Raw genomic sequence first — 142084 nt, forward strand, 5'->3', positions numbered from 1 at the left:
AGCTGTAACTCATTCCCGATCTCCGCGTTTCTATCAGGTGAAACAACATTTTTTAAAACAGGAATAAAACAACAGTACGTATTGATTGAAACTCGACACCCTTTCAGGCCAGCCAGGCTGCCATGAAACTTCAAAGCACATTCCGACAGCTGGCTGGCAAAACCACAAGGCAAAGGAATTTGCGTGCGCGTGTAGATTGCTATGATTAGTCTGTGACAGACAGTTCATGACCTCCAAGAATGCGCCAGTACGCGCGATTTCTTCTGTTGATTGGTCTCTCTCTCTGAGCTCTCTCCACCCCTCCCCATTCCCCAGTCTGGCACACCTTGGCATCGTGGGATTTTTTTTTTCTTGGTGAACTTGGAGTTCACTCTTTACTACTCTATCTGAATATGCGCTGCCTAGCTATGTATACTCGTGGCCGCTGCGCTGCGGAGGCAGTCGGGACGGTAAAAGCCGGTCGGGCGTACATGTACGTACACGTTGTCTCGTATCTCGGAAAGATACTTTGAGTTTGAATCAGATATATCGGGACGCGAGTGAACTGAAGGTATGATATTTGAGATCAGGAAAGTTGTTCAAGCTTATTAAAGAGACTTTGAGAAAGGGCATATCATATGTCATAAATTATAACTTTCATGCTAAAAGGGCACAACGGCCCCAAGAAAAAGGGCACATTTTTTTTGGCCGTAACTTTGATCAAAAAACAAAAGGCATTGCGGCCAACGAGAGGGGCACCGACGGCCATGGCCGTCGGTGGCCGTCGGTTAATTCGAGGCCTGGGATTATCCAATTTTCCCCAAACTTTCACTGATGTGTTCTACTAATATTGTCAAACCACATATATATGAAGGTGGACTTGTCCTTTAAGTGTATCTGTACTAAGAAAATCTCTCTCTCTCTCTATATATATATATTTTTTTTTTTTTGCCATTGTAGCTTATTGCATAATTGGTAATGTCTCTGAAATCTCAGTGTGAGGTTGTTCCCATACAGAGATATCAAATTACAAAGATCAGTCCCAACACATCTAAAGATACAGGTGCTTACATTACTTCCTGTACAAACTTTGATGTTTGGTTTCACTTTATGTGTGTATGTGTACATGCATCTGGATGCTGACAAGCAATGGGCAGCATGTGATGCATCACGCGTTACCCTGGGGTACCGTAGTACCCCGGGTAACCGCGTTGTGTAGCGCCACCTCACGTCCACTTGAGGACAGCCAGAGAAAAATGCATGCACTGTGTGTGCGTGTACATAGTCATTCCCATGCCGCTGCATGTTATACTATGCGTGCATGGAAGCTGTGATACCACTAGCGTGTGCTTTAGTGCAGTGCAGTAGCTAGCGCGCGCTAGCTCCAGCACCAAAATAATTTCCTCTTTTTGGCACCCAGGGTACAACCTTTTTTAAAAAATAAATAATTCAACAAAATGGCTGATTTTTGTTTGGTATCCCGGGATACCATTTATGTCATCATGTGTTGTCATGTCGATGCAGCAGTGACTTAAGAGAACCAACAGGCCTGGCCGGATGCAACTTGTTTATCTTGCAGACATTGGAGTATTAGTACTTTGTTATCTATTTGCTCAGGTGTTTATCTGGCAAGTAAATTGTCCCAATTCTATAACACAGATGACGCACATGTCTTTTCGTGCGTCAGTTGGAATAGTGTGCAGGCGGTAACTACAGAATTTAGCCTACACCCACTTGGCTTTGCCTTATGGGTTAAGCATTCCACAGTAACCTTATGCACACAATTCCAACTGATGCACTCAGACCTGTGCATCATTTGTATACTGCTTTCCATTTCTTACTGTGCTTAATACTTAACATCAAAGCTGAAAGTAATGGGAAGGGGGGGGGGGGGAGAGATATGGCGAGAGAGAACATTCCAATAAAAGCATATGGTCAAAATGTTCCACTTACAAATTTCTCCTCCTTCATCCCAAGTTTGAAGAAGTACATATACGGTCTCGTTTCTCCATCTGGGTAGTACATCAGTGGTATCATTGCTTCCTCGTTATTGCTCTCCAGCTGGTAAAACGCAAAGGCCTTCTCCTCAAAAGGTTTTAGGATGTGTTCTTCCAAGACTGATGACATGTGATCCTTGAAGTTCTGTAACTCTGCTTCTAACTGCTCTGCCTTCTCTGTCTGACCTTCTTCCTTCAGCCTCGCCAGTTCTTCTTTCCTTGCATCCATCACTCTGCAAGCAAATTGAGGCAGGGTTAACACATGGCATTGAGACTCCTAGAGAAAACCATGCCACGAAGCATGTATACTATTTATAAGATCTGTCTGTATTATCTTCTGCCTCTCTGATTGCCTGTGTGCACTCTCCTCATAAGTACCATCAGGGTTCGAAATTGGCGATGGTCCGCTGGCCATTGGCCACCCAAAATCACGTCGGACTAGCTAAAAATCATAAAATTCTGAAGTTACTAGTCCGTCTGGCTAGCTAAAATTTTGCTACAGTGTCAAAATTGATTCTAAGTAGTCTGCCTGGCTAGGTAAAAAAAAAAGTTAAGTGCGACCCCTGACCATGCTCTATCTTAACTAGAGCATGTCAGGTAAAACAGTAAAAAGAACCAGAGATCAAATCTCCAGAAACGTGAACTGAATGAAAGCAGTAATTACTACTGTAAAAGTAGTTAGTTTCGTGCGAGTTATTTTTCACACTCGGCAGGGTAAGATGAATTTCAAGTGCTTTTCATTCCGCAGAATGAAGACATAAGTGGAACATACTGGTATGACATTCAAGTGATTGCATTTTATTCTGATATCTAAGTGATTGTGTATTAATTATACTGATTGGCAAGTTTGCACATATCTGCAAATATGCTGTTAATAAACCGCCTAAACATTAATCTATTTATTCTTCTGTGTGATCACTCTCAGTGTGATTTTGGTCGTAACAGTTTTTATCAGAAGTGTAAGAAATATTGCCCTGAATTTTTTTTTGTTTTTGTTCTTTTTTGAAAAAAAAAGAGACAGCCTCAATGTACTTCAGTTGTATCAACATACCACTTATAAATGAAAGAATTTTACAAATTCTAGCATTTGATACTAAATTTGTCCCTGTAGCTCATACATTTTTTGAATTGTTGCAATTATATGATTTTTAAGAAATTAGTCATTTTTTGTGGCATTGCAAATATGCCTTGTTTGATTAAGTTTATGCATTAGGGCATCTCCAAGATATGAAGAACTAGAAATGTCGCTATGGCGACTGGTATGCCTCCGCCATCATGCATGGTTCTCCTCATAGGTGTATAGTACAATGTCTTCACAAGATGACAGGTTTGTCACAAATGTGTTGAATGTTCACTTTCTTTGAATTAGGTTTGCTATACCGTATGTCCCCCCCCCCCCAAAAAAAAAAAAAAAATAAAAATAAAAATTACAACGGGACCCTCCACAACGATAACCTTAAAAACAGTGAATCAATCCAAATACAATTTCAGGGTATGAAATTATAACTCATTGCCCACATCTTACAGAAAGCCCCATTCAATTCGCTTCATTGGTCAACGAGAAATGAGGAATTTTGATGAGCATGTCAGGAATCTCTTCCCTCCAAGTTCTGTCTATTGTGTTCACACACAAGAGCATCCAAGTGCTAACCTTGGAAGAATCAGTAATTTTTTTTGGGGACATACTGTATTGTCTAAAGAGTGCAGGTATGTATGTATTTGGGGATTTGAGGATTTTTACTTGACTTTTGACCCTTTTATAAGTTTATGCATTGAGTAATTTTCAAGGTATGAAGAAAAAGTATACTTTCAGTACAAGATAGAAAAACGTTTACATTTTAGCCCGGCCTTTAGGTTAGGGTTCTTCATTTTTTCCTCGACGTTCCGCACGATGTACCGCAATCGCAAAAAGCTATCGACTGTTTTCTTTCAAGTCTCCTGCATCTTTTGACACCAGATTTGCGATGCCCGGGCGCGTGGTTCCGAAGTTACGAATAAATATGTACATGCATGTCAGACCAAAAATTGCTCAAAAATGTGAATTCATGTACAATTTAAATGCAAACTGTGCTAACAGGCAAATTTCATAATCTAAGCATGATTATTTTGGGGTTTTATTGATTAAAATCAATGAATAACATATTTTCTTGTACGGAGCGACGTTGTGGACAAATTTCATCCAAAAAAACAATGAAAAACATGAAGTCGAAAAAACAAAGAAATACATAAGAAATAAAAAAAAAAAACAATACTTACGAAATGTCAATAATCAGATGGCAACTCAAAACAGAGGTGACTTTTTACAACTGAAAAACTACTTTCTTAAATACAGCATGGTTTTCAAAAACTGCAATCCTAATATATAATGCTCAAATTGTGGATGGAAATTAAACAAAAAATTATCCACAGTTGCCAAGACTACCAGTATCATAAAAATACTTCCACATAACCATTTTGCCACTTCTCTGAGTGGCGTTGTTGCTGCCGACTTAATAGCACAGTCATTCATATCGTAAGAGGCAGAATTCAAAGCTTGGGAAAATGATACTGTACGAGCTGAAATTTTCGAAGCGGTTTCATTTTCGCGAATTTCGCGAATCACCTTTGAACCGCAAAAATAACAACACGCGAAAATAACAAAGTTCAGTTAGACCCTCGCAACCGCAAAATTAACAACACGCGAAAATGTCCTCCAAGTAGCAATTTGCGAAAGTATCTGAACGCGAAAATTTCAGCTAGTACAGTACAGTATGCAATTTATGAGTCTCATTTTCACTCATTAAAAACAATGTTCCTGGAAAAAAATAATCAAGGATTAGTAATGTATGTACCATAAGTGTAAGGATTTTTGTGTGATGAAATTTTTTTTTTTAGTGTAATAGTGATAATTGTTAGTGAAATTTTCCATCATTTCTTAGTAGTTTAAATCTTGGTATGCTAACTCAACACTAAAATGTTATAAAATTGTATTTGCCAAAGGTTTGAACCATTTTGATGAAAATAAGTCTCTGTTTAGAGTTTCCCATTTGTTTTGTACATAGTGCTTATCCTTCTATCCCATCACGCAACGTGACTGAATTTGACATCTTTTGAGGGAATTACTTAAAAATAAAATCCATTAGATCTATACAATGTACATTGTATGTTAGCTCTTTTGTTGTAGGGAATAATAGCAAACAAACACGACATTGTATGGTAAGTCTGGCTTATCAAATTTAATATACTTCTCCTTTGAATCTTCTTTACAAAAACCAGTGATTTTTTCATGATGTCCCGTCGCGTCAGTAAAATTTGTTGCCATGGATGTCTGCCTTGTTTATAGTGCACTTCCATGCTTTTGTGTAAGCTTGATACATATGTAGGGATACATGGCTGCTATCATGTTGACATTTCTTTTTGTGAGCAAAAAAGTCTCTCCCGTCGCGGTCCCTTGATTTTTGGATCAGACCCCACAGTACTGTCAGCCAAACACAAATGAGTTAATAGAGTAGTAGCACCAAAGCCTTTGGAGTAATCTGTCAATCAAAATAGGGCCGACTAAATTGGCCAGAGCAATGGCGTCGCAGGCTTTGGGCCAATTAAATTGGCCTGTGACAGAGGTAGGGTTAAGGGTATTTATACAACCACTGGGCACCCCTAACTCTTTTTCACCATAACCACTGAGAACTTGTTGGGCTAAAAACTCACCTCTTTAGGTACGGTTTGATTAACTTTTTGTATTGCTTTAAGGTGAATGGGGCAACCTCTGTCATGCGAGCCTTCATGACCACATCAATGCCAGTGACACTTGAATCATCCAGTCCCTCAGCCGCTTCCTCTGCAGAGGCGTTTCCTCCGATCATTGAATCATCGATGTCATTGCTCTCTGTTATTCGCTGAAAGAAAACATGAAAGAACACTTGCCTTGGATTGCTAATTATCCAAACACATACAAAAAACATATCATAGGTATATTGCACTAGTAGCAAACATGAACAGAACACATGACTTTCCTCATTTCTGCCATTTATTTCCAAGACTCAGGAAATGTCACTATGGCAACTGGTATGCCTCCATCATTATGCATGGTTCTCCCAATATGTCTATAAAATACCTTGACAATGTGTGATAACCATTTCATATAACTGGCAAAATATCAAAATCACACCTTTTTCACAAGTGTGTTGAATGTTCGCTTTCCCTGAACTGGGTTTAATTGGATGAATGGCTATTTTGCTTAACAGAGTAGGAATTTGAGAATTTTAGGATTTTTACTCAATCTTTGACCCTTTTATAAGTTTATGCATTGAGTAATTAATCTCAGAGGTATTGTGGAAAAGTGTAATTTTAGCATTAAAGATAATAAAAAGTTTCGGTACCTCAAAAGTTTCCCTGAATTTCCTTGTCTTGGTTTGTGTTTCAGGTTAAAGTACGTTGTCTGTGAGAATTACTCGCCCCAAAGTGCTCTCATGTCTTAGTAATCATGCAATAATGGTTTCGTACCAGAGCCGTCGTGGTACCGCGGCGAAAATTATAGTACAATGTATGTGTATTGTACGAAACCACTGACTGCGACCAGCACCGTGCAGCCCCATACGCATAGCTAACAGCAACCAGCAGCCCCATACGCATAGCATAATGGGGCTTCGCATTGTAGCATTCAGGGTCATGAAAGAATTAGTATCGCGGGTAACAGTCGATTTAAAATCCAAAAATTTCTTCAATTTGAAGACTTACCAACTAAGTTGAAGTATTGAAAACAGGCTTCGGACAACGTTTGGTTCTGCCATTAGTCCCTTTCTGTTCGAATTGATGACTGAATGTGACTCAGTCGAGAGGACCTTGGGAGAGCTACATACACTGAATACTACGGCCAGCGCATGCGCACACAAACATCTTATCCGTTCATGGATTTGAAATCTGTGTGCATGCATGTGATGTGTTCTCATGCACTGGCTGTAGTATTCAGTGTACGTAGTTCTCCCAAGGTCCTCTCGACCGAGTCACATTCAGTCATCAATTCGAACAGAAAGGGACTATTGGCAAAACCAAACGTTGCCCTAAGCCTGTTTTCAATACTTCAACTTAATTGGTAAGTCTTCAAATTGAAGAAATTTTGGGATTTTAACTTGACATGTACCCGCGATACTAAATCTGTCATGATATTGAATGCTACAAAGCGAAGCCCGATTACGCTATGTGTATGGGGCTGCTGGTCGCAGTTAATTGCATGATTACTAAGACAAGAGAGCACTTTGGGGCGAGTAAGTCTCACAGTGTTAGTTATATGAAAGGTACTTTAACCTGAAACACAAACTAAGACAAGGAAATTCAGGGAAACTTTTGCGGTACCAAAACTTTTTATTATCTTTGAATAGTAGAATTTTAGCATTTAAACCTGGCCTTTGACCCTTAACCTTTTGACTCCATGACCCTAAAATTCCCAAGAGAACCACTCTCGGGCAGTACATGCATACGAGAAGTTTTATCAGGATACCTTGAGCCACTTCCAAGATATGGAGAAGTCCTAAGTAAAATTAAGAACTTTCACTTGACTTTGACAGTGTTGCACACTAGCCCATATTTTTCTATTGGTCCGACTTGTATGTCAGACCAGTAGGTACCCAGTTTTTCCATAATTTTTTAATGTTCTATTCCTGAAAATGTTATATTACTGGTAGACAGTGATTTTTACTAGTCAGGGATGGTCAGACCAGTGTCAGTGTGCAGAATTGCCTTTGACCTTTTGGCTTTAAACTACATTGTATCCCAGAGAAAACTCTATTGGGTATTGTATACATCAAGTTTCAAGAAAACACCTATGGGTATTGCACTGATGTGAGGGAAATAGAGAGATTTTGATGGTTAACCTTGACCTCTGACCTTTGGCCCATGACCTCAAAATTTCCAAAATAATAACTGCCAGGTGGTACAAGCATATACTAAGTTTTATGAAGATACCTTGAACCATTTCTAAGATATGGAGAAAAAAGTAAAATTTTACATTTTCACTTGACATCTGACCTCACGGACCGAAACATACTCTAGATAATCTTTATCAGGCAATACATACTAGGTTTCAAGAAAGTACCTTCAGGCATTGCATAGATATGGGGAAAATAGTGACATTTTTAGCATTTGACCTTGACCTTTAACCTTGAGCATGTGCACCCAAAAGTTGATCCAGATTCTATCCCCCTAGGGATGCTATCTACCACATTTGGTGAAAATCAGTAGTGAAGTTTCTAAGAAGATGATGAAAATGTAAAAAGTTTATGGAAGCCAGACGGCGGAAGAAGAGCTATCAAAATAGTTCACTTGAGGCTTCTGCTCAGGTGAGCTAAAAATTGACATTTTAACCTTTACACATGACCTTTGACCTTTAAACTCATGACCCGAAACTCTCTTTAAAGAATCTTTATTTGGTACAGGTAGTACATGTATCATATACAAAGTTTCAAAAAATACCTCCCGGGATTGCACAGACATGGGGGAAATCATAAAATTTTGAGCATCTGACAGTGATCTTTGCCTGTTAACCTTGGGCATGTGCACCCAAAAGTTGATAGACACAACTTTGCCCACTTATTAATACACATGCCAAGATTCATTAGGCCAAAAAAAAAAAAAATTGTTGCATTGGCGTAACCCGCCCGACCCTATGTTTTTTTATTATTTTTTTTTGCTATCGATATCAAATATCTTGTTGATTGCGATCGCGATCGCACAAACCCGGAAGTGGAAACGGCTCTGGGGATATCGGATGTACGAGGGAGAGATCTAGCGCCTCGCATAAGCCTTCCTTGATCAGTACGTCATCTGTTTCCAACACGGACACGTACTCTAACAAGATTTATTCAGTGTATACGTAGCATTCAGACTGCGATGTATTGTGCACAGTTTTGCCATAGGTTTCTTGTGTGGAGAACTTACACGAATCTGTATATGTGGGACTGTAATAGAGATCGCCGTGTGCAATGAAAAGATCGTACATATGGGTCAATTTGCATCTATCTTATCTAAGTCAAAATAGTAAAATATGAAGTGAAAACATTCAGGATAGGGATTTCAACATCTTTAAATTCTGTGAAGGGGTATAATTCCAGTAATATCGGCCTCATAAATGATTTGTAGAACAGATGAACACAGCACATTCGGTGCAGCAGTTGTAACTGTTTACTGTGCTGAGCACGAGTTTTACACGTAAAATGCAGGTAGCAAAAAAAAAAAAAAAAAACGCCCGACCGACCCTATTTGAAAATCTCATGTTACGCCAATGCAACATTTTTTTTTTTTTTTGGCCTTAGGATACCTCAAACTGTTTTTTGGTTACGCTGTCCACAGAATTGATTATGGACGAAAGGACCGATGGAAGGACAACCCAAAAACATAATGCCTCCAAAAATGGGTACCTACCGGACTGAAAGACAAACTGGGTGCAGCCCTGCTTTTAATTATATTACACATACCTTTCCATGGATTCGTATCAATAATCCCTCTCCAATTGTCTCAATCTTAAAGGCATCACTGAAGAGTTCATCTCCTATATTGCACAGAAAAACAAACAAATGAAACATTTTACAATATCTTTGTGCATTCACATAAAGCTTGCATGGTCTCCCATATCAAGCAAATGGAACTGACAAGTCAAATCTACATACTGTACATGTACATCTTTAATACATTTTATTACTTTTCTGAACTCGAGCAATAAAACTGACTGAAGGGGTGTAGTCATTTTGTGACAAAAGAGAGATGGAATTGTCTCCCTTGAATGAGGAATATGTTCTTTTTCCATAATCATATAAAATACACAAATAGGTATAAAAGAAAAAAAAACTAATGGGATGAGTTCATTGGAACTGTTGAGCAGAAATTAACCTTGCAGTGATGAGCAAATAACCATCTCAAAGGGTAAAATGTTGTTACTTATATTAACACGAGATATATCTGCATGCATTACTGAGCTACAGTACAAACTGAACTATAGAGGAAACTCATATGAGGTCGGGACCAAGCAGTTTTCCTCGTTATAGCTGATATCTCATTATATCAGTTGGCATGGGGGGGGGGGGGGAGGGGAAATAACAAAGACAGTAATTTGTGCATGTGGGACTACTGCACAAATCACATTTCAATTAATTGATAATATGTTACTGTGTGTGAGAGAATTACTCACATTTATGTGTAAAATATGTCTTTCACCAATGAAATATGCTTTCTTGTTGAATGTTCAAATGTGTAAATGTATAGCTACTGTAATGTGCAATCATGTCAAGACCATCTTTGAATTGGTACTGTGTATATACGTACAATGTAGTTTTGGCAAGTGTGTCGTGTGTAGAAGATTTGAACATGTTTGCATACTAGCAATGCTGTGTGACACACTTTGTATGAATGAATTAATTAATCTACTATCAAATATCAATGATACATTAATTTGATAAATCACAATGATACATTTGTCATTCCATATATCAGGTATATCTTGGTAAAGGGTGCTAACAAATAGCATGTGCTAATCAAGGTTAGCCCTATAAGGTTGATCAAAAGAATCAAATCAGCAAATTGACTGAAAATATACAGTTCATCTCTCACATCTCAAAAATAACAAGAGACCCGCGGGTCTAGCGCTCACCTGAGTATCGCAAGTTCACCTTTCACGCAGTCACTAATCTAAATTATTCACAGCTCTACTAAAATTTGACCAGGCTTCTCAAGTAGAAGATGAAAATGTACAATAAGGGCCGAAATTTTTAAAGATTCCTTCATTTGGGGGGATTGGGGGCCCCCTGGGGCCCTCTGGGTGGGGCATGGTGCCCATTTTGATAAATTGAGATCCTGACCCCCTAGGGATGCTACCTGCCAAGTTTGACGAAAATCCATCATGAGGTTTTCAGGAAGAAGATGAAAATGTACAATTCAGGCCCCCATTTGGACCTTCCCAACCCCCCCCCCCCCCCCCTGCCCCCAAGAGGGGCACCCCTGGATTTGCTATGAACAAACTTGAAACTACAGTCATTAATGTACTCACTCATAGTATTATCTTAGCTCTATAACTTCTGATTCTAGAGAAGATTTTTAAAGATTCCTTCATTTTGGGGGGTTTGGCCCCGCTGGGGCCCCTGGGTGGGGCATGGTGCCCATTTTAACAAATTGAGATCCTAACACCCTAGGGATACTACCTGCCAAGTTTGGTGAAAATTGGTCATGGGGTTCTCAAGAAGAAGATGAAAATGTATAATTTAGGCCCCATTAGGACCCCTCCCCACCCCCCTCCCCTGGGTCCCAAGGGGGGCACCCCTGATTCTGCCATGAACAAACTTGAAACTACAGTCATCAATGTACTAACTCATAGTATTAACTTAGCTCTATCACTTCTGGTTCTAGAGAAGAAGATTTTTACAGATTCCTTAATTTTGGGGGGTTTGGGCCCCCCTGGGGGCCCCCTGGGTGGGGCATGGTGCCCATTTTAACAAATTGAGTTCCTAACCCCCTAGGGATGCTACCTGCCAAGTTTGATGAAAATCGGTCTTGGGGTTTTCAAGAAGAAGATAAAAATGTAAAAGTTTACGCACGACGGACGACGCACGACGCACGACGGACGACGCACGACGGACGACGCACGACGCACGACGGACGCCGGACGAAGGGCGATCGCAATAGCTCACTTGAGCCTTTGGCTCAGGTGAGCTAATAACACAAATACTATTTTCACAATAAGAATAACAGTGATAATGATGATGATGACAATAAGAATAACAATAATAATAATGATAATAATAACACCAAATATCAAATGAGCTTAAAACCAATAACAAGGCAAGTGACAAATTGTGTCTCGCCCATTCGCGTACAAGGAATTAATATTTTTTATAACTCAGAAGTTAACCAGAAGTTAATCGACCTGCTTATGACCTTTGACCTTGTGGTGACCTTTAACACCCCAAGGGACATTTACCATCCAAGTTTGGTCACAAATGGACAAAGGGATCAAAAGTAATGAGCCATAATCGAAACGTGCCATAAAAACACATTGGGCCCTAAAAATTTGTTGACCCCTTTCTGTGACCTTTGACCTTGTGATGACCTTAAACTCCCCAAGGGACATCTACAATCCAAGTTTGGTCACAAACGGACATAGGGATCAAAAGTTATGAGCCACAATCAAAACGCGCCCTAAAAACATAACATTGGGCCCTAAAAGTTTGTTGACCCCTGTCGGTGACCTTTGACCTTGTGACGACCTTCACATCCCCAAGGGACATCTTCCATCCAAGTTTGGTCACAAACGGACAAAGGGATCAAAAGTTATGAGCCATAAACAAAATGCGCCCTAAAAACTTGGGCCCTAAAAGTTCGTTGACCCGTCTGTGACCTTTGACCTTGTGGTTACCTTCAACTTCCCAAGAGACATCTACCATCACCCAAGTTTGATTGCCATTGTAGCAACATGTGATGAGTTACGTGTGATAAGAGTCTTGCAAGTAAACTTTAACGTATGACCTCAAATGACCTTTGACCTTATCATGTGATCTCTTACGGCACCATAACATGAAGGTACCCCCAGTGCATCCATCACCCAAGTTTGATTGCCATTGTAGCAACATGTGTCGCGTTACGTGTGATAAGAGAGTCTTGCAAGTAAACTTTGACGTATGACCTCAAATGACCTTTGACATTATCCTGTGACCTCCAACGGCACCATAACATGAAGGTACCCCCAGTGCATCTATGACCCAAGTTAGGTTGTAATCCAAGCAACTTATGTGAAGTTATTTGTCAAAAGAGAGTCTTGCAGGTAAACTTTAACATAGAAAAGAGAGTCTTGCACATACTCTTTAATATATGACCTCAAATGACCTTTGACATCATCACATGACCTCCGACAACACCATAACATGAAGATACCCCTAGTGCTTCTATCACCCACGTTTGGCTGCCATTGCTGTAACAGTTGCCAAGTTATGCATCATAAGAGAGTCTTGCAGGTAAACTTTAACATTTGTGACGGACGACGGACGGACGACGGACGGACGACGAACGGAGGACGGACGACAGGCGGATGACGGACGGACGACGGACGGACGACATTTGGAGCCCTTAGTCTCGCCTTCACCTCCGGTGGGCAAGACAAAAATGAATGACCGTCATGAATTTTTCTGAAATGTCCAGATAATTAGCCTACCCTACTTGGATGGTGTAGAATTTTAGAAAAAAAAACTACTGCAACAATGTCAGAATAACATTTTGTGAGGAACACTTTCACAAGCAGGGGAAACTAGAAATGTCGCTATGGCGACTGGTATGCCTCCGCCATAATGCATGGTTCTCCTAATAGGTGTATAGTACAAAGTCTTCACAATGTGCGATGACAATTTCACATAACTGGCAAAATATTGAAATGACAGGTTTGTCACAAATGTGTTGAATGTTCACTTTCCTTGAACTAGGTTTGCTATATTGTCTTAGAGTACAGGTACATGTATTTGGGGATTTGAGGATTTTTACATGGCTTCTGATCCTTTTATCTGTTTATGCATTGAGTTATTTTCAAGTCATGAAGGAAAGTGTAATTTCAGTATAAAATAGAAAAAAAAAATCATTTTAGCCTGGCCTTTGACCCTTAACCTTTGACCTTCTTGCAGAAAATTCCCCTGAGAATCTCTATCAGGTAATACATAAAATGTTGCATGTTCGTTGTGCTTTACGCGCATGTGCTTATACTCGCTACCTACGGTACTGTACTCACCCATTCTTAAAAACTGCTTGAGTTCAGTTACAAAAAGCTGTGAAAATCTACGAGAACCTATGTCGTGATTGTCATGTGCAGTTATGAAACAAATATTGTTCTATTGCCTTTGGTGGAAGAATCAAAGAGTTGTAAAAACACGCTGAACACTGTCACTACGCAAATCGTATGGCTTTGCATTATTTTGACAAGGCCTCGTGGCTGAAAAATGAGATTAACTCGCCACACAGAACATTGTGAGTTCAAACGGGTGAATGCACGTACGCGAGACCGTACATGAGAAGTGGATACCCCACGTTGTCTCGCACTCACTCTTTTGCTCGCAATTAGTCTCTTTTCCAAACAGACAGGAGAGTACGTTGTGTGCGGTGGTGGTGCATGGCCTCGCGATCCTGAAAGCCGAATCGGCGTTTGCCCCCTTTTAATAATAATAATAATAATAATAATAATAATAATAATAATAATAGTGGCTACTTGTATAGCGCACAGGTCCACTTTTCAGTGCTCATGGCGCTTCAAAAATGAACAAATATCATATATTTACATGCATATACATATTCAAACATTTCAAAAAAGAAGAAAATGGTAAACAAAAGCAAATATATACCAAATAAAGAATACAACATATATCAATTAAAAATACAATATTGATCCAATATTAATGACATACAGCAATTACAGTCCTCAGTATGAAAGTCCCATAGTCCTTTGCGCGATCAGCAATAAAGGGTATTTGCGAAAAGGTCTATTGCATTGCTTTCTCGGCGAATGAAGAAGCATTATCCCAGCCGAGCATGACAGCGTGAGAGCGAAAGGCAAAGGGCCTTGTCCAAAGGTGAAAAACATTGCACCTTTCCTACATATATTCATATCGCCACTGCGCTATGTGCCTTCACAAAGGTTGTTTCGAAAAATGAAGGGAAGAACGGGGAGAATGGAGATGGACTCATAGAAAAACGTTTTTTCAAGACCATGGCATGGGATCAGTCTGGAAATTAGCAAGTAAACGGCAGGTAAGAATTAGATTAGAGACGTATGTAGAGTATAATGCACTTGTCAATGTAATGATGCACCCTGCTATCCCCGGACATGGGTGTGTCATTTCCTGGTTTGGTCAGTCAAATCTGTGACCGAAGTGTGCGTCACTTTCCCAGGTTTGTCCGTCAATTTTTGACAGAGGGGTGCGTCAAAATCCCATCATTGTCCATCAAATTTTTGACCGAGGGGTGCGTCATGGTATGTCACTTGGCTATACAAAGTATATGGAAAAAGACAGTGATAAACTTAACTGCACACATTATTGCACGCTGCAGGATACCGCAAGTGAAATTACAATGACCGCTTCCCCGTGGCAAGTGAAAATCAAAGTCGGGGAGCATTTTGGAATAAGAGAGGAAAATGCTCGCCCGAATCTGGAAAGCAAATAATTTACAAGCCACCCCTTTTCCTCACATTTTCTGGCCCATTTTCCCTCCAACAAACCCATGAAATCATGCAATGCCAGCTCAAACCTGAATGACTGTTAAGCCATGTAACGATTTCAACCTTACTGTCGAACACTTACTTGAAGAAGCCCTATTGCATACTGCGATGCAACACCAACCCTCATTGCTATTGAAGAAAGTTCGTTTATATTCCATGACAATGTGCATCTAAATAATGTTCTGTGGTGACAAAAACAAATATTTTGACAGTAAAAGAAGCGGCGGCAGAAGGAACTGCCTGCCGCATGCCGTTTTCTGCTTGCGGCAATGCCATACCTGCAGTAGCAGGTAAGTCGAGTGGTGACTCGCTATGCACAGCGTGCTAGACGTGTACGTAGAAAACAGTAGACTTAAACTTAACCAAAAATAAAAAAGAAAAGAAAAGAAAAAAGAGACTACCGACACCAACGAAAGAAACTGCGCGTACTGGCGCATTCTTGGAGGTCATAAACAGTCTGGGGCCTGGGGGATGAACAGGGAAAGAATGTTAGCTCAAGTCGAAGCCCCAGGGCGAAGACCCAGCCAGGATTACAAATGTTATGATTCTTTATTTATTTCATTTATCTGGTCTCAAATAAGGCTATATTTTTTTTTCATGTCTTATCAGAATTATCTGTACTAACCAATAAAAGAAATAAGTCAACGATAACTTATTTCCTCTTTTGAATACTTTTGGATTCTGAATTGTCCGCCCATTGCTCGATTGAAGAAAGAGAAAAAAAAAAAGATGTTTACTATTGTTTGTTTCTCTGAAAGCTCTTCGTTCTGAAGGTTCATTAAGGCAACAAAGAAAGAATATTTAAAGTTAATCTGAAAATGAATTATGATTCGTTTTCAGATTAACAAAACTTTTTTTTTTTTCAGAATATGAATGCAGCAAATGACATTTTCGGAAGAAAAACATGGGCACAGGGATTTTGCGCTTTTCAAATTCGAAATAACAAATCATCAGAATATGAACCCTTTTTTTAATTCTTTAGGGAATGATAAATACCGTGCACACAAGAAATTAATGAAACTAAGAAATAAATCTCATTCTTGAACTAAATGTTACCTCCCGTCTACATGTATATAAGTCCTTCTGAAGTAGCCTATCACATATCCAGCGCCATGTTTTCAAAAGCCCACTATGTACAGGTGCAAAAAAGTGGGGGTCGAGCCCCCGGTTCCGCCGGCCCTGCTATATCACTCACTCCCGCTAAAAAAAGAGGAAAGGATGTAAAAACATTAATTTAACTTGTTTCTTGCCTTTCAAAAAAACACTCCCTTCTATGTTCTACATGGACCCTGAGAAAAAAAAATGTTTCTGTTGGTTAAAGTTCGATACTCTGTTAACGTTCGTTTATTAAAAAAAAAAGAAGAAGATTCGCGATTCCGAAGGTTCCTAAATCGGAATAAAAAGAAACTGGAAAAAAAAAAATTTCTTTCAAAGGGTTTTTCGATCAAAAACAAAAGAAGATTTGGTAATCTGAATGTTCGTTTATCCAAAGACGAAATGTATAATTAGTTGTGCACTACTTCAACTTCACTGGTAAGTCTTCAAATTGAAGAATTTTTTCGCTTCTAAGTTGATATTTGTCCGCGATACTAATATTACTACTCAGTCATCACCATGGTCATGATCCTGAATGCTACAGTCCGCATGGGGCTGGTCGCAGTACTAAGGGTAGGTCTAGTGCGGGTGCGTCATTACATAATATATTGACAAGTGCATAAAAGGAAGCCTTTTGCTGGTGAAATACGCAACTTTAATAGAGCCGCGAAAAATTGGGTTTGTCTTCCAACGTTCAGTGACAGCACTCTGTCAACTCGGGGCGCTCCTACCAGTATAACTGTGGACAAAGAGCGCCCGGGTTTTTAATAGGTCTATGATAATCGTACACCTAGTTGCAAGCAAGTTGTAGTACACGTATACATATTACAATGACAACAATTCGATCTATCGACAGGGCACAGCACTGAGCATACGCTCATGCACGGTGCAGAGTACAGGAGTACTCGTACTAGCCACAGATTCTGATACTAAAGTGTAAATAAAATTGACATTATCATAAAATACAAAAACTTCAAATTATACAGTTCGAGTAGCTCAATCATTTCTAAATGAGAATTACCAGAAAAGATGTCCTTGTACACTATCATTTTGCTAGGATGAAGTGGATTCCAGGGCGGGTCACAAGACTTCGTAGACACTAAACGTGTTACGTCGACGAAAAGAATGATTCAATTGGTGATCGTGATGTGATACACGGGACGGTTGCACGCACTGTGTGTTTACACCGCCGCCGCGCCGGTATACCAAGGAGGTACTAGGCGAGCTATACACTGTACGTACATGTATTACGCACTTCCGCACATAGAGTCAAAGTACAGTACATGACTATTGTACTGTATGTGCAGCAGCTGTCATGTGCAGTTCAATACATTGTATTAATTTTGTCGCTTGAGCAAGTAAAGGGAAAACATAATTATTATAGTATGTACAATGTACTGTGTTCGTCTGAAGAGCATGGCCAGACATAGAAAGAAAGAAAGAAAGAAAGAAAGGGCGCCAAAGAAAGAAAGAAAGAAAGAAAGAAAGAAAGAAGAAGAAGAAGAAGAAGAAGAAAAACGTTTTTTTTTTACCAAAAGTCTCTTTACTGTGGGAAGGGGTACTATAGTACCCCGATCACCCTCCCCCATTCTGACCCGCTCGCTCGCTTCGTTCCTTCGCCAAGGATCTAACGCATTGAACCCTATTTTGACTTCAGTGATCTCACATAAAAATAACATAAAAACATGAAATGTACCCCCTTCAGTTATATAAGCATAGTTCTTCGCAGAGATAATTTTTTACTGTGTTTAATTCCCTAAAATTTGGCTTGTAAATGCTCTATAAACGCGACTTTTATACTCTATTTTTACAAAAAGTCCCTACCGTGGGAGGGGGTATCCCCCTCTCACACCGTCCCCCTCCTCCCTCGCCGAGGATCTCACACCGTCACATTTAAGATTAAGTGATATAACAACTCACAAATATATACAAACATATTAAAGCCACAGAATAATTTTAGTGGAATCCCTCAAGAAGCGCAGCAACCACACCCCAGAGACCAAAAAAATTGACACCATTTTATTGCCCCCCCCCCCGAGTCAATTTAAAAATCTATTTTATCGGTTAGTGATATATGACCACAAGAGGGAGCAGTAATTTTTTTTTTTTTTTTTTGAACTTTGTGGTATGGTCTCAAAACCCTCACTTCTCCACAGGTAAGGACCCTTTCAAAAGGAGAGTTTCTAATTTTTACCATAAACCAGAATTATACAGTGGCTTTAACATACATGGATGGATTCTAAGTGCACACACACACACACACACACACACACTACCTATGAAGTTTTAAAGCAAAACATAATTGGCATTTAGACTATGTTACTCAAATGGAAAGCGATGAGATGAAGTCATGTATCTAGAATTCAAAAGGAGCAGCATCAATGAGACTGAGAATATCGATGAAGCAAATACTTCCGAGTCAACACTTTAAATCTGGAAAAAGTGGTACTATCTTTAACATCTGAGGGTAACACGTTCCATTCTTTTATGCAAGACACATAAAAAGAATTTAGGGCAATACTGGTAGATATACATAAGGTAGATGCAGAAGGTTTTTCTGACGTGTATCATGGGAATGAACAACTGAGTTTTTGACAAACAAATCCAAAAATAAGGAGGGAGAACTAACTCGTTTAGAGGTAAACAACGCAGCTGTAAGAACTGGGGGGCACTTGGCCTAGTAAAGTGTGAGCTTGTTATTAGCCTGATAGGTCTTTTTTGTACAATAAACAATTTATGAAGATGGCTGTTATAAGTATTACCCCAAGCAACATTACAATACATCAAGTGAGGCATTATGATGCTATTATACAGTGTAGTCAAAACACTTTTAGGAACAATAAATTTTAGCTTATGCATCACACCAACACCCCGAGAAGCTTTGGAACATACATTTAGAATGTGTTGCTTCCATGACAGAAATTCATTGATAGTAATACCAAGGAATAATACATTTTCGCTTGTAGCTACCTGATGTCCACCAATAATGAGAGAAGGGGTGTGGTATCCTCAGTGGCGTAACTACGGGGGGGCATGGGGGGGCACGTGCCCCCCCCCCCCCAATCCGATTGGTAAAAAAAAAGAAAAAAAAACCTACCAAAATGGTAATTCAAGGGTTAGTAAACTGCTTTTGAAATCGACATGAAAGGATGATCAAGAAAAAAGATATTTTTCTAAGATTTCTTTTAACCATAATAATTAAAGAGGTATTATAGTGAAACATTGTTCAAAAAGCCCGGAGACGACAAAAGATTGTGATTCAGTGTGATTCCTGGTTGGCATTTTGAATACAAGCAGGATGTGCGCAGTGTACTGAGAACATCGGAATGGCAAAAAGAGTCGCTGCAATGTTGCGCAATGTGATGTTTGATAGGTTGTACACATTTGCTATCAAAGCTTGATCATTGATTTTGCGGTGTTGCTTTACATACTAGTCTATATTAAAATGCCTTGCATTGCCAATGATAAGACTTGACCTTGGCTATTTCCTAACTTTTCCATCTATATGAAACACACACAATCACAAACACAAACAAATTAGGGGTAGCTCTATATAAAGTGCAGATTTCGGACATCCTTCTCCCGCTTGGTCACTTTGACGCCCCCTCGCTGGTCATACCTCCCCCAATCATGAACATAAACCGACACCCTTGACTACCAGTGGCGGATCCAGGGGGCGCACCGGGCGCTCCCTCCCTCCAAAGCGAAAAAATATATATGTAGCTACAAACGACAGTTTTTGGACTGTAAAATGTCACAATTTTCAAGCTCGCTCGCTCGCATTTAATCGTTATGCAATTCTCCTGATGCTGCTGTCAGTAATTGCCAGCAGTTGCGCCCGGTGCGTCCCCTCACCTTAATTTCCAAAGCGAAAAAATATAGCTACAAACGGCAGTTTGGGGACTGTAAAATGCCAAAATTTTCAAGCTCGCTCGCTCGCATTTAATCGTTATGCAATTCTCCTGATGTTGCTGTAAGTAATTGCCAGCTGTTGCGCCCGGTGCGCCCCCCCCCCCCTTAATTTCCAAAGCGAAAAAAATATAGCTACAAACGGCAGTTTTGGGACTGTAATGTCAAAATTTTCAAGCTCGCTCGCTTCGCTCGCTCGCATCTAATCGCTATGCAATTCTCCTGATGTTGCTGTCAATAATTTCCAGCAGTTGCGCCCGGTGCGCCCCCTCCCCTTAATTTCCAAAGCGAAAAAATATAGCTAAAAACGGCAGTTTTGGGACTATAAAATGTCAAAATTTTCAAGCTCGCTCGCTTCGCTCGCTCGCATTTAATCGTTATGCAATTCTCCTGATGCTGTCAGTAATTGCCAGCAGTTGCGCCCGGTGCGCCCCCTCTCCTTAATTTAAAGAGCGAAAAAATATAGCTACAAACGGCAGTTTTGGGACTGTAAAATGTCAAAATTTTCAAGCTCGCTCGCTTCGCTCACTCGCATTTAATCGCTATGCAATTCTCCTGATGTTGCTGTAAGTAATTGCCAGCTTTTGCGCCCGGTGCGCCCCCCCCCCCCCTTAATTTCCAAAGCGAAAAAAATATAGCTACAAACGGCAGTTTTGGGACTGTAATGTCAAAATTTTCAAGCTCGCTCGCTTCGCTCGCTCGCATCTAATCGCTATGCAATTCTCCTGATGTTGCTGTCAATAATTTCCAGCAGTTGCGCCCGGTGCGCCCCCTCCCCTTAATTTCCAAAGCGAAAAAATATAGCTAAAAACGGCAGTTTTGGGACTATAAAATGTCAAAATTTTCAAGCTCGCTCGCTTCGCTCGCTCGCATTTAATCGTTATGCAATTCTCCTGATGCTGTCAGTAATTGCCAGCAGTTGCGCCCGGTGCGCCCCCTCTCCTTAATTTAAAGAGCGAAAAAATATAGCTACAAACGGCAGTTTTGGGACTGTAAAATGTCAAAATTTTCAAGCTCGCTCGCTTCGCTCACTCGCATTTAATCGCTATGCAATTCTCCTGATGTTGCTGTCAGTAATTGCCAGCAGTTGCGCCCGGTGCGCCCCCTCCCCTTAATTTCCAAAGCGAAAAAATATACCTGAAAACGGCAGTTTTGGGAACATAAAATATCAAAATTTTCAAGCTCGCTCGCTTCGCTCGCTCGCATTTAACCGTTATATGCCATTCTCCTGATATTACTGCCAGTAATTGCCAGCAGTTGCACCCGGTGCGCCCCCCCCCCCTGAATTTCCAAAGCGAAAAAAATATAGCTACAAACGGCAGTTTGGGGCCTGTAAAATGTCAAAATTTTCAAGCTCGCTCGCTTCGCTCACTCGCATTTAATCGCTATGCAATTCTCCTGATGTTGCTGTCAGTAATTGCCAGCAGTTGCGCCCGGTGCGCCCCCTCCCCTTAATTTCCAAAGCGAAAAAATATACCTGAAAACGGCAGTTTTGGGAACATAAAATATCAAAATTTTCAAGCTCGCTCGCTTCGCTCGCTCGCATTTAACCGTTATATGCCATTCTCCTGATATTACTGCCAGTAATTGCCAGCAGTTGCACCCGGTGCGCCCCCCCCCCCCCTGAATTTCCAAAGCGAAAAAAATATAGCTACAAACGGCAGTTTGGGGACTGTAAAATGTCAAAATTTTCAAGCTCGCTCGCTTCGCTCGCTCGCATTTAATCGTTATGCCATTCTCGTGATGTTACTGCCAGCAACTGCCAGCAGTTGCGCCCGGTGCAACCCCCTTAATTTCCAAAGCAAATATATATATATATATATATATATGTGTGTGTATATGTATACATACATATATTATTATATATAGCTACAAACGGCAGTTTGGGGACTGTAAAATGTCAAAATTTTCAAGCTCGCTCGCTCCGCTCGCTCGCATTTAATTGTTACGTTATGCAATTCTGATGTTGCTGCCATGAGGTGCCCCCCCAATGTCTTGACCCACGGTACGCCACTGGGTATCCTCTTATTCCTTGTTATGAAAATAACACATTGTGTCTTCTGAAGATTAAGTGACAATTTATTACAACAAAACCAATGATAAAGTTTATTAAGTTCATCATTTTGCTGAAGATATTAAACTGCACACATCCTTGTGGGAGGACAGAAGACTATTGTAAACAAGTAGGCCCGTTCACAAACAACGAAAATCTTAAATTTCAATCGCGATCCAAATTTCGATTTTTTATTCGACACAGTGAGTAAGTAAACAATGATGACATAGGCCCGTTCACACACAAGGGAAAAAGTGCGATTTAAAAATCGATTTTCTTATCGCGATCAAAATTTCGAAATTTTTTCCAGTGTGGACAGAAAAATCGCACTAATTACCGCGATCCTTATCGCGATCCAACTCGCACTATTAGTGCGATTTTTCAGAATAATCGCAATTATTTGCCAAGCGTCGTGTGTGTGAGCGCGATCGCGATTCGGAAATCGGTATTTTTAATTCCATCGTTCGTAGCGCGTGAACAAGTGAACGTCAACATTTTTGGGACCGCGGGGTCAGTCTTCGGTCATGCAAGTTTCGCGCATGCGCAATTTGGCCACTGGTCGTTCTTTCCTTGATGCGAAGTGCGATTTTTCCTTGTGTATGAACGGTCGACAAAAAAATCGAAATTTGGATCGCGATTGTAATTTCGATTTTCGTTGTGTGTGCACGGGCTAGATATCATTGATAGATAAGAAATAATAGTGGGCCTAACACTGAGCCTTGAGGCACTCCACAATGAATTTGGGTGGAAAGCGATTTGGTCCCATTCACAAACAACGAAAATCGAAATTTCAATCGCGATCCAAATTTCGATTTTTTTTTTCGACCGTTCATACACAGGGAAAAATCGCACTTCGCAGCAAGGGAAGAACGATCAGTGGCCAAACTGCGCATGCGCGAATCTTGCATGACCGAAGACTGACCCCGCCGCAGTCCCAATAGAGTTTCGCACGCGCTACGAACGATGGGATTAAAAATACCGATTTCCGAATCTCGATCGCGCTCACACACACGACGCTTGGCAAAATAATCGCGATTATTCTGAAAAATCGCACTAATAGTGCGAGTTGGATCGCGATAAGGATCGCGGTAATTAGTGAGATTTTTCTGTCCACACTGGAAAAAATTTCGAAATTTTGATCGCGATAAGAAAATCGATTTTTAAATCGCACTTTTTCCCTTGTGTGTGAACCACAAACTGCATTCGATTTTGCAGATAGCTTTTGAACCAGTCTAAAGGAACTCCACGAATAATACCATATCCTCGGCGAGGGAGCGAAGCGACCGAGCGGGGGGAGGGTGTGGGAGGGGGGATACACCCTCCCACGGTAGGGACTTTTTGTAAAAACAGAGTATAAAAGTCGCGTTTATAGAGAATTTAAAGTAAATTTCTAGGGAATTAACATATTGAAAAAATCAGTTGGAAGGACTATGATCATAACATACGGGAGTACATTAATAATGTGATGGTGCGAGATCATCGGCGAGGGAGCGAAGCGACCGAGCGGGGGGAGGGTGTGGGAGGGGATATACCCCCTCCCACGGTAAAGGGACTTTTTGTGAAAACAGAGTATAAAAGTCGCGTTTATAGAACATTTAAAAGCAAATTTCAAGGGAATTAACATATTGAAAAAAAAAATCAGTTGGAAGGACTATATGATCTTAACATACGGGGGTATATTATGTGATGGTGTGAGATCCTCGTCGAGGGGAGGAGGATACCCCCTCCCACGGTAGGGACTTTTTGTAAAAACAGAGTATAAAAGTCGCTTTTATAGAGCATTTTAAATCAAATTTCTGAGGAATTAAACATAGTAAAAGAAATCACTGCGAAGGACTATGATAATAACTTATGAAAACTTTTCATTTTACTATAAGTACGGGCAGAACGAGCGAGCCACTTTCACTTTGCAATTTATCTGAAATGTACTCATTAAAAGCTTAAACGTGATCGCATCGTTCGAACAATGAAAAAATATTCTTATACTGCTAGAAAACAAAGAAGAAAATGAAAATGTAAGGTTTACTAAAGGTATGTTTCAGCGGGCACACTCGAGGACACGAGGCTACCATCTATACACTAAATTTACTCATAAGTTCCTATTAGTGTATAGATACAATACTGGATGTTGTTAATGTATTATAATTTTCGCCCCGTTAGGAGCAAAAATTTTTGCATTTTCAGTTATGAAATTACTACATTTAGACAAGAAATATGCCTTTTTGTTCATTTTGGTTAATTATTTGTTACAGGGGGCACTTTGGAGGGGCAAAAACTCAAGTTTTTACTGAACAAGGGAATCATAAAACATAAAATTTGCATATTTTTCACTTTTTTGGAGGGGTACACTAGACCAATGAAATAAACGTGGACCAAAATGGAAGAGGTATGAAATGAAAGAGGAAATACAGACTGTATCATTCCATGAAAATATAATATTTTCATGTGGACTGATTCTATGAACGGGTCCGGAAACCTAAGGACATTTAAAGGGACTGTACAGCTGGTTGAGGTGGGGATTCAGGTTTATAACATTCCTAAGTGAGATAATGAGAAACCATTATGAAAGAGCATGTAATTTTAAGAAGGATTCAACGTTTATTTGATGAAAATTGGTTTTCAAATGGCTGAGATATCCAAAAAGTGATAATAATAAAAGGCGACAGGCCCGCATGCCTTTTATTAGGATCTCTTTGTTTCGCCTTGTTTTTGGATATCGCAGCCATTTCAAAACCGATTTTCATCAAATAAACTTTTGATACCCCGTAGAATTGCATGCTCTTTGACATCTCATAGAGTGGTTTCTGAATACTCGCAAAACGTTAATCCTCACCTCAACCAGGGTTGGGGTGTTTCACAAAGCCGTTCTTAAAGACAGAAGGACTTAAGTGCGACTGGTGATCAGTTCTTGTGCTGAATTATTGAGATTCTGATATTTTTATATAGTATAGCACGCAAGAACTGATCACCAGTCGTACTTAAGTCCTTCTTAATCCGTTGAGGACGCAAGCGTCTATGGGAAATGCGTGTTGTCTTTAACGGCTTTGTGAAACACCCCCCTTACACCCTTTAATTATCACTCAGTAAGAACAGTGCCGTATATTAATATACGGCACTGAGTAAGAAAGTACTGTAGCGCCCCATGTGGCCCAGGTACCGCGTGCACTTGCGCCATCTAGTGCCGTTAATGGATGAACCGTAATGTACAGTACACACTTACCAGGGAGGTGTGCGCACTTACGGCTTCACAGCACATCAACACAGTGCACGACAGTTCCGTAGCCAGGCCAGTCCGTCAAAACAACGGCATTGTACGTGTGCGATACCAGCTGATCAGGAGACGATGTGGCATGCCGCGGCCGCTTGCCATTTGCCATGTTTTAGGCGACGACGTTTTTGTCAGTCATTTGTAATTATAACACATTTCATTAAGCTTTTCATCGTTTGACGTAAGTGCTTCATCAGATCAACTTAGCTTCTGTTTCAATCGACACATCTGCAGAATAGGGCCAACAAGAAGGCACCGAGCTCGAGAAGGTCGGTCGAAGCGGAGGCAGTCTGTCTTTTCAACACTTCGAAGTTCGAGAGCGAGAGCTCACCAGGCCAAAACTACATAGCTTCTACCAAAGATCGTAGACGGAATAATCTTTGGTACTGCTAAACGGTTAGTTAGATGTCTACTCGGAACCAGGTAGCTGACTAGCTGACGACCAAGCTCATATATATTATCATAAAGAACCTATAATCAAAAAGTGTGTAAGCCTACTACTATTAAGTACATATACAATGGAGGACGAAGAAGAGATAAATTTAGAAGATACTTATGACATCACGCACGAATTAGACATTTCCACGACGTCTCCGTTCGATGAAAATCATGACGCGCTTGATCTGGGCTCTGACGGATTGAAATCAGAAACTGATGAGGAGTCTCTCCCGCAAGATTCTTCAGACGTTTCCTCTGAACAGCAGCGGGTGGGGGAACGCACATTTTTCCAGCATATCGGACTAGGGGTAGTCTTCATCCAGTGTTGTAAGTACAAGTAGGACCTAGGCCTACTAGATATCTACTAGACATGTGCTAGGTAGAGGTTCTAGAACGTCTAGGCCTATGTCATTGTCAGTAGCTCTATATGTGAATACAAATTCTAACGTTACAAATAATGAATGTTTATGAGTGCAATTCCTGGATGGACAGATGTCAGAATATGTCATGAGGTGAATGAAGTGATCCATTCAACAAGTCGCAGCCGAGTTGAATGGGTCAAACATTTCATCTTTCACCGAATGAAATATTCTCTGTCCATTGCACGAATGAAAAACATTTATTATTTGTTTTAGTTTTATATGCAAATGCCTAATCCATGTCATTTGGATGTTTTATGGATTTAGAAACAAGAGAATCTGAGATCACATAAATTTACACACACCATGTGCACACTGCAAACGCAATCATTTTTTTTTTTTTTTTTACAGGTAGTGTGCTCTCACCAGTCTCAGTGAGCATGCAATGGAGCAAATTGTATGGATCCAAAATTGCACGGTACTACGACAGAGCCACAATTGCACGAATGATGTCGTAGCGAAATGGGCCGAATGATCAATGTCAAACAACCAGTCAAATGACAATGGATCTCTTCAGGCATTATATAATATACAATTAAATGAATGTTTATGAGTGCAATGGACAGAATATTTCATGAGATGAAAGATGAAACGATCCATTCAAAGAGGCGCAGCTGAGTTGAATGGGTCAAACATTTCATCTTTCACTGAATGAAATATTCTGTCCATTGCACGAATGAAAAACATGTTATTTGATTTATATAATGCCTAAAATAGATCCTTGCCCTTTGATGTTTCAGTAATTTAGAAACGAAAGAATATGAGACCCCGAGAGTGCTCACTGAGTGCTTTATGCTAGCGCACTGTCGCATACACAGACTGCAAACACAAGCGTTTTACATGCGTAGTGTGTCAGGCTCTCAGCCAGCATGCAAGGGAGCAAATCATATGGATCCGAAATTGCACGGATGATGATGTCATAGTGAAATGGGCTGAATGATCAATGTCAAACAACCAATCAAATGACAAGGATCTCTTCAGGCGTTAGTGTACAGTTAAACTCGCATAAGTCGATCTTCTCGGGACTGAGCAAAACACATCGACTTAGGCGAGTTTCGACTTGTGCGTAAGTCGAAAAAATTCGACTTACAGTTACACCATGCGTACACATGTATAATGTACATGTATGTTGTCTACTCTGGAGCCGAGAGCTGGAGCGGTGTGCCCGATATTTGCCTTTCAGCAAGACACTTCTATCCACATTGATGCAGGCCAGGTCTATACACTAACTTTTATTTTGGTGGCCCGATCGGGCCACCAAAATGATTGATTTTTATTTTTTGGTGGCCCGAAAAAAAAAACCTAAGCAAAACTAAATCGGTCCTACTAAACGTAGAAAAATAAATATTACGTATTACTGAAGTGATACAGGACGGTACCCACGTCTAAAATAAATAAATAGAAAATTTAATCATCTTATACCGTTATTCTGAGTTCTAAGATTTAGCAAATAGGCTTATTGATTACTATAAAAGTTGATGCCCATTTAGGTGGTCAAAATTTACGTTTGAAATGAGAAAGTGGGAGCATTTGCAGACTTTTGTAAACATCCGACATTTGTTTTAGCATCGTAAAGAGCCGAAAGTGACCATTATTTATTTCTGATTGTAAAAGCAATCATCCACCATTTACAAGTATTTTAACACCTTGCGGGGCCGAATGTTACCGCAAATCATTTTCAAATGTAAAAACAAGCAACCGACATTCATTCTAGGATTTTACGGAGCTGAATATCATCCTTATTCATTTCCGAACGTGAAAGCAAACATCCGCTTTTTATTTTATCATCTGAGCCGAATGATACCGTTAATCATTTCAAAATGTAAAAGAAACAATCTGTTATTTTAGCATCGTACGGAGCAGAATATTACTGTTATTCGATCTATAAATTCAAAAGCAAACACCCGACAATTATTTTATGATCGTAAGGAGCCGAATGTTACTGCTGTCCACTTCCGAAAGTGAAATGAATCATCTAACAATTATTTCAGCATCGTAAGGAGCCGAATGTCAAGGCAGACATCCGACATTTACTTTACCATCAAACGCAGCTGAACGTTATTGTTATTCATTTCGAAATGTTAAATAGCAAATGTCTGATATTTATTTTAGCATTTTAATATTATGAAGCAGAATGTTACTGCTATTCACTTCCGAACGTAAAAGCAATCATCTGACATTTATTTTGGCATCTTCCTGAGCCGAATGTTACATGCTATTTACTTTCGAACATAAAAAAGCGAACATTCGGCATTTATTTCATCATCGTAGGGAGTTGAATGTTATTGTTATTCATTTCAGAACGTCAAAGCAAACATTCAACATTTATTTTAGCATCTTCCGGAGCTGAATGTTATTGCTATTTACTTTCGAACATAAAAGCAAACATCAGACATTTATTTTATCATCGGACTGAGTTGAATACTATTGTTATTCATTTCCGAACGTCAAAGCAAATATCAAACATTAACTTTACCATCAAACGGAGCTAAATGTTACTGTTATTCATTTCGAAATTTAAAAGCAAACATCCGACAGTTATATAGCATCGTATGAAGAAGAACATTACTGCTACATGTATTCACTTCCGAACGTAAAAACAATCATCTGACATTTATTTTAGCATCTTCTGGAGCCGAATGCTATTGTTATTTACTTTCGAAAGTAAAAGCAAACATCAGACATTTATCTCATCGTCGTACGAAGTTGATTATTATTGTTATTCATTTCCGAACGTCAAAGGGATAATTCGACATTACTTTAGCATCTTCCGGAGCTGAATGTTATTGTTATTTACTTTCGAACGTAAGAGTAAACATCCTGCATTTATTTTATCATCATACGAAGTTGATTATTATTGTTATTCATTTCCGAACGTCAAAGGGATAATTCGACATTTACTTTAGCATCTTCCGGAGATGAATGTTATTGTTATTTACTTTCGAACGTAAAAGTCAACATCCAGCATTTATTTCAGCATCTTCCTGAGCCGTATTTTATCCTTAAATTCATTTCCGAACGCAAAATCAAATATCTGACATTAGTTTCAGCACCGTACGGAACTTAATTTTACCATTATTAATTTTCAAAAGTATAAGCAAACATCCGACATTTATTTTAGTATTATACAGAGTCGAATATTACCGTTATTGTCCCCGCCGAACGAGTTCGAGCAGGGGACTATGAAACGGGCTCCGTACGTGTGTGTGTCCGTGTGTCCGTGTGTCCGTCCGTGCGTCCGTGCGTCCGTGTGTGATCAAAATGTTCAAAATGCTACTCCTTCGCCATTTCCAACCTGATTTTGATTCTGTTTGCTTTATATGATAGCACTACATGGGAGCTTTGAAACTTCTATAAAGAATTTCAGTTGTGACCTTTGACCTTGACCTTTGACCTATATTGTACATTTTGCTTCAAAATGCTACTCCTTCGCCATTTCTAACCCGATTTTGATTCCGTTTGCTTTATGATGGCACTAGGTGAGGGCTTCAAAACTTCTACACAGAATTTTGACCTTTGACTTCTTTGACCTTTGACCTTGATTTTTTGCCTATATTGTACATTGGCTACAAAATGCTACTCCTTCGCCATTTCTAACCCGATTTCGATTCCGTTTGCTTTATATGATGGCACTAGGTGAGGGCTTCAAAACTTCTACACAGAATTTTGACCTTTGACTTCTTTGACCTTTGACCTTGATTTTTGACCTAAATTGTACATTTTGCTACAAAATGCTACTCCTTCGCCATTTGTAACCCAATTTCAATTCCGTTTGCTTTAAGTGATGGCACTTGGTGAGGGCTTCAAAATTTCTACACAGAATTTTGACCTTTGACTTCTTTGACCTCTGACCTTGATTTTTGACCTGTATTGTACATTTTGCTATTAAATGCTACTCCTTCGCCATTTCTAACCCGATTTCGATTCCGTTTGCTTTATGTGATGGCACTAGGTGAGGGCTTCAAAACTTCTACACAGAATTTTGTCCTTTGACTTCTTTGACCTTTGACCTTGATTTTTTACCTATATTGTACATTGGCTACAAAATGCTACTCCTTCGCCATTTCTAACCCGATTTCGATTCCGTTTGCTTTATGTGATGGCACTAGGTGAGGGCTTCAAAACTTCTACATAGAATTTTGACCTTTGACTTCTTTGACCTTTGACCTTGATCTTTTTACCTATATTGTACATTTTGCTACTAAATGCTACTTCCGGCGGGGACATATATTACGCACCGCGTAATTTCTACTTTTCCTTGTTCATTTCTAAAATTAAGAGCAAACATCTGACATTTATTCTAGCATCTTATGGAGCCGATTGTTACCGCTGTTCATATCCAAAACTGAAGACAAACATCCAGCTTTTTTTTTTGTGGGCCCGGCGTGCGTCTTTGGTGACCCCGGTCGCATATTAACTATTCGCGAAATCGTGATTCGATTCTCGAAAAGACTCCGCCAAGTATAACGCATAGATCGCTACACTCGGCAGGGGCTACGTCGTCCTTTCACCAGGTCTGGGTAACGGAAACCAAAGTCTCGCGTGAGTTCTTGCGTTACCTATCGTTAATGTCAACGAAACATCGTTAATTTGCGCTTGGGATCGTTACTTTTCCCGATCGTTAGTTTGCGTTACTGACGATTCGGGTGAAACCGCTTGCGTTATTAACGCAAAGTTTCTTTTGGTATATACTGTATGTAAACAAAAACTGGCGTCTCGTGATTTTGACAGTGATTTATTACACAATAAAATCTTATTCGACTTAGGCACAGTGAATTCAATGGTTTTTCCATGAAAGTGTTCTTGAAATTTCATCGACTTAGGCGAGTATTCGACTTAAAAAATTCGACTTGTGAGTGAATTAATACGCGTAAGTCAATGGGGAAAAATCGGGACTTTTTAAAATCTTCGACTTAAGCGATTATTCGACATATACGACGTCGACTTAGGCGAGTTTACCTGTATATACAATTGTAATGGAAACCTGAACAGCTAAGCCTACAACAATGCATTCTTGATTCAAAGGGTCAAAGGCATACATATAATTGCTCGATTGTACGTATTAAGTTTTTTGGTTTAGGTAAAGATTCAGCATAAAACTTTTTGTGAGATACTTCCAAAAAACCATGTTATGAAATTTTAAAGAGCATACAATTCTGAAGAGGAATCCCAACTTTTTGATGAAAATTAATGTTAGTTTTGAAATGGCCGAGATATTATATCCATTGAAAACAAAGTCGTTTCTGCACATAAAACAAAGTGATCCTAGGTTAGGTGGGTAGGCCAAGCCTACCACCTTGCTCTGTTTCGGATCAGCCATTTCAAAACCAATTTTCATTAAATATTTTAAAACTTCGAATTATGTTCTATTAGAATCTAGAACCTATTGACCGATTCGGGTTCGTTGAAGGCAGCAGACATTTTATGGCACTGGGCGCAGCCATGAGCTCAAATTGTGTCTCAGCCGACCCCCCCTGCTCTCCCCCACCCCCGGGCAACATGTTTATCGCGCACTTGTAACAAAGGTTCGCGCACTAAGCAAGCATTCGCGCACTCAGTACGAGACACCCATTGGCTAAAGCAACCATGCATCAGTTTTTCATTCTGCGCGCATGCTAATGCAGGGAGAGGGGTGGGGAGTGGGAAGGGGGGTCGGCTGAGACACCGCGTAATGGCGCTGCCCATGCCAAAAATACACATAGCGCGTCACAGAATCGGTCAATAGCTCTTTCATTTTTCATAACAGGTGGTGGGACACATTACCACATTCCTTGAGGCGCTTGCAGGTCATCTATCTATCCCAGTACAAAAAGCTTTGTGTTCAGTCTGAAGAGTGCTGCGGAGGTCGCCTTCTACAAGTTTTATCCCAGTTGTCTAAAACGAAAACTGCTACAAGTGCTGTAGTTATGGGTAAATTTGGCCTAGTCTAACGGTTAGTAAATTTGGCCACTTGTAATGAGGGCGCTAGGGGCCAAGGGTACTAAACTTTGCACCTGTTCGCCTGGAATATTGCATCTGAGCAAGATTCAAGGCCAGTAGAAAAGGAATTTTTCACCATTTTGACATTTTTACACAAGTTTGTAGAATCAAATGTCGATCACAGCTAGTTTGCTGTGCGATAAATGCGTTGCGCAGGAGCAGACAGTGCAGCACAGTGTACACACATTCAGGGCAGCAAGCGCTGCGATTGATTTGAATAGAGCTTTCTCATAGCCATCAGAGCAAGTTCTTCTATGGTACAGTGCACTCCCGTTATAACGAACATGGTTATAACGAAATTCCGGTTACAATGAAGTAAAATTTAGGGCCGCAACATTATCAATTCTATGTATTTGTATTGTTTATTCATTCGGTTATAACAAAATTTCAATATAACAAAAGAAAACTGCAGGTCCCGGGGACTTTGTTATAACGGGAATCCACTGTATCTTTGAAAGGATTTAATTTTTCTGCCTTTCAGCTTATACTGAGTCACGGGAGTGATTGATTGAGGATATGGATTGTTCGAGCCCGACTAGACGCCATGCGAAGCACGGCGTCAGACAAGCTCTGACCCATACACTAATCTTATGAGAACCCTCAAAACGAACTACAAAGGTACAAAACTGTTGAAAATGTCTGCATTCTTGTTTCAGAATTCACGAATTACTCACATGAATCAAAATGATTGGACTATAAGCATGGTATTAGTCCGTAGTCAGCCCTCATGCAATGTAAACTGAGCAAAAATTGCAATTTTAAACCAAAAAGCTTACCATCGCAGCACGATTCTGAATACAACTCAGTACTAATACCCCAGCTTTGAATGATGCAAATGTGCACAAAGATGATAAAGCGCTGCATAGCGGAGCGCGTGAATGTCGCAATAGCCAAGTTCGAAGCTGGAACCATGACAGTGCTCCGTGCGTGTATGCTGCTTTAGTGTCTCACCCACACGATCGGCGACAGCACTACCTTTTCCTTTTCCCCAATGTTTTTTGCAGGAAAGGGAAATTTAGCCATAGCTTCTACCTGATGATGAAAGAAGAAAAGAAAGAGAAAGATATGCATGTAGGTGGCAGCTTCTATGTGAAAATGAAAGAAGAAAAGATAGAAAAGAAAGAGAAAGATATTGTGTAAGTGACAGCACACACTCGGGAACATGCTCAACCGCTTTGAAGCTATGACACTAACGCAAGGAAAAAACTAGAAATGTCGCTATGGCGACTGATATGCCTCCGCCATAATGCATGATTCAACCAATAGATGTATAGTAAAATGTCTTCACAATGTGTGATGACAGTTTCACATAACTGGCAAAACATTGAAATGACAGGTTTGTCAGAAATGTCTTGAATTTTCACTTTCCTTGAACTACATATGTAGGTTTGCTTTGATTGTCTACAGGTAGAGCACAGGTACATAACAGGTACAAGTATTTGGGGAATTGAGGATTTTTACTTGACTTTTCACCAACCCTAGATACATTGAATAATTTTCAAGGTATGAAGAATAAGTAATTTTTAAGGAGTTGACCTTGACCTTTGACCCTGACTATTGACCATGACCCCTAAAATTCCCTAGCTAATCCCTGCCAGTCAATGCATGCGTATGTACCAAGTTACACGAAGATTGAACCATTAGCAAGAAAAGTGAAATTGTAACATTTTCACCTGACCTTTGACCTTTTGACCTTTTACTTTATGACATGAAACTCTGGAGAATCATTACACAGTAGTACATGTCTACACTAAGTTTCAAGAAAATACCTTTGGGCATTGCATAGATATGGGGGAAATAGCAACATTTTCAGTATTTGACTTTGACCTTTTGACCTTTGACCTCTTGCCAATTTCACTACAAAACTACTCAACAAATTGCCCCATCATACTTCATCCTTGGACCAAGTTTGGTGAAAGTTGCTTCATCCAGTTTTGAGTTATCACGTAAACAGATAAATTTTAGGATTTGACCTTGATCTTTGACCTTTGACCTCTGTCCGATTTCACTCAAACTATATCAAGTAATTGTCCCATCATGCATCATCCTCGGACAAAGTTTGGTGAAATTTGCTTGATCCAGTCTTGAGTTATCGCGTAAACAGATCTGTTTCATGATTTGACCTTGACCTTTGACTTTGGCCTTTAGCCGATTTCACCCAAGCTCTAATCAAGTACAGTAATTGCTCCATCATACTCTATACTTGGACCAAGTTTGGTAAAATTCCAGTCAATATTACTCAAGTTATCGTGTAAACAAATGCGGACGGACGTATGGACGGACGGACAACCCGAAAACATAATGCCTCCGGCACCACTTCGTGGCGGAGGCATAAAAAAACAAATTTTTGCTGTTCAATGACCTCATAGAAAAAGCCGCTGGGTGGCTACATTCAGACCAAATTATACACCCTAAGTGCATGCGCTAAAAGGATTCGTACTGTGCTTGTACAGAGCTTGTACAGAGCAGCATTTCAAGCGATCGAGATTTTCCAACAATTTTCCAACACTTGTAGATACTAAAAGCGTTAAAAGTTCACTTCTATTCGACCAGTGTAGGAAGGAATCGTACTTTTGTATTGACTTTAGAAGTACATGTTAAAGGGCTCAGTGTTAGCATCACCCAAACAAAAAGGAACTTATTGTCCAAGCACTTTTATTTTAATTCTGCTGCTCATAAGTTATAGCATCAACATGGTATAATGAAATGGGTCTTTATTTGTTATGAAGAAAGCTCAGTTTTATTTAAAGTGGAGTTAGTGAGATAGTAATAATTTTGTTTGTTGCAGTTTATAAGATGCATGCCTTCAGGGTTTTACACATAAAATAAAATGTTTGCTTTGAATTTAAGCTTGATGTTTGAAATTTACAGTACATCTGCGGACTTCTCCAATTTAAACATTAGCATCTAGAATGCTACTGGATTGAGGCTTGATTTGTCCAGCACTGAAATGAAAGAGTGTACATGTGTGCATGCTAGACAGGTGACTGCTAAGAGTCTGTTCAGGGAGGTGCCACCTTCCTGGTCTGTTGTACAACTCTGTCTGTTTAGCTTTAGACTTGAACTTACAGTTAGTTTCAACTGTTTTTTTTTTTCTTTAAAGACCCAGGAACACTCCAGACCTCTTGGTGTCATGCAGAAAATGTGTAACTTGGGGAAAGTAATGGCAGGGAGAAAATTAAATATTGGCAGTCATAGGGAAAATCATATTGTTTTTTTTTTCTTTTATTGTATGTAAAAAAAAAATCTTATGCTGACTGCAAGTTGACTTGTCAGCTGGCATTTATTACTTTGCACATGAGCAGAAAAAGGGTCATTGTACCAACAGGCATGTTGGTTTTTGAAATTAATGGGATAAGCATCTGTGATGTAATGATTATTCATGTAAATTGTACAATTATGTAATCAAGACAATAAATGCTGCTTACCAGCACATCCACCTAACAGCAAAAGTGGTATGTGGCAATATCAATAGAAAAAGATTGTCAGTAGAATACATTCAGTGCAAAAATATGAAAAGGACACAATCCAGAATGTAAGGATCATTTTGGTCATCTGGTCAATTAAAGTTTATTCTATGAACAGGATTGTTGACTCCAAAATACGAAGCTTAAATGCATTACATTGTATGTCGCTCTGAAAATGCGTGAAGTGCCCCTAACGGAGTAAGAAAAATGGAAAGGTCATTCACACCAATGACTGTCTTCATGAGCTACAATGTAACTCTGAGGTGGCTTTTGTTTTCATTGAAGAGATGTAAAAAATGTAATGGATATCAACTGAAATGTGAAAAATAAGATATACTACATACTCTGAGACTGCATTGAAAAAAAACCCACACATTGTCGTATGTATGCTCTATTTTAAGTATTTTAGAGACTTCAAATTCTATGATGCATACATACATGTAGGAATGTGCACTCGGGTGGCATATTAAATGTGTATTCATGTAAACTGAATTATATCTTTCAGTGTTCTTGTACAAATTGTATATTTCCCTAAGCCTGTCAATGGCTGACATGGCTTGGAAAATTGTGTACATCCTCTGTAATTCATTTGCCGCAGTTGGAAAGAGTTGTGCTAGAATTATGCAGAGAACTAAAAAGTGTTATTTTCATTCCAGTCCCCACTAGCTGTGTCTTCAGTCGCGAGAGTCGCGGGGCAGTGTGGTGTTCGCTGTCCACCTGAAGTCAAATTATAATTATGCAGAACACTAAGGCTGACTCTGATCTAATAACAGCGACACAGTGCGATTGTCGTGGGTGTTTTCCCCGATAGATGGGCACAGTACGTACAATGCAGCATTGAGGGTTCTAACTGCCCCCCCCCTTTATCCTGAGGAATTATTGATCTGTGCTTTACGCCTCACAGTTGCAGCTGAACACGGTTGAATTGGGCTGGAAGAGTGAGAAGTCGTGTCTAGGCATCCAGGTAGCCAACCTACTGGCAGACAGAGTGACCCATAAAAAAGTGGACCCTATGATACGTGAAACAAGTGGTGTGGGGGGGGGGGGCTCTTGAAGAATTATAAGACAGCTAAGCACAGCCTCAAAGGTGTTGACTTGTCTTCTGCTTTATCTTTTATGATTCAATATCACATGAGACAGTTTATGTGTTGATCTGAAAGCTCTTTATAGGAAATGTTGAAAGCATTCAGGAGAGAGAGAGAGAGAGAGAGATAAATCAACTACATTTTTAGTGTGTTGTTAGAATGTCCAGTGTTCGCTATTAAACTGAATGTAAACATATGATATTCTCATGTCTAAGAGCAATTGTGTACACATATATACAGTATAGTGTGTACAGTAGAAGGGTGTGAAAAGATGGCACACTGAAATTAATGGATTGTTTGTGGTAATAATGTTGCCATGCCATAGTGCATTATGGTGGGTATGTTTGTTGCTTTCTTTCATGGAAGAGAGTCTCTCATCTACTGTAAAAGTGCGACATTTTTGCACATTTCGCGAGACACATTTTTGCCCAAAAATTCAAACACATGAATTGTTTTGCTTGTTATTACTTCAAATGTGTTAGTTTTATGAAATCAAACTTTGTGAAATTCATATTGCCAGGCCAAGCACCTCAATGATGAATGAAAATGTCCATTTTTACAGTATTTATTTTGCTCTATGAGGTTAGAGTAAAAGAATGTGAATGTTATACATCTATGGAAGATGTGAAAGTGTTTTGATTGCACCTGATACAAATAAACCTGTTTTGTTCAAAACTTTGTGTAGCACTCTCACTATTCATGCATTAAACTTACCCTGGAGGAGGTGGAGACAAAATGCTTTAGTGGTTGACACATATGTGAGAATTTTGAACGATGTACAATTGCCAATTTTTTCGCACCTTATGACACTCTTTCCCTTAGAACACACCAGGATGATCTAAGAAACAAGATTCTTTCTTGTCATTTCAAAGCCTGGTAAATTTCCTTTCAGGAAATGTATGGCTTGGTTGACTTCTGACTGATATTTTGCATTTGACAAGGACTTAAGTGTAAAATTACAGTAAAAACGCTATTTTCACAACAAGTTTTGTTTTTCAAACCAATGATGTGCCTTTTTGTCTCGCCCACTGGAGGTGAAGGCGAGACTAATGGATCCAAATGGCGTCCGTCCGTCGTTCGTCCGTTGTCTGTCGTCCGTCCATCGTCCGTCACAAATGTTAAAGTTTGCCTGCAAGACTCTCTTATGATGCATAACTTGGCAACTGTTACAGCAATGGCAGCCACACTTGGGTGATAGAAGCACTAGGGGTATCTTCATGTTATGGTGTTGTCGGAGGTCATGTGATGATGTCAAAAGTCATTTGAGGTCATACAGTATATATTAAAGAGTATGTGCAAGGCTCTCTTTTCTATGTTAAAGTTTACCTGCAAGACTCTCTTTTGACAAAGAACTTCACATAAGTTGCTTGGATTACAACCTAACTTGGGTCATAGATGCACTGGGGGTACCTTCATGTTATGGTGCCGTTAGAGGTCACAGGATAAGGTCAAAGGTCATTTGAGTTCATACGTTAAAGTTCACTTGCAAGACTCTCTTATCACACTTAACTCGACACATGTTGCGACATTGGCAATCAAACTTGGGTGATGGATGCACTGGGGGTACCTTCATGTTGTGGTGCCATAAGAGGTCACATGATAAGGTCAAAGGTCAAAGGTCATATGTTAAAGTTTACTTGCAAGACTGTCACAGACAGGGGTCAACAAACTTTTAGGGCCCAATGTTAAGTTTTTATGGCGCGTTTTGATTATGGCTCGTAACTTTTGATCCCTTTGTCTGTTTGTGACCAAACTTGGATGGTAGATGTCCCTTGGGGAGGTGAAGGTCATCACAAGGTCAAAGGTCACATACAGGGGTCAACGAACTTTTAGGGCCCAATGTAATGTTTCTATGGCATGTTTTGATTATGGCTCATAACTTTTGATCCCTTTGTCCCTTTGTCACCAAACTTGGATGGTAGATATCCCTTGAGGAGGTGAAGGTCATCACAAGGTCAAAGGTCACAAACAGGGGTCAACAAATTTTTAGGGCCCAATGTTAAGTTTTTAAGGGCGCATTTCGATTGTGGTTCAGAACTTTTCCTTTCTATGTCCGTTTGTGACCAAACTTGGACGGTAGATGTCCCTTGGGGAATTAAAGGTCATCAAAAGGTCAAAGGTCACAGAAAGGGGTCAACAAATTTTTAGGGCCCATTAAGTTTTCTGCCGCGTTTCGATTATATGGCTCATAACTATTGATCCCTTTGTCTTTTTGTGACCAGACTCGGATGGTAAATGTCCCTTGGGGAGTTGAAGGTAACCACAAGGTCAAAGGTCATAGGCGGGTCAATGAACTTCTGGGAGTTAGAAATATTAATTTCTTGTACGCGAATGGGTGAGACACAATTTGGCACTTGCCTTGTTTATGGTACGTGGCATCTAATATCTGACCATGTTCTGGATCTGACATATCATGGGTATGTACCACAAAATTATAAGAACTTTATGAGCACATATAAAATTACAGAGAACAACTGAAATATCAAAGCCCTAAACAGACAAACATCTGTGATGCTTTTATTTCTATCGTTGCTGCAAATTCTACTTTGTTGTCCCAACTGTAATGTATACAAAAATTTGATGTTCCACCTAATGTACAATGTACATATCCTGAAAAAAATTGTACGTCTGCTGGCTGTACATGGGACGTATCATTCTTTTATGCAAGATTATACTCAGTTTTTGTCACGGACGTGCGTCCGCTATTTACTAATAAAGATCGTAGCCCATTAAATGTTATTGGCGATATTGTTCTGAGTCGTAATCAACTAAGATCTACACTTAGCCACACGATGATATGTATGTTTTGAGTTTCTGTCCATCCCTTGTCAAATGCGAACTGAAATTACATTTTTAGACGAACTGCCAAGAAAAAAAGAACGTCCGTGATGATTAAAACGTTATCGATTGGGGTGCCATCTTGCTTTGATGGCGAAGGTGTACATTTTACGTTTGGCTCTCTAGCCGAGGAACTGCATGTCTTGTTTGGAGCGGACTGGGGCTCGTCTGCAGTTTTTTTTGCCATACGATTCACCGAAAACCAAGCAAATAATTAACATTTTCTCTGAAAATTCACCTTCTAATCCCTCTCTGAGCAATATATATGTTGAAAGGGTGTCAAATTTCTTATGATTTGCATTGACAATACCTTTTCAAATTTTTGAAAGAGTTAGGAAGGCTACGTACTATCTGTCGATTAGTTACCCGTCCTGGAACATGACCCTAGTAGTAGAACGAACTATTGTGACAATTTCAGCGAACGTCCGTGAGGTATGCATCCGACTGATAGGGATAACTTGTCTCGAAAATGTCCTCTATTCTTTAAAACTTTTAGCTCTAATAGCGACAAATAAAGTTTCACAATGTATAAACAAGATAAACAAGCTTTTATAATTGAGAATTGGCAATATTTATTTAGGAGTTTGCAGAGGAGTTTGTTCTCGACATGAAAGCGCTATTTGTTGTGAATAGAATGCGTTTCCAACTCAAGAGAACTGCATTGTTCAATATCTCGTTTGTTCCGAACGTCCGTGAGTTACATGCGAACCTCCGTGATGAAAACTATGCTATGTTTGTTGGGTTATAGAGACTGCCTAGATCAGATAGATCTTAAGTATCTTATTATTTGGGAGTAAGGATTAAAGTATGGGGATAGTGAAATAAGTGTTTGAAATATTGAGTTTCTGTAAAATGCGCGTAAATTGGAGAAAGTGTTTAGAGGAAGAGTAATATTTCAACAGAAATGACGAATTTGGTTAAATCATCAGTTGTCTACCATTACATACAGGTTAAGAGTACATGTTGATATTCTGCCAACACATACATACAGTGTATGTCCCTTAAGATATTTCGTTACGATTTTGAACTGAATCAGATCGTTGCAAGCTATGTTAAATGGTATTCAAATGTATGTGCAGTACTATTCCTCACAGACGTTTGCTGCTCTGGACATGGTAAACTTCCATGATGAATAAAAACTTGTTCCTCTGGGAAAATCCTTGTATAATTTGGTTCATAATAAAGCTTGAATTACACACTCTTTCAGGTAAGATAAATGATTTGGAGAATTTCTCCTTTTTAAATTTTGCGTTGTTTGGCTCAATTGTACTGTACATCGTTCAAAATTCTGACCCATATACATGTGTACTGCAAAACAAGGAATGTTGACGTTCATTTTAATTTCGTGAATTTCGCGAGAGCCAAGATTCGCGAAATTGAAATGCACGTGAAAGTTCTTGTCTACACTATATGTATGCATTGAATATTAGAGGCAGCTTGCGAAAATTTCATGCTGCAAAAAAGGGCGTCGACTCCAATTCGCGAAAATTTCATGCAGCAAAAATATTGTGTTTTACAGTATGCTATACCAAGGGCCAAATTCATGGTTCTTTGGAGGACAAGACAAAAGAAGGCTGCAAGTACTGCTAACTTTGAAAGCCTATTTGTATAGAACCCTTGAAACCAAATTGTCAATAGTAGTTACAGACCTAGTCATGTGGAGATTCATGGGTGTCTTAAAATTCATGCACTGCCCACTGGGGTACATTTGAAAACCACAAATAGCACCAGGCACAGTCAGCGAAATACATTTGGTATGTGCATCAACATTCAACTTGAATGGTTGACTCCAAAGATCAGTAATAAAACTTACCGGTAAATACGGTACACAATTTGTTCAGGGGATTCTTGAAAATATTTGAGCTAGGCCAGCCTTCCCATTTCATGGTATGCCCACACTACAGAGTTTACAATTGTAAATTTGCTAGCAGTGATTGTTGTGTGGATGGGTATATGGGATTACGTGGTCATCAAGCCTTGTTGACTTCTAATGTTTTATCAAAGACACTTTATAGAGAACACTTTTCAGTCTACCAAGTACTGGTCCTTTCACTATCTGTGTAGCCTTGTGTGTGGGTTTCCATGTTGATCTCTGAAAATACTTAGACAAATCTGATGTCAATTATTATGAATGTCCCTCAAAGAACTCATTTGTGTCATTTCTTTCAGATTTTGTGACCATTGCCTGCATTCTTGGTACAGGTATTCTTGGTAAGTGTCATAGAAAACTTGTCTACATTGTTGAGGTAATTGATTTTAAAAGCACAATTTACCTTTTGCATATGAAACAAAAACCCAGCGTTAGTGCTTTAAAATAGTTCTAAAATGTGATTTAGGGAAAGAAACAACCACTGTAAAAATTTGAATCCGTGTAATCGATGTCAAGTGTTGTTAAATACACAAAATATAAACAATAGTTATAATAAAAATGTTTCCAGACTAAAGCGTATACAGTTACGGTTTATTGAGAAAAACACTGATATCTCCTTATATCTTAGGCTTTATTGCAAAAATTTTATATGGTAGGATGTTTTATGATACAACAGACCTACACATATGAATCAAAAGTGATATCTTGAACATTTTTGAAATCACTGCTCCCAAAGGTAAACTGGACCTTTAATGGAATTAATATTTGGTTTCAAGAACTTGTTTAATTTAAGCTTACTGCAAGGTAGTTACTGAGCTTGGGTTACCTTCACTTTGAGTTCAAGTGTTTATTGTACAATTCTCTGCTGCAGGGACTGCAGCAGAGAATTTTGATAACAAAATCAGTGAATTGTGTAAGTAATCCCAATTATATGAAGCTAATCTTTATTTTTGTGTCTGTGTGCATTGTTTAGTATGTGAGGATTGAACAGAGAAGCAACAGTAGGAGCCTACGTGTAACTTGCAAAAGTTCAAACCAATTCCTGAAAATACTTAAATTCCTCTGTTGTAACTGATAAATATTTTCTGTTATATCATTTCCTAGCAGAGTAAGGAGTGGAAATTTTGTATATTTGTAGATTTTTTTAAACTCTTTTGACCCCCCAAGTCCTCCCCCCCCCCCAGACCAGGTAAAAAAAAAATTGATATATTTAAAGTACTGGGTAACAAACTTGTGAATGCAACATGCATAGATAATGAATAACCCAGTTAAATATAACTCGTAAATATGGTCTATTTACAGAGACATTGTCGGTGTACAGATGTTTTCTTTGGATAGAGTGTGAGATTTGTAGTTATAATTAAGATGCCAAATGTATTATATGAAAAAACTGTATCTCAGCAACATAGTATTTCATGGTAACAAGAAAAACATAAGACTAGTTGCAGAAGAGATATTCAGGCTCAAGATTTGGTGAATTTGCAGTCTTCATAAAGGCCTTTTAGGGTAGTGTCATTTTTTTTTTTTTGTGGCTCTGGTGTGCCAATTTCAAAAACATAAATACTTCGCTATTTGGTGTGGATTTCATGCAATAAAGAAGAAATATGAAAAAGAGGAAGCAAAGGCCTTTCCTCCTGATTTTTATCATTGCGGAAAGTGGTCAAATGAGTAGTCCTTTAAAAATTTGAGATTTGAGTACTTTGGGTTTTAACAGCTTGTCAAATGTAGAAACACACATGAGTCATAGTTTGTGTGATTATCATGTCACAAAAGAAGAGAAAGAAGGGGAGGCAGAGATAGAGAAGAATTTTTTGATACAAAATCTGTCCGTCATCAAGGATGGTTGAACTGGTTGGCCTAACTGACAAAATCCTTCCAAATTTAAGGATATTAAAACAACAGATGCCATTTAGATTCAACAAATCATGATAGAATGTGGACTCAGTGTCCCCTTCAAGTAAACAGTCATTTCACATCACCATGTTGTGTGCAGGAAATATTCGTGCTCTGGAGGGCATTATCTGTTTTATTTCGATAACATCACGTGTGGCAGAGCGTCTCGCTGCCTAGGAGGGCGAAAAGAATCTTATGCTTTGCGGTTTTAGAGCATTCACTGTCCACCGTTGCAGCTGCATGAACGGCCACTTCCCGTTCACCACTGAAAGCCAGTTATTCAGGGAATTCTGAGTAATTTGCATAGATGTAATCTGACCTATCCATCTCACTGTCCCCTCACTCTGTTTGTCCTCCCTGTTGTGATGATATATTTCAAAGCCTGTGTTGACATTCCCAGTGCTGTCTAGTGTCATGCCTGCTTTGCTGCTATCTTACTTTCTTAATGAGACATAAAGATAGAAGTGACCAATCATGAGAAAACCAAGACAAACCGATATTGTTCATTGTGTACTTTACTATTGATATGGTACAGTGTATAAGCATTGTGTGAGATTGTGTTCATTGTATCATATTTATCTTTCTCTTTTGATCATGACATAAAAATAGGTGTGGGTTAATACCTTGAGATTTAGTGAGATATGAAGGAACTATGTTTCTTGTCACATATCAAAACTACAGGTGACTGACTTGTTTTATTTCAGGATATTTCCATTCTATTACAAAGCAGTGTTTAATACCAAGTGTGAAAAAACCCCAAACAAACATGAAAATGTTAGTGGGAGTATTGATGTCTGTATTCAAAGACCAGTTAAAATTTCCGGATCTATATGGAAATATGGGGTCCAGGAAGATAACATTGTGTTTGACAAAAAAACAAAAAACCAAACAAACAACAACACAAAAAACTACAATCAGTGTCATTTGGTCTCATGCATTTTTTTTTTGTTCTCCTCTCTTGTATATGTTGTCCCTTCCTTCTCTCTCCTTATTCATTCACCTCTTTCTTTGCGAATATTGCTCCACTGTCTCTTCTCATTTTTCATCTCTTTCTCTGTGCCTTTCCTTTGTCCATCCCTCTCTCTTTCTCTTTCTGTGGATTTGTCACTATCTGTCTGTCTGTCTGTCCATCTGTTTCACTCCTTATCCATCTCTTGCAATCTCTCTTTCAATTTCCATTGCCATCCAAACAGGTCTGCCCGTCACTCTGGCCCATTCCGGCTTCACACCATTTGTGGTCTCCTTTCTCATTGGCTTTGTGGTTCAGGTAAAGAGAGTTTCTCTCGTATTCAAAGGGATGGTATAGTTTTGGTTGAGATGGGACTTCAGGTTTGCATTCTTTTTTTTTGTGAGATAATGAGAAACCTCTTATGAAATAGGAAAGAGCATGTAATTCTAAGTGGAATTCAAAGTCTACTGTATAAGCTGTAATTTTCGCGAGGGTTTGATTTGCGCAAATTTTGTGAATCACAGTTGGATCAGGAATTTGACAACATGCGAAAATGTCGCCATGAGCCAGAGGAATAGTACATTTACTATAGCGTTAGTATTCATTCGCAAAAACAACATATCGCGTAAATGTCTGTGCCCTCCTCATTCGCAAAAATATCTGTCCACAAAAATAATAGTGTATTCAGTATTTGATGAAAATTGGTTTTGAAATGACCGAAAGGTGGGACCCACCTTTAGCATTGCTTTGCTTTACTTAGTTTTTTGGATATCTCAGCCATTTTAAAAGTGATTTTCATCAATAAACCTAATAAACTTTGAATCCCTATTAGAATTGTATGTTCTGTAACAATTCATAAGTGGTTTCTTAGTATCTCGCAAAAAGTTAGAAGCTCAGTCCACATCTCCACCAATACTCTGCCATCCCTTTAACTCCCTCTCCTGGGCAAGCCTTACTCAGATATTATGCATTTGTAATTTATTGTCAGCCGTGGGGGGAGCTTCCTGTCGATGTGCTTCTGTGGGAACAATTAGTAATCATGCTCGGTATTAGTTTACATAATGTGGTCTTTAAGTGAGATTGTTTCTCATGGAACAGCTGCAGTAGGTAGATCTCAAATTTTGTTTGTTACTGACAAATATTGGGGGGGGGGGGGGGCAGGAGGAAAAGAAGCAGAAGTTGATGCATTTTTAGTCTGGCTACCAGACCCTCTGCTTGTACTATTTTGCTGTACAGAATATTGACACCCTCAACGTCGAAAACTGGTATATGTTAAAGGCGCGGCGACTTTCTTGTGGGGCGGTAACGAAGCGGAGTCCAGTTGGCAAAGGGACTGGAAACGAGACTAATGCATTTTAAGTGCAGAATCCATATCACTTTCTGAAAAACAAACAAACATCCCAGTGGAGGTTTCATTTTACAATCCATCCTCAGTTTTCTAGTAATGTCAGGACTGGCGCCCTTCCAAATAAAAGATATGGCCGGATAAGTGACTGAAAGCTCAAGCACAACACTTTTAGGCATATTGTGTTTGTGATAAGGCATTGTTGATTTACTCTTTGCTACAATATATGACCATGTACAACTCTGTACATGATATTGCATGATTGTAACTGAGATAAATGATTTATGCTACTACGAGTGGGAAGACACCTTCCTCTTGGTTTCTGTTTCTTTTAGCAACAGTATTTCGCACAGAAAGTGCAAAGCCAATAATGTGCCAGTCCATGTCAGGACAGTAGGGTGACCCGACATTTGCTCCTGCGACAGTTGCTCCAGTCTTATTTTCTCCAAGGACTTAGGGTTAGGGTTGATTTAGAGGTTTGATGGCGTTTGAAGTGTAATTTGATGTGAGGGTTAGGATTAGTTGGTAGGGCAATGTTTGTAGATAGAATTTATGTTTGGCTTAGTGTGCAAATGTTTCATTGGAGCAATTGTTGCAGGAGCAAATGTCATGGAACTGGACAATACAGGGATCCGGAAGAAGTAATTGCAGGATAAATGATGTGGGACTGTATATATTTTAATATTGTCCAAGCTCTTCTTCAGTTCGTAGGCTTAAAAAAAAAAAAGGAATAAGAAAAGAAAACAATGCAACTGGTCATTTTCAAAGGTTTTTTTTTTTATGCCTCCGCCACGAAGTGGTGCTGGAGGCATTATGTTTTCGGGTTGTCTGTCCGTCCGTCCGTCCTTCCATCCGTCTGTAGTGAATTTTGTGGACAGCGTAACTAAAAAACCTTTTGAGGTATCCTAATGAAACTTGGCAGGTATGTGTATTAGGGGGTGAAGTTGTGCCTATTAACTTTTGGGTGCACATGCTCAAGGTCAAAGGTCAAAAGGTCAAGGTCAAATACATAAAATTTCACTATTTCCACCATATCTATGCAATGCTTGAAGATATTTTCTTGAAACTTAGTGTATACATGTATTACCCAATTAAGATTCTCTGGTGAAAGTTTGGGGTCATGAGGTCAAAGGTCAAAAGGTCAAGTAAAAATATTAAAACTTCACTTTTTTCTCTGTACCTTGGAAATTGTTCAATGTATCTTCATGGAACATAATATACATGTACTGACTGGCAGTGCTTATCTAGACAATTAAGGGTTACTATTTTCCTCATGTTTATGCAATGCCAGCAGGATTATTATTTTTTTTTTTTTACACTTGGTGTATGCACGTATAACCTAATAGAGATTCTCTGGAAAGTTTTTTTCTTTTCTTTTTTTTTTTTGCCTCAGAGGTCAAAAGGTCAAAGATCAAGTGAAAGTGCTGAACTAACTTTTTCCTCCATATCCCGGAAGTGGCTCAAGTTATCTTGAAACTTACTACATATTTATGCATGCTCTGCCTGACAGTGATTATCTTATGAATTTTAGGGTCACAGGCCAGATGAAAATGGTAACAATTTACTATTCAATACAGAAATTACACTTTTTTTCCATACCTTGAAAATTACTCAATGCATAAACGTATGAATGGGTCAAAGTCAAGTTAAAGTCCTTAAATCGCCAAATACATGCTCTCCTCCTATTCATCCAATTAAACCTAGGTCAAGGAAGGTGAACATTCAACACGTTTGTGACAAACTTGTCATTTTGCTATTTTGCCAATATTGTGAAAATGTAATCACACATTGTCCACATGTACTATCTAGACCTACATGTATGAGGAGAATCATGCATTATGGCGGAGGCATACCAGTTGCCATAGCGACAATTCCAGTTTTTTTTTTCCAAGCAAATTTTGCAAATTAAGTGGTACTTATCCTTAGTTATTAAGGTATCCCCAAAATACACACCTGCAGAATACTTCATGACTGCACTACTTTCACAGTCACTTATTGAAATTGAGTAATTGAAATGATATGTTTCATGTGACTGCTGAGGAAGTATCAAATGCTGATAAGCCATCAAGAGAGAGGCTACCTGAAGTCCCCTCCAAGGGACATAGGCAATGAGGGTAAAGAGCCTTGCCTTGGGGTACAACCGCTGCAGGCGAGGGACTTGAACCAGGAACATTGCGATTAATAGTCCATGGTCTTAACCACTGAGCCACATCAACTCTTCATACTAATATATATATATATATATATACACTGTACATAGATTAGTTCAAACTTACACACTTGTAGTAATTTCTAGATATTTTCAGCTTCTCTGACTAGAACACAAACACAAAAGAATGAGATATTTGAAGTCCATGAAATTGTTACTGTTAAAATTTTGTGTGTGTGTGTTTTTTTTTTCCCATTTTCCAGGCACTTCTTATCTACTTTTTTGTTGATGTGCTCCAGCGTGTCCATGCCTACAACATAGAGAAGCACAAGGTTTTTATACATTTACACATCTGTTGATCTATCCACTTATTACCTCCGCCAAGGGAGGAGGTTATGTTTTCATTATCGTTGGTTTGTTTGTTCGTTTGTTTGTTTGTTCGTCCGTGTGCAAAATAGCTCAAAAAGTAGTGAACAGATTTGGATGAAACGTGCAGAAAAGGTTTAGAATGATACAAGTAACAGATGATTAAATTTTGGTAATGATCCAAGAACTTGGGGGAATTTTTGAAGGATTTTTGATATTTTGACAGGTAGGGTCAGTGAACTTGGGAGTTCAGGCTGCGTGTATTTGAGGTTTGCATGCGTGCACTACAGTGCGTGCTCTCGTTTTCTGCTAGGGCGAGGCACACCATGCAGCTGAGGGGTTATGACGTAACAAAGACTTTTATATTGGGAAATCGGGCGACTTTCAGCACACAATGCTATAAGTACGTATGGGTGGAAATGACTGATATCTCTATGGAAGAACAAGATCAGTGGTGGAAATGAGCTGCATGCTTGGCAGAGGTCTGCGCTCTCAGAGTGCTTCTCTAGTTATCAGATAAGAAGATAGAGAAGAGCTATCATGATGATACTTGTAAATGAAAGAACTTATTTGAATTCAACATGAATGCAAAGGTCAGTTGTCTTTTTTTTTCTAATCTGTCATGAGTGCAAAAGTTATTGGGGTCATGGTCTGCTGGCAAAAATGGCTATGACAATAAATGAGTCAGTTATAGTAGCAGTTACTTGAAATGGTGATGCGACATTTGCTTCCGCAACGACTGCTCCATTCTTATTTTCTCCAAGGACTTAGGGTTAGGCTTAGGGTCAGGCTTAGGGTTGTGATTGTGTGTGAGGTTTACTTTGATGTGAGGATTAGGATTAGGGATATGGTTATGGATATGGTTATGCTTGTGCATAGGTAGTATGTTTGGCTTAGCGTGCAGGTATTTTATGGGAGCAATTGTCGCAGGAGCAAATGTCATGGAACCACTTTAAACAAGGGCTTCTATTTCAATTTATTCTCTTGACCCATGATAGTATTATAAGTTTATATCTGGGTATGTCTTTTGATGCAGTATGGATCATGTGTTTGTTCTAATTCCTTTCATGTCAACCAAATTGTGTGTGTGTGTGTGTGTGTGTGTTTGCGTGTGGGTGTGTGAGGGGTACTTTGGAATCATCACAAAATAACAAGGGGAAAAAATGTACAATATGCTGATGTCCACATTTTAGATGACACATTCTGGAGTGGTGCAAACTGTTTTCTGGTGCTGGTGTATTACCCTATGCAGTCTGCTAAAAATAGCTCAGGTTTCACAACACTAGAGGACTAATAACTAACGACTCATCAGTGAATTATTCAAACCTCATTGTAACATTCCTCAGAGGTGTAGGATCTCATTTGCAAGCTCAGAGAGAAGGAAATTGAGGAGGGGGCATGGTCAGGGATGGGAGGTAGGGGGGGGGGGCAAAGGGGTGGGTGGGGAGGGGGTGAAGGGATGGGGAGGGGAAGGCATGTGGAGAGGAAAGGAGGGACAAGGAGAAGGGTAAGAGTGAGAACAGCTAGGAGAGAAAGTGAGGCAAGAGTGAGAGAAGAAAAGGGGATAGTAAGGGGTAGGCAAGGGGGGGGGGGGCAAAGGGGAGGACGGGAGGGCTTGGGGAGGGGCAAGTGATAGGGCAAAGAGAAGGGTGAGAATCGATGCATTCATTGTATCATAATCTGGTTAAAATTTGAAGCAGGTGCCTTAGTTAGAGTAGCATAATTTCTTAAAGGGGAAATCCAGTCCAAATATAAGTTAGTCTGATATGAAAGAGTAAAATATTATGAGTTCAACGGTATAATTTTGGTCAATCGGATGAAAAATAAGGAAGTTATGACATTTTGAAGTTTTGCTATTCTTGGTGGAAACAGTTCTTGAGCAGTCAATATGAATGCAAATGGCAAAGTGAGCGTGTCATCCCCTCACAATTTGCCATATATTTTGTACATAAAATTTTGACATTTTAAGTTTTTCATTCAAACGCAATTATGTCCGAGGCTCAAATCCTGGTATATCTAACTGAAGTTATTCAACCAGGAATAACATCATGTTTCAGACTTCAATGACAGAAACATTGAATTTTCATCATTTTGGGGTTTTTTTCACACGACCAGTGAAAAATTGTGAGGGTATGACATGTTAGCTCACTCATTTGCATATTCATATCCACTGTACAAAAACTGTTTTGCAGAAATTAGCAAAACTTCAAAATGTCATAGCTTTGTTATTTTTTATCTGATTTCAGTCAAATTTTTACAATTGAACTCGTAAGATTTTGCTCTTTTTTTTATCAGACTGACTCATATTTGAACTGGATTCCCCTTTAAGTGATGTCCAATGATATTTATTGAAACTGTGATATACCTACTGGTGAGACTTTCTTTGAGTTTAAAGACTAACAACCCAAGTATGTACGTACAGTGTGTAAAAGAGCGGACACACTCAAACACATGTATATTGTGCCACCACAGAAATCAATAGAACCAATAAGTCTCTAGGTACAATTGTATATTTGTATTACAAAATGGGCATCTACCACCAAAGAAATTACTGTACAACCAGGAATTTTCACGTGTAATTTTATTTTGTGCAAGAGCAATGCATGCAAAAGTTCTTTTCTATACAATAAAGCATTGAATGTTGGTGGCTATTCACAGAAAAATTCATGCGAAAAAGGCCGTCGGCTCCTATTTGCGAAAATTTCATCCTACAAATTTTTCTTTCTTTACAGTATGCAATGATCGCAAACTTATGTATATAAGATATCTTTTTTTTTGGGGGGGGGGGTGGATATAATATGATAATTTATGCATATCTCAAGTGATCAGGTGGTTGTTGCAGTTACACTAAAAAGGAGTTCTATCCACATTGAATTTATTTTTCCACTTTGATTGCTGTTTGTATGGGGCTAAGATTTGATTGATTTCCTTGGTATCCACAGGGACAGTGTCCCATTAATCGCAATTGCTCTGTGGCTGTGGGAAACTCACATACAGTGTACAAGCAATTTGTTATTCTATTCCTTGATCCTTTGGGGGAAAACTGCTGGAAAAAAAAAATCAACAAACCAACACAACAAAGCACTTAGATAGTAATTTGCTTTTGACTTGTGTTTTGTTTTGTTTTTTTGTTTTTTCCACTCACAAAAATGCTCTGCGACATAAACACTAGCTTATTTGAATGCACAAATATTGAGTGGAATGATATGTGATTTTATGTAAAATAAGGACATTCAAATGAGATTTGTTGAATTCTCAAATACGTGATTTTTACTCTTTGAGTTAATGGCCTCTAAATTCTCTTATCAGGTTTTAAGGAAAAGATGTGCAATACATTTATATGTTTGTATGTATGTATGTATGTATGTATGTATGTATGTATGTATGTGTGTATGTGTGTGTGCCATGGCATGCCAGTACCGTTTGAATTCTCCCTTTCATCTTTCAGGGACTGAGTTTTGAGGAGCAGCAAGTCCCATTAACAAACCTGACAGATGACGATGAACCCATCCATAGTGGTAATCTCTTTTCTTTGGTTCAAACCCATCTAGACCGTAATGAGTATTGAAAACTAGAAATTTTCTGCTTGCATGAAACTTCGGCTAGTTTTACTAGGAGCCAAGATTCACAAAAATGAAATGCACACAAAAGTTTTTGTCTACACAATATGGTATAATTTTTTCTTGGTCAAAAATTCGCAGAAGTGAAATGCATGTGACAGTTTTGGTGACTGACACCTCATTTGGTAGATACTGTGCCTCATCAGTCAATATCTGATCAATACATTGATGATTTAATGCTGGATATCAGGTTCTGTAGATCTATAGATAGGACTTGATTTGTGTCGAGGCAGAGATAGAGAGGCTACCAATTAAAAACAGGGAGAAGTGTCCTGTCACTCACATTTTCTGTCTGTCTGTTTTTATTCCACCTCCCCCTCCCTTTGGCAGGTGCATCCAAGTTTGCCTCAAGGTATTCCTTGAGGAAAGTGGCAAGGAAGGTGGCCAAGCCTAACCTTCACATGATGGGGTCGCTGTTCCTGGGAAAGGGACTGAGGCAGGCCTTTGACATTGTCCTTCTCCTCCAGTTGTAAGTCGTGTTTTATCACTGATATATTTTCTCCTTTAGTTGTAAGTCACTCCCATTGGGCGATTTGGCTTTGTCGCTTTGCCTTCTTTGGCCATTATGTTCCCATCTAGAGGCAATTCCCAATAAAGTTGCTTTAATTTGTTGTCATTGTGTGATTGTAAAGCACTGTCCTTGGACAATTCAACAATGTCATTTCAATACATGATGTCACTCTGGACATTCTCCTTTATAGTGGAAAAAGTATCTTATGTCATTTTGATATCAATATCTTTCTTGTGGTTCTCCTTCGTTAGCACTAAGTTTCTCATGATGGACAATTTAATCCATACAATACTCATTCAACATCCTCCTTCTCTTGTAGCAAATCACTCTGTCCAGACAATTTTTAACTGAAATCATTTCCCAGGCATATCATTTCCTTCGCACATTGATAAAGTCATGGCCTAAACTTGACTTGGAGGGAAAAGGGAAGGGTATTCATAGTGTGGAGTAGCACCCATTGGAGAGGTATTGGTCTTCAGGGTGTATTGAGAAGAAGTGTTCCAGACTCTATTGTCAAAAGAAATAATGTCCTATAAGATATCTCGCTCAAGAGCCAATTAGAGGTATTAAAGAATTGGTTGATTTGGACCCATTGATGTTTCAAATGTCTGGTTATCGTTGGTGGGATCGGTGCAGACTTAGTTGCTCCACGCCAGATGACATCGGTGATTGTACTTGTCCCATTCTGTTGAGCAGTCATCATGAGCACATAAGAAAAGTATTTAAAATCGTCGCGTTTAGCGCACTTCTTAAATTCTAACAGAATCAGTTCATAGAAAGGAAGTTCTTTTGTTGTGATAAAAGTTTCAGTGATCCTATATGTTTTTGTGTTTTCTTTCTCTGTTCGTACAGTGTTTCTATTTTGATCAGCTATGCCCTGGCAGGTAGTGAGGCTTACGCTCAGTTGCTCCACGTCAAGTGAGTTTTTCATTGTACAAATTTTTAAGGAATACCTTTGCTTTCATTCATGTATGCTGGGCTGTCTATGTGAGCAACATAATCACAGTCTCATGCATTTTTTGGTCATTGATGATGAATTCTTTTTGATTCTTCAACATGAAATCACAATCTTTTTCATCTTACACTTAGTGATACCAGCATGTAGATTAAAGTAGACTATTGAATTGAAATAGAATCCTTAGATACAATACATTATATGCAACCATAAGTTCCCCTGCCTGACAGTTCCAGTGTACTTAGTGTATTAGTGTAATCTTGGTAGTAATTACTGTGACAGTCTCATTTCCAGACATTCTTCACCTACATTGTACCTCTCATATTGCAGTGTGAGGCTTATGCTAGACTGTCAGGAAGTCAAGACTGTATCCTTAATCTTCCTGCAGCCATTGGAATCTGGATGTTTATCACTGCACTCCTATAGGGTTGGTCTTGTGTGGTGAAACGGGTCTAAAAAGCTAGACTAATTCTTGCAGGACCTTCGCAATCACAGTCAATTTTACCAAGTTTGATGTCCCTTATGTCGAGCACAGAGCTTTAATAATCAAAGCTCCTCAAAAAGTTCCACGCGAGTCTGAATTCTGTGCTGGTGTTTTGCATACAAATGAAACAACCGTCAAGTGGGGGGTTGTACCTCTTATGCATCCCAAAGAATTTTAATTTCAGCAAGGCGGACGATTACTCTCTCTTATCTATCCTGACTATCTACAACGCAGACATCTCTACATCATTCCAGTCTTTGTGTGGCTGCTGTCCTGTAGCATCGTCTTTGCCCAGCGCATCATCCAGCCTGTCGTTTCCCTCTTCACCTTGGCCAAGGGAGGTCTTCTCGTTGCCACGGTGAGACCACCTTTGGGGATGCGGCTCAGGAGATGGAGCTCATACTGCATGACTTGCATATCTCCCATGGCAAAATACATTCATCATGCACGCTGAAGGAGAACTGCTTAATGGTCCTGTTCTTTTGCCATGTGGCTAGAAACATTGATCCTTTGCTCTTGAAGAATATTTGTGCAGCCATGTTCAGTCATCTTGCATGACACCTTTAGAAATTTGCATGGATGTGATATCATTTTGATGTCATACAGAACAAAGTTACTGGCATCAATATCTTTGAATGTACCATATTTCATGGAATTAAAGAATGTTTGAAAAACAACAAAATAAAAAAGAATCAAAACCTCAAATCCTACAAACTTGTTCTTTGCTATCTTTAGTGGAATCTGCATGCTTTCAAGCGAGATAAAGGTGATAAAACTGTAAGTTCTGAGTGCCAGACAGCAACAAATTGTCAAATCATTGTAGGTTTCAATTTTTCAATTGTAGATGTCAATTTTGTTTAATTTCATTCTTACCCAGGGAAAGGTTGTATTCAGTGACACTTAGTCAGTGACACTAAAAGAATAAAAGCAAAAAAATAAAAATAATATATATATATTTTTTTTTTCTTCTTTTGGAGTTGACTCTGTAGAGGTTCTACATAACAAACAATATGCAAAATGAGTAGAAAGGACTGTGATGTGCTACACCTGTTTTTGATGCTATTACTTTTTTCCTCCTGTGATAGGTGGTGGTGACCTTTGGTGTGGGGTCAGCAGTAGCCAACACAATCACCAATGACTTTCACTACATGGGTTCCCCTTTCCTCATGGGTACAGTGGCTCTAGGTGAGGAACATTCCACAACAGCCATCTTGTTTTCAGATGGCATCCTCTACACACTCTTACAGAGCATGCCGGAAGCCGGACTCGTGTCGTGGCTGCATGCATGAATGATGACATTTGATTGCAGACACATCTCAATCATTTCACGATGTCATTGTCACAATTTTTTCTTTCAAATGAGACCCTTTCTCATTATGGCAGCTTGAAAGTGGCATAGAGAATGCAAAAGACTAAAATGGAAATATTGCAAATGCCTTTAGTCCTTGCTGTTACAGCCACTATTCATCATTGGAGGCAATGATTTAAAAAAAAATGTTTTAATTATCACATTTCATGCATGTGTTAGGTTCATTTGTATCACAAAACACCCTAGAGTACAAAAAGCCACAAATATAAAGGAGATATTACTAATTTTCTCAATATACCATCACTGTGACGGTTTATTCGAAAAAAAGTTTTTTAATAAAAGCTTTGTTCACATTTTGTATATTCAACAATACTAGTACTTAGCATTGATTATACTGATTAACATTTTTCATGTTGCACGTTTTCATCCATAACTTACATTTAATAACTATTTTAAAGCGCTAGAGCTTTTTTTTTTTTTTGATTTCATCTGCAAGTGGCTTTACTCTAGCAGAGAACTTGGGATGAGGCGTGGAACACACTCTTTAAACTCACAAAAGCCATTTTGGCTGAACTCTGATGAACATTAACCCTATTCACCCTATAACTGGGCTATTTGAGACCAAGTTTTTACTGGGGGGGGGGGGGGGTATTTGACCCCCCCCCCCCCCCCCCAAGATCTTGTCCGCCGATGGTGTGTATATACAGAACATGACCATTTTCACCCTGGTTCTATCTCTTTTTTTTTTTCCAGGTGGTGTGTGCAATGTAATGCCCATGATGTATGCCAGAATAGACTACTCAAGAAAACAGGTAAGTTCAACTTATATTTGGGCTTTCTGTGGTGAACTTTGGACTGTTTGTGATTATAGTGGGTAAAGACAGTGAACAATATATAATGATATTTAAAAAGAAAACAGTAACAAATAACAGCATAAACTGAATAAAAAAAAAAACAATTGAAAGCAACTCAAACTGTTTTTCATCTTCTTGTTTTCATGCCTTACAGATTCAATTATTTTGGTGGACTGTATTTGCTGGTCTTACAACATGTATGGTATTAAATGTTTTGTGGTGAGTAAATTTTGCTGTGATAGCACTTATTTATTTGATGATCGTCAAAAGGAATTACAAGTCATAATCTTTCAGGATAAGTGAATGCATGCAAACTGTAACGAGTACGGTTCATGTCAAATTTATGATGTATATGGTAGTGTTTTGTCAGGAAAAAAAGACAACAACAATGCAATACTAAAAAACAGAATGCCCCATTTTTGTAAACATCAATCTAAAAGTTGCTTCAGGTGTCATAGAACCATTCATCAAATGGCATCTCAACAGAAGTTGCCATTCAATGTAACCAGACTATCCTTTGCACAAGCAATTGCTCTGGTTTTACACTTCTCTGTTAGGGGATCTTGGAATCTGAGTGGAAGAATGTATAAATAAACCTTTGAGCAACACGAACAAAACAATACCAACAATGTAGATGACATTCCTAACAGACCTAGCATGCTTGGATTTGATCTGGTGTGTTACAAACTGCTTACTGTTCTGGTATATTACCGACTGCCTGGTAAACTTGATCTGTTCTTGTACATTGCAGACTGCCTAACAAACTTGGATCTTTTCTTGTGTATTATAGACTACTTAGCAGTCTGAGATCTGTTCTGGTGTATTACAGACTGCCTTACAAGCCTTGATCTATTATTAACTGCTTCTCAAAGCAAACATGGTCTGTCATTGTGTATTACAGATTGCCTAACAGATCTGGTGAAACAATATCTTTTTTTATTATATGTCAGAAGGCCTATATCAGGGAATAATTTTCAAAATCAAATATGATTAGCAATTTCAGCTGATGAATAATATTTCAGATGGTATCCTATAGACTTCTATGGAAGAAAACTGCTACACTAAAGGAAGTTTGTATTGCAGTGGTATAAAAATGCATAGCAAATTGCGATGGGATACTAGGAAAATTATTCCCTCCTATATACATGCACACAGGTCTTATGTTCCTTGCAATTGATTTGGTGAACAGGTGCTGGGCGGTACTTGATATTGTCCCTCAACTCAGTTCGTGTATAACTCACGTCACTGAAGACATTCTTATCTCGGGCAACACTACGATAGTGGAGATTTTTACCACACCGTCCGCCTCACCATGTGCAGAAGATTTATCATTAGAAAAGTAAGTGGAATGTCATATAATATTGCTCTCGGAGAAGATTCTGAGAATCTCTGAGACCGTGGGCAAACAATATCTCTTTACTAGTCTTGAATGTCAATTGACGGTATGGATTTAGCCTCCTAAAATAGTAAGTCTGAAAAGACTACAACGACCATGTATAGTCTATGCTGTTGGCTTTTCCCAGTCTTTTTACAATGAGATTCTTGGTTGTGCCCACTCTTGTGTGGATATCAGAACCTGCGTGAAGAATAAAAGTGCCATTCAACGGTGATTGAAGTATCATTTTATTATTATGGAATTGTGACACTGACACATCTAAAACCTGTATTAGTATATTAGGATGAGGTCGGGTGATATGTGGTTCTCCTGTTGTCATATCAGACACTAGTGGTGTCTGATAAATTTGCCAAATGTAAACTTGTTCTGAAGACTTTTTGTTTTGACACAACCTGTGAATTACATGAAATATTGTGGAGTTTTAAAGGGGATGGCTAGTAACTGATTAGTGGGAATCAGTGGGAATGCTGGGGGATGATTGTTCCAATCCTTGTGGGATTCATTTAAGAGAACATTATATATCTATTGTTGTGTGAAAATCATTTTCTTCAGAATGGTCTCATATTCAAGTAGTGTGCAGTATAATGTTTCCAGGTTAGCATGCCTGTACAGTGACAGGGCATTAAACTGCACATTACTTGAATATGAGACCATTCTGAAGCAAATAATTTTCACACAACAATAGATACATAATGTACTCTTAAATGAATCCCACAAGGATTGGAACAATCATCCCCCAGTATTCCCACTAATTCTCACTGATCAGTTACTAGCCATCCCCTTTTAAGAGTCATTGTGTCGTGTTACATGTACATGTAAGTGTGGATTCATCATGATGTGCATGATTTGAAGGGGTCGGTGCATTATAGTGTTAACCCACACTTTCGTGAAAAATGAGTTACATGCATTTACACCATCCTGAAACACTGCTCTATAATCCCTAAAAATGTCATCTTGAAATTTAAGCAATAAATGGGTTTTTAATGCAGGCATCTTTTTGCCCCGAAAATTAATCACATCTTATAGGCAGGAATATAATGCAAAGCCACACTTTTCAAGATGGCGACCTCCATGGTAGCAGACAGAAGGTTGTCATAAAAATATCTAAATCTCAACAGTGAGGAAACTTTTTCATCTACAAAAATGAGTGATTCTGATTCATAACATAACTTGTACTCTTCTGCCAGTTATGAAAATGGAGATGAGATAAACATTAATGAAATTTAAAGCATTTAATGAGTATTTTTTGTTAATTTTTGTACTGGTGGGGTTAGCACTATTTTCATGCTAATTCTACTGATCATGACATTTTTCGCCAGTTTTTTGTTTTTGTTGAACTTATCAGGAAAATACTACAATCACTGGTTTTAGGAGTATTTTAGCATTGTTCATTGTGACCTATAAGAAAATTAATCAACATTCATGGTCTGTCCCAGCACCTTAAAGTTTCATTAGTGGGTTAGCACTTTATTCATGCTGACATTTCGCTTCACAAGGAAAGCTTCCTCAAAATAATTCAGTAGTTAAATAACTGATGGAATATATTCAAAATATAAATCTTTATTTGTTATGTGTGTTTTTTTTTTCATCGAAATGGCTTATTGTAATAAGTGTATTGTCTCTAACTTCATGATTTTTTTCCCGATGCAAGTGTGATCTGAAAACGTTCATATAGGTAAAAAAAAAATATGCGGATAGCTGGATGTTTTGACATGTGCCTTACCTGTTAGTAATTCTTACAGAGTTAGATCACTAGTGAAACAACATTTGAAATTGTCATTGATTAATTTGTTACCTCTTTTTAATAAAATGCAATTTTGCTATACTTTCACAGCCATATTTAGGGCATTAGCTATAGACAGAAAATGGATGAAAACAAAATGCATTTTTAATATCGATTAATTTACCTCAAATTTTCAAACAAAATCCTGCCGCTGTCAATACAGCTGTGCTTCCCTGTAGTTTCTTACATAACCGAGACACGATGCATACAGGTTTAACATCCTTTGAAAGGATGTTACATTTATGATACAACTGCAAACATTATTTTTCAAATCTAACGCTGTCGTATAAAATTCATAGTTCCACGTTGTTGATACCTCTATATGGTTTCTCAATTTAAATCAATAAACGTTGAAAGCAATCAAAGCAGAATTCAAAGCATCAATGCTGATAGTATAGTGTTTGTTTTTTTTTTACGTAATTTAATTGTGAGTCAATAGCTCCTTTTTTTTTCCACTACTGCATTTACCCTTTAAACTCGGTATTTGTCATGCATTTTTATGAAGAAGTCACCATGTTGGAAAGAAAATGTATTTGCTGTATTCTGTTACAAATTTCAGAGTTATCTTTTTTTCACAGGGTTGTTTTCAAGATTAATTTAAAAAAAAAGGAAGTTTCCTTCAAATCAATTTGGAGATGTGTGATTGATAAAACTATTAAAAGCATATAGATTTTTCACTTTTTCATGTATGTTTTTGTCACCGTAACACCTTTGACATGAGAACATTTTTATCTTCTTCCTAAGTGATCTTCATGATCCAAATGTAGTCTGAAAACGCATATGGGGTAAAATGTATGTGCATAAACACACCAACTTGGTATACGTAGCCTATTTTGGTCTTATTCGGCACATTGTATTTCAGCATGTATGGTCTGTCCGAATATACGAAATCTATAAGTGTTCAAACTTCCAAAGATATTTTTTCCCAATTTTAACATGGATTTTTGGCCATTAAGAGTTAGTCATTCATTATGTGATAAGAACCTTCCTGCATAATTTCACACAGCCTGCATTTACCAACGAACATGGAGGAGGATTTATTGAGGCATGTACAGTCATAATTCTCATGCAACACTATTTTTTTTTTGGTAAATTCGTTGTCATACAAAGAAGGATTTTAGAGTACTATTGGTGATTTTGATACCCTAAACAAGAAAACCAATCTAGCTATTAAAACAAGGCCTTAATGTCTACTTTATGGTATTTTATTCCCTTTAACAAAAGACATGATAATCCCTGGAATAATGTTGATATGTACCATTCTACTTTATTTTCTCTGATCTAGATACTCTAAATTTAAAATGCGTTATATGCATAATGCTGAAGAAGGGACTCTTTCCCTGCTTTTAGGCACACGGAAGATGTAAAAACCTCAATGAGATATAACCCCTCCCCCTCCCAACAAATCATATTATTATTTTGTATGACACTGAATGCTTAGTCTTTTAAAACTTGAATTGTTGAAATTGTTTAATATCCACATTTCAAGATGTCTTTATGCCTATATGAGTGATTCTGTGCGCGTGTGTGCGTCTGAAATATTGTGTATGCAAAGTTTGTCTTCACAATTCACACAGATTATACAATACAGACAGTTAAAAACAAGTATATCTTATTTTGCTTTCACGTCACGAAGGAGGGAAACTCAAATATTACATTAATTTTCCATTTTTAGCGAAGAGATGTTGATATTTTGTGAGTTTTCAAAAAATAAAGAGTATTTGTATACACGACGGATTTGGCTGCATTAAAGTGCTAAGCCACAAATTCAAAATGTGACTTGAAAAATCCTCTTGAATCCACCAAAATATCATTGTAGTAAATTTCCCCAAGACACTGTTCAATCTTGAGTATGTAAAGGTTCATATACGAAAAAATTGGCCTTGTCGAGTCATTAACCTGATTTATGGATTTTTTTCAAACTTTCGAAAGCGATTATCTCAAAATGAACATTGTGTGGGTTAGCACTATAATGCACCGACCCCTTCATTTATTATTTTCCTCGATACATGTCTTGATATCTGCAGGTCAGCCAGGGAAGGAGAAATATCAACCATTCCACTCATAGCAGTAAGTGTGTTTGTCTCTTTGAATAATTTTGCCCAACCAATCTCGTCCAGGAGAAATTTAATCTGAGAAATCATCATCCCCTTGTCATTAAATTGGCACCTGTGAGAATTTCACTGCATGCCCTATATTAGAGAAAGATTAGATGAAGTTTCTGAAAAAAATCATTAGATTTGCAGAAACTCTAAGAATTTATTAAAGAATTGGTAATACGAGAGACAAATAGGAACTTTGATCTGATGAAAATGTGTTGCTAGTTTAAGAATCAACTGAAAAAAAAAATGTGCTTGAAAATTTCAAATATAATAAAGAAACAGAAACAAACAAACCTTGTGAAACATTGATAATGTTGAAATGAATACTGTAAAAGCAAGATATTTTCATGGCATTAATTCTTTTTAATTGTTGGAAGTTTCTACTTGTGTACACACACACACACACACAAACCCCCCCCCCAAAAAAAAAAAAAAAAAAAAAACACCCTACTTGGGCTTTCAAAGACTGGTTCTGACTCAAACTTGTCTATTTTTCCCCCTTAGATCTTGGAGCAAGACTATCCCCAGTACACCTGGGTGGCTGTTCTGGTGGAGCTCTTCATAATGATCAGTATAACTGTGTCCTATCTCACCATTGGGTCAGCATTATTACACTCATGTAAGCCATGGTGTCTTTGAATCTCAAACTGCGAAGTGACTTATTGATGCTTGTAGTCATGTCATCTCCTGATTCACTGTTAGCTGAATATTTTATCATGCTAATGTAAGCTGCTTAATATGACAGCTGTTACTCTCAATTGAGAATACAGATATAACCATTTATGTGTCCAAGCTAGTAGATAATTCATCCAAACTTGACCTTAATTGCAAGTAAGCCAATCCATTCAGCCATAACAATGTGCCTAGGACCAACAGAAGGCCATATGGGGATTAGGGGATTGGGTAATCTCTATTTGTTGACATTTACATGCAGTTTTCAGGCATCGGTGGTGATCGGGGAATGAAGCACATTGAGGATTGATGGGGATCAAAGGCACTCAAAAACCCTGCCGTCCACATGATCATTACTGCAGTGCACTCCCATTATAATGAACATGGTTATAACGAAATTCTGGTTACAACGAAATAAAAATCCAGGGTGCTATGTTTTTTTATTGTTTATTTGTTTGGTTATAAGGAAATTTTGATACAATGAAAGAAATCTGCTGGTGCTACTACTCATAACTGGAGTGTCTTTCAGTCTCAAACACTATTAAAAATCAAATTTTATGCTACCATATTAACGCCAATATATGCTGTGATAATCTCAAGTCTCAAACAGTAAATGAAAAGTTGCTGTCAGTTGATTATTAAATATCTCTGTCGTATCTCACCATTTTGTTGCTATCATCATACTCTTAAATTTCATAGTTTTGTTCAGTCCCAAAATATGAATTAATGTAAATAATGATCAAAGTTACCCTTTTCCAATGTCACTATTATTCGGGCATTGTCACTGTAGTGTTAAATTTGATATCCTTAATTTCGAGCAGTAACTGAAAAGTTGATGAGAGGCAGTAGTACCATGCAATTATGTGGAAATAGATGTGAAATGTCTAATGTTTCCATATTTGCTGTTAATGTAAGCCATTGTGTGGCACCAATAGTGTTATTGCCAGGAAGGGTCTGAATGAATAATGCAAAACCAAACAACAAAAACAAAAACAACTTGTTTTAAAAGGAAGCAAAAGACATAAAGATAGATATTGAATCAGAGAGGTAGGTAGATCAACAGAGATATGATGACATAAATGGTATCCCGGGGTACCAAATAAAAATCAGCCATTTTGTTGAATTATTATTTTTTTTTATAAAGGTTGTACCCTGGGTGCCAAAAAGTTGGAAATTATTTTGGTGCTGGAGCTAGCGCACACTAGCCACTGCACTGCACTACACTGCGCTGCACTGAAGCACAGTCACGCTATTGCTTAGCACAGCATACCATGCATGCATAATATAACATGCAGTGGCATTGGAATGACTATGTACACGCATACACAGTGCATGCATTTCTCTGCGGCTGTCCTCGAGTGGACATGAGGTGGCGCTACACAACGTGGTACCCCGGAGTACAACGGTACCCCGGGGTAACGCTTGATGCATCATATGCTGGTGGGATCCTTGGATAGTAGCTGAGAATCAAGTGTTGTCTGCATTTCGGTGATGGTGAATTTATGTTTGTATTATCTTCCTTCGCAAGTTCTCGGATGGCTGGATGCGTTCATGGCATGGGACAAGGTGGACAAAGGCAATACTGTGCCAGCAAAGATCAAGTATTGCCCAAAGAGGTAATCTACCCAAATAATTGAATATTCAAATTGATATATATATGATATTGAAATAGCAGTTCCAAGACCAATGATGAAAAATGATAATGGAATTTAGGTTTAAAAAAATGTTAATTCTACCAGGACATTAGAAGAGCACTTGACCTAGTACCTCTAGAAGGCATGGGGAATGATAATTGCCTTACATATCTTGGTGTGAAGTTGAAGGATTTGTACTTTTCATCTATCAGGAACAATGTTGTGTGGCATTCTTTTCATTATTCTTAAAGGGATAGTACAGTATTGGTGGAGATGAGAATTGGGCTTTTAACTTTTTGCGAGATACCAAGAAAACACTTACGATATAGTACAGAGCAAACAATTTTAAGAGGGATTCAAAGTTTATTTACCGAAAATCGGGTTTGTAATGACTAAAACATCCAAAAACAAAGTAAAATAAAGCAATTGTAATAAAGTGTGGGTCCCACACTTTATTAGAATCGCTCTTTTTTGGATATCTAAGCCATTTCAAAACCAATTTTCATCAAATAAATGTTGAATTCCTCATAGAATTACAAGCTCTTTCATGTTTCATAAGAGGTTTCTCATTATTTCACAAAAAAATGTTAGAAACTTGAAATTAGGTCTCAACCAAAACTGTGCGATCCCTTTAAAGTATTGTAACATTGCAGCTTGCTTTAGCCCGGTATAGATATAGCCATGGAATTAACCAAAACTTACTGTAATATCTTAAATTTACAGCCTTTAAAAAGTTGTCAAGAGTTTCCTACAACTTTTACCGAGTGGTATCACCACCATCTCTTTACATTCAGTGAATCTGCATATTTCCATAATCTGTTTGAGGAAACATTTCCCTTTAATTCCAAACTATCTTTAGTTTCATTATCTGACACACTCAGGGACCAATGTACTTTGAAAGGCAATTTCTTTCACAGCTGCAGGAAATTGTAATCAAGGTGAATGAAGATATGACCAGGAGAGAAAAAAAAAGAGAGAAATGTAGGAAAGAATGGTAGCTGACTCATTGTTGATATGTTTCTGATCTGCACAACTTAGTTTCTGTGTGTTCTTGATTACATACTGACCCTTCGTCTTGAGTGCAGACTGTGTATCAGATTTCCCCCCCCCCCCCCCCACTTAAGGACCCTCTTCTTTTTTCTTGCAAATCATTACCTCTGCCAATGGAGGAGGTTAAAGGTATGTTTTCGTTACTATTGGTTTGTTTGTTTGTTAGTTAGTTTTTGTTTGTCCGTGTGCAAAATAACTCAAAAAGTAGTTAACGGATTTGGATGAAACTTACAGGAAAGGTTGAGAATGACACAAGTAACAGATGATTAGATTTTGGTAGTGATCAGAGAATTTTGGGGAAATTTATGAAGGATTTTTGATATTTTGGCAGGTAGGGTCAATGAACTTGAGGGTTCAAGCTGCGCATTTTCGAGGTTTTCATACGCGCACTAAAGTGCGTGTTCCACTTTCTGCCAGGATGAGGCGCGCCGCACAGCTGAGGGTTTATGACGTAACAAAGGCTTCTATATTGGGAAATCAGGTGATTTTTCAGCATGTATGCCTATGGGTGGAAATCACTGATCTCTATGGAAGAGCCCAAAGAGCTTTTCCCCAGGGGTTGAGAGGAGAAAAATCTCTTTGGGAAGAGCAAGATCATCGGTGGAAAGTAGCTGCTTGGCGGGGGTCTGCGCTCTCAGAGTGCTTCTCTAGTTTATCTTTATTTTTTGTTGTTGTTGTAATCACTGGTTGAAAACACTGGCAGACAGCACTACATATTCTAAACTGGTACTGACTTCATCTTGTGAGAAATGCCTGTATGATATTTTGTGTAACATGAAATGCATGGTGCTGACTGTGATTAGACCTTTTTGCTGATTTCATTTTACGTCCAGGATATGTCGACCGTTGTTCAGCCTACTCGTCTTTGGCCTGGTGTTTGCTGTAGCCATGCTGGACCCGAGGGTGCGCACTCCTTACTTTGTTGTTATTGTTTCCATCTCATTTCCTCTCTTACTTCATGCCTAAAATGCTCAGAGAGTGACAGCAGCAAATTGGCAATGTCTGGATTATAAAACACCTTCTTGTAAAACATAATTCATATCTTTTGATATGAGAGATTCCTGTTATGGAGAAGGGTAGTGTAAAAGTAGAAATATTTGTGGTGTGGAAATTTTCGCACACTTCGAGCGACCAAAAGCTAGCGCGAAAATTATAATATGTGAGTATTTTTGCTCGCACTGTGTGCAGTTACATTATGTCTTCATTTCATGGAATTTAAAACATATGAAATTCATCTTACATGGCAGATTGCACAAAAAATTACTTGTATGAAAATATTCCCTCTTGCAGTAACCTCTCCTTTAAAACCTCAATGCAATATGACTAACTGCCCAGGAATTAGGACTAGGTTCCATAACAACTGTAAACTTTTGGACAAATGATGAATCAGTGATTGCAAGCCGATGAATTTACAACTCTGTGCTCTGGTACAGGCCAAGATAATGAGTTCGACATTTCACACAATGGTATAGTTACTGCAATGACTTTACCACACCAGTTTATGTGCTGCCTGTGGTACAAACATTGCTTGCCAATGAATGTTACATACAGGTATGTAATCTGAATGGAATCTATTTGCTATCACTGTCGCACGATACACTCCAGTAATATTGTGTACCCATGCATACATCTGTTATTTTGTCTGCATGTTTTGGAAGGATATGAAGTTTGGTGTGACTTTGATGGCAATCTTTGTATTATATTGTCCCATCTTCTGATGCAGGGCTTTGTAACGATGCTAGACAAGATAGCATCATTGCTCCTCAATCTAGAGGCGGGTCTCTTCATCTTTCTCATGATACGAAAGAGCCACTCGGCGAAATATCGGTAAGTGACAACATTTCTTTTTGTTTAATGTTCTGGAAATTTATGTCCATATATTTTCCTTCAGTTAATTGAATGTATATTTTAATGTGATACACAGGGACTGCTATTTCAGTTTCATCCTAATGACATAATCTTAATGTCATGTGCTGGATTTTTCATGATATGAACGTATGTTTCGAGCCGAGCATAGAACATGACATACAAGATATTGTACTGTATTTCATATGCTGATAGTGAAGATTTGATCTTTTCGTTTGTTTTGCTTCTTTTCTTTTTTTATGCCTCCGCCACGAAGTGGTGCCGGAGGCATTATGTTTTCGGGTTGTCCGTCCGTCCGTCCGTACGTCCGTACATACGTCCGTACGTACGTCCGTACGTCCGTCCGCTTTCGTTTACGCGATAACTTGAGTAATATTTACTGGAATTTTACCAAACTTGGTCCAAGTATGAAGTATGATGGGGCAATTATTTGATTAGATTTTGGGTGAAATCGGCTAAAGGTCAAAGGTCAAAGGTCAAGGTCAAATCATGAAATTGTATCCGTTTACGCGATAACTCAAGACTGGATGGAGCAAATTTCACCAAACTTTGTTGGAGAATGATGTATGATGGGACAATTACTTGATTAGTTTTTCAGTGAAATCGAACAGAGGTCAAAGGTCAAAGATCAAGGTCAAATCCTAAAATTTATCTGTTTACGTGATAACTCAAAACTGGATGAAGCAGCTTTCACCAAACTTTGTCCAAGGATGATGTATGATGGGACAATTAGTTGAGTAGATTTTAGTGATATTGGCAAGAGGTCAAAGGTCAAAAGGTCAAGGTCAAATGCTACAAATGTTGCAATTTCCCCCATATCTATGCAATGTCCAAAGGTATTTTCTTGAAACTTGGTGTGGACATGTACTACTGTGTAAAGATTCTCCAGAGAGAGTTTCATGTCATAAGGTCAAAGGTCAAAAGGTCAAAGGTTAGGTGAAAATGTTGCAATATCACTTTTCTTGCAAATGGTTCAATGTATCTTCGTGGAATTTGGTACATATGCATGTACTGTCTGGCAGGGATTATCTAGGGAATTTAGGGGTCATGGGTCAATAGTCAGGGGTCAAAGGTCAAGGTCAACTCCTCAAAATTTTACTATTTCCCTCATATACTAGTATATGCAATGCTTGTATTATTAGTTTCAAAACTTAATACATGCATTACCCCCCCCCCCCCCAAAAAAAAACAAACAAACAAACAAACAAACAAACAAACAAACAAAAAAATATATATTTTGTACCATCATCACACTCTTTCTTCATACCTTGGAAATTGCTCAATGCATAAACTTCCCCAAAATTCCCCAAATATGTGTACCTGCACTCTTAGAAAATTATAGCAAACCCAGTTCAAGACATTTCTGACAAACATGTCATTTCAATATTTGGCAGTTATGTGAAACTGTCATGGATCACACATTGTGAAGACATTGTACTATACGCCTATTGGGAGAATCATGCATTATGGCGGAGGCATCAGTCGCCATAGCGACATTTCTAAATTATAGTTTTTTTTATCACAAGTGAGTTGATAGAAGGCCAGTTATGCCCTTTTCTCAGCTTTCTCTCTTCAGACTTCAATGTTGGCAAAGCCTTCATGTTTCACATTATTTTCCCCGTCTACCCCAACAGGAGCCTCAGAGTACCGTACCCAGTGCACCGCTTTGTCTACCCCACACACTACGCCATCGCAGTCTACTTCCTGTTTGCCGTCGCCTATGACATCACCCTCACTGCCATTGAGTGGTTCTCCTGAATGTGTGGAGAAATCCCACCTCATCTTCCTCCTGGTTCTCAATGTGGTCTTTTGGATGCTGGTATCCATGGTTATATCAATAAGGGAGGAGAGATCACCCCCCCCCCCCATTTTTTTTTAAATGTTTTTGTTTACTGCCAAAGAACAACATAATAAAATTTGCCTTTGATGTCAGGATTCATCCTTTTATCAACTCCTTGTACTTTGGATCAGTTCAACATATTTTGATTTTTTTCTTTTGACTGGAAATGTATATATCTCAGATTGTCTCATTATCTCTTTGAAAGATCATAATATGGCTCATTGGTTGAGACCATGTGGCTCCCGGGTAGTCCCACACATGCATTATATGTATCTCCTCATGCTTAAGTAGATACGATGGCTCTTTGCCTCTTCAAGACAACATCATTTTAGGTCTTTTTCATCCTTTTCTGCATAATGGAGAATTTGAAGTGGCATCCGGCCAATAAACATGAAATCAAACTGGCATGAATTCTCTCCAATATCCTCAAATCCATCACAAACACGTTGAATAGTTGGGATACAGTCAGTCTCTGCTACAAAGCATTTTTAGGGTGGCTGGTTTGTGCTAATTGCATTGAAGGTTAAACATGCAGGGAGATGGCAACTTTTGACCAATTTGACCAAGGTGCCTCATTATTGAGGCCATTGAGCATCTTGTTGAATTATGTTGTAGGTACATTGCACATAGAGAACAAGAGCGAGAAGGCAACTTGCTCAATCTACCTACACCCCTTGTTCAGCAAAAAGAGGAAGTGGCGAGGAAGCAGCTTGTTAAAACTCTAGTAGGCACCTTGTTTTGCTTAGAACATGAAAGTTTTGAATATTATATTTGTTCATTTGTGCAAGCTAATAATTTATTTGTAATTTATCCATCTGTTTATTTATTTGTCAATCAAATTTTGATGGTCTTTTTGTTTTTGTTTCCATATTGAATAATCAGTGAATTAAAAAAAATGATAATTGTCGCAAATTGTGCATTTATCAAGCAAGGAAATTCTGAATTTATGTACAAGACTGGTATTACATTAAGTTATTTTGGTTTAGGCTGTTACTGTATTTGCAGGTTATGTGCTCATAAAACCATGGAGAGGCGTATTGTGACTGGGTTTTAGGGACATTATATCATGCCAAAGATAACTTTGTACATTTGGTTTTTGTGTTGCTGTTCTCCTGTTTTGGTGAAGAACATGATTAGAATACATTGCTTTACATGTTGCTTTACATCTTGAGAGAGGGCAATATTTTCTTCACAGGCATTACTGTATGCGCCATATATTTAGCGAGTCTAAATTTTCGGGAATCAGGAATTCCCGACGATTTCACAAGTAGTTAAATTCGCGATTGTGGAGTCCTGGACTGAACAGAGAAAATTGTACACGCGTATGTCACATTCACATTGGGATCAGAGTCAATGTTTTTGCGGGTCGTTAATTTTGCGAATAGCACCTGACTTGCGAAATTTGCGAAAATAAAAACCTCGCGAAATATTCGGCGTATGCAGTATGCTAATGGCCAAAAAAATACTTAGTCATAGCAATAGTAACTTCTTCATCTGAAGCCAACAACTTTGATATGAGTGTGTGTACAAATCAGCGTACTACCGATAAGATTTATTTTTCCTTTTTTTTTTTTTTTTTTTTTTTTTTTTGTCCAGAGACTGTAGTAGCTGCTTCCTGCTTTAATCTGTAAGAGGTGGGGTTCAGGTTGTTGATTTCAGAATATATGTCGTACGGCAGCAGACTGGCAGAATCAAATGAATTGTAAAGGGAAGAAGAGCCTTTTACACAGTCATATCATGGCTAGTGAGCATTGGATGATGCTGTACCAACCAAGTACAGCTACTGATACACTGTGTTATCATTGTGTATGAATGGAAAACACTCGGAACTGGTGTGTTCTTTTTCTTAAGCTTGAATATTCTGTTAATTTGTACCTAGAAGGAAAAATGCTAGCAGAGATAGATGTTGAAGCACTCTCTTTCCTACCCCCCCCCACACACTTACACAAAGCAAACAAAAGAGACAAAGGTAATTAATTTTGCATTTGTGCATGGTTGAGAACTCCATGAAACTACCATTGAATAAAGCATCATTTGTTATGGTTAGTTATGATGTGATATGTGCATAAGATTTTTCTTCCCATTGGGATGCACTGCCCTCAAAACTCAAGAAACTGCCATTTGCTCGACATGTTCCTCGCTGGTAATTCCTATTTCATAGGACATTACCATGTTTCATCTCTTGTTGCAGTATTCGTTGATACAAGAGTGTTGATGTGCATTGACATGCAATTCTATTCTTGCTGATTTTATTGAGTGGAGTAAAATGCCAAAATTAAGAATAATAAAAATGTTCATGATATTCAGGTATGACTGATAAAGCTCTAAAATGTTAATGTTTCACATTGTTTCAAATAACAGTGACATTGGTTTGAATAATCATTGTGAAACTTCAGTCCCATAAATGTCTATATCTGACTTTGATGAGACTCTGACCATTCTGTTTGATTTTATCCTATATATAACAGTCAGCTTGAACATGGAATGAAATGCACTTCAATAGAAGTGGTTACTGTGACAATAAATGTGATTTTGTAAGTCTTTGTATACATTCCAACTCATCAGGAGTGACTCAAAGAAGCTTGTGGCGATATTCTGCTGCGCTTCTGTGGTATTATTATTATCATCATCATTATTATGTTTTTTTTTAACTGGATGTGTACAGCAAAGGAGTGATGCTGTGTGAGAAAACAAATCATAACTGTTATCCCAGTCATGTCAACATCTTGTGAATATGTATGTATTGTGGAGATCATGAATATTAATGATGAAAGGCAGGGCACGAGGAGGATTTTATGTTTTGGAGGGACTAACAGTGTGAAGACTGAAGATATGGCTGTAGTTTGTTATTTGTGAAAAGCATTGCAATTATTGCATGGGTTTCCGTAGCAACTTGTTTTTTATCAATCTTGCCTCCACTCAGCCTTGGCTACATTTTTCCTCAGCCAATTAGGGTAGGGTGATGGCTGGTCTCGTGGGAAATGATTTATTCTGTCTGTCCTTTATTTGCATTGCTTCCCAGAAAAATATTGTGTATTTCTAAAACTAGTAACTGTTATGAAAAGAGTGTTTATCTCAGTGCAATGTTGCATGGAAAGGATGAATGATCTAGAAATAATTTATCAGTACTTGCAATATGTATAATGAAAACGGTGCGTCTTGACAAATGTGCTGCCATACAATGTGTTCCAAGTACCTCAGCATTGTGCAAGAAGGTGAAGCTCTGAAGAGCAGTAACTGTCAGTTATTCAGTCAATTTCTTCAAGATTGGGTTCACTATTCGTAGAATGAAAAAGTGGGGAAAATGCAACACTTCTTTCATGAGCTTTAGGCAACGACGATCTATCAAATCTTGGGGATTGTAAAAAAAAGAAAAGGAATAAAAAACAAAACAGGAGAGGTTTATGACTGAAATGAAGTGAATTTCTATGTCATATAGTATGAATATAGTATAAATTTTTTGAATAATATAAATCATAGTCTATTTTGTATTTGGTCTTGTTGTTACATTGTGTAGTGTTTAGATGTGGAGTTGGTGTATCACAGTATTTTTGTCTTTATGATATGTTATCTTAATGGGTTTATGTTTCACTACTTTCATAAGGATTTTAGACTCAAATTTTGTCAAAGTAGTTGTTTAGAATTTCAGCAGAATCCTTGCCAACCTTTTTGCCAGTGCAAATATAGTTGTATATTTAAGAGGTATGTTCCTTATCATGTATTAGAATTCAGTCATAAAAGATATTAAAGAAAAAGAACCTGAAGTGTAATTCATGGAAATTGAGGCATATACTCTCTTAGTGCTCAACCAGGAAAAGCTAGTGTGACCATTACTATTTTTTTGTCAAAAGCCTTCTCAATCATTGAATGTAGATTTGGCCAGTGGTGCTGACAGGGTACAGGGGGTTTGATAAGCACAAGGTACATAAATGCACACAATAATTTTTATTTTTATGGGCCGAGTATGGCAGTTAAGGGTTCTCTACTTGAAGCCTGCATTTGCAGGAACATGTACTATTTTTATATTGATGCAGTAGTCTGTCATATTTATTGACTTCTTGTCAATTTTTGATATAATCCCTCTAAAATTACACTCGGTAAGCTTGGTAGACATTGAATTAAAGTCAATTGACCTTGGCTAACATTACACATCACCACAAAATTTGACCTTAAAGGGATGGTATAGTATTGGTGGAGATGAGGATTGGGCTTTTAAATTTTTGCAAGATACCAAGAAACCACTTATGAAATAGTACAGGGCATGCCATTCTAAGAGGAATTCAAAGGATATTTGATGAAAATCGTTTTTGGAATGGCTGAGACATCCAAACACAAAGTATAACAAAGTGATCGTAATAAAAGGTGGGTCCCACCTTTTACAAGAATTGCTCTTTTTTTTTTTGATATCTCAGCCATTTCAAAAACCCTTTCCACCAAATAAACGCCTCTTTGAATTAATGCTCTTTTACATTTTGTAAGAGGTTTCTCATCTCAACAAAAAAATGTTAGAAAAGGTAAGAAACCTGATGTTAGGCCTCAACCAGAACTATACAATCCCTTTATAATGGTCCTTTTGATAGTGACGACTTCTGAGCGACAATTTCTCCAGATTGCATCCGGCTCTGGAGGTCATGCAAAAGTGTTTTCATCCTTAATTAAAAAAAAAAAAATACAAACTGTAGATGTGAGTAATTGGTAGGAATTTCATTTGTACTTGATACTACTCAAGGTGACACAAATTAGTGATTCCATTAACATTTTCTAGAGATTTGCGAGGGATTGGCTATTTAGGCAGCAATTTTTCTATACAGTGTAGTATCTGATGTGACTAATCACTAGTTGTATAATTACAAATGTCTTTACATTCCAGGGTGTTACATTATGTGCTTGTGAAGGCTTTGTGTTTCTTTGTATCATACAGGGTTTTGCTGTGCTTCCCAGGTGTTCAAATATCCCATGTGTTCTTAACGTCGATTTAGTGAAATGTTATGATAAAGCTGTGATTTGGAGAGATTTTGTCGCCCCCGACTGTATTGGCTCATACTGTCAGTGTGTGTGCTCATATTGCGTCTGTCAAATGTTGCGACAAGTCGTCACAGTCTTGTGTTTAGAACAGTGCAAGTTGTGTCTGTGATTTGACGTTGACGCTCATGCCTGTACTCTCAAGGGGGAACAATGAAAACTGGAGGAAACCATGATTTAAAGTAATTTGTACAACTATGAGCCCTTGGGCGAAAGAATGTTGAGCAATTCTATCTACGGCTGTTGCAAAAATCACAAACCAACTCAGTGTAATGACTGAATGATCAAGCAAAATAACAACATGGAAATACTGTTAGAGATATTAGAGTTTGTACAGAAATATCTAATTTAAAACAAGGGAGATTCATTGACGTTGGCTCACCTGGAAAAATCAATCGCATAAAAGTTACCACTTTTGCAGCATGCTAATAAGTACAGCAGATCTACGAGTGTTAAATCATGAATGTAGATATTTGTACACTTTGCCTCTGCTACTGATAATTTTTTCTTTTTAAAGGAAATTCTATGATGCACATACTGAATATTGTTGATGGGTGTAATGTTTTCCAGGCCAGAGACAAAAAAGTGTTATTTTGACATCTTCACAGCTCCAAGAGCAAGGGAAAAGAATTGTGCTTACTGGTGTCCATCTAGCTCTCAATAATTGTATGATTCATAACCTGAAAGGTCATATGCATGCTATAAAATGGCTTATAATCGGATTTGTGAAACTGTCTATAGAAACATGACTAGCTAATAGTCTTCAAGTGTATTGGTCAAACATTTGTGAGTTACCCAAGTCTCCTGTTAAGATGTCATCCCTCCCATATGGTATGTAGTTGGTTCCCCATGTGTTGTGCTGCAGCTTAGGCTAAGACACTCGCTTTATGATTACAAGTTTGATCAACGAGTTCAAAATTTGATTCCTTCTTTTTTTAAGGAATGCCCAGGCAAAAAAAAAAAACAAAAAAAAAACCCCAAAACAAAAAAACAAACGAACAAAACAAACATTAATTTAATGCGCTAATTCCCTTTGATGAACTTACATAATGCAAGTCTAGAAAAGACATTTTTCCTCCTCTTTTTGTGGATCTGCTGATGCTGCATTTTCCAGGGAAATGTGTGTAACATGCAGCAAGTGTGCAGAGGTGGCAATTTGTAACTGGTGCAATAATTGTGATCATGGTGTTCAAGAAAATCACTTCTAACTTTAAAGTTTGTGAGATGAACAGTGACTGCATGCAAAGCAGCAGTCATGCCACGCAGTAGTTATGCCAGTTCTATGCAGTGGGGGAGTAAATCTTAATGCATAGGGATGAGCATTACCTTGACTTAAGACACTAAAAGGCATTCCAGCTCAGTGGACAGGAGGAACGAATGATAATGCTCAGGTGTGGGCATTACCTGGACTCAAAGTGTAGACACCTTGTTCTTGATTTCAGAATATTGCTGTACATTATGACATTTCATTCAAATCTTCTGACTAAGCATCTGCCTTGGGGGGAAAATTCTTGCTCCCACTGCTTAAATTTAATTGCTGCAACAGTAACTAGCAATACAAATATGACTCTACCAGTTCGTTTTCTAAAAAACGAAATGTGTTTGCAAAGTGTATAAAATCTGTTCAGTCCTACCAAAGAGTGATACCTGTATGTAAAATGCATTTTGCTTGCATCAGAGCTGTTTGCAAACCCAAAACAAATGAATTGTGCCGTCAAGTTTGTAATGATGTGCTGTCAATATCCTGTTGATAAGTTTGTCAGGGTTGTAATTCTTAAGACAATTTTGCCGATCAACAGCAGTTGCAGAGATGTGTTTTTTTTTATCATATTCAGGTACTGTAATGGCCACTGTGAATGCTTTTGAAGTACAGTAAATCATGTTTTATCAATGTTAGCCATATATTTTTGTGTTAATGAATAAATATATCAAGAGACTGTATGAGACATTTCTCTTGCCATTATATCATATGAGCATTTACGTACCAATGTATGGTTATTGTCTACAATATGTCATGCAAGTGTGTGTGTGTGTGTGTGCATGTGTGTGTTTGTAGTGTGTGTGTGTTTGTGTGTGTGGGTGTGTGAGTTTATGTGTGTGTGTTTGTGAGCACATGCACATTTGATGTTTCTGCACTAAACTCATAGTATCAAAGTCTTTTCAATCTTTTAGTTTTCCAATTATTTCAAGGCTGTATGTGATAGTAATTTCTGTATTACAATAATAATAATTGTTGCATTACAATAATTATTATTGTGAAGCAGAAGATGGTTAAATGAGTACATGCCTCATGCTTGTATGCTCATGTCTTCTGTATGAGCAAATACTTAGTTGAATATATGAAGAGTTTGTTTGCAAAAACCGATAAGTCCATGTTTGTCAAATTGAGATATTTGCGATTAAAGGTCAAGAAAAATAAAGAGAATAATAAGAAAATTTTTGCTTCTTGTGACCATAACTTCAAAAATATACCTTTATATGTAGTGACCAATATATCATTTAAAAGGTATTATTTTGTACTTTATGACAGAGACCTTACTTCAAAATCTTCACAAATGGACTTATCAGTTTTTGCAAACAAACTCTTCATAATAATATGTTTCATGTTAAAATGGTGTGGATTTAGAGATCATTAACAAACTAAGTAACCAAAAAGTGTGTGAGTGTGTGCAAGTGGGTTTGAAGATAATCTTCCGAACATATAAACAATTTCATCATTACATGCTGCAAGGTGTAAGGCCCCTTGTGTATTTCAGCTGTATTATTAAAAGTATAGTGTACCAAGTCCTGGGTTTGTTTCTCATAGTAATGGGTTCTGTTCTTATTCAAGCTTGGGACAAGGACCTCTACTTTATATGTTTATGAAATGTGGCATATGCGCTCATAGGTAACTTAATGATAATGATAATGACTTAATCAACATTTATAGTGTGCTATGATACATGTTTATACATAGCACACTATAAACCAACGGTATTAATGAAAACATAACCTCCTCCCTTGGCAGAGTAACCTCCGCCAAGCAAGTTTTTCCACCATATATATGTTAACATAAAGGCCCGAATTCACGAAGGTGGTACAAATGAAACCATGGTTTAAACCATGGACAAAAACCATGGAGCGCCAAGTGTCGCACGGAATATTTCGTTACGAAATTGGTCATTTCGTCGACAAAATGACCGTTTCGTTACGAAATTATAATTTCGTGGACAAAATGTTCATTTAGTTACAAAATGTTGTCATTTCGTTACAAAATAATCATTTCATCGACGAAATGACTGATTTCGTAACGAAATATTCCTTGCGACACTTTGCGCTCCATGCTTTTTGTCCATGGTTTAAACCATGGTTTCTTTTGTACCACCTTCGTGAATTCGGGCCAAAATGGTCAACATAAATAGCAGTTGGTGATTGGTTATACTGCAGTTACTTGACTATTATAAAGTGTACTGTAAAACACAATAATTTTGTGGCATGAAATTTTCACGAATTGGAGCCGGTGGTCTTTTTCGTGGCATGAAATTTTCTGGAGTTGCCTTAACATTCAATACGTATATGTAGTGTGGACGAGAACTTTCACATGCATTTTAATTTCGTGAATCTTGGCTCTCGCGAAATTAGCGAAATCAAAATGCACACGAACATTCCTCGTTGTACAGTAACGTGGCAAGGATAAAAATAGTAATATGGCAAAGCAGTGATGTCGCATCACATACTGTACAAGTGTGTAATACAATTCCCGAATTTGACCGATTGCAGACAGGGCTCCCCGTGGAGAGCATGTCGCCCAGGTTGCCAGTTTATAGCACACACACCAACATGGTAAATCAAACCACATTCATGTTCAGCCATCAATCAGGCATCCGTTTATTTATGTGTGGGCAGAGAGGAGCACTGTGGGTAAAGGGTCTCGCTCTACGATGCAAGCGTCGTGGCAGGGTTTGAACCCAGGGCTTTCTAGTCCAAAGTGCAGGGGACAATCCACTGGACCACAGCTCCACAATATGCATTAATATCTCTCTTTCTCTCTCTCTCTCTCAATGTAGACAATATATTCAAAACACCACACTGTGTCGTTTATTCTTTTTTTCTTTTTTGATATAGACATCCCACAACATGAAACAAAGTATCATTCACTGTACATACCTCATCATGACCAGAATGAAACATGAATATTCAGAAAAGAACTTTTAATATCTTGCAAAGTTAGACTTCGTCTGGCATCATTTCTATCATCAGTTTTTTCTCTTTAATGATGCTTACAATATACTCTCAGTTTTACAAGTGCACACTGTTTTTTGGTGATTTTGCACATTTCCACAAACATTTGGATGACCTTCCCACTGAACCATACAGTGTAAAAGGTATTTAGTATCACATAAGATTTTCACATATATAGCCATTTGAAAAAAAAAAATAAGGAAACTCGTAGCACATTTACTGACTTTGATTCAGCATGTTTCATGGAATCCCTTGCCTTTCCCATAACATTTACTGTAAAGGCAAACTTTAGTGTCCTGAATACATGTAGCATTTTGCCATATACTGATACAGAATTGTGTTCCAATACATGTATGAAAGTGATTTTTATCAAGTGCAAAAAGTTGTTCAGATGGTGTTCACATCTCCTATTTCTATTTAGCAGAGTCGGAAATATAAGTTAATTGTATATAGTAGACATGTTGGTTGTTACTATGTTGGTCGACCCTCGTGTAATTTCAGAGGAAGCTTTGTGATTGACGAGTACAACATTTGCCTTGGAAGGACACAGGAAAAGATGGAAACGAAATGAAACAAAACAAAACAAAACAAAACAAAACAAAACAAAACAGAACACTAACACATGAACATGAATACAATACCATTAATGTACATGTACCAGTCTATTTCCAGTAGAGACTTACTAATACAGTGCACTCCCTTTATAACGAACATGCATAACGAAATTCTGGTTACAATGAAATAAAAATTCAGGTCGCAACATTATCCTGTCCATGTTTATTTGTTGAGTTATAATGAAATTTCGATATAATGAAAGAAAATTACCAGTCCCGGGGACTTCATTATAACGGGAGTCCACTATACTGCGAAAAAATATGACTGATGACATATCAATCTCGACTTGCCAGGAGATTCACAGAACAGGCAGTTTCAAAGTTCTTTCTGTGAACAACAGAATCTAGGACAATAGCCTTTGTGCATGAAAGATTTCAAACATCACTTCCTTTGAAGTTCATGACTACAACATAAAGACTTATAAGCTCTTTATATTTTAGGAGGGGGGTTGGTGGCTGTGATTGTAACAAAATTACTGCCTCTGTCCAGCAAGTGAATCAAGTGAGTTTTATTATCCCTACCATTATTAGTCTAGCAATCACTAAAATAAAAAACATACTGTACCATCTGGTATTTCAAAAAGTCCAAATACACAATCACATACTTTGTTGAATAACATCACTGGTAGCGCTCAGCGCATTTGCAATATCAAATGCATTATAAACAAAAGTCTTCGAATAACAGGTCTGGTGGAGTATATAGAAAGATAATGATATCAATGTGCAAGAGCTACAACTTAGTTCATTGCAAACATTTCAGCCAGTTTCTGCATGAAAAAAAAAAAGAAAATTAAATCAGTGCAGTGCATTACATCATAATACCTCTAACTCACTGTACTACAAAAGCATTAGAATAAAACATATGTCACAGATAAATGATAAGAATAATGTGGCACCATCTGTCAATCACAATCATTTGTGATGTTCACTATTCTTTGTTCGTGGATGGCAAGGTTACACTCTTTGGGTTACACTATTTATAATGGGTTTTCCAGGCATCGTATCTCGTTGCAAGGACAGCAGACCAAGTGGAGTATATTTCACACCATGTAAAATGCACACTGTTCCAGGGTCTGCTGACTTCATGCATCAAAGTCAGGAGGTTCCACAGAGCAACAAGGGAGATACCTATGTGTTACAAACATCCCAACAGGAGATATTAAACAGAAACCTACCCAAGTCTAATCTGGACTAGTCTTCAATGGGTTAAAAGACAAGAGACCCGCGGGTCTAGCGCTCACCTGAGTATCGCAAGTTCACCTTTCATGCAGCCACTAATCTAAACGAGATATGAAACTCGTCAGACTGACGAGTTAGGTGATACGCTTGGGGTTATCAGATGTCGGTCATCTGTGATCGACAAAGAAAAGAATGTGATATAGACACCTTGAAGTTATAATTGAGTTTGCATGCAAAACCGTTTCCCTAACCTCTCGGCCACGGGACATCCACGGAAATGGTAAGGCAAAAAAGAAATGTATAGATATTACAGGGAGAAAAGTCAATGCCCACTCAACCAACGTGGCCGCGTGAACATGTATTGCATTGCTAGACGGAAATGCGGCCTTGTAACTACTGATGTCGCTATGCCATTTCTGGCAACTTGGGAAAAATACGTGCCGTAAACATAAAACCTATAATCGGCTGGTTTTGATACCTTGCCTTTAATCACAATTTTCAGTGTGATGACGTCATCAAAGTACAAAACAATGATGTGGTCTTGAAAGACAATTGTTCAAAGTACAACACCTTCGTCGTCGTCATTACATATTATGATCAGTTTGACAAAGTCAGCCTGCAAAATTTTGCAGCAGTCGAAGCAATATGGTCTCCAACACAAAAAAGAGGGATATGGTGTGTGTGTGTGTCTGTGTGTGTGTATAGGTGCGTTTATATACGAATGTGATTTCTACATGGACGATATATGTAATACAAAATTGAAGAAAAAAAAAGTAAAATAGCTAAGTAATTTGTTTCGTGATCTTGTGGGGTTCGAACCCGCACGTGTGCAACCTCACGTCTCTGAGACGTCGCCTTTAACCACTCGGCCATACGTCTCGACGAGAAAAAAAAGAGGAGCGTAAAGTTATGTATGTGAAAGATGAATCAGGAATCGTTTTGTCCACATTCCATTCTCATTTTCAGTTTTAAACTGCAAAATTGTCAAACTAATAAGGAGATTTCAAAGAATAACATGCATGATTACTGCAGCTTATTGTCTCAGTTACCACACACTTAAGTTACAGAGGAAATGGAGCAAAATCATCTGAGATAAAGGTGCTTAAACGTTGTCAAGTTAATGCACATAAAAAAAAAATCACCTCCCATAGAGATAACACGTAAACTTGTCTGATTTTGAGTCTTTACCTTTAATAACAATTTGAAGTATGATGGTAAGTCTTCTTGAACCAAGAGTGTGGAACGCAAGCTTCTACGTGAAAGATGAATCATGACGATCACCCGTGACCGACACATCTTCAAAGGGATCAGTTATTAAAAGTGGAAGCCCTCGTGCCAAGCATATTGTCTCAGCAATTCCAAAGCAATGATACCCTTACATTTATGCATACCATAATTTCCCTCTGAAATCAATGGTAGGTATATTCATGTACAATTGCTTGCCTTGTCCATAAACTTTGCTTTACAAACTTTCAGTGAAACGTGTCATAACATAATTCTGTAACTCCATTAGCAGGGATTGACTTCATAAAGAAAGATATATCAAATTGAACGCTTAGCGCGTATAACTAAGGGGGATTTTAGCCTGATGCTCTGTTCTTCACTGCTCAGATACCAACAACACTCATTACCTACGGCTACGTATAGAGAAACAGCCATGACGAAAATAAGTTATTCCTTTTCTTTGGCAGATAGACACACAACCCCTTTAAACCACACTATAATTGACATGGAGGGACATGAAAAAGTTCATTACTACTACTGAACAGTGATGCCTTCTACTCATGTGGCACAAGATACCTCTATAGCAACATAAAACCTGTCTACAACTCCGTTATTGCGTCAAACAATAACATCCTGGAATTTCAAAGAGATGAGCGAGACGCCATACACCTGGCCTAGAGTTAATTCATTCAGTTGCCATTCCTGCTCCAGTTGAGTTATGCAAATTATTTTCCGACCTGTCTTGTGACAATATAACAGGAACAAACGTAGAGAAAAGGAAAGGGAAAAGGAAAGGTGGCAAGCGGGGCACTGTACCAAGGGCAATTTAAACAATACGTATGATAAATGAAGCAAATCCAACCTAGAGCCTCCGACAAAAAAAAAAAAGAGGAACTTGAGCGACTGTGTGTTGTGGGGTAGTATAATTGATAAGATAATACGATAAATGACATCGATCGGAATAAAGCTGAACTGCCAAAAGAAACACAAAGAAAGAGAGAGAAAAAAATGATAGCGTCCTGCGGGTCTCGAACATCTCGTCCTAAGGTAGTGCATAATGACCATGCAGCGCGCTAAGTGACTATAAAGCCACACGGCTGTACCGAAGATTGGATGTGAAATTTATCTTTAATCTTTTTTTATTTATATATATATATATATATATATATATATATATATATATATATATTTATCTTAAATATTTATACCATATACAACATGAAAAATTTCATTACTACTACTAAACAGTGATGCTTTCCATTCATGTGGCACAAGATACCTCTATAACAACATATAACCTGTCTACAACTTCGTTATTGGGTCAAATAATAACAACCTGGAATTTCAAAGAGATGAGCGAGACGCCATACACCTGGACTAGAGTTAATCAATTCAGCTCCCATTCCTGCAAGTTATTTAAACATACATGTTCCTACCTATCCTGTTACAGTATAACAATAACCAATGAAGAGAAAAGGAAAGAGCAAACGAAAGGTGGCAAGCGGGACACTGTAACAAGGGGCAATTTACAACATTAAGTGTGACAAAATTAATGAAGCAAACCCAATCTCCAAACTCCAATACAAAACAAGGGAAATAGAGCAGCCGTGTTCACGGGTTACGTACACTTGATAAAGTAATACGATAAATGACATCGGAGTAAAGCTGAACTGCCGAAAAAAAAAGAGAAAAAAAAGAAAGAACGGATAAAAGTCCTGCGGGAGTCGAACCTCTCGCCTTCCGGTATGGCGTTATGAACAACCAGCGCGCTAACCGATTATGCCACATGACTGTCCTGAAGATCGAGTGCGAAACTTAAATCTAAATACTATCGTGACAGTGTTGACTTGTGATGGCGCTATTCAACTTCCCACAAGTGGCAGCGTGGATTCGATCAATATACAGTTGCAAAGAAAAATTGGGAATCGTTCCGTACAGATTGCATTCTCATTTTCAGTTTTAAATTGCAAAATTGTCAACCTGATGAGGAGATTTGAAAACATAAAATGCATGATTACTAAAGCTTGTTGTCTCAGCTACAACATATTTATGTTTCAGAGGAAATGGAGTAAAATCAGATGAGGTAAAGGTGCTTAAACGTTGTCAAGTCAATGCATGGTTTAAAAAAAAATCACCTCCCATAGACATAACACGTAAACTTGTCTGATTTTGAGTCTTTACCTTTAATCACAATTTCTAGTCTGGACTAGTCTTCAATGGGTTAAAAGACAAGAGACCCGCGGGTCTAGCGCTCACCTGAGTATCGCAAGTTCACCTTTCATGCAGCCACTAATCTAAATTATTCACAGCTCTACTAAAATTTGACGAGGCATTCTCAAGTAGAAGATGAAAATGTACAATAAGGGCTCAAATTTTTTAAGATTCCTTAATTTGGGGGGATTGGGGGCCCCCTGGGGCCCTCTGGGTGGGGCATGGTGCCCATTTTGATAAATTGAGATCCTGACCCCCTAGGGATGCTACCTGCCAAGTTTGACGAAAATCCATCATGAGATTTTCAGGAAGAAGATGAAAATGTACAATTTAGGCCCCCATTTGGACCTTCCCACCTCGCCCCCAAGAGGGGCACCCCTGGATCTGCTATGAACAAACTTGAAACTACAGTCATTAATGTACTCACTCATAGTATTATCTTAGCTCTATAACTTCTGATTCTGGAGAAGATTTTTAAAGATCCTTCATTTGGGGGGGGGGGGGTTGGGCCTCCCTGAGGGCCCCCTGGGTGGGGCATGGTGCCCATTTTAACAAATTGAGATCCTAACCCCCTAGGGATGCTACCTGCCAAGTTTGGTGAAAATGGGTCAAGGGGTTCTCAAGAAGAAGATGAAAATGTACAATTTAGGCCCCATTAGGACCCCTCCCCACCCCCCTCCCCTGGGTCCCAAGGGGGGCACCCCTGATTCTGCCATGAACAAACTTGAAACTACAGTCATCAATGTACTAACTCATAGTATTAACTTAGCTCTATCACTTCTGGTTCTAGAGAAGAAGATTTTTTACAGATTCCTTAATTTTGGGGGGTTTGGGCCCCCCTGGGGGCCCCCTGGGTGGGGCATGGTGCCCATTTTAACAAATTGACTTCCTAACCCCCTAGGGATGCTACCTGCCAAGTTTGATGAAAATCGGTCTTGGGGTTTTCAAGAAGAAGATGAAAATGTAAAAAGTTTACGCACGACGGACGACGCACAACGGACTACGGACGCCGGACGAAGGGCGATCGCAATAGCTCACTCGAGCCTTTGGTTCAGGTGAGCTAAAAATGTATCCATCTACGGGTATAATTCTTCCTTGTCTTTTCCAGGTAAAGGGTTATCTACCAAAGTGAAGATTGATAAAGGACAAGACATGATAGAATACTGTATGAGCTGAAATTTTCGCGTACAGATATTTTCGCGAATTGCTACTTGGAGGACATTTTCGAGTGTTGTTAATTTCGCGGTTGCGAGGGTCTAACTAAACTTACTTATTTGCGCATTGCTATTTTTACGCGTTGTTATTTTCACGTGTTGTTATTTTCGCGGTTCAAAGGTGATTCGCGAAATTCGCAAAAATAAAACCACCGCGAAAATTTCAGCTCGTACAGTACAAGGGAAGGAATCTTGCTACAGAGGAAGTACATTGTAGATGCTGTATGAGGAGACACCTACACCGTACATCTATGTGTACAAATATCATGGAAAGGAATTTGGATTAACAGGCCACTTGTTATTTATATTTCACCATTTTGCTGGCATGTCTCACCTTTGCACTGAATTGTGATGACATTGTGGTCGCTGCCTGCCGAGTGCTCTGACCAAATTTTGGTTGGTGAAAATCATCCGATCACCTGTGGCACCTCTGTAATGCTACTGCCAAAATCATCTCCTCGCAACCATCCCATGCTTGAAAGAAGCTCATCCCAAACTCTAAGTGCGCCTGTTTCTGGTGAGATTTTTAGTTATACAGTAATATGGAATGTGATTGATTCATGACCAAACATAAGAATAAATGCATACAGAGGACAGATTTCAGTAATTTTGCAAAAGTTATGTTATTGCTATTATATGTTTAATGCTATTTTTTAATTGAATGATATCATTCAGGTTTATCTCTCCTCAGGTCCTGGGATGAACGCTGGGATGTTGCAGCCTCCGAACAAGGGTAACCACTCAGCAGCATCATACAAGGGGCTCATCCAAGCACACGTTCCGAGAAAGGACAACTCGGTGTGAAAACCCAATGACAACAACAGCCACTTCTGCTCAACACGTATGCGCTACACCACAAGAGATGGCAAAAAAACTGGGAAAGAAAGAGCTTCTGTATTCAGCAGACAATAAGAACAAGATCAGAGTCGGTGAAGAAACTTTGGCCATCCACAGACAAATTGAAATCAACCATCTTTTCCCAACTAATGACTGCCCAGTCAACTTTCTCAATCCTGGATATCCAACAACTCCAGCGGGATACTTGGAGCTGGAATGGCACCAAGTACTAAAGAAAGACCATCTTGAGAGTTGGGGGAGATAAATTCAAGTAAGTAAAAGTGTGTTCTTCATTGTACAGTGTCCTCATCATTTCTGATGATTTTGAACATGGACTCGTGACTGACATGTTGCAAAACATGCAACACAATATAATTAAGTTTGTTTGGAACATTAAAAAACCCTATAAAGACTATTTGCTTGTGTTTTTTGAATTACTCATATACATCATGTGCATACGCCCCGATAAGCAATGCATTTTAATCGTGGTATTTCATTTTCATTTTTATTTTACATTTTATCTTTATCTTGCTTTTACAATGAAGTCATCCTTACATCTTTGGCTCATCATGGAGGGACAAGCTGGGACATCACTCGGTCATGGAGGTGTCATTACTACTACATGCACACTGTTACAGCTGTATGGTTACCAAGCACAGTGGCAGCAACTACACAGAGTTGCTGGGTGAGTTAATGTGTGGTACACGCGCGCGTGTATTGTATAGTATTTTGAGATTGCTTAACTAAAGAATTTGAGGTATTCATAAATATCATATGAGCTCCCTCGTGGAGACCCAATTAGCTCCTTTGTGGAGACAATATGAGCTCCCCCGTGGAGACTTAATGAGCTCCATTGTGGAGACAATATGAGCTCCCTCGTGGAGACTTGGTACATACACATACATATTTAATAATCTTGTTTATATTTTTCTAAGATTTATAATGTCTGTTTTATGTTAAGTGCTGTCTGGGGCAAATTATTTGTATAGGGCCCCATTTTTCTCTCTCTTCTTTCTTTCTATAAAACAACAAAAACTACACAGACTAAGAGCATTTCTTCACAAGCAGGTTAGTTTTGAAATCCTTCCGTCCAGGAGCAGACGTATAACCTTGTGTGTATGTCTGCTTTTGAAACGGATTTTAAAGTCTGACATTAAATCTCATCCTGGTCACTGATGAAGAATGCAATGACTTACCTGTTTGATGCTTTGTTTTCTAGAACACGCACTTCCCTGGCAGAATAGAGCGTTTGATTGCCAATTTTAGGTTGTATCACATAATGTGCATATGACCCTAAAGGCCTTGCATTTTATTCACAATATGGGTTAAGTTATGAGGACATCTTGATTGGTTACGTATGTATATTATGTATGTTTATCTATGTTCTTGATTACATAAGCATTTATTTAATTCTAATGATATCCATATTATATGTTACAATAACTTTGCTTTCCTCTCTTCTCATTATTTTGCTCCTTACAGAATCCAGGGAAAAGAGGAGAGCGAGCAACAGTCATCCTCTGAAGCCCCCACTCTGCAAACAACATTGCATCACACATGAGCAACATGGCACGCCCCACGATGGCCGCCGACCAAGTAGCTAGTTGGAAGAGGGCTCTGATTCTCCTGTTGGAAGACAGCCCCGACTTCAACCCAAATCACGCGGTCAACAAGGTCTACTACTACCGCTTTTTTCAAGAGACGAATTTGGACGTGATGGTCGTGACATCGTACACATCGGGTGACTCTGCTCTCAACCCAGTAGAACACCTTTGGGCCCTATGCACTCGTGCTCTAACAAGAGTCTACTTGCCAGCTAAGCTGACGGGAGAGAGATGCCCACCACATCACCAGAGGCTGTCAGCAGAGCAAAAACTCGAAGGAGAACGCAGTTTTTGATGCAGCAATGTCGCGAATCAAGGACAGTTACTGGAGGAATCTACAGTTTGCTGGGAAGAACATCACTGTGATGGTAGAACCCAGTGGAGCACCACTGCACCCCTATGGCGAGGACTTTGCCACAGTGAAAGACGTGATCAACGGCTCGGCGAGGCGACCTCGACAGAGTGACCTATCTCATGAGTACTCTTGCATGATTGAGAAAGTACTTGAAGTACTTTCCCAATCAGGGAGGTTTCATATGATGGTACTCTTTGTCACAACACCAAAGAGATGTTTAAAGTTTTCAGGGAGTCTCTTGCACAATACAGAGATTTGGCAGCTCTGATGTTCCTCACATTACTTTTCTTTTTTAAAGGAAACCAAGGCCATACCATCCTTACTGTAGTAAAATTTCCTTAAAAAACAGTGCACGGATTTCCTACATAGTGGGTTGTTCATGTCATGTACACTGAACACAAAAAGAGGACATCAATTAATTACAAAACAAACAAAAATATAACACAATCATCCTTGGCAAATGTATGTATGACTTGGTGTCGATACTTTCATATCTCAAAAAGCAGAAGTACAGTTTGGGGCACAGCTCAGTACTATGACAGAAAATTTCACAGTATTACTTTGTGCTACATGTACAGTATGTATGTCCTTGACACTGTGAAAGCAACCAACATATATTCAGCTGAGTGGGACTAACAATTACAAGAGCAACAGCATTTCAGTTTAGAAAATGCTCATGTCCAAATTCAATAGGGCTGTACCATTTTGATCTTCAAACGCTTTTTTTTTTTTTTTTTTTTTTTTTTAACTCACATTGATTTTGTATTACATTCACAGTCAGGGCAAAAAGGCAGAGCTAGAATGGCCTGTATCCAGGCATTCAATAATTCAATTGGACTGAAATTTGCAGAATTTTTTTCTCATAACAGAGTATTACCAAGTAGTTACTGACATTCATGAGATTTTGGTTCTTACTGCTATTTCACCTTAGCCACAACTGAGAATGATACTGAATTCTTTGGTTATTATATGGACAAGTTTTCTGATAACCATCCTCCTTTCATACACATTTCCGTTGCTAAAAAAAATGCTTTTCAGTGCACGTCTTTGCCTTGGCTAAATACTATGATTTAAACAAAGATACCATCACCTCCTATTATCATAATTTATTCTTTAGTAAGAATACTAAAACAGGTTTACTCATTACCTCCCATACATTAACAAAAACTTTAATGCCCTGCGACACTGCCCATTGCCCATGTGCTAGCCAAACAAAGACAACTGAAATGCATAATGCATTGGCATTTAAAGGCTCACCAATAATATACCTATCTCATCTAACATAATTATCTACAATCTTCATTCAATATATCTGAACAATGAGGTCATCTCATACAGCAAACTGACTGCCCATGCCAGAACAACATCCCAAATGTCCACATGGTCAGAGTTCCCCCAACTCACAAAGGTGCAGAATTCTTGAAACAAAGTTCCTGGAGCTAGACAGTGATGTCATTCATGACAGAATGTCAATCTTTTATCAAAATGCTCACAATTCTTAATTGCATTGTTATCATTATCTCTCCCAAGTATATCATCTAAATCAATCCAAGTTACCTATTACAAAGAAAAAAAAAAACTAGAAATGGGATCGCTATGGCGACTGGTATGCCTCCGCCATAATGCATGATTCTCCTAATAGGTCTATAGTACATGTGGACAATGTGTGATGACAGTTTCACATAATTGGCAAAATATTAAAATGACACGTCTGTCACAAGTGTGTTGAATGTTCACCTTCCTTGACCTAGGTTTAATTGGATGAATGGGAGCGCATGTATTTGGGGATTTAAGGACTTTTACTCAACTTTGACACTTTTATAAGTTTATGCATTGAGTAATTTTCAAGGTAGGGAGAAAAAGTGCAATTTCTGTATTGAATATTTAATTATTACCATTTTCACCCGGCCTTTGACACTTGGCCTTTGACCCTATGACGCTAAAATTCATAAGAGAATCACTGTCAGGCAGAACATGCATATGTACTAAGTTTCATGACAACTTGAGCCACTTCCGAGATATGGAGAAAGAAGTAAAGTTCAGCACCTTTACTTGATCTTTGACTTTTTGACCTTTGACCTTTTTGGCAAAAAAACTTCCCAGAGAATCTCTATTGGGTAATACATGTATACACCAAGTTTAAAAAAAAAATCCTGCAGGCATTACATAAATATGAGGGAAACAGTAAAATTTTGAAGACTTGACCTTGACCTTTGACCCCATGACTCCAAAATTTCCCAGATAATCACTGCCAGTCAGTACATGCATATATACTATGTTCCCTGAAGATACCTTGAACCATTTCCAACATAGAGAAAATAGTGAAATTCTAACATTTTCACTTGACCTTTGACCTCATGACCCAAAACTTTCACCAGAGAATCTTAATTGGGTAGTACATGGATACACTAAGTTTCAAGAAAATATCTTCAGGCATTGCATAGATATGGGGGATATAGTGAAATTTTGAGCATTTGACCTTGACCTTTGACCTTATGTCATGCCTTCACAGGATGCTTTTTACAGGTGTGTGAGAAATGGAAAGCAAAGATTGGTAGAATCCATTCTCATGGTGTCCAACAAACTCTCCACACTGACCTCAAAATAGATAATAAAATTTACATCCACCAGCGATGCGAAAGTGTCGAACATAACAATTGTCAAGAGGTAGATTATAAATATTTGGCAAAACTTTATTACCTACTCACTGTTAATTTTTTTTTTTTGCTTTTACAGTCATAATCTCAGCTTTGTTAGGCTTCCGATTTACATTTGCTTTGTTAGGCTTCTGATTTACATTTGCTTTGTGTGACGACTCTCTTGTCTTCACATGAAGGCATCGCATTGTTGTCATGACAACAGGAGACTCAACCAGCATCACAATTTCATCAGAAAGACTGCTGATACTGTACTGGCAGGATAGTGAGTGCTCAGAGGGATAAGTTTTTAAACTTAACAATCAATTCATCCTTCTAAAGGCATAAGCCCTCTTATGAGAATATTTCCCCCCTTTGTCACAATTCCATGTATGATGCAGGAGTTTAAATTTACATCAGTACGCATGTCAGAGGCAATGTGCCATGAATCCATGTAACTTATTTGTGCCTTCAGCATATTCTAGTCATAATGGCTTGATATCACAAAGGTGGTTCACATAATGCCCTCTAGTTAAGAAGTATAAAATCACTGTACCTTGCCTCTGTCCACAGTCACTATTCGACTTTTCTTACTGTTTAGGATGAAACATGCTCAAAATTTACATAACCGAAAGACTACAGTTAAACCACCTTTGTAGATTCCTGGCAATGACATGAAAGTGTTGTGTTGAGTTTCCCACGAGCATTCATGTCACCAAATATGCCTGTAACAAAATACTGTCGTAATGTCGTCATGGCAACAGCCATCTCAAGGTTACTAAACACAACATAGTCATCATATACATCACAAATCTCTTCTGTGGTAAAATCGTAGATGATTTTTTTTCTTTTTTGAATGATGGACTTTATGACAACTGCCACTTCAAACGTGAAGGATGTACACTGATAGTCTGAATTCCATACACTGCACACAATACAAATATTTGGAACTTTAGGCATTTGAGAGCCTTCCATACAGGTGGTATATGTACTAACACTTCACTTTGTTTGTTTCTCTTTTTCAAAGGACAAAACAGTAAAAAAAAAAAAAATGTATGTATTGCTGGGTAAGATAAGTCTGTTCTCACACCTCATACATTTATTGCTTCCTGCAACACAAAACTCCAACCTTTACTGCTGATGTACACATTTGGCTTGCTGGAAATTATAAACACCGACTCCAGTTTCAGGCGATGGTTAGGAATACACTTTGGGAGAGAAGATAACCTTTGACCCTTGATGATATTGCGGGTTTTGCACATGCTCCAGTCACAATCACCACACACTGCTGCCCCAAGATGATACTGCGAGGTTGGACACAGGATAAGGAGTTACACCCTCCACCCGGTCAGTCTCCCACGACTTGGCTTACTCAAGTTCAATGATAACATCATCCTCCGCAATACTGTCTCCTTCCACAAAGTGGATAGTCTTGACCTGGAGCAGGGAATGGACATGGAGACATGGATGACCATCACAATTTACAGGCAATTAGACTATCTACAAGAATGTCCTATAGTAGTAATGTGTAGACATTTCGTAGACTGATTTATGATTTGGCATCAGTTTGATGACTGTCCAAGTGTAAATGACGACAATGATTGTGAGTACTTTGGCATATTTCTGTTCATTTCTCCATTTCCAACACAAAATTATACACAATCATAAACACAACATGATTATCTGAATGCACAGTATTTCAAATAATAACATCTGTTTTGTGATAACGTAGGAAAATCTAAAACAAGTGGTACAGAATTACTCAATATTGTACCAAACATTGGATAATCAGGTAGTTGAAAATTTGGAGGGGACTGCTATAAAGCAGTTCCAATATCTCGCATTATTTCAATATCTCTCATAAATCATGTTCTTACCCTCTGAAAGTAGTGTCGCAGCATGCAAAATTCATGAAACTTTCCACACCACATAGTATTCCATGTCGAGAGTGACCAGCCCTTGGATTGAGAGCATTGAGTAAATTTGAAGTAATGATCCAACCAAATGGAAACATGAAAATCAAGACTTCTCAGTTTGATCTCACCTTGCCATCCCTGGAGACGTAGAGACTGTTGTGCATCTTCATGGCTTCCACCACACACACCTCCTGTCCCTCACCAACCTGCAGGCAAAGGAAATTGAATCGAGATTTTGACAGAGGATTGAATGGATGGATCACAGAATGGATTGAATGGATGAAAGATGAAGGATGGAATGAGGATAGAGGAATTGACAGTGGAATGGTGGAGAAATAAAAGGATAAAGGGAAGAAGATGGATGACGGAATGGAGAAAGAGATAGATTAAATGGTGGAAGAATGCAGGATGGAAGGGTGGAGAGATGGATGGTACAATGGAAGATGGAATGGAAAAGAAGTGTAGAGATAAATGGAGAAGTGATGGGTAGAATAAAGGACATATGGGGGATAGATGGATATTGAAATGGAAAGATGCAAGGATGGAATGAGGAGAGATAGAAGATTCAATGGTGGAAGAGTGTGGGATGGAATGGTGGAGAGATGACAGATGGAATGGAAAATGAATGGAGAGGGGGAAGGGGTAGAATGAAGGAAAGATGAAGGAGAGAATGAAGGAGAAATGGAGGAGAGAGAGAATGAGGGATAGATGAAGGATAGAATGACAGAAAGATATATGATTGAATGGAGAAGAGATGTATAATTGAATAAAGATACAGTATATGGAGGATAGAATAAGGATGAAAGATAGAATGGAGGTGAGATGAAACAATGAATTGTGAAGAGATACAGAAGGTGAAATGGAAGAAAGATGGAACATTGGATGGAGCATGGATGAAGGATGGAATGAAAGAGAGATGGAAATTTGAATGGAAGAGTAATAGAAGATGGAATGGACAAGAGATGGATGCTTGAGTGAAGGAAACATGGACAGAAAAAAAGATATATGATAGAATGAATGAGAGACGAAGGATGGAACTGTTGATCTTCTGCCATGGTAACAGATTTCCTGGAAACCCATCACATTCGGTGATATTCCTTGGAGTGTGCGACCATCTCTGTCTCAATATAGGTTGTCAACAAAATCAAATCTGAAGACAAGACTACCGGTATTCTTAACTGTAAAGGCTTGGTCTTGGAAATCAAGTACAGTGGACTCCCATTATAATGAAGTCCACAGGACCAGCAGTTTTCTTTCGTTATATCGAACAAATAAACAATAAAAATACACAGAGTAGATAATGCTGCGACCTGAATTTTTACTTACTGTAAAACAAGGAATGTTCGCGTGCATTTTAATTTCGTGAATTTTGCGAGCACCAAGATTCGCGAAAGTTCTTGTCTTCACTATATGCATTGAATGCCAGTGGCAGTTCACAAAAATTTCATGCCGCAAAAAAGAACTCGGCTCCAGTTCGCGAAAAAATCATGCCACGAATATATGTTTTACAGCATTTGTAGCCTTGTAACCGGAATTTCGTTATAACCATGTTCGTTATAACAGGAGTGCACTGTACTTGTATTAATGGTTACTCGTCATTTGTAACACCTCTGCAGTGAAGCATGGGGGAGACATGTTCCCATCTGCTAAGAAATACTGTTCCACAGTAAGTTCATTGTGAATATGATCCTTGACCCACGGCCAACACTCACCACTTGGCCCACTTCGACGTGGAGTGTGTGTAGCTTGCCGGGCATAGGGGAGACAACCTCCTTGCTGACATCTGGCTTAGCTTTCTCTGGCATCAGAGCCTGGAGGTCGGCTGCTTCTTGTCGCATCACAGCCATGGAGAACTTCATGCAAGAAGACAGAGGATGCAAAGTTATCTGTCATGTCTGAGATGGTATCACAATACATCCTACATCATATATTTTGTGGTGGATTAAAGGCATAATTTACCATTTGCAGATGAAACGAAAACCCAGCATTAGTGCTTTAAAATAGTTTAAAAACGTGAGTTAGGGATAGAAACAACCACTGTAAAAATTTGAATCGGTAAAATCGATGTTAAGTATTGTTAGATATACAAAATCTAAACAATAATTATAATAAAAAATGTTTCCAGACTAAACCGTCTACAGTTAGGGTTTATTGAGAAAAATACACAGATATTTCCTCATATTTTAGGCTTTATCGCACAAATTTTATATGATAGGATGTTTTGTGGTACAACAGACCTACACATATGCATTAAATGCCATATCTTGAAAATTTTTAAAAACACTTCTCCCAAAGGTAAATTGGACCTTTAAAGATAATAAAAAGTTTTGGTACCTCAAAAGTGTCCTTGAATTTCCTTGTCTTAGTTTGTGTTTCAGGTTAAAGTACCTTTCATATAACTAACACTGTGAGACTTATTCGCCCCGAAGTGCTCTCATGTCTTAGTAATCATGCAATTAACTGCGACCAGCAGCCCCATACGCATAGCGACCAGCAGTCCCATACGCATAGCGTAATCGGGCTTCGCATTGTAGCATTCAGGATCATGACAGATTTAGTATCGCAGGGTAAATGTCAACTTTGAATCCCATAAATTCTTCAATTTGAAGACTTACAAATTAAGTTGAAGTATTGAAAACAGGCTTCGGGCAACGTTTGGTTCTGCCTATAGTCCCTTTCTGTTCGTATTGATGACTGAATGTGACTCGGTCGACAGGACCTTAGGAGAGCTACATACAGTACACTGAATACTACAGCCAGTGCATGCGAACACATCACATGCACACAAATTTCAAATCCATGAATGGATAAGATGTTTGTGTGCGCATGCGCTGGCCATGGTATCCAGTGTGTAGCTCTCCCAAGGTCCTCTCGACCGAGTCACATTCAGTCATCAATTCGAACAGAAAGGGACTATTGGCAGAACCAAACGTTATTCGAAGCCTGTTTTCAATACCTCAACTTAATTGGTAGGTCTTCAAATCGAAGAAATTTTTGGATTTTAAGTTGACATTTACCCGCGATACTAATTCTGTCGTGATCCTGAATGCTACAATGCGAAGCCCCATTACGCTATGCGTATGGGGCTGCTGGTCGCAGTTAGCTATGCGTACAATGGGCTGCACGCTGCTGGTCGCAGTCAGTGGTTTCGTACAATATTTATCGACGCTGTACAGCGTCGGCTCTGGTACGAAACCATTATTGCATGATTACTAAGACATGAGAGCACTTTGGGGCTAGTAATTCTCACAGACAACGTACTTTAACCTGAAACACAAACCAAGACAAGGAAATTCAGGGAAGCTTTTGAGGTACCAAAACTTTTTATTATCTTTAATGTTCAAAAATTTGGAGAGCCAACTGATAAGGGCCTATCCCCGATATCAGTAATGTGACAAATTATTTTTATTTTCATCAATGTGGAGGCACATTACCTTAATGTCAAAACAGTTATGCAGTCTGAGGGATGTGCAAAAAATCGAGATTGGGGATAGATGACTTTATATGGATATACACAAAGTCACAAATTGCATATATAGTAAAATCAAAATAAAACAGACTCTATAACTGAATGATATTCAATCTATGTCAACATTATGAATTTGCATTTGAATATCCATAATTCACACACACTAAAAACACATACAATATGGCCTTTCAAATCAAAGTGTATGCAAACTATGTTAATCAATACACCATGTCACATACATCAATGCCAGTTACGTTGCAATTGACAAAAACGAAACAAAACAAACAATCCTTCACTCACCACAGTGCCTCTGTACTGGAGTTGAATATTTCCTGTACCATCACAAGATATCACCTGAAATGAACAAATTTACACACACTGTACATTGCAAAGGTCTACTATATACACCATATATTTAGCGAGTCTTATTTTTTGCAACTCAAGAATTCCCGACAATTTCGAGAGTGGTTAAAGGGTGTGTACAGTTCTGGTCGAGGTGAGGATTTAGCTTTTAACGTTTTGTGAGATATTCAGAAAACCACTCTATGAGATGTCAAAGAGCATGCAATTCTAAGGGGTATCAAAAGTTTATTTGATGAAAATCGGTTTTGAAATGGCTGAGATATCCCAAAAAGTGATAATAATAAAAGGCGACAGGCCAATTTTCATCAAATAAACGTTGAATCCTTCTTAAAATTACATGCTCTTTCATATTTCTTAAGAGGCTTCTCATTATCTCACTTAGGAATGTTCAAAACATGAATCCCCACCTCAACCAGTACTGTACAGTCCCTTTAAATTCGCGATTGAGGAATAGAGTACTGAATGGAGAAACGTATGCATATACGTCATAGTGGGATCAGAGTTCATATTTTTGTGTTTTCAAATTAGCGAATAGCACCTGACTTGCAAAATTCGCGAAAATAAAAACTTTGCAAAGTATTCGTCATATACGGTATATATCAGCAACAGCTGAGCTCACCACATTGTTGTCAGTTACTCCTGTCATTACTTATTTTTGACTGGTCTATGCAATCTTCTATGAACATGGGTTAGCTTTCCATAAAGTGGACCCAGTAATTTAGAAGCATTAAGCACTGAACATTAATGTATCACTGAACATCACATACAGACAAAAGTCATACTTGGAATTTACAGACTCGATAAATTCTGTAAATGCCCATTAAAGGAGACCTCCAGATGATTTTCAGATTTTTACATTTGAACAACTATAAATTAGTTATACTGAGGAAGGGAGTTTCAGAATTTAATAAAATTGGGATGAAGAATAAGAATATTTATGAAATTTATAACAAATTGCAATGAACAAGGATGATGACATGGCAGGGTCACCATAAGAATGCATTTGAGTTGGGGCTCAAGGAAGCAGAACAAAAGAAGAAGGTATGCATACATTCAAAGTATTGTTTATCTGCTCAAGAACCACAATAAATTCCACAAATCTATACATGGAGCTGTTGATTTATGTACTACATGATGTGCAATTATGAAAATCATCTGAATGTTCCTTTAATTATCTCTTACGTATTCTCTTCGAAGAAGTTATACCCATGCTACAGATATTTCATTGGAAAGTGTATTTTAAAAGGAAACAAAAAAGAAAAAAATATAAAGCTTTCTTAGACCAGCAGTTCCCTTTGAACGTTACATCAGTAAAAATGGAATGAATAATCAGCCTATAACATATCAGGCAATGCATTTTTTCTACACTACCATACATGTGTATGTCCCCCCCAAAAAAATTACAACGGGACCCTCCGCAATGGTAACTTTAAAAATAGTGAATCAATCCAAATACAATTTCAGGGTACGAAACTATAACTCATTGTCAACATCTTACAGAAAACCCCATTCAATTTGCTTCAGTGGTCAAAGAGAAATGAGGAATTTTGTAGAGCATGTCAGGAATCTCTTCCCTCAAGTTCTGTCTATTGTGTTCACACACAAGAGCATCGAAGTGCTAAACTTGGAAGAATCAGACTCATGACATGCTTTACAACAATCCACATTCCTCTGTGACCGCTTAAACAAATTGAATGGGGTTTTCTGCAAAATAGAGCTAAGATGTTATATTCTAAGACCATGAAGTAGCATTTAGACAGTTTAATCATATTGGGTGCTATCAATGTGAAAATCTGATCGTAATTTTTTTTTGGGGGGGGACATTCTGTACAGTTGCAAAGTACAGATCTTCGAATGTAGAATAAACATCCTTTTACAAACACAGATACAAATGGAGGCGAAATAACTTACAAAAACATTAGTTAGAATTTTTGCACGGGAGAAGGTTGTAGAAGAGAATTAACAGCTCACCTGTAAACACAAAGAAGTATTGTTGACTGTCGGTGTGATAACGTCATCAGCCGTTGACCAGTCAATGTCGACGTCCAGTGATTGGTCATCCATGGTCACCTGATGAATTAGAAAGGGACAGAGAACATTGGCCAGCAGTCACAGTCATGAAGGTCTCTCCTACACACAGACTGGACTCAATCAAGGCCATGTTATGGTGCTGAGCACTTCTTTGGCAAAGAGTTCTGTCTCTAGAAATATCTGGCAAAGGATCAATGACAACAAGCTGCCAAACACGTCTTTGCACAATTTACTAATCATTCTCACAGAAATTACTAACAATGGGTTATTTTGCATAGATGCACACAATACATTCATTATAAAAAAATACTGATAAAGCAGAATTTTACGATGTTAAAGCAGAAGTCACATGAAGACACTAATAATAATTGCAATATTTTGCTAAAAGTTGGCAGCTATGCAACAAAAGAAGCCAAAGACTTTGTAAATGTGTCGTTAAATACAAATTATTCAAAGACCTGTCAATTAAATTGATCTTTATGAAATTTGTTAGACATGGATCTCGTGCCATCAGAATACATGGTCTAACTCTGCACCCTGTGACCATCACTTCTGAACACATTTCAGCCAAAATGTTTGTTGCAATCAGAACTTGTCTACAGAACTTGTCTACTGATATGCAAAAGACTAAATTCATTATTTTTTTTTTCTACAATTTGTGGGTCTTACCTTTAACCTTCCTTCTCCCTCCATCGCCACGGTAACATCCTGTCTCTCTCCACCCATCACCAGACTCAAGTGACAATCTCCAAATGTCATCGGGGAGGTCGGCACTCTAGAAAACAGAAAGAGATATATTGTGGCGTTAAAATACAAATCATACAGGTATATAATACAATCAGTATGAATACAGGTGTAGCAATGTGCCTCAGTCCAACAGGAAGGCCATGAAGACACAATAGGGATCCGAGGGACCAGGTAATTTGTATTCTTTGACAAGATATTAGGGAGCTTTAGATTTTAGATGCGCGGATGTTCAGAGGGAAAAAACATGTTCTGAGCGTGCGCAGAAGCGCGCGTCAAGTCGATCTATTTTTAGCTTGCGTCGCCTGAGTTTTTCACTACGCGTACTGGGCTATTTTTACGTCCACACAGTTTGCAACGTAGAGAACTACTTCATGCTGTGATCAAATGGGGGCGCGTTTTTATTTTTTATACGTTGCGTCCCAGCGTAATCTAAAGCTACTTTTCAGCACGACGCAGGGGAGAGGAGAACGTCCAGCGCACTTGTCGTCTCAAACGTCCGCACGTCAAAATCTAAAGCTCCCTATTTACAGACATCTGAGGTAACTGGCGAACAAAGCACTCCAGCGTACCAATCGGTGCTCAAAGCACAATACCTGGCCAAGTGTCAAACAGAAAGTATGAGATAAAGTTATCACAACACACTGGGTATCATCATATCCTCAGAATTCAAAGATATTTCTCTGCTAACAGCATGTCAACAAATTAGGCCCAATTTTACACTGCACTACCTTATTAGAATTACAGATTGCTTAGCTTTTATATTTTTACACATTAATGAGAGAGGATTCTGTTATAAGCTGTTTGCAGGCTGATTTTTGCATAAAGAGATGGTGCAGAAATGAAACTTTGGTACTGATGTATGTTGAAGCCCTGTACGAACCGTCCATTGTTCTTTCCTTGCCGATTTCTGACAAGGACCAAGCACATTGCTCTAGCCTCAAGGATATGGACAGGTTGAGAGATCTGATGCCAGGAGTAGTTTTTGTTTGTTTGTTTGTTTGTTTTTCTGCTCTCTCTCACCTGGTCTGGTTGAGGAATTGCTGTGCCTTGAACTGGCTGAGGATGTACACACAGCTGGCCACTGCCTTCAGGTTTGTTTCCTCAGCTTGGTTCAGCTTCCAGCCTGGATGAAGCAACAGGGGGTGGGAGAGACACCAATGTGCAATTGGAAATTAATTTCAAAGGGCACACATAGCATAGGCTAGCCTTAAAGGGGATAGCTAGTAACTGATCAGTGGGAATCAGTGGGAATGCTGGGGGATGATTGTTCCAATCCTCGTGGGATTCATTTAAGAGTATTGGTTGTGTGAAAATCATTTGCTTCAGAATGGTCTCATATTCAAGTAATGTGCAGTTTAATGTTTCCAGGTTAGCATGAACGATCGCCCCGTCACTGTACAGGCATGCTAACCTGGAAACATTAACTGCACATTACTTGAATATGAGACCATTCTGAAGCAAATAATTTTCACACAATAATAGATATATAATGTATTCTTAAATGAATCCCACAAGGATGGGAACAATCATCCCCCAGCATTTCCACCGATTCCCACTGATCAGTTACTAGCCATCCCCTTTAAACAAACATACAAATAAAGAAAAAACAACTAAACAATGTCAGTCTAATGAGCTAATAATGTACAAGATCAAACAAATCCACAGCAAGAGTTGGGAGAGGACACACAATCCATCCATCCATTCAATTTATCCACCTACCCATCCATCAGCTACTTTTACCAGTCTTACAACCAAACAACTTTTCAATCTGTCAATTAAGAGATCAATCAACCAATCAGTCTTTTGATTGATGAGAGAATGGTATCCTCAATCAATTTATCCATTCTCTACGTCATCAACTTTTACTGGAGGATCCAAGGATCCAATGTAACCCCACAGTGCATTGGTTTAGTAATTTCTGTATTCATATTTGGGTTAAGCCACAAAATCATTATCATTGCCAGATTCCACAGGCCTGTGATGCTCTGTATGGAGTGGCGACGCACTGATTACCCCTGGATCTTCTGGAAGGCCATATACCCACTCTGACTTTGCCCTGGGGTAATCCAAAATGAGCTAACTCACCTGAGAAGCCCTCTGGGTACTCCTCCTGCAGGAACTTGGTGCTGATGTCACCCGACTGGAAGCGAGGGTTAGCCAGGACGTCTTGCAGCAGTGAGATGTTGTGCGTCACTCCTGGTGGTTGGGTTGAGATGAGACGATATAGCAAAGACCATTATCCTCATCCCAGCTTAAACCCATCAAGTTCTCTAAACCACATTTTATCTACTTTGGTGCTGCATCCTGTGCATACAAACGGCTACTCATTGCTACTGTTTCATAGACATAAATTGATAACAACTACTACTTCTACTACTATTACTACTATTATTACTACTACCATCAATACTAACATAACTACAACCACCATCACAACAACTTCTACTACGTCTGAAAATGATTATACCTATAGCTTTACATAAAGGTATAGAGAGAGATAAGTCTATAATTATGAATTTCAGGTCATAGACGGAAAAATATGGCAGTTGTACGTTTGTACTTAATAAATTGAACATGTGACACTAACTTTTACAAACAAACAATTGCTACAAAAGGCATTTCATGCAAAACCATATAGTTCATATTCAACTGGTGCATTAACAGATGGATTGACTCTGTGCACATGCATGATTCTTAATAATGGGACTAAGATTCTTAAATTCTTACCTCTGATGACATATGTATCCAGAGCTTTCACCATGGTTTCCATAGCCTCACTCCTGTCTTTACCATATGTCACCAACTAACAAAAAAAAACAGACGGTAGAATAAAGCAAGTGTGCTGAAATATTCCATCATAAATCAAAACAGTGTAAACATCAAGTTTTGAAGCTCTTTGTCTGAGTTTTATTCCTATTGATGACATCTTTCGTATGTTGCCCATTTGGTTCCACCGTTTCATTCTTCAAAATGTTGACGACATGCCCCTTTTTTCTTAGACCGATACATTTTTGTCTCCTTTGATGCACTGGTTTCATCTAAAGTGATGTTCACTCAAGGACATTACTTCGTGCAACCTATGCATGGTTACAATTAGTGAAAACCACATCCCACTCTAAGTACACTGGCTGAAATTGTAGCTCTTTCAGACATCTTTTGAATTATGAGCAAAGGGCTTTATGAATATGAAGGGACAGGAATTTGTAATTGATAACCAAATTCAACCACAATCTCATCAAAATCAGCCTGTTGTATAGAAAGAGTTTCTTTGGGATTACATCGTGCGTCCAGGAGAAAAACGCGAAGGCATGTGAGCTGTGTGTTATACTTATGGACCTCCCAGCATTTGTGTCATTCTCCTATGCATGGTTTCCTTGAATCGCGTACATTGGCGTTGTTCCCTGAGCACACATTAAGATGCGTCAATAATGACACACAGGGAATATTTTGAAAGCCGACATTTCCTCACTAATATCTACTACCATCATAACTTCCATATCAACAGTAACCATGTCATACATGATGGCATGAAGCTATAATTCACCTTCTAGTGGTTAAAAGACAGAAATACAGAAGGTGACTTTGATTTTGGCCATCAGAGACCAATGAGTGTAGAAGGTCAGCAACCTACCTTAGAGATCATGGGGTCATAGTAAATACTGATCTCGCTTCCTTCCTTGATGCCGCTGTCCACTCTCACTCTGTCCAGGTGGAGTGGCTCTGAGTAGCGGTGGAGACGACCAATGGACGGAAGACCGAAGGACTTGTAAGGATCCTGTCTCGACGAGGATAGTGATCATTTCAAGGGCGTTGCATGTTTCACAAGAATAAGACATATAAATCAAGTACTACATACTCTGATAGCTTCAAAGCTCTATGAAGAGAAGTCTGGTTTGATATTGAACGAGTTTTGAAAAACATGATAAAATCTTTTGACAGTATCTCAGTAGACTTGACACTCTGGTACTCTGAAAAGTCAAATCATTATGTACAATACCATGGGCTATAACACGTTTGTATCAATTCAAACAAGGCAATCGGTTCTGAGCAGACCTAGCATTACAATTTTATTCAAAAGAGCCCTCGAAAGTCAAGTCGCATGCAGGAGGTGTGTTCTAAATTAGATTTCCGCTTTCATCATACGTAGAAAATCCTGAATATTTCAATCACAGTCGTGCATGAATAAAAACTCTTGCAATTCAAATGGTACCTATGTTTGATGTGTTGCTGATACATGATAATCTGAAGGAGCAGCGATTAGGGTGAGCTCTTTCTTTACGGTGTCCTCCTGGTTCTCTCATTTCTCCTTTATGATAGTACATTTTTTGTGTGTGTTATTATAGAGCTTGTATATAAAGCTTAAAGGGATGGTAAAGTTTTGGTTGAGACCTAATTTCAGGTCTCTAACATTTTTTGGTAAAATAATTTAGAAACCTCTCATGAAATATGAAAGAGCATGTAATTCTATGAGGAATTCAACGTTTATTTGATGAAAATGGGTTTTGAAATGGCTGAGATATCAAAAAAAAAGAGCAATTCTAATAAAGTGTGGGACCCACACATTATCAAGATCGCTTTGTTTTACTTTGTTTTTTGATGTTTCAGTCATGCCAAACCTGATTTTCATCAAATAAACTTTGAATTCCTCTTAAAATGGTATGCTCTGTACTATATCACAAGTGTTTTCTTGGTATCTCGCAAAAATTTAAAAGCCCAATTTTCATCTCCACCAATACTGTACCATCTCTTTAAACAATGTATGTCAAAAGGTGATAAGGCACAAGAGATGGTGCACATTCATTGAGAATCCTTTCAGAAATCATATCCAACAACCAGTAAAAGTATCTGCAAAGCAAAAAGAACTATTCTCACCATACAACAGCTGTCTCAGGGTAAATCCTAGCATGGTATAGATAATGGGGGGGGGGGGGGTAAGGACAACTTTTTAAATAAAACAAACTGATTCCCAAACTCTGCGCTGTCTGCAGAGTGATCCTCACCTCAGCATAGACACGACTCTCGACGGCCCAGCCGTTGATGGGGATGTCCTCCTGAGAGTAGCGGAGATGGTGGCCCTTGGCGACGCGGATCATCTCCTGGACCAGGTCTACCCCAGTGATGCACTCCGTGATGGGATGCTCCACCTGGTGTGAGAGCCATTCAAACAGATTTAAGAATAACAATTATCAACCATCAAGTCCCCCTAAATCACATTTTTGTGGTCTGGGCCCTGTTGCATAAAAAGATGCAATCAAATATAAGTCAGAAAATCGAACGTAAGTCAGGTGTCAGCCAATCAGAATGGAGTATTCAGAGATGTGTGTTTGATCTAAACTTTTGTGTAAAAGGTAGGGTCCAGGTGCTACATCTTTTTATTACAACTTTTACTTCCCTTGTTAGTTTTTCATAAGGCAGAGTAAAAGATAATCTTTCACATGAACCCTTCATTGCTTAAAATATAATTGTTTCAGTTGCAAAAGTTTCAAAAGCCTATTGACTGGTGAAGTCGTGACTAATCTTTAAATTGGTAACATATTTTTAGAAGATTAAAGTTTTCTCTCATATTGGCAAATATGGGAAATATCTGTATGATTTGTGGAGATTAAACTATTTTAATAGTTTCCATCTAAACACGCACTCTCACACACACACATACACACACACACACACACACACACACAAATATGATATCTACAGTTGGCAGTTTGTCTGATTGACACACAACAGATAAGAAATATATTCAGTAGAAAACAAAAATATGTACCAGCACTTTAAAACTTTGGCAACAGTGTAGTACATACACCATGTGTGTCTGTCTTTTTGTACACCCAGATAGGCAGAGGGCTACAAAATGCCCATATTGCTTACAAATTCTACATAGCATACAATGATAATACCTACTTGTAACCTTGTGTTCATCTCCAAGAAGTAGAAGTTTCGATTGGAGTCTACCAAGAATTCAACAGTGCCTGTTCAGATAAGCAGAAAGAAAATAATTTTGACGTAATCTTGAATATTGTCTTGGAAGAACAGCCATCAATAGGGACTTTTCGATTTGCACGTTGAGCCAGGCGTCACCCTGTTATGACGTAGTTTTTACGTACTGCGCATGCGCGAGTGTCGACCCTCGGCTCATCGCACAAATTTCGAACGCGTTAACCCCAGTTATCACCGTCCACCCAAATCGGTTGCGCCGCGCTCAACCCACCCTTGCTATGACGTCACACTCCTCTCGGGTATCGTGCGAAAGAGCACGATTACTCTCGGGAAATCGTGCTTACTTCACCTGTTTTCCTTTTTCTTTCGAGAGAATATTTATATTCTAATTACATGAAAGCTTATGATCTTGACACGTCACAGCAGCAGCGCTGACATACAAACTACAGCCTCTGGTACCTACTTTATTTGCCCGTTTTCACTGTTTCGCACTTTGCAACTGCCTACCGTAGTCCCACACATGCATTTACACGTAATGCTGTACGCAAACTGATTTTGGTGCTTTTGGCCTAGCTAATGCAGCAGTGCATTTGCCTAAGTAGTAGTCTTACCATGCATCATGTTTTAAAATCCACATAATTCCTCCCAGGATACGCATCTAGTCAAAGACAAAATAGATATTACAAGTACAGAAACGAGTCACACATTCCGCTTATATGCACGCAAGGCACAGGGCCTGGTTGCCTCCTGCACACGCCACGAGACGTGACGCCGGCGCCCGAAATCGAAATGTGTTTTAGCAGCGGGTCAACGTACAGACGTGACGCCTTGACGTACGGTTGCGCTCGGCGGCACGTCCTTCTCGTTCACCCAATCGAAAACTCCCTAATAAGAATACACAAAAATCATCAAGAACATGAAATTTTCGGAGTGCAGTCACACAGATATCAATACTGAATATTGGACAGACAATCTTAAAGACAAACATATAAAGACAGACGGATAGCACTACAGATAGACCGACAGTCGCTAAGTATAGCTAGTGCTGCAGGAGATGCAGTATATTTTAGAAAACATGTACACTGTACATGTGTAAATTAATATGACTTCGCTGTGAAAGGAAGACATTTTGTGCCACATCCAATACTGGGTAAGCCAAGTCGGGTCAGGCTGCATACAGCAGCAGGCTTTTTTCCATTTATGCCTCAAGAGGCAGGAACATCTTTTGGGGAGGCCCTGAGGCAAGTTTTGGGCTACTATGCTCTGGCCCATGGCAGTTGCTCTAGGTAAAAGAGTAAACACACAGATAGTGGATTGCCACCCTAGGGGACACCCCACTCAGAGCAGTATCAAAGCTACAGCCTAGGACTGGTGAAAAGGCGGATATCTTGGAAGTGGTGGGCAACTAATCCAATGGGGGGAGGGACACAAAAACACCTACAGATATATTATAACCCAGTGAATGTTCCAAATTATTGCATGTGGTCATGTGTTACCATACACTGTTTCACTGGACATTGGCAAACTAATGTTCTTACACCACAATTTCCTTACATCTTTTCCTAATGCATATGTAAAATTAACGCAAATATTCACAAGACTTGTTGGTTGGTGAAAGATGAGGTGCTCTATCAAATGAGGCAGAGCCTAGTTGAATAGAACACCACATCTTTCATCAAATGAGAAATCTTGTGCCACTGCACAAGTATAGAGACCATTCACTATTTGTTTTATATAATACTTCATACAAATGTGGTCCACACTGATATCTGACTACAGTACAGAAAGGGCAAACATTCCTTATGAAAGGCAAGTGGTACAGTTGCATGAGGAAGCGATCAGTGATTGAGTGGATGTCTTTAACTGATTGATAGCGCACTGCAAAAGCATGTTTACTGTGACAACCCAGGAGTACACAGGTTCAAACTCTAAAGGTGATCAAGACCCTATCAGGGGAGTAAATGTAAAAGCATGATGTAAGACTGCGCTGTCCAAAACTGCTTGATAAAAACTGCAAATATTTCTACAATACAGCAACAGCGTGCAATGGTCCTTTTAAGTCAATGTCACATGATGAGCATTCAACCAATTGGATAGCAAGAATCTCTACTTCTGTGGGTGTTGAATAACATGTGATATCCTCACCTGCTGACTTGTAGTCTACTGCCTTGGCCAGGGCCACTGCCTGGGCACCCATGGCTTGCCTGGTGGACTCATCTAGAAAGGTACTGTAAGGATGAAAAAAGCAACAAACAGAAGCTGAAATATGTGTCAGTCCTTCGTTTTTGTAGCAGCACATGTTCCTGCTCTCATTTGCTTAAGATGTACTTGTCTAACTGTTCTGGATGCCCTTGATCAAAATTACTGCATACACCATATATTTAGCCAGTCTAATTTTTTTTTTTTAATTTATTTATTCATTTTTTTTTTTTTTTTGCGGATTGGGACATCCAAACAATTTCACAAGTGGTTAAATATGCAATCTTGGAGTACAAGGATGAACGGAGAAACATTTGTGTGCACATTATATTCATGTCGGGATCAGAGTTTTCATATTTTCATGTTTTTGAATTCGCAAATGGCACACGACTCGCAAAATTTGCTAAAATGAAAATCTTGTAAAATATATGGCGTATACAGTCAGTGATATTACAAACACATCACATGTCTCGCAAAGCGGTCTCAGGAGACTGCTTCTAGAAAGCATCTTTAATGCCATTTTTAACATTGTTTTACCATTTTTTTTTTCTTCTTCTTAAAATGGACTGATTTGTATCACATCCACGCTGGCTATAACAAAGACATCAGAAGAGCAGAGAAGGAATATACAGAAGCTGCCAGTTCTTGTTGTGATTGATATGACTGTATCATATAAGACCAAGTTTACTTTCCTCTTTCATATCAGATACAGATAAAAACAAATATATCCAAGAAAATGGAAAATGTAATATTTCATACATGGAACACATATACTGTACTTCAAGACAAAGAAGATGAAATGGAATCGTGGACTGATCGATCTTGAAAATTGTAATGAGAAAAAAGTAATATGAACTCGGCTACCTGCTGAAATGAAAAATTTCAGATTACTTTCAAAGACAGCAATTATCATTCATCATAATGACCTTGCACACACAAGACTGGTGAATATTAATTACTACAAAATCTCAGCAGCTATGATTACGAAGCATAATCTTAGTACAATTATCTAGAACAATGCAACATGAAATAACGGGGAAAAAAATGAATGACTTTATCAACCGTGCTGCACAGTTCCTGAAATCCACTCAAAAACAGACATCTCAGGGTGACACAGCACCCTAAATATTCTCTACAACTTAAGAATGCTCAGGGAAAATCAAAAGAAATGAAATGTAATCCAACCTTGGTGCTTCTTCAATCACTTTCTGGTTTCTCCTTTGAATGGAACACTCCCGTTCATTGAGGTAAATTGCATTGCCATGTGAATCAGCCAGAACCTGAAATGAAAAAAAAAAAAGAAACTCCATTAAATCTCTGATCATACTGACCCAAATTCACAAAGGTGGTACGATCTTGTCAGTGGTTTAAAACATGGACAGAATTGTACCACCTTTGTGACTTCAGGCCATTGTAGCAGAAATTAATGTTGAGAAATTATTAAGAGATGTTTTCAATCCAGAAACTTCAATGTACTCGAAGAAGGAAAGATAAAAACCTCAAGAACTCAGAGATGATGCAAATAAGACGAACTGAAGTCGAAGAAGTCTGGTAGAGCTCTGATTTATTCTGGGGGCAACTCACCCTAAGCAAACTTCTGAAGGAACATAATTTACATAAACAATATTTACATATATTCAAATCATCTACAACAACCAATAGAAATAAACAGAGTGGGGGAATTCAATTAAGTGGAGCAGTCTCATTTAATAAATCAACCAATAGGTAAAGAAGGGCATGAGATGCAAGTAGGAGGGGTGATCACATAAGAATGGGAGCTATCTGTGCTCAACTCAAGAATCAGGTGTGGGATGAAATGAATGAACACACCTGGATAGAGAAAGAATGAAGGTAACAAAACTGAACAAGAGGGAAGGTATCTGAAGCAATGGTGATCATGGAGGTGACAACTGAATATTAAACTTAACTGAATTAATGCTAGACTGCAAGGCAGTGCTGAAAAGCAAACTAATTCAAATTAATACAAGGTCTAGACAGACAACAAAAGGAGAGTAGACAAGCAAGATACACAGCAAATAAACAACAAAATTAGTATAACAGTTCTACAATATCTTTCAAGTTATCACTGAAATCTTTTTGGCAATTATAGAAAATCACTCTGCAGTCTACAGAGAATAAGCCAGTAGGGAGTTCCCCTTTGGGCAGGAGCAGAATAAAGGTAATTTGTACCAACAGGCATGTCGGTTTTTAAATTCAGTGGGATAAGCATCTGTGATGTAATGATTATTCATGTAATCCTTTATACATGCCTCTTGCCATCACATCCGCCTGACAGCAAAAGTGGTATTTGGCAATAAGCCAGTTCGGAGTTCCACTTTGCGCATGAGCAGAAACAAGGTCATTCGGACCAACATGCATGTTGGTTTTTAAATTCACTCGGATAAGCATCTGTGATGTAATGATTATTCATGTAATCCTTATAAATGCCGCTTGCCAGCACATCCACCTGACAGCAAAAGTGGTATTTGGCAATATCAATAGAAAGAGGTTGTTAATACATTCAACGCAAAATAATGAAATGGATGCTTTCCCATGTGCTACTTGACGGATCATTCTGGTCATCTGGTGTATACAAGTTCATTCTTTGTTTGAACAGGATCAATGAATTCCATAAATTGTTACGTAAAGCTTATGCATTATGTTGCTCTCAAAACGAATGAAGTGCCCCTAACCGACTGAGAAAAAAGAAAGGTCATTCGGACCAATGTGCCCATGAGCTAACTCCGAACTGGCTTATTGACCGATTCGGGTTCGTTGAGGGCAGCAGACATTTTATGGCACTGGGCGCAGCCATGAGCTCAAATTGCGGTGTCTCAGCCGACCCCCCCTGCTCTTCCCCACCCCCCGGGCAACATGTTTATCGCGCACTTGTAACAAAGGTTCGCGCACTAAGCAAGCATTCGCGCACTCAGTACGAGACGCCCATTGGCTAAAGCAACCATGCATCAGTTTTTCATTCTGCGCGCGTGCTAATGTAGGGAGAGGGGTGGGGAGTGGGAAGGGGGGGTCGGCTGAGACACCGCAGTAATGGCGCTGCCCATGCCAAAAATACACATAGCGCGTCACAGAATCGGTCAATAGCAATAGAAAGAGACTGTAAAATAACGAAATGGATACTTTTCCAAGTGTTAATTGACAGTTCACTCTCGTCATCTGGTTTATGCAAGTTCATTTTTTGTTTGAACAGGATTGATGAATCCCATAAAATGGTACGTAAAGCTTATGCGTTATGTTGCTCTGAAAATGAATGAAGTCCCTCTAACCGACTCAAAAAATAGAAAGATCACTTGTACCAATGTGCCCATGAGCTAACTCTGAACTGGCCTTATACGCCATATGTTAGTGATGAAGAAGTGCACTAGAAATCACTTTTCGCCCTCCAAAAACCATTTTCTCCTGATATAAACTTCAGACTGCATATAATATCCATCTTCACTGGACTCATTTGCCTTTCTTACAATTTGTTCAATTTCTTTCTTTCAAATGTCAACTTGCGCTGGTTTCCTATTCATCATTTTGCTGAATGTCAAAGTTCTATTTATTCTTTCTTTCAGTCACAGTTTGGTCCATTTCTTTTAAAACAGAAAGGTTTGTCAAGGTTAGAATGAAAATGAGAATACATGGTTTACATAGACTTTGACCTTGTTAGGGTAGTGTCAAAGTGGATATTTTTGTGTGAGTAATATTTCGCACAAATTTCACATGTTTTAATTGTACGGAATAGAGACATTAATGAGTGATACATACTGTGAGCAATATTATTCACATGCTCTTATTTTTGCACTAGGTTCTGGTCACATGAAATGCGCAAAAATTCCCCCACTGAGAAAATTTCCACTTTTACAGTATGTGGGGGCTTCATGTTTAGATTGTTCTCCTCTTTGCCTTGGGTGAAATGAATTTTTCTGACTAGTAACCGTTATGAGAACAGACAACATTTAAACGTGAGCAAGTACTGTGCTGGCATTCATACTTACTTGAATTTCTATATGCCTTGGATTATCTATGAATTTCTCCACCAGCAGTCTGTCGTCCCCAAAGCTAGAGGCTGCCTCTTGAGATGACAGTCTGAACCCTTCTCTGTCAGATTCATGAGAAAAGGACAGAAAAAAAGGTCTCTTATCTTGAAAAAAGTTTCCGATTTAAGGATGGCTCTAGTTTCAAGAGATCTCGGCCGTCAATCGCGAAATCACCATTAAAATTGGCACGCGCATTACCTGTGGCGTAATCTACCACACAATACAAATAGAAATGGAAATTTTCATTATATCAATTATTTTTATGCTAATATATGCATAAAATCATACATTTTGCTCTAAATCAGAAAGTAAATCTCCTAGAATCCTAATTTTTGGTGATGACATTCTTTGTAGCATTCCTAACAATGTACTCCAAAAAAAGAATCTGGTATCAAACTTAATTTCTTATGTATTTCTTTGTTTTTCGACGTATTGTTTTATCATTTTTTTCCCCGCAAACTTTATGACAGAACCTTTTTCAAGCATAACTATGCTAAAATTAATTGATTTCAGCATACGAAAGTGAAAATAATCATATCTTTATGAATAAGGTGAGAAAACTCCATTTGCATAGACTTAATACACAAAATCATGTTTTTGGGCCATTTTTCGGTCTGACAGGCATGTATAAAAGGTCGAGCAGCGTCCTAACGGTATGTGTGATTTTCGCGAAAATGGTGTCAAAAGATGTGCGAGACTTGAAAGTAAAAAGTCAGTGAAAGGCGCAGTCAAAAAAATTTTGCGCGACGGAATAGCCGCAAAAAATGTCAAGGGGGGGTTGATTCAACCAGCCTTTTTAGGGTTAAGAGATGGAGTTCCAACTGGCTGTAATCATTCAATAAACTGTCATTTTTCTATGGATGGACAAAAGAATTCCAAAGGTGCATTTGTGCCTTTTATGTATGATGCTTGAAGCCGCCACCTTCCTGAGCAAGCTAAAGATTCATTTTTACATTTAATTTTACATATTTTTACAACATAACATCGGGTATATTCTCCTCGATTATATATCAAATGGAATGAAATTTCACCTAACGATAGAGCATAAAAGAAAAGACAATCCGCTGTCCAAAAATATGTGCAAAAGTGTAAATCTGAGCTGTATGTTGTGAAAGTGTTTGCAATTTTACCCTCATGGAAAGCCAGTTTTATCACTTTTCCGATTATTTTCATTAAATGAAACTAATATGGTATCATCTTAAAATATAGTTCTTTATAAATTTATATGTCAGATTAGTGTCAAGATATGTACATTTGAGTAATTTTGATATCTACAATTTGTATTTCAGCAATATTTGAGCAACTTCTGTTCACGCACCCATGTCTTTACAATTGTCTACCGCCCTTTGTTTATAAGTAGGGATAGCAAAAAATAAATTACCATCATTAAGACATATCTTCCTTCGAGAGTGGCTGGTCATTACGTTATGAGACGTGAATTCATTGTCTTCCTATCTTTGGGGCAGATAAAGTTGACACATTCTTCAAATATTTTTAGTGGCAGCTATGAGAGTGGAATGAAAACAAATTAGACTGTTGTGACTCCATCTCTTGAACCTCCTTGATCACAATAAAATCATCAACCATGTAAGAGGAAACTACCTGGAGTAACAACGAGTAAAGAAGTAAAGAAGCTAAAATCATGGTACACCACACATTAGTGCTTTCACAGTGAAACAAAGTCTCACATTACCTACACTGAGCCTTGTCTGCTGCAATGGCTTGCTGAACAGAATTTACAAATACAGGTGTCTGTTAAGTATAAACATGCATTTTAAAAGAATTAATGTTAAAGATAATAAAAAGTTTTGGTACCTCAAAAGTGTCCTTGAATTTCCTTGTCTTAGTTTGTGTTTCAGGTTAAAGTACCTTTCATATAACTAACACTGTGAGACTTACTCGCCCCAAAGTGCTCTCATATCTTAGTAATCATGCAATTAACTGCGATCAGCAGCCCCATACGCATAGCGACCAGCAGTCCCATACGCAAAGCGTAATCGGGCTTCGCATTGTAGCATTCAGGATCATGACAGATTTAGTATCGCAGGGTAAATGTCAACTTAAAATCCCATAAATTCTTCAATTTTAAGACTTACCAATTAAGTTGAAGTATTGAAAACAGGCTTCGGGCAACGTTTGGTTCTGCCTATAGTCCCTTTCTGTTCGAATTGATGACTGAATGTGACTCGGTCGACAGGACCTTAGGAGAGCTACATACAGAGTACACTGAATACTACAGCCAGTGCACGCGAACACAACATGCACACAAATTTCAAATCCATGAACGGATAAGATGTTTGTGTGCGCATGCGCTGGCCATGGTATCCAGTGTATGTAGCTCTCCCAAGGTCCTCTCGACCGAGTCACATTCAGTCATCAATTCGAACAGAAAGGGACTACTGTCAGAACCAAACATTGTTCGAAGCCTGTTTTCAATACTTCAACTTAATTGGTAAGTCTTCAAATCGGAGAAATTTTTGGATTTTAAGTTGACATTTACCCGCGATACTAATTCTGTCATGATCCTGAATGCTACAATGCGAAGCCCCATTACGCTATGCGTATGGGGCTGCTGGTCGCAGTTAGCTATGCGTACAATGGGCTGCACGCTGCTGGTCGCAGTCAGTGGTTTCGTACAATATTTATCGACGCTGTACAGCGTCGGCTCTGGTACGAAACCATTATTGCATGATTACTAAGACATGAGAGCACTTTGGGGCGAGTAATTCTCACAGACAACGTACTTTAACCTGAAACACAAACCAAGACAGGGAAATTCAGGGAAGCTTTTGAGGTACCAAAACTTTTTATTATCTTTAATGTATTCCAAGTATGAAAACTCTATGAGCTACAAACTTTTGTTGATTTTTGAACAGGCATTCCTTAAATTCATTCCAGTGTTCTTCTTACCTTGCTTCCTCATCATTCCATGCTATCCTCATCCCTTTTCCTCCTCCTCCAGCGGAGGCTTTCAGCATCACAGGGTAACCTTAGAAACCGCATCAAAGGAAACTAGATAAGTACATGCATCCACATAATATCTATTATGCAGTACAAACGGCTGGAATTTAGCTGCTGCCAGGAATTTAGACTACTTAGACGACAAAGTCTATGACAGAAGAGATTGATTTTAACTATAGTATACACACTGAGCAATCTTGGACATTACCAACAGTTTGTCAATTTATCCTCATTAATCAATTTCATACATTTTCAATACCGTCAAAAAGAAACACCATCATCCCCTTGCAAGGAGTTCCTGGAAAATTGTCACACTAAACCAAAGGTTCAAATAGTTTGGCATGCAGTCAATAAAGAGTTTAAAGGAATGGTACAATTTCGGTTGAGAGGGGATTCACTTTTCCTCCAGATCTCTGCCGTCAACCGCGTGATCACGACGAAAATTGCCACACACATTGCCTATGACGTAATCTAAAGTACCATGAAGTTAATAAAAAAAAAAAATAAAATCATTTTTTATGCTAAATCATGATAATTTATACATAATGATGCATGAAATCTGACAATTTCGTATAAATCACTAAAAAAAGCTTAAAACAGGCACATTTTTTTGTGTAAATATTCTTTTTAGTGTCCTTAGCAAATGTATGAGAAAAAAAATGTTTTTTAAAATTTCTTATGTATTTGTTTTTTTGACTTTATGGTTTTCGTTGTTTTTTCGATGAAATTTGTCCACGACATTGTTCCGAACGAGAAAATATGTTATTGATTTAAATCAATACAACCCCAAAATAATCATGCTTTTAAGAAATTTGCCTGTAAACACAGTTATGCATTGAAATTGTACACGAATTCATGTTTTTTTGAGCAATTTTTGGTCTGACATGCAGGTACATATTTATGTGCAACTTTGGAACCACGCGCCCGGGCATCACAAATTTGGTATCAAAAGACACGGGAGACTCGAAAGAAAAAAGTCATGAAATGTCGTGGCGATGGTTTTTGGTGATAACGATACATCGCGCGAAACGTTGAGGGGGGGGGGGGCCTCGACACAGCTTGCATTGAAATTGTACACGAATTCACGTTTTTGAGCAATTTTTTGTCTGACATGCACGTGTACATGTTTATGTGCAACTTTGGAACCGCGCGCCCAGGCATCACAAATTTGTCATCAAAAGATGCGGGAGACTCGTAAGAAAAAAGTCATGAAATGTCGCTGTGATGGTTTTTTGCGATAGCAATACATCGTGCGAAATGTCGACGGGGGGCCTCGCAGGCAGAAGATTGATTGTGTTTGGATGATATCCAGTTTTTCTAAGAAGAGCATAGGATTTTGAATTGATTGTATTACAGCAGCATTTCACAAACCCCAAACACATTCTACCGCCATGATTACCGATCTGGTTTGCTATCTCCACCGCCTGCTCTTCGTCCTTTACCACCCCATCGTATCCTGGGATGATGTTGACATTGGCTGCCTTGGCAACCAGCTTGCTCTCAATCTTGTCTCCCATTGCCTGGATGGCGCGGCTGCCTGGACCGATGAATGCAACGCCAGCATCGGCCTGAAAGAATGAGTCAAGTTAAGGGGTAACTATCCACTCAAACTTCATCTAAATCAAAATAATTATACAACAAAAGACACGGGGGTCTTGCGCTCACCTGAGTATCGCAAGTTCACTTTCCACACAGTCACTTATACATACAATCTAAATTCCACACAGCTTACCAAAATTGGAGTTGACACTGAGTTCCACAAGGTTTGGGTAAAAAGTGTGGTTACCATGGCAATGCATTTTCTTATACAAACACAAGGGACATTTTGCATAACTACACTTAAAGACCATCATACACACCAAATTTGACCTCAATAGCTTGAATGGTTTATTTTGATACAAAAATGAGTGGTTACCATGGCAACACATTTTCCTTAAACTAACACATTGGTGTCTTGCAAAACTACACTTCTAGGTCATGATACATACTAAATTTGACTTTAATTGCTTGAATAATGGAAAAGTTATTCGATCTGCAAGGTTTTGGTAAAATTGTGGTTACCATGGCATAATGGTTTGTGTGACAAACAGAAAAATTATGTGTTCCACATCTATACCTCAGGGCCATAATGCCTACCAAATTTGGTTTCAATTGCTTGAAAACTGTGGAAGAAGTTCACTCCACAGGATTAAAAAAAAAAAAACATGCGGTTACCATGGCAACGCGTTGTCCGATACAAATACAAAGGACATTTTGCAAAACTGCACTTAAAGAGCATCATACACACCAAATTTCACCTTCATAGATTAAATGGTTCAATTTGATACAAAAATGAGTGGTTACCCTGGCAACACATTTTTCTTATATTAACACATTGGTGTCTTGCATAACTACACCTCCCGATCATCATACATATTAAATTTGACCTTAATTGCTTGAATGATGTGGAAGTTATTCAATCCACAAGGTTTTGGCAAAATTATGGTTACCATGGCAACGCTTTGTCCGACAAACACAAAAATTAGGTGTTCCACATCTATGCCTCAAGGCCATAATGCCTACCAAATTTGATTTCAATTGCTTCAAAACTGTGGAAGTTGTTCACTCCACAAGATTTCGAAGAAAACATGCGGTTACCATGGCAACGTTTTGTCAAGTACAAACACAAAGAGTGTCTTGCATAACTACACCTATAGATCATCATAGATACCAATTTTGAAATTGATTGCTTAGATACTATGGAAGTTATTCAATCCACAAGATTTTGGTAAAATTATGGTTACCATGGCAACACATTGTCCGACAAACACAAAAAATATGTCTTGCACATCTATACCGCAAAATCATCATTAACCCTAAGTTTCACTTAAATTGCTTCAAAACTGTAGGAGGAGTTCGCGACGCAAGATTTTGCAACAGACCAACCGCCCGCCCGCCGACCGCCCGCCCGCCCGACCAACATCACGCCGATTCCTATATACCCCCTTCGCACTAAGTGTGGCGGGGGTATAACTATGTATTTAGTTTCATGATGATACCTTGAAGCCACTTCCTAGATACGAAAGAAGTGAAATTTACCACTTTCACATGACATTTGACATTTTGACCTTTGACCTTTTTGGCAAAAGACTTCCCAGAGAATCTCTATTGTGTAATACAAGTATACGCTAAGTTTCAAGAAAATACCTTCAGGTATTGCATAAATATGGGTGAAATAGTGAAATTTGAGCACTTGACCTTGACCTTTTGAGCATTTGACCTAGACCTTTTGACCCTTGACCTTGAGCATGTGCACCTTAAAGTTGATAGGCACAACTTCGCCCACTCATACATACACATGCCAAATTTCATTAGGATACCTCAAACGGTTTTTCAGTTACGCTGCCCACAAAATCGATTATGGACTGACGGACGGAAGGACGGACGGAAGGACGAACAAACCGAAAACGTAATGCCTCCAGCGACACTTCGTGGCGAAGGCATAAAAAGTTTACGCACGGCGCATGACGCATGCCGGACAAAGAACGATCACAATAGCTCACCTGAAACAAAGGCTCAGGTGAGCTAAAAACTAATCCATAAAAGTGAAAAAAAAAAAAGAAAACAAATAAACAAACACACAAAATATATTTCAGCCCCACTGAATAGGAGCAAAGGCGGCAGAACATAAGTATTTGAATGGGGGAGGGGTGCAAAGATGAAAAAAGGCACTGTGATGCAATGGACTCTGGTAAATATTATCAGTACATAAATCAATGAACAGTTACTTGAGGGAGCATAAATTCTTGTCTAAATTCTAAGTGTGAAAAACAAAAAGCACAAACTTCATGTTTGATAGCAATTGTACTGAGAGGGCTCTGAAAATGGCTTCTCAGAAGCCCCCCCCCCCCATATGTATGAACTCCTAGGACTACTATATCAGCTATATGGTCACCCCTACGAATAAAAGGGTCCTCAAAAGGAAATGTATATTATTACCTACCACATATTTGCATAGTGAGAGAGAAAAAGGTGGGGGATATGTTTGCCTTTTTTACGAGTTCTGCGATAAGAAAAGACATTGCTTAATTTCCTCAGTAAAGACACTATGCTTTATCACCTCAGGAGCAACTGAAAAAAGAAAGAAATATGCATTGCATAGTGAAGCTAAAAAACAAGGTGCAGGAAAATATAACTGTAGCATCTCTTTATGAAAAACAACAGGTGAGAGTGAATCTTGTAATAGCTCAATAAGATCATTTAATTTCCATACACCATTTCTCTTCGTTCAGTCAGATCATTAAACTGCATAAACACTTACCAATCGCTTGGCAAATTCCATATTTTCAGACAAGAAGCCGTATCCTGGATGAACCTGCCAGAGATCAGTGCAAAGTCAAATAAGACAGAGAAATCACACGTGACAAGTGTTCAAGTGTTCCGCAAAATGTTTGATGAAGTATGCCTAATGCATGGCATGGTTTACTTCATTAGCAGGATTCTCCTTTCTTACCATGTCACTTCTACACAAACGGCCTAGGTGTTATCATTTGGGATATTAACCCTATTCTAACTGGGCTATTTGAGACCAAGTTTTTACTGGGGGGGGGTCAATTTGACCCCACCCCCCCTTCAGATCTCGGCCGCCGATCGCGCGATCGCCGCAAAATTTTGCCTGAACATAGAGCCGGATGTCAACTACAAGATTACATGATCATACAATAAAAAAATTTTGATTTCATATTTTTCTAATAAATTAATTATGCAAATTAACGCATGAAATCATACTTTCACCTATAACTCCATCAAAAAGACTGAATCATTATTAAATTTTAATTGAATCAATATTAAATTTGGTCTCAAAATATGCGGGAGACTCAAATGAAAAAAGTCATGAAACGACGCGGCAAAATCTTTGCGCGTTGCGGAATCGTGGCGCGAAACGTCGAGGTTAGAATAGGGTTAAAAGTGGGTATCAGCCACATACCACACACATCATACACATTGCAGTGGCTTTTGCAGGGAAGTGTTGTAGTAGGTGGAGTGGCAACTCTTTGAAATCCATGCAAACACATGCTTGGGTTCGAAAGCATTACAATGAGATATGTAATGAACTACACTTTGAAGTCATGCTCGGTGCCACTCTAGCTCCAAAATGAAATTTGGAGACAAAGAAAAGTTTCACACTTCATTTAATTACAAATTGCGTTTCTACATAAAATTCTGAATTAAATATCAGAATTTGTTTGGAACTGTTTAGGAAGGAATACAAAGTTATATACATGTATTTCTGTTCTCCGAGCAATGTGCAAATTGATACTACAAAATATTCACTGTATTCTAAAACATGGGCTTTTCCAAGCAGAGATAGGTTGTCTAATCTTCCAATACAGAAAACTATTAAGAAGAAGAAAAAGATAATAATCTAGGGGGGGGGGGGGGTAACAATCACCAACATGTTTTACTTAAGGTATTTCGTACTTTCAACAGCTCACACTAAGCCAATGAATTGAAGTGGTAGGGGGGGAAAAATGCACTAAAGACTATTTTGTGAAATACAGAAGCTATGAATTCATGGAATTGAAGTGGTAGGGGAAAAAAAAGACAGAAAGCACTAAAGACTATTTTGTAAAATACAGAAGCTATGAATCCATGGAATTGAAGTGGTCGGGGAAAAAAAAGACAGAATGCACAATAGACTATTTTGTGAAATACAGAAGCTATGCATTCATGGAATTGAAGTGGTAGGGGAAAAAAAGACAGAATGCACTAAAGACCATTTTGTGAAATACAGAAGCTATGAATTAACGCTAGTCCTTCAATTGATGTCTTCCTGCAGCTTTACTCACTGCCTGGGTGCCCGTCTCTTCTATTGCCTGGAGGATGCGGTCCATATTGAGATAGCTTTCGGTTGAGGCAGCTGGTCCAACGCAAACTGCCTCATCAGCCATTTCCACGTGGAGCTGTCACAGTAGAATGGAGAGACCAGCAATAATGTTTGGGGAAACCATACAAATGCTACAGCTTTTCCATTTTACACCTAATGATTCCTGTCCAACATCACAAGATCAAAATAATAGTGGTAGAAATGGGTTCACAGAAAGTTACACTGCCTTGACAAAAATTAGAGGTGGATCAGAATAACCATCATAGATGCATTCAAACTTGAATAACAATGTTCAGAATAGGTAAAAACTATGGACTTGTATGACCTTTTGTCACACTACCCTTTTGTAAAATAGTTTAGTGAAGCTCTTTTCTCTCATCTCAACAGCTTCCATACATTTGCCTTGAAAACAGCAAGAAATATGGACTCTCAAGCAGAACTTGGATGGATGGTTTGAAATCAGACATGTATGATATCCATTTTATGAACATTTGAATCACAATTTGTTGAGAATGTTTCATCTTTAATCATGACAAACTGTGATAAAAAAAAAAATCACTTCTCAATGTTTAACCGAGTAGTGTATTTTTGCCTTGTTCTTGAAATCTTTGGACACATAAACATCCCACTATACTGTCCTTTTTCCTGTAAAGCAATTGAGACTCACTTTGCCAGCTATGCTGTAGATAGCAAATGTGCTACATTACCACAATTCTGCTAACTGGAAAGAACATGAACTACATGTAAGTGCAAGTCTCTTTAATCTACTCCTTTCCTGTAGTAGTTTAGTTTTTGTGGTAGCACTACCAAGCTGTTCAATTTGCAGAAAAACAGAGCGATAGAACCACATGGGATCTAAAGTGATGCAATAAAGATTATCCACATTCAGTTTAACTAGTCTAGATTGTGTTAGTATAACTTTAATGAACATCCAATGTACAAGTAACGTAATATATGAGCAATAACAATGTAAACTTGCCTCCAGTGTTTGCATTTCAAATACACACACATAAACACACACCACACACACACACACACGCACACACACACACAAACACACACACACACACACACACACAAACACACCTCCTGTTCATGTTTAAACAAAGTGCTGTGTGTCACAGGTAAAGCATATAAAGTTCAGATCAAAGTTTCTATCTAAACTGATAAGTGTTAACTTGAGAAATTTGGAAATGAAAATTTAAACGTGCCATGTGTGGACACTTAAATAGAGGACTTCATTAAACTTGGTGTACAGGAGCAATCTGTAAATGAAGAATGATTTGCATGTGGCATATGCATGACCCTATTTCAAACACATCCAGGATGTAAAACATATGACCTTTGGGACCATATAGTCAAAGTATATGGCATACATGTGTGCCCTGATATTTGCACTTTGAAACATTATGTGCATTTGTTCATAATTCAATGTGTGCAGTTAAGATTCCTGGATAGAATATCTTAGTGTCTTGCAGAAGTTCAGGGTGCAGTACTGCCTGAAAATGCAGAATATCAAAGCATCTTAAGATGCTATGAGTCAGGACTTCACACTAATATTTCAATTCCAACTAAATTTGATATGGCCGAGTACATTTCACTTTTATACAATCTTTTTTGTTAACATTCATCAGTGCTTTAAACGTAATATTCTGTAACTATATGACATAGAAAAAAATGTTTGCACATGCTCATACCTTCAGAATTTATATTGTAAACAAAGTCAGCATTAGCTACAGCTGTATTGCAAGATGCAAGATGCATTTTGTAAAAAAGTAACATATCTTACAGCAACATCAAAATCAGTCAGCTGAGCTCAAGCAACACTGAGAACCATCAATGTTTGTAATCCGGGACAAAAACGGTTCATACTCACTGCATTGACATCTGCTTCGCTGTAGATGGCAACAGATTTGATGCCCATGGCTTGACACGTTCTCATCACTCTGCACGCAATTTCTCCACGATTTGCTATCATGATCTTGTCAAATGTCTGGAATCACAAGATCATAAAACTTGTGTAAGACTTTATCACTGAAATATTCATCAGTATCTCATTACTATCGGTGTCTGATCAATGGATTCCTAGGTCAAGTTTACCCCTTTGTGTGCTAGTCATGTACCTGTAACTTGCTGTGCTCCTTCATCAGCATTCTAATAATTCCTCAGGACATGACCTAATTAGAAGTAAGCCAGCCTGCTCAGGTGTAACAGTCTGCCTCAGACCAATAAGTAGGTCATGATGACAAAATAGGGATAAAGTGAATTTCATAATCTCATTGCCAGTTAGTTTCCAGACATCTATGCCAACTGCAAAGAAAGCACTTCAGCAGATGTGCCAATCTGGGAGCAAAGCAAGGCAAGGGTCAACCACCAAAACGAATTGGATGAAAATCTACAAATCATTGCGATGAGGCAAAACATATGGTGTGGCAAGATGAAAGGGCAGATAAAAAGCAATGTAATGGCTCTGCAACAGGATACCTTCCTGGAGAGGCAAAACACATGCAACAGTATGATTAGGAGGGACCTGAACTTCGCATATATTTTAAAAGGTCTTCCTGATTATCATTATTATAAAATAATAATAATAATAATTATTATTATTGGCCAACTTCTATGTTGTGAGATCACACCTCCCTGCAAGGGCCCTGGAACCATTTTCAATGCGGGGGCAATGAAGGGTACGCATGGACTCCTTCTGTAACACAGGTTATCTTGTCCCCTTTGTTTCCTTTGCACGCACTGAGTACTTCAAGAGCAAAGAGCATACTCACTGGTTCATTTGGATCCCAAGGCGCCACAGCGTAACAGCGGATGTGGTCAAGTTGGCCATTTGCTCTCTGACTGGGCTGTAGGAGAGACACAAAGGTACAGTTGTCTAATACATGTGTGGGCATACAATACGTGCATACATATCTATTTTGCATGCATATAAATACACAAGATTTAAATGAATGGCTGTTTCGTGGCCTTTGGTAGCCACAATTGGTAGCCACAATATACATTTATCGTACTCAAATTTGCATTTCATGTGGTCAGTAATGATGCAATTACATGTTCATATAAGCAAGCACTACTTGTAGGGAGTGTATACAGCCACATGCATCTCCGCCATCCAGCAATATGCGTGTACCTGGTAACTGTGTCCATGGCCGGAGTCATGTACCACGTATCATGTACATGTGCACAGTAAGTCTACTAATACTACCCACTGTCCACCTATTTTTGGATCGAACACCCTCGCCCAATGGCTTTCTTGCATATAAAATATAAAGTATGCATGGGACGGGGAGCGATACGCTGGCACATTCGAACATAAACACAAATCAATAGAAATAAGGAGGGTACAGGTAAATAACCTGAGGAAAAAGGAGGATAAAGAATTGAAGAAAATCCTTGTTAGAATATGTTAGTAATTACACATATCTATGTTAACACATACAATTTTGTATCAGCAATTCACTAGATTTACATGCTTTATCAATGGAGAACAGGTAGTTGATTAAAATGACGAGATTGCACCGGCGCACACAATATGAATCAACAATCTGAGCCTGTGATATGAATCTGCATTTTTTTCTGCCATGGTGCAATGATATCAAGGTGAAACTGAGGAATATTTTGTAAGATATTTAACAAGGTATTTAATCAAAAAGCGGTCGATGAGTAGCATGGTCAACCATATGCAACGCTGCACACTGGCACTGGTCCGACGGTCCCTGACCAGTAGTCGGACCAGTAGTAACTTTTTCAGGAATGGATCAGTAAAAATGTAAAAATGGGTACCTACTGGTCAGACATACAGGTCGGACCAGTAGGTAAAAGTAGAAAAAATGGGTTAGTGTGCAGCCCTGCCATATGCATGTCGGCCATTCATGAAAAGAATTCGGCAGCTAGCAGAGCTAACTGGCTACATCCAGTAGTTGTTTGATTCCTGCTTATCAGCGTGGCCAGCGCCACGTTTTCAAAAGGGTGGGGGGGGGGGGGCAGTTTATATTCTTGGTGCCCCTTCCGGGTTTCAACATCTAACAAGCAACCCCCCCCCCCCAAGAAAACAAACAAACAAAGAAACAAACAAAACAAAACCCACATACCATTTCAGTTCAATGTTTCATCAACCGACAAAAAAGAAAACCACTCTGGTACAACTTACAACTTGCAAAAGCTTGGCCCAAAGTGCAAGTGGTTAGACCCAATGGGTGATTTCAAGTTCGGTGCTAGTGCTAGTGGTAGTGCTAGCTCCCAAATAACAGCGTTAAATCGAGCTCCAACACCGACGGTCAGATTAACGAGGCAATACTGATCAAAATTATCGATCACCAGCACTAGGTGTTGGAATCACAGCACCGCGAGCTCCACGGCAATTGCACGACGAAAAAAGCGATGGCGCGTGATTACAGTCAAATATTAAAAGATGTAGCCAAAACTGCTTAAAGACACATAGTGAGGAAGACGGATTAAAATGCCACAAATTTCATCCATTTCCCAAAATACAACTATCTTGATTTCGTTCCCAGGCTCAGATTTATATAGCTATGTCTGGAGTGTTCGTGTTGTTTACGTGGGTGACCACTGCATTAGCATACACTTTGCACATAAAACGTGCATCTGTTATGGCAGTGTATACGGGTCTCGCACGGCAACGCTAACACCAGCACCCAACCTGAAATGAAGAAAATGATAATCCCCAGGGGCTTGTGTTAGTCAATGGGGAAAAAGCACATAAATTGCTAACACAATCAGCGGAGCTCGGTTCAGCAGACGACATTCAACACCGAGCCCAGCACCAACTACCGGAAATTTTGAGATCAACCCCAACACCAACGTGATTTCAAGTGCTGAGATAGCACTAGCACTAGCACTGGCACTAGCATCGAACTTGAAATCACCCAATGTATTCCTAATGTACTTATGTACATAGGCCCTATTGTAATTTAAAAAAAGAAAGAAAAAAAGTGTGGGCCCAGGAGCTCACTCTCCCCCTCCCCCTTTTTTTTTTTGTTGCACAAATAGGGATCTATTGTTAGATCTCATTCTCATGCCTACAACCCCTTGGTTCTGCTGCGCAGGTCCCGATCATGAAAGTTGGTTGAATTTGTTGAAGTGTAAATTTATCCCAGGGGCGCTCCTTGTACTACACAGCTCAACCGAAAGCTTCGCGTTCGGGCTGGTCGCAGTTAGTTGAAGTGTAGAAACCCGAGTCCATCTGTACAGCAATAGGATTTATAGTCTCTAATAGATTCTAAACAAAACTTTAGTCTAAACCTCTCTACTAGAGACTACTAGAGACAGAGTCTACATTGTGTTTTGAAGTGTCTTGATATAGACAGTTACCGGTACGTAACGTTAGACTCTAACGTTACTCCTAACTATACACAGCCCTGTCGCTGTACACAAGTGTAAGTTGCGACAGGGCTGTACCGCTGGACACTATTGTACGTAATCTTATAATTCCGAGGCGCCGATTCTATTTTGAATTTACTGCACCATATTTGTTACTCAGACTACATAAGATGAAAACTTTATCTATTTAGCTACCGTCTTTAGCTATCTATATTGACATACCTATTTCACAACTTACCAAAAACGACACCTTTTTTAATCCTGTATGCTGCAAAAATCATAGAAATCGCAGAAATGATTCGAAATGTCGGCGAAGCAATGCAAATGATGGGCAAGGGGGGCGCTGTCGACCATTCGGGCGTACAAACTCTAGCAGCCCAATTTGCATCGTTCAAAGCTGGGTAAGATTTATTTTGAATCGCCCAACAATGATCACACTATTCACAGCATTCCGGGTTTAAGATTGGACTTTTTGCTCAACTGTATGCTGCGTGACGGCTCGCTATGGACTGATTCTGTTTCTGTTTCTGTTTTGGTTCCGTCGGTATACTAAGAATTAACTGTACTCCACCAACGTTGAATATAACTAGTATGGTCGTTTATGTGCAGGGCAGGAAAAGTGTTTCACATTTGAAGTCTCTGTTTGAAGACTGTATTGGATGTAGATGTGACTGTTTCCTCGTCAAGTAGGTTCCAGGCTACTGCTGTCCTGTGGAAGAATAGAGTACTGCATGTGTACACCTTTCTTGGTCAGTGTTCTTTGGATTCTTCTGCTGTTCCCTCCGGTTGTTCTTCCCCCTCTGTCATTAACTCTAATGTATGCATTGGGATCAATTCCCACTTCCCCATTCATGATTTTGAACAGTAGTTGAAGTCTCAAAATTCTCCTGTTCTCCAGGGTGTCCCATTCCAGATCCTTTTTGAGAGACACTGATATACCATGCTCATATAGTACAAGCATCTCAATTCACGTGAGAGATTCGTAAAATTTGTCATAAGAATGTGGAAATTTTCAACAGTTTTGTTGTTGTATGGCCGTGTTCGAGGGGTTTAGTAGATTGGTGTATCACAGACTGTTAGACGCCGTGCTAGCGCACGGCGCGGCATCTGGTCGGGCTAACGTTACTCCCGAGTCCTAACGTAGGTCGTTAGTCCTACACTACAGACTGCAGACTCCTACCGGTGCGATGGCGGTGCGGTGAGGATTAAATTTAAACCGTTACGGCATTAGAACTGATTCTAGCTAGAGTCTAGATGGTCTAGAGTTCTAGTAAAAATACACTACCACACTACCATTACAACGTTGGTGGAGTACACTCAATTCTGAGTATACCGACGTAACCGGAACAGAAACAGAAACTCTACAAAGAGTAATTTTAATACAGTCTTACGTAACGTTATGTACTTGTCAATTTAGTCCCAACCCCTGGGTACCCGGGGATGGCCGGGACTTGCAACCAAGTTGGGCGGGCATTTCAGCATTTTTTTCGCCCTGGTGGGTCGGGAATAGACCAGGCTTTGTTGGGGGAAATTCACTTAATTTGCCCCGGTTGGTCGGGTATATTCCGGGGTGTTGTCGGGGGAAATTCAATTATTTTGCCCCGGTGGGTCGGGAATGGACCGGGCTTTGTCGGGGGAGATTCACTTATTTTGCCCCAGTGGGTGGGGAATAAACCAGGGCTTGTCGGGGGAAATTCGCTCCAACCAAATGGCAGGGATTTGGGGAGGGAATTTTGGTCGGGATTGAGCCGAATTTTGCTTAAGAGTGGAGCAGCTCAAAACTCTACGGCTTCGCGTAAAAGTTTACGCTGTTTTACGTAATTTTTGCGTAGTTTGCGTTGTTCTTATGCGAACAATGCGTGAAATATGCATGGAATATCAGTGATCGTTTGCGAAAATGTTGCCGCTATCATGTTCATAATGTGCGAATCATGCGCGATTCACACGCAATTCATTAGTGATAAAGCGCAGATTATGTGTGATTTTCCGTGGACCTCAGTCGTCGCGCACAACCACGAATTTGCCCTATTTGGGACCTTTGCCTGCCTAAGTGCGTGGTTTAGTGATTTTTTAGTGATATTTCCGTAGGCCTAGTTCTTGCGCAATTCATCAGTGATTTTCATTGCGTAAATCAGCGAAAATTCTCAACGAACAAGCACGCACAACCAAATTTCTTGCGTGATTCATGCGTTTATGCGACTTTTGGGCAGTGTGACCGGGCCTTGAGGGTCGGGACTTGGCCGGGGATTTCTATGCAAATAAATATTGCCCAGACTGTCGGGGAATTGGCCGGGGATTTCAACTTCAATTAGAATCGGTGACGGTGTCTATGCCCGGCCTGCCGGGGACTTAGCGGGGGATTTCCGTGAAAATTTTGCCCGACCTGTCGGAGACTTGGCCGGGACTTGGCCGGGTGGTGTAACATCCCAAGTGGGATGCAAGTCCCGGCCATCCCCGCCGGGTACCCAGGGGCCGGGACTACAATTGACAAGTGCATAATACAGTATCAGTAATACATAGGGGGACTACATGAAACACCATATGTGGGACTAAATCAACTTTTTCTAACGTGACCAAAGATTCGCAAGCACTTATGATGTCAATAATATGCATAGATTATGCGAGAAGAAATCAAATTCATGAATTAAAAAATAATAACACAAACCCTATAATATAGATTCTTCAGTATCAACGCTTTTCCGCGCCTCAACGGCAATCTCGAGAGACCGACGTAGGCTGCCATCTTGCCCAGCGACAGCGTGTCTAGCAGGCGATCAACGGGATATCGTATCGACACCGATCTTATCTTCTAAAACGATCGATACAGCGAATACTCTAGTACTTAACTTTTATTAGTCTTTATTTTTTCAGATTTTCATCATCACGTCGTGTGACGAAAATAGTGTCACCACCTTGGCAAAACCGAAGTGAACATCCTTGGCTTTCAAAAGTTTAGGTGCATACTACCTGACGTCTCACATGTACATCGATATACAGGAATAGGACTAAAAAGAATCCCCAAATCTATTACTTTTCTTTCTTTTTTTAAGAGGAAAAGGACACTGATACCCTCGCCCGACTTGTTACTGACATAAGGGTAACTAATGTCCGTGCTTTCTGAAAGAGCCAAGGTGTGTCAAGTGCTCTTTCATTATGCTTGAAACGTGAAAAAAAAAAAATGGTCCTGAATTTTCCTTCAGGAAATATGATATGTTGTCCTTGTTCATGCATGACACGTCAGAAAGTGTTGCATTTTTTTTTCTCAGTTGACTCTTGTGATGTCACAAAAGGAAAAAGAATAACGAAAATATGCAGAAAATTCAATGAAAAGTACGATTCCATTCCCTTGACTTGTTGATGACACCCATATATGTATATCATACCAGGGAGTTGGGAACCTATACCTGATTATACATAGCCTATGGGTGTCACTCCCCATTAACATGATCATGTAAGCAACAAGTCAAGGGAATTGTATAGTTTTCTGAATTCTTATATTCTAGTTATTGTTCCTATCGTGACGTCATAAATTGTTGTAGTATTCTTGTAGCGGTGACGGCTCATGGACACTTTAACAAATCATAAATTTTAAACGGATTGTCAAATTTTCCTCAAACTTCACTGATGTGTACATCATTGTGCTAATATAAATAATGTGCTAACAGGTTACTCAGCTGACGAGAGCCACGCAACCACATTCCTATCAGGTACCATACTCGAGAACTGAATCGCATCGTCATTCGTTCTTTCCAAGAACTGTAACGGGAATTCCCTGTCGTCAGAAATTGATTCAGCGCCATCTGTGGGATCATTCCTTAACGGCTCACAGTCAGTGGCGTATCGAGAGAAAACGGCGCCTGGGGCAAGCGCGAAAGATGATTGCGCCCCTCCCTCTTATTTCTGAAAAAGTGTTCAATCCCAACCCATGCCGGTAGGAACTTTTAAAAAGTCCACATGATATGCCTTTTCAAGCACTTAAAAGGGGTCTTTTGGCGGTGATTTAAATGTAATGAATTTTGATACATTTTGGCGAGCGCAGCGAGCGAGCCGAAAATTGTTGTACATATGAAGAGTTTGTTTGCAAAAACCGATAAGTCCATTTTTGAAGATTTTGAAGTACGGTCTCTGTCATAAAGTACAAAATGATACCTTTTAAATGATACATTGGTCACTACATATAAAGGTATATTTTTGAAGTTATGGTCAAAAGAAGCAAAAATTTTCTTATTATTCTCTCTATTTTTCTTGACCTTTAATCGCAAATATCTCCATTTGACAAATATGGACTTATCGGTTTTTGCAATCGGTTCAGCTTACAAAACATGGAATTCTTGTCATTTTTTGGTTATCAAATCTTACAATCTAATCAAGATATAGTGACGGCCTTATATAATCTAACGATTTATACCAACAAACAGAGGACTTGAAAAAACACTCTAAATCAGAACGAGCGAGTGAGCCGAAATTTGTATATTTCCGCGTCATCATTACGTTTTGTTTTTATTTTGTTTAATTTGGGGGTTTTTTGCGCCCCCCCCCCCCCATGTTCGAAATCGTTGGCGCCCTCTTTTGATCCAATGGGCGATCGCTTCAGAACGAAAGAAACTGCAGCCGCTGCTCCGCGTAACATTTTGCCTGCTAAATATTCATAAAAATCATGTGCGAACACAATAGACATTGTCATTTTGTCCGCGTCAACATCACGTTTTGTTCTCATCTTTTTTTCTTTTGATAAATTTTGGCGAGCGAGGGCAGCGAGCGAGCCGAAAATGTTTGTATTTCAGCTTACAAAACATGGAATTCTTGTCATTTTTTGCTTATTAAATCTTACAATTCTAATCAAGATATAGTGACGGCCTTATAGATAACGATTTATACCAACAAACTGAGGACTTGAAAAAATACTCTAAATTAGTACGAGCGAGTGAGCCGAAATTTGTATATTAAGTTATGCGTCATCATCACGTTTTGTTCATATCTTTTTTTTTTTGTTGTTGATAAATTTTGCCGAGCGAGCCAAAAATTTTTGTATTTCAGCTTACAAAACATGGAATTTTAGTCATTTTTACTTATTAAAGGGGCATTCCGGACGATTTTCATAATTTCACATCATGTAGTACATAAATCAACAGCTCCATGTATAGATCCGTGGAATTTATTGTGGTCCTTGAGCAGAGAAACCAATAAATTGAAAATCTTAAACAAATTACACTGAACAGTGATGATGACATCAGAGCCTCATATATTTCAGAAATGTAGAAGTGTAATTCCATTACAATACCGCTTGCTCAACAATTCTTCACCTGTGAAAAATCCATGCATACCGTCTTCTTTTGTTCTGCTTCCTTGAGCCCCAACTCATGCATTCTTACGGTGAGGCTGTCATGTCATCATCCTTGTTCATTGCAATTCACAATAAATTTTGAAAACATTCTCATTACTTATCCCAATCACTATAAATTCTGAAACTCTGTACTCAGTTTGACTAATTTATAGTTGTTCAAATGTAAAAGTCTGAAAATCATCCGGAGGTCTCCTTTAAATCTTACAATAATAATTCTAATCAAGATAAGCGTATAGTAACGGCCTTATAGATAACGATTTATACCAACAAACTAGAGGACTTGAAAAAATACTCTAAATTACTACGAGCGAGTGAGCCGAAATTTTTTATATTTCCGCGTCATCATTACGTTTTGTTCTTATCTTGTTTGATTTTTTTTATGCCCCCCCCCCCCCCGTATGTTCGAAACCGTTGGCGCCCTCTTTTGATCCAATGGGCGATCGCTTCAGAACGAAAGAAGCTGCAGCCGCTGCTCCGTGTAACATTTTGCCTGCTAAATATAAAATGACGTGTGTGAACACAATAGACATTATCATTTTGTCCGCATCATCATCACGTTTTTTCTTATCTTCTTTTTTTTTTCTATAATTATATATAAATTTGTTAATGGTGGTCAACATAGGAAGACGTGTTTTTGAGGAGCTCCCAAGTGACACTCGGTATATGCGGTTTCAGTTTTGCCTGTTGTGAGTTTTTTACATCAAATGACGGCGTTTTTGACTAAGAATCTAGTTATCTGATTGACATCTGCATTAAGTGCTTCTACTTCGCGTATCGTGCGATTATTTCACTCATTTTCGCTGTTTTGGGAAGATATTTTGCTTGAGACTATTCAAACAAAACTTACCTGGTGCGTATGCCACGCATCCTTCCTGCGTACTCTTCCATCACTACCACATCGCGCATAGCAACCATCCCTTTATTTCGCGCTTAGTGTTAAGAGCTTTTGTGACATCATCAAAAGATGCCTCCGAAGAAGAAATCTGCTGAGGAAGTGGATCTCAGCGCGTTGAGAGATGAAGTAGCAAATCTCTCACGTATTCTTAACGGCAAATTTTCTCAACTGGAGAAAGCGGTCTCGGAGGTCAAGGAGGGCCAGCAAGGCATATTGAACTCTATTACTTTTCTAAATGCCAAATTCGAGGAGATGAAAAAGACCACCGAGCGACTGGAGGGAGAAAATCACGAGCTCAAACAAAAAAATCAGCAGCTGGAGGGAAGAGTGGACGATCTGACTCACCAAATTAATGACCTTGATCAGTACCACCGTCGGGTCAACCTTGAAATCGCCGGCGTGCCGGAAGAAAAGGGTGAAAACCCTGAAAAGATCGTCTTAAAGATTGCTCAAAAGATCACCGAAGATGTGAGCGCTGGCGACATCGACATTGCTCATCGAATAGGAAAAGAGGATGATCAGCGGGGACCACGGCCGATAATCGTGAGATTCACCAACCGACGCTCACGAAACATGATCTACGACGGCCGAAGAAAGCTACAGCACTTCACCACGAAAGATTTCGGGCTCCGCAGCAGCTCTAAGGGCAACGGACGGATCTACGTCAACGAAAACCTTGTCGCGTCCACCAGGGAGCTGCTGAAGGAAACTAACAGAGCAAGGAGGCTGGCCGGATACAAGTACCTGTGGACCCACAACGGGCGAATCTACGTGAAGAAAAACGACGGAGGCGCAATCAGTGTCATCAACAGGAAAGAGGACCTGTCAAAGCTACAGTAAATATACGAATTATACCTCTGTTTGTTGTCTACCACTATGATCCTTCCGCTAAATGCTGGATAACAATATTTTTCCTTTTAATCTCTTAACAGATGATGACTTTGTTACTTTATTTCAAAAAGACCGAAATGTACCTGCTAGAAACACCAAGTTTGATAGGACTGCAACTAGAATCTTAGCCGACAATCTAGACGAACTTAACATTGAGTTTAACAGCCACGATGAAGCGTGTCAACTTGCTCAATCGCCATACTTTACAGAAGCTACCCTTAGAGAATATCTACGAATGCTAGAACGAGACGAATTATTTTGTTTCCATTTGAATATAAGAAGTGCTAATCGAAACTTTGAAAAGCTTCGCTTATTTCTTGATAATATTGATTTGCCCATGTTACCTATCATAGGCCTCTCTGAAACGTGGTCTGCTGAAACTCCAGCGTCAGGTCTAATTAATGTTCTTGCTGATTATGATATTGTCATTAACAACAGATCAAATAGACGAGGTGGTGGAGTAGCTATATATGTTCCCCGAATATATGATTACGCTATAAAGGAAGAACTGAAATATATGAATGATGTAATAGAATCATTATTTATTGAAATTTCAGTCTGTAAGGGCAAAAACATTCTGCTTGGAGTTATATACAGACCTCCTCAATCTAATTATGATGATTTTATGAATATTATGAACGATATTTGTCGAAACGATGCATTCCACAACAAGGATTGCATCATCATGGGTGATTTCAATATAAATCTTTTGTCAAGCAGTAATGCTGCATGTGATAACTTCCTTGATAACATTTTACAAGCCTCATTTCTGCCTCTTATTTCTAAACCAACAAGAATTACTGGTCATTCTGCTACTCTTATTGATAACATTTTTGCTAACCTTAAACCTTTTCCAAAATCTGGCATAGTGGTGAGCGATATATCAGACCATTTTATGATATTTTGTCACTTTGATATTGGACCAAGGAGTCAAAGTACAATTCAAAGGCACGTATTTCGTCGTAAATTCACCCCTGAAAATATCGCTCTAGTTCAAGAAAAACTTCAATCTGTGGACTGGTCAATTGTGTATGACGCAAATGAAAATATTGACCAAGCATATGATAATTTTCTTTATCTTTTGAATAATTGCCTAGATGCATGCATTCCATTAAGGAAATGTCGAACGCAGGATTACAAACGAATCCCCAAGCAACCATGGGTTTCCAAAACACTCTTACGCTCAATAAATCGCAAGAGTACTTTATATGTTAATTTTATCAAAAACCGTGACGAAACCTCTCGAATGAAATATATTTCATACAAAAATATTCTTACCAATACAGTCAGATTAGCTAAAAAGAAATATTTTGCGGACCAATTGAGTCAATTCAAATGTGATATCAAGAACACTTGGAAAGTAATAAATACCGTTTTGAATAGAGGGAAGGCTGTAAATCTCATTTCTAAAGTTCAAGTTGATAATACTATCATTGAAGACAAGTCTGAAATTGCCGAGATTTTTAACTCATACTTTTCAAAAATAGGTTCAAAATTAGCACAAACTATCACTCCAAGTGATAAATCATTTTACGAATTTCTTTCCTTACCAAACGACTACTCAATTTTTTTCAAGCCAATTGACAGGCAAGAATTAATCAAAATTGTACTTCAGCTCAAAGCAAACAAAGCCCCTGGCTATGATGACATTGGCAATGTCCTTATCAAAGACATTATACATTGTATAGCAGATCCTTTATTGTTTTTATATAACCTTTCACTACAATCTGGTCAAGTACCATCTAAAATGAAACTCGCAAAGTTGACTCCAATATTCAAGAAAGGAGACAAATTATGTATCAGCAACTATCGCCCAATATCTTTGTTAACTTCGTTATCAAAAATCTTAGAGAAAATTGTTCATTCAAGGACTACTACCTTCCTTGAATCTCACAACATCATATCTGACTCCCAATTTGGCTTTAGAGAAAAACATAACACAACTCATGCCATTCTAAGTTTAATAAATACCATTTCAGCTTCAATCGAAAAATCCTGTCATACTATCGGTTTGTTCTTAGATTTTTCTAAAGCATTCGATACTATAAATCACGACATTCTGTTATACAAACTTGCGCACTATGGTATTAGAGGTAAGGCTCTGGAATGGTTCGAAAGTTATCTTTCTGGAAGAAAGCAATTTGTTACCATTGATGGATATAATTCGTCTACGGTACCAATCACGTGTGGAGTTCCCCAAGGAAGCCTTCTTGGTCCACTGTTATTCTCTATTTATGTAAATGACATTCGATGTTCTTCGAGTGTTCTCTCTTTTATCCTTTTTGCTGATGATTCAAACATATTCTATACTCACAGTGATCCTAATAAGTTAGTAGAAGTTTTAAATGTAGAACTTACACATGTAACAAATTGGATAAAAGCAAATAAATTATCTTTAAATAAACAAAAAACCAATTACATGTTATTTAGTAACTCTGTTAAACAACTTCCTGACCAAGTGATATTTGATAATTCTGTCATTAAAGAAGTCAAGACTACAAAATTTCTCGGTATTACAATTGACAATAAGCTAACTTGGAATTGTCATATTGATAATATTTGTAAGATAGTGTCAAGAAACATTGGCATTATCAATCACGTTAAACGGATTCTCCCCAAGTCAGTGCTTCTTATGTTATATTCAACTCTTATTCTTCCTTACCTCAATTATGGCGTAATGGCATGGGGAAATGCAATACAAACAAAAATGGACAGGGTACTTCTCTTGCAGAAAAGAGCGATGCGTTTGATATGCAATACCGCTTATAGATCACACACTGATGTCTTGTTTAAAGAAAACCGTATTCTTAAGATTACTGATTTATATCGTCTTCAGCTGGGTTGTTTTATGTACAATGTAGAAATTAACGCTACCCCTGCTGTATTTAAAGAAATGTTTCGAAAAAATAATGTTATACATAATTACTCAACAAGGAATGCGAATGATTATCATCTTCCTAAAAATAGAACTAGTTTTGGTAACAGAAATTTCATGTTTACTGGTCCTAAGCTTTGGAATTCCTTTGATCGTTCACTAAAACAAGCTCAGAGCTTGAATAGCTTTAAGTATAAGCTCAAAACTTTGTTTCTTGATAAGTATTGATAAACAGTTTTATGGTAATAAAACGTATGTATACTTCAATCAATGTTTTCTAGAAGTACTTTCATTAAGTATACTCGGAAGGTTATCTTCTGTTTCATTCATTATTCTAATGGTATATAATGTACACTGTAAACACTTTATACATAAACCTGTGCTTTGTAACATATACATGACTTATTGTATATCCATAGTACGGTTCATAATTGTGCCCTTGTAAATAGTGTATATATGGTGTTTTTGTTATTCCACTCAGCCTTATCTTTGATACTATTTTGTCTATAATATGTAGGGGGACTACATTTAACAAGCAGTGCTTCTAAGTAGTCCCCTCCACATTTGTACATGGTGTGATTTTATCTCAGAATATCACGATATTTTGTATATACATGTTATATACTCTGTATAGTATTGATATTATATCCACTATGTGTTATAGCCTGTATATTTTATCATATAATGTCCACTATGTGGAATATGAATAAATTTCATTTCATTTCATTTCATTTCATTTCATTTCATTTCATTTCATTTCATTTCATTTCATTTCAAATTTCATTTCATTTCATAAACTTTGATGAGCGAGCCGAAAATGTTTGTGTTTCAGCTTACAAAACATGAAATTCTTGTGTGAACACAATAAACATTGTCATTTTGTCCGCGTCATCATCATGTTTTGTTAATATCTTGTTTGATTTGGTTTACTGCCCTCCCCCACCCCTCCCTCCTCCCCCTCCCCCCCCCCCCCCCTCCCTCCCCCCTCGCCCCATCCCCATTCTCCCTCCCCCGTCCGGGCGAGGTTTTTTTTCTTCTTCTTCTTCTTCTTTTTCTTCTTCGTTTTCTTGTTTCTTTGTTTTTTCGTTTTTTCGTTTTTTGGCGCCCCCAAAAGGAGTGGCGCCCGGGCACGTACCCCCCCTTGCCCCCCCCCCCCCCATATACGCCACTGATCACAGTGGCTAGTTATTTTCTTCAAATTTTCTATGTGCTTGTAAATATCTGTAAATATACTGTATTATAATGTAAATAGCACAGTCTGCAAGAATCTTCAGCCTATTGAAGGAGGCAGACTTGATCAGAAGAAGAAGAAGAAGAAGAAGAAGAAGAAGAAGAAGAAGAAGAAGAAGAAGAAGAAGAAGAATATTTTCTGCTTTCGCTGAATCAATGTTACACGCGGCAAGCTTGTCTGGTTATAAATAGCGCCAACTACGACAATAAAAGAGTGCCCTTTTTCTCGCGTTGCCGTTTCCTCGTACGTTGGCAGATTATCATAATGGATGGTATTAATAACATTATGCAGATTGGACACTTTTTTTGTTTGTTTTTTAATCCCACAACACAGAGCAATATCAAACGATTTAAAGAGTAATGGAAGCAGGGGCGGATCCAGGAATTCCGTAAAGGGGAGGCGCCCTTCCAAAATTAAAGGGGGGGGGGGGGGGGGGGAAGGCGCACGCCCCTCCCCCATTTTTCTTTGTATTTCTTTTGTTTTAACAAACAAAAAATATAGAGGGGCGCTCCCTCTGGATCCGCTACTGGGAACTGTGAGGAGGTATAGTTTTGATGGTAGATATTATCTTCCATTGAAGGTGAGGTAAATTAGAGGATTCACTCTTGGTTTCCATTCTCCTTTATTATAACAGCTGTGCAACACAATGAAAAATTGATAGGTAGGCCCTAGCTATAGGCCTATCGCCGACGCATTAAAATGTATTGATAAGCAACGAAGTTACAGCATGCGTTCAGATACGTTTAGAATGATTTGAATAGAAATTCACATTTATTTTTATCATCAAACCTTGCACTCTCGAGCTGGTGTCGGCACCTTTATTAATTTTAACGAAGGTGTTATCAAAATTATTGTATACATTTTATTAAAGGTGAATGACTGGGATAAAGTTCTCTCACACACACACACATACACACACACACACACACACACACACACACACAAAACCCGCACACATACACAAACACACACAAAGTGGTACAAATACTCAAATTTTCAAACCTCCTATAGCGTAGTTTTGAGACTGGCATGATATCATAACAAACTTAGTTTGCTTCTTTTTTTCCCCTTCCGTTTACTTATTACATCATTCTCTCGTTTTCCCATAGCATGAGAGTATACACATTACATGAAATATCTTGATATATATCACTATAGGCATGCTATACATTCTTCCTCCGTTCATTGCCGTTTATTCTGCCATTGCCAGTGAGCATCATCCACCTCTGTATTTAGTACGCATGCAGTGTAGACGAATAAGCGGAACATTAGTCTGTGAGTTGCGGTACGACCGATGCTTATTTTATTCATCTTCTTCATCCTGCATACAGGGTTGGCTCCTATTCAGTTGTGCAAAACTTATTTCCAACGGGGCCCTACAGTTTTACAGTGTATTTAGGCCTATACATATCGTAAACATACATGACAGGGGCCGCGGAAGCAGTGGTAAGGGCTTTTTTTTTTAACAGTTCATGTTGTATATGTTTCTCCCTCACTTTTTTTTCAGCGCTTGACATGCAATTTGTTTTTGCTTTTTTCCTTCTTTTTTTTTTTTTTTGTAGCCGCTATGGTATGTACATGTATATTTGCAAAATACATTTCAATTGCAGACAATGCGTTGCCACGGCAATATATATATATATATATATATTTTTTTTTTTAACTGAACATGATCATTAAAAAATGTAGTGGATTGAGCAAACTCCTCCAGTCTTTTTTTTTTAATCATTTGACTTGTGACTAATATGATTTTTAGATGTGCAAAACACATCTTTGTTGAACAATGTTGCACATTTCAATGTGTCATGGTAACTGTTACATTTCTTAGTGAGGTCTTAATGGGTCAATATCCGAGCTGCGGATCCAGTGATCAGTGGCCCGTTTCATAAAAACTTGTTATCAGTGACAACTGCCACATTTCTATGATAAATTTGCTCTCAGCCAATCAGATGCAAGGATTTCAGTAGATTATTTGTCACATCTATGACAACTTGTCACTGACGACAAGGTCAGCATCACTTGAATTGGCAAGTTCTGCAAGCCCTCTTGGAAACTTCCGCAGATGGCAGTCCCCTGCGATGTGACACAGGGTTTGGTCAGGATTAGTCTAGCAGTCAGAAAGGGTCCCCGTGCACCCCCCCCCCCTAAAACAAAATTCTACGACATGTTCGAAGATCGTCAGAACCTGCATTTTCCGAATCCGGTTGTCGCCAGCGGAAAAAAGGTTGCGCGCGCGTCTAATTTGCATATTTCTAAGATGGCCGCCGCCCGTTGCTAGGAGACGGATTATTTTTGAATAACTTTAGTTAGGAATATCAAATTACCATAAAAATTGTATCATTTTGAAGAGAATTAAATTTCCTACAAGTTGATACCCCATTTGATGGGATGAATAGTTGTTGTCATGAAATATTAGGGAAGGAATTATGTTTTTTTACATTTTCCCAAAAAATATGGAATTCGGTAATAATGTTCTTTTCCATACATTTAATATGCATTTACAAATAACATTTGAATTTTCCTAAAATTATCCCCCAAACATAGCTATTATCATGTGAAAACGGCTTTCCAACACACCAATTCCTTTAAAAGTTACACGACATTAATGTACCAAGAACTGTACCATAACCACGATAACAGTTTCTTTGGTAATTGTTGTTGGTAGTTTGTTTAGGCTATGCCAAGTTCCATTTTATGAGAGGGACTTTTATACGCACACAATAACAAATAACAATAGTGGTACAATCTGTCTGTTTAACTTTTTTTTTTATTCATTTCCGTGTTTATTTACAGATATCTATGATCAATCTACTTATCAATCATGTGGGATGCGGTTAATCTGAAAATAATGAGATGATAACTTACCACATAGGAAAACGATTAAAACGGACAGTTTCTATAGAAAAGGAAGTTAGAATTACAGACTAAACCCGGATATTGGGAGAGGGGGTTGAATCCCATGTGCACTTTGGAAAGGAACGGTATAGTCGCGTCCCTCCCCTACCCATCGGTTCTGTTAAAAAGGCCAGAGATGACATCATCGTCTTGTCAACAGATCTTTCCAGTTCTCTAAAGGCAAAAGAAATCGAAAAGTCCTATTTTTCTGTACCTGAAGTTTCGAGGACATGGTTCTACCGGAACGTACCCATTACCCAACCCATAAACCAAACATTAACATACACAAGTAACCATGTAGCTCAAGCTACTGCAGCTTAACGTTCAGTGACATTACACACATGTGCAAACACAAATAAACACAAACAAAGTGTAGACGCAAATGCTGGATTGGAATATAAAGCCAAGTTTATTTGACAGTTTTCTTCACATTCCACTGTGTGACATGGTTAAAACATTAAATATCTAAATAGCTCTAGGCTCAATTTCACGAAGAATAAAATGAAAGGATGTCAACGTAGATAGCATTTTCATGTAATAATCAAACATCAATTGCAGCGGAGACAATGAAAAACAATAGAACAGAATACATGGATGCCCCCTGAAATGATACGAAGTCATCAAGTATACTGCACACATGCGATTTTGAGTATTGTTATCACGGACATGACGGAATTGTGAGACCATGACATTATGAATTTATCATAGCGCGTCATGGCTCATGTGTATAATGTGTTATGATCGTAACAATACTCGATCTCCGTTATGAAAGAATTTTGTACCAGTGAGATGCATAATTATGCGCATGACATTTACCATTGTCGACTATAAGACTATTAAAGGGAATGAAACCCAAATATATATGATATACGGATTGAGTGAATGCAGTAATATTGAAAGAACACATCGATGAATTTTGAGAAAATCAGACAATCCCTTCATATTGTAAATGTTATGAAGCAGTGGCGGATGGGGGGGGGGGGGGGCGCACCGGTCGCGCACCCCCTTTTTAATGAAATGAATAAAAAGGAAGGGGTGAGTGCGCTTTTTTTTTTAATTTTCTTAATTATCAAAAAATGTCTTACCTTAGAAGCGTGTTTAATAGCCTTTTTTTTTTTTTTTTTTTTTTGCTTGTCAGCCGATTTACCCTGGAAGTGAAAATTCCTGTGAAGACCTCTTTTGTGTGTGTGTGTGTGTGTGTGTGTGTGTGTGTGTGTGTTTTGCTTGTCAGCCGATGAAACCCGGAAGTGGAAATATTATAAACTCCTTTGCCCCCCCCCCCCTTACGGAATTCCTGGATCCGCCCTGTGAAGTTATGAATTTTCAAAGTTTTGGTGCTGCCATCGCTGGATGAGAAGACTACATACAGCTGTCATTTTTTTTAATGAAAAGTATACACACTTTCCTCTTGATAATGACAAAATTTTGTCAAGAATACCCCCCCCCCCCGTTTTCTGAAAGAAATAAGTCAGGTGCTTTATCATTATGTGCGAAAAATAAAAGTGTTTGCATTCTCTTTACATTTTCTTTTATCGTTGTCCATGCATAACGTCAAAAAGTGTTGTAGTCTTCTCATACAGGTCATATAGGTGGCAGGTCATACAGGTGGCAAAGAAACTCTTGAAACTCTTAAACTTTGGATGGATGGTAAGATTTTCCTCACACTTTACTGCGTTTTTCTAATATTGCTGTATTCACTATATCCATTATCTTTTGCTTTGTTCTCCTTCTACATTAGAGCCTGTCGCTCTGCTAAACGTGCGTCAAGTGCGAACGAGAACTCCGTCTGAAAAAAAGAAAACATATTTGAGAAGCAGTGAATTTTGATGTTTTATTGATCTCTTCGGTAACGTGACGATATCATCTGCATATTCACTAATTCTGGTTGTTGCTGTTTTTTAAGACAAAAGTTGTGTTAAACTTGTATTTCCGGAAAAGAAGTTGCATTCTTGACTATATTACTAGCGTTTTGTCACATTAAGAGGAAACCACCGCCATAAAACAGTTTTAAAATTGGCTTTGACCATTTATTCTTTATTTGGTTTCGTACAAAACTATAGGGATATCATGCCGTCTTTACGAAATGATTATTCTTTTTTTTTTTTTTTAAAGTATGTGTGGAACTAAGGTATTTCGTGAAAGGATTTTCCACAAAAAAAGTAGCACCAGTACTACGAAAAAATCTTCCCAATCATTAAAATACAATGCAGGCTTTGGTTATATTGAAATTTATGTAAATACTGACCTCAGTTTTCACTGTTATTCAATTTCTTGGATTAATTCGCACAGGTATTACGCATTTTCTTATACAACTGTTTACTATTATCACTGGAATCTTTTTGTGTTTCACATGACGACTAATCGATACAGAAAACAGGTCCTCGATCGTACATAGAATTTGTTTACTTATACTATGATGTCATTCAAATCTGATCATGATTATTAGACAGTTTTATATTCTAGAGACATGGAAGCTTGCCAGAATCATACTCAACATATCAACAACATGTTATGCATATAATCTGGAATTCAAGTTATGAATCAGGTAGCATAAACAGATAAAGTTAACAGAATTGTACAAGGTCCGCAGGGAAAGATGACATTTTTTTAATGGTAGATTTCGCATAACTAGCTGGTGATACGGCAAATGGAATCACCGCTGGCATTTCATATTTTCTGCGGTGCACGCCCTTGCATATGTATCAATAGAATTGTTAAAATTTGTGTTTGATAACGGAGATAGCCAGCATCCTATGGTGGATTCTGTCAGTAATATGAACGACAGGGAAGAGGAAAGTAAAACCGGCCGAACCGAAGCTTGAAAAAAAAACCCAACAACTCATAAACACAAGGCAAGCCATGTTTAGATGTTGTCGTCATACTTTCCATCACATTATAACGTTTGTACCTATTACTGAGAAAAAAAAATTACAAGAAGGAAGAATACGTGTATCTTCATGAGCATTGGTGAACTTGTGTTCATTTATGTATAAGATTATGTTTGTCGTAGACATACACCACTTGCCGAACACAACTAAATTGATACTTTCAAAGACAAATGTAGTGTTGGCGTTGTGATACTCCGCATACACTAGGTTTAATAACAGTATTTAAAAGACAAACACCATTTAGTTGGAATTTTCACTTCTATATGATTTGGCAGTTTCGATCAATAAGTTTGAATGACCGTTTCTTCCTTATATGGAGATGAATGGAATATGTAATACATCATAACTGATACGTACATAGATAATTATAATTGACACGTAAAGCTTTACGGCGTTATTCTCAAATGGGAAGGCGTTCACTGATTCAAGAATCTACATTTACACGCATCTATGATTTACAAAGCCAAGACTATGCGAGCAAAATAGACTTTTCTGTTTTCATTGATATACTTTCGTAGTCTTTGGATATGACTAAAGCAGCTCCGGTGAAGACAGAGACGAGGGAACAGCCTAAACTCTGACTGAAAGACAAACACACAAACTATGAGAACATTACTAAATTCACAATATCCTTCGAGCAATTTTCAGTTAAGATCATCCAATCGCACCTGATCAAGCATTCTCA

General features: G+C 38.6%; 4 protein-coding genes and 1 pseudogene across 4 annotated transcripts in view; 3 read left to right on the forward strand and 2 right to left on the reverse strand.

Moving 5' to 3' along the window:
• The window catches only part of LOC140244764 (translationally-controlled tumor protein homolog), a 22821-nt gene extending 5389 nt beyond the window's left edge, over positions 1 to 17432 (reverse strand). Inside the window, exons 1-4 of the mRNA XM_072324383.1 lie at positions 17306 to 17432; positions 9425 to 9498; positions 5664 to 5851; positions 1933 to 2209 (exon numbers count right to left, since the gene is read on the reverse strand). Coding sequence (XP_072180484.1) covers positions 1933 to 2209; positions 5664 to 5851; positions 9425 to 9498; positions 17306 to 17333 — 567 coding nt within the window. The 5' untranslated portion in view covers positions 17334 to 17432. The remainder of the gene's footprint in view (positions 1 to 1932; positions 2210 to 5663; positions 5852 to 9424; positions 9499 to 17305) is intronic.
• Positions 17433 to 26032: 8600 nt separating this feature from the next.
• On the forward strand, positions 26033 to 68321 carry LOC140244615 (uncharacterized). The gene is made up of 18 exons (XM_072324236.1): positions 26033 to 26279; positions 41910 to 41951; positions 44697 to 44770; positions 48210 to 48278; positions 51761 to 51830; positions 52263 to 52401; positions 53296 to 53361; positions 54117 to 54240; positions 54968 to 55067; positions 55945 to 56003; positions 56200 to 56264; positions 57235 to 57384; positions 61252 to 61294; positions 61831 to 61945; positions 63527 to 63614; positions 65516 to 65585; positions 66406 to 66509; positions 68183 to 68321. The coding sequence occupies exons 1-18, from the start codon at positions 26033 to 26035 to the stop codon at positions 68304 to 68306; spliced, it is 1749 nt and encodes a 582-aa protein (XP_072180337.1). The 3' UTR covers positions 68307 to 68321.
• Positions 68322 to 86434: 18113 nt separating this feature from the next.
• LOC140244653 (uncharacterized) lies at positions 86435 to 87203 on the forward strand (annotated as a pseudogene).
• A 3325-nt stretch (positions 87204 to 90528) lies between these two features.
• LOC140244654 (propionyl-CoA carboxylase alpha chain, mitochondrial-like) lies at positions 90529 to 127128 on the reverse strand. The gene is made up of 22 exons (XM_072324274.1): positions 127046 to 127128; positions 121812 to 121886; positions 120911 to 121027; positions 118997 to 119110; positions 117469 to 117522; positions 114568 to 114736; positions 113118 to 113196; positions 110166 to 110268; positions 107353 to 107447; positions 106114 to 106196; positions 103933 to 104000; positions 103032 to 103175; positions 101663 to 101806; positions 100759 to 100834; positions 100117 to 100227; positions 99052 to 99154; positions 97954 to 98059; positions 97225 to 97323; positions 95191 to 95244; positions 93134 to 93274; positions 91550 to 91627; positions 90529 to 90942 (listed from the first exon to the last, which is right to left on the reverse strand). The coding sequence occupies exons 1-22, from the start codon at positions 127121 to 127123 to the stop codon at positions 90874 to 90876; spliced, it is 2160 nt and encodes a 719-aa protein (XP_072180375.1). The 5' UTR covers positions 127124 to 127128; the 3' UTR covers positions 90529 to 90873.
• Positions 127129 to 130688: 3560 nt separating this feature from the next.
• LOC140244357 (uncharacterized) lies at positions 130689 to 131459 on the forward strand. Its single transcript, XM_072323998.1, has one exon. The coding sequence runs from the start codon at positions 130689 to 130691 to the stop codon at positions 131457 to 131459; it is 771 nt and encodes a 256-aa protein (XP_072180099.1).
• Positions 131460 to 142084: the final 10625 nt, after the last annotated feature.

The sequence above is a fragment of the Diadema setosum genome, chromosome 21 (assembly GCF_964275005.1).
Source record: "Diadema setosum chromosome 21, eeDiaSeto1, whole genome shotgun sequence".
Lineage (NCBI taxonomy): Eukaryota > Metazoa > Echinodermata > Echinoidea > Diadematoida > Diadematidae > Diadema > Diadema setosum.

Excerpts from the sequence above, each read along its gene's own strand:
- LOC140244615 (XM_072324236.1), top strand. The coding sequence starts at position 26,033 with ATGGAGGACGAAGAAGAGATAAATTTAGAAGATACTTATGACATCACG. Across the intron at positions 41,952-44,696 it reads TCTTGGTACAGGTATTCTTG|GTCTGCCCGTCACTCTGGCC; the intron begins GTAAGTGTCATA and ends CCATCCAAACAG. Across the intron at positions 56,265-57,234 it reads ATGGTATTAAATGTTTTGTG|GTGCTGGGCGGTACTTGATA; the intron begins GTGAGTAAATTT and ends TTTGGTGAACAG.
- LOC140244654 (XM_072324274.1), bottom strand. The coding sequence starts at position 127,123 with ATGGCAGCCTACGTCGGTCTCTCGAGATTGCCGTTGAGGCGCGGAAAA. Across the intron at positions 103,176-103,932 it reads AGATGAACACAAGGTTACAA|GTGGAGCATCCCATCACGGA; the intron begins GTAGGTATTATC and ends CTCTCACACCAG. Across the intron at positions 97,324-97,953 it reads AGGGAGAAGGAAGGTTAAAG|GTGACCATGGATGACCAATC; the intron begins GTAAGACCCACA and ends CTAATTCATCAG.
- LOC140244357 (XM_072323998.1), top strand. The coding sequence starts at position 130,689 with ATGCCTCCGAAGAAGAAATCTGCTGAGGAAGTGGATCTCAGCGCGTTG.